This window comes from Cervus canadensis, chromosome 2 (genome assembly GCF_019320065.1).
Source record: "Cervus canadensis isolate Bull #8, Minnesota chromosome 2, ASM1932006v1, whole genome shotgun sequence".
Taxonomy (NCBI): Eukaryota; Metazoa; Chordata; class Mammalia; order Artiodactyla; family Cervidae; genus Cervus; species Cervus canadensis.
Genome location: NC_057387.1, coordinates 99,375,332 through 99,517,974, shown reverse-complemented (window position 1 = coordinate 99,517,974; position 142,643 = coordinate 99,375,332). Strand labels below are relative to the sequence as shown.

The following is a 142,643-nucleotide window of genomic DNA, read 5'->3' as shown; positions in this document are numbered from 1 at the left end:
AAGGCCCGAGAAAGCCTCCCTCTCATGTCTGGGGCCTTGGGGCTGTGTTGCCTGTCTGCTGAAGCACCTAGTTTCTCCACCAGGTGGCCTCTTTCTCTACATGGTTTTTAATTCTCCAGAGCCTCTTTCCAGGAGGATAGGATAGACTTCCTTACAGAATGGTGGCCAGGGTCCAAGAGGGAGCATTCTAAGCAGATGAGCCCCCAAAATTGCATCAGGCTTGCTGATATCCTACTGGTCAAAGCAAGTTATAGTGCCAAGTCCAAAATCGGTGTGTAGGCAACTCCACAAGGATATGACTACTGAGATGGATGCTTCACTGCCACCAAGGTAATAGTTTATCATGCCTCCTAAGGTAGATCTTTCACGTTGTTTAGAAAGCCGTCCACCAAACTTCCTATCAGGGGCAAAATCCACAGCCAATCATTCTATATATGTTGGGAGAGGAAGGGGCTGGCCAGCCATTTGTTAATTCAACAGTTCTTTATCTGATGTTTGCACCATGGCCTGCTCCCTGCCCCCTGTACTTGGAGTCTCTCCAAGGCTCTGCTGGAAAGAACAGTTTACATCTCTTTAGCCAATTTCTTCTCAGCTGATTTAACCACTCTGTTTTTCTCCATAAATCTGATTCTGTCTGCTTTTTATCTTCCAGAAAGTATTCCATTTTTTTTTTGATCTCCTGTGATGCCATAATTTCTAGTTTTCTTGCGTTGATATGGATGTATTCTTTTTGCATATCTTTCTACTATTTCAATGGAACTGGAAGAAGAAGGGGAGGATTTGTATGTGCTTCAAAAACCATCTTGGGTCACAAGAACAAGTAAAACCCTGCAAGGTGTATTCATTTTGTAAAAAGGGGAAGAAAGTAGTGAGATTCCTGTCACTATGGGTATGCATTCACATGATAGGAAGAGAAGTGGTGGTTGGAATAAATGACAATTTTGCCTTTTGACAGTTCTGAGATGCTGGAGATACTTCAGCTTTGTCTTCGTCAGGAATCGAGGTTGAAGAGTTAATGCTGATTGTTGTGATTCAAGGCCCTGTTGGGACTAGGACTGAGACCTTGCCACTGGCTTTTTAAATGATATAATTCAGACTGCTGTTTTCCTGTTACAGAAACAAGGCACAGAGATGGGAACAAAAGTCGCCCCACAGTTTAAAAGCAGAACTGGGATTCGAACTTGGGCCCCCAGGCACTTAACCTACAATCATTCCACCACACACTTCCCTGCATCTTGCCCCCATTTATACCTCTGAGCACCCCTAAGAGAAGCCCAGGAGGTCCCTCCACCCCAGAATACCCAGAGATGAAGGATTTGAGCCTAGAGGTGCCCCAAATGAGACAGATGTCTGTCTGACTCCTCCCCCGACCCCACCAAAAGGTGATTATTTGAGCTGGAGCTGACAGCATGTTCGGATCATACATTCTCCATCCCCCTCCAGCACCATCTCTCCCCAACTTGGTTATCTATTTACCTATCTATTTACGTGAGACTTTTTTTTTTTCCCAGTGAATTACGTCTGCAAGGCAGTAAAATGTTATGTATTTGCAAGGCCCATAATCTTTAAAAGCCCAGTGATGCCAGCTCCAGACAGCAGCGAGCTCCCTCCAGTATGTTAATAGATAGTATTAGGGCAATAATGAAAACACTTGAGACAAGTAAGCTCCTATCAAAAGCTGAGTAATAGGGCTTCGCCGAGTGAATCACAATGCAGAAGAGATTAAGACGTCTGCCGTTGTGCAGTGTCTATTCAGACTAACAGCTGCTCCGTTTCTGATTAAAATGGGGTTGGGGAGACCTTTTCGAGCAAGTCCCCTTTTTATCCTGCACTGTCCTCACCCTTCCCACCTTCACCTCATGCAGAGGCACCTTCATTTGCACTTAGCCACGGCCATTCAGACACACACAGGCTAGCAGAAGAGACTCACAGACACACACTGCAGTATCACACACACACACACAGAGCCACAGTCGCACACCAACACACAGCTCCACGGGGGCATCCAGGCACGTACGCACACAACCTCATCCTCACGCACAGGCGCACATGGGACAGTCTCACACACTCATGGCCCCAGTCAGTCTCTCACACACATTAAATTACAATCTGTCACAAACATAGTCTCACATATGCATTAAATTCCAATCTGTCACACACATGCTCTGCACACACACAGTCACAACTACACACTCAGAGACAATTTAACCAGAGCCACGGACCCACCCATACCCGGCTGGACACCTCCACACAGAGCCCTAGCAAGTTCTTCATGTGCAGAATCACACTTGTGATCAGAATCAGTCATACACACATGGGCAATGGCCATGAGCCTTCCTACCCGCATACAGCCGCAGTCAAAATACACACATTCAGGGGCTTGCACACGACCCTACTCTGGGAACCTAGGAAAGGAGGCTTTTCCTTACCTGCAGATGCAGAGCTGGTCTGCACCCCCGCAAACCCCCAACTGCAAGTGTACAAAGTACAAGTCAAGTATACATCCAGGTACATACTCAGGTGCAGACACTGCTCTGCACGCTCCAGATACTGACCCAAGATGGAAGACTTGAAACAAGCCATGGGCTGCCTCCTGAGCTGGTTCAATGGCCTCCTGAGAAAGAAAGTCCTTAGGGGGCAGGCCCCAGGTTCTGCCTTCTCCAGTCCCTGCAAGGCCGAAGCATGAAGGGAGACATGGAATCATTTCTGTGGCACCTAAGATATAGAGCCCTGACCTTGAGTGGAACTGTGGATTTAGACGTAGGAAAACTCAGAGCTGTCCAAGGATAAATTGACTACTTCAGGAGGTGGTGAGTGCTCTGTCAGTGGAGGTGCCATGTGCAGGCAGGCAAGGATGAGGAGGAGGGACTCCTGCATTGTACCAGGATGAAAAGGATGCTCTGAAGGTCCTGCCCAATCCTGATTCTGTGCCCCAAATTTCTGTGGGTCTTCTTTTCCCAACCCCCGTCCCATCAGTGACTCCCTTCCTCTGCCCCAGCTCTCCAGACAGGACCATCTGCTTCTCTCTCTTGACACGGTTTCTCTTCCAAGATCACCTGTAAGTTGATGATTTCAACCTCTTTCTTTAAACCTCTGAGACCCTGACTTTAGGCTCCAGGAGAGATGCAGGTGCAGTAACGTGGGGAATTACTCAGATACTCAGCCTTCATCTTATCCCAAGGGACCCGGCAGGGCCTTTGAGCCTGACTTGAGTGTCTTTTGGATGGAAGGTGCTGAGTTCACAGAGCAAGGAACACCAGGCCTGGGCAGCTAGGAGGATCTTGGGCAGCTGACCAGCCTCAGGGCAGGCTTTAGAAAAATCAGAGGACTCTCTGCATAATACCGCACTTGGCAGGCTCCAGACTGTAGCTAGTGGCTATAGCCCACTCCCCTTCCCACCTCCTCTTTGGGCACCCATCTCTACCCTGGGTGGCATCTCACTACACCTTTCCCCCTGAGAAGACCTTTCCCTCATGTTGTGTGATTTTGCTCATGCTTAACCCTCTGTCTGGGATGCCTTCTCCCAGACCCTGCAGTGATATCTGCACTTGCCCCAGACCCACCCTCCCAGCCTGAATGTACTGTACTCAAGAAGAGGTCTCAGAAGCCCTGGGCTAGAATCTATTCTGCCACCACTCCATGCTCCTATAGCCACAGTTTTATTCTTGTACCATTTGTCGTCCACCCAAGGGGTGGGGTTAAGTAGAGTACGAATGCTGCTCAAAGAGGTGGGGGCCAGGAAGGCCTCAGAGCTGAGTGGACAGGAAGGAGAATCAGCTCCTCGGTGAACAGACTCAAAGGCCTAGTTAGGAAAACAATGGTCAAATTCAATTATGGTGTGATTGGGGCGGGGGGGGGGGGGGGGGGCTGGGAACTGAGCCTGAAGGGGCTTGGCTAGAGTGGGGTCCAGTAGCTGAAGCTGGCTGAAGTGGAGGAGCTTGTATGTGACCCAGAAAGCCAAGGTTCTGAGCTGCCCCACACAAAGGCAGTATGACTGAGATGGGACTCATGAGTGAGCAGATTCAGAACAAAGCCATTGTGACTGGGAGGCTGGCCAGGAGCTCTGCTGAGGCCTGCAGCCCACCTTTAGGAGCCTGTAGGCATGATGGCCTCAAAAGGTCATGGCTTACACAGACCCTATGGGTCGTATTCAGAGGGTGAGGTCAAAAGCAAGAGAATAAAGAAGTAAAGTTCATCCAAAATCAGAGACTCAAAACCTCGAGGGCTCAGAAAAGCCCTTCAGAAGGAAGATCTTCTTTTCATGGGGCCTGGGTTCTAGGAGCTTGTCTGTGCCCTTAAAGGAGTCATGAAAGATTGGCACTATCTATCATGCACCTGGGTCATCTGTCCACTTGTCTCCCCCATTAGATGGGGGGCATCTCCAGGAAAGACTGTGATTTATGGCTTTGGGTTCTTCCCTCTGTGCTTTGCACAGTGCTTGGCACAGAACACATGCTCAGCAGGGTTTTGTGACATTTGAATTCTGCCTCTGCCTCTGAAACTGTGGTCTAGACTTGACTCTCAGTCCCTGCCTGGCCTCTGAGTCCTCCTCCCTCCATAGCTTCCATCACCTGATTTACCTGCAGTGGTCTCCTCCTGTTTCCCAGAACCAATCCTGCCTGACCTGAGGCTGGAAGGGTTTAGGGCCTCCAGCCTGGATTTTGAAGGCTTGACCCCCAAGCCTCTTTGGCTACTGCTGAATGGCATCATCAACTCCTTCACTCTCCTTGAGGTCAGTCTCTACCTCAGAACCCCATCTAGCACTCTAGTTTATTCCTGATTTATTCATCCAACAAGTATTTATTCTACATCATCATTGGCCAGTTCTCAACCCTCGTCTTACCCTTAATGTAGATGATCACTTTCTCTTCCTTGACACTCTCCTCACTCATCTTCTTGGGCATCATGCGGGCCTGGCTTTCCTCCTTCTAGACTGAGCTCCCCTGCTCAGTCTGCAGTGTTGGTCCCCTTATTCCATCTCCTCAATTTCTTAACATTGCTGTGCTCCAAGTTTAGTCCCCACACCTCTTCTCTTTTCCAGGGGATCTCCTCCAAGAGGATAAATAAAAAGCCTCATGGCTTTATCTATCTTCTGACAGCTCTCAAGTCTCAAGTGTATTTCTTCAGCCCAGATCTCTGCCTTGAACTCCAGGCTTGTGTATCCACCTGCATTGCTCAACCTGGACATCTATTAGGCATCTTCAACTTTAAACAATCTACTCTTTACCACTTTCAACCTTCTCCCCTGACAGCTACTTGAACTTGACAAGTGATAACTCCATCAATGGTCACTTCCAGTTGCTCAGACCAAGGACCTTGGAGTCACCCCTCGACTCCCACTCAAACTCAGTCCAAGTCACCCTCATCTCTTGCCTGGATCACTGCAATGGCTTCAGACTTGCTTCCCTGCTTCTGTCTTTGCTGCCAACTCCCAAGGCTTTGGTCACTTGCTTGGTTACCTACCCCCTCTCCTGACATGCCAATCATACTGCTATGGCCTTGACCCGCCAGTACCTCTCTCTCTCCCTTGTGTCATCCCAACCCCTCATTCCCATCAGCCTGGCTCGGATTCCTCCTGTATCCAACTGCTGGATGGTGACGTCATCTAAGCTGACATGGAACCCTTCTATTCCCACCTGCTCCATCTTTTCTGTCTGCACTCTAGCACTGTGGTCCCACCCTTTCTGTGCCACACTTAGCAGCCAGAGGAAAGAAAGACCAGGCCTAATCCAGTCCCTTGACCAATAGCTTGAATCCAAGAGCACAGGGGTGGGGGACCCTGAGAGGTTGAAACACTTCTTTTGTGTTAGGCCCTTACATTTCTCTCATTTAATCATCACAGCAATCCCATGAGGCATGAGTAATTTCCGCTTCCTAGAGGTGAGGAGAGGAGGAAAGAGAACTCACTTGACCACAGCTACACAGCTGGCCCGGATCTAAACTTAAGCTAAACCTGAGTTATCTGACACCGGTGCTCCTTCTTCCTCCCCTCCACGATCCTTAGAGATCAAGTCACCCTTTCCCCTGTCCTTTCAGCCCAGCCCATCCCATTTGCAGGAGAGGGCATGGAGATTCAGAGGTGGGGAATGTCTTTCCCAAAGTCACAAAGTGACTCAGTGACTGAGCCGGGAGGAGGTCCCAGGTCTCCAGGCTCTGCTGTCCCCAGCGGACCCACAGGAGGGACGGGCAAACACACCAGACTCTCTGCCCATGCGGCTCAGTCCCTGACTCCCAGCCTGAGGTCTAGAGCCCTAAATAGCACAAGCAATGCTATCTCCCTTCTTTGGGAGGGAAGACAGCTGTGGCAGTTGTGGCGGGTGGAAAAAAATTTCCCCTTTCTCTAGATTGGATCAGTCACTCTCAGAATTGATGGCAACGGCTTCATCACGAAGATCTAATGCTTTAATTATGTTGTGACATGACCTGACACGGGGGTGGCATTTGATGGATTCTCTGGTGTCATCAGCATGGCCCTGACATAGGGAAGTGGCAGAAGGCAGGGGATGGCGGGGGAGAGGAAGTGTTCCCAGTGGGAGATCTGTCCTCTCTGGCTGCCTTCACCTCTCCTTGCTCCTCATCGTCCAGGGCAGTTCTAGCCACAGTGGGTGGGGAATCGGGAGAGGAGGGGGAACAGTTTCTGTGCTGAAGACGGTTGATGCGCCCTTCTGGGCTGAGCTATATCTGGGGTGGGGGGCCCAGTGGGAATGCATATATGTGAGTGCACACGTGAGCACGTGCCTAGATACAGAGCGACATGTCTGAGCAGGTGAGGGGATTCAGATCCCTGTTATAGAAGCAACAGCTGAATTGCTGTCTGGCCTGCAAAGAAGGTCCAGGAGGTGGGGGTAGGGGTGCGAGGAGGGGCACTGGGTTGGTCTGCAGGTCCTAGGACTGTCATGAGGCAAGAAAAGCAGAGGCATTCATGCAGCTTGGAGGGCAGAGCTGGAACCGAAAGAGGGAATCTCCAGGGAGGTAGGCTTAGCTCAGCATGTGCCAGGGCACAGAACAGGCAGCCTTGTTCTGGGATTCCCTGGAAGTCCAGTGGTTAAGACTCTACACTTTCCCTGTGCCTGTTCAATATCTGGTGGGGGAACTAAGATCCCACAAGCCTCATGGCATAGTCAAAAAGAAAATAAAAGAAGGAAGAAGCGAGCAGCCTGTTCTGGAGGAGGCTGCCAGGGCTGCTAGGGAAAGCATCCCTTTTCTTGGTGGATGCTTCATGGCTCATGAGCTCTGGGGCTTGGCTTCCCTGTTATCTGTGGGTGAGTCAGTGCATGTGTGTATCTCCCTCTCGTTTCCCCCAGCCCGACTGCTTGCTCAGGACTTCACTGCACCCTCAGTGTGGCAAGAATGGGGAGCAAGCTGCTCTGGTCAGCCCCAGTTCTGTTGGGATGCCGGTGTGCACGTCGCCCCCCTGACCACTCTCCCATCTAGTTCTGTGGCCAACCTTGCTCCGTAAGCCAGGCAGGCTCCAGGGAGTCCCACTCATAGTAGAGGCCAGAAAGGCAAAGGGGTGGGGATGCCTGTTGCTGGGGCTCCTCTGGGGCGAGTGCTGTCCCTTCTTATGCATGACCTTGCAGGGTCTTCATGAGTACCTGCAACCAGGAGCAAGCGGTTATCCCGGTCTTACAATGGAAGACAGGACTCAGAGACCCCAAGTTGCCTGCCCAAGGCTACACAGCTAAGAAGGGGTGGAGTGGATTGGTTTTCACAAATGTATGTTAAGTGACTCCTGTATGCCAGATCCTGCATGCTTCAGATCCAAATGGAAATCCCTGCCCTCGAACTTGGTGTGTGCCCACAGCTTTCTCTTTCTCATTCAAACATCACTGCTCTTTCTGCTCTGCCTTTGCCGAGGGCCTGGGGTCACCAGCCTGGAGTGGAGTAAGAACACTTAGAGCAGGTGGTAGGAGATTAGGGTTCTCAGCCACGAGCCCTGGCCCTGGGGCAAAGTAGAGTCCAAGAAACGTGAGACTAGAGGGGGGCTTTGAGCTCTCTTCAACACTTTCCTCCTCATCCCACCCCACCCCATCCACCCTCAGGGTGCAGTAGGAGAAACTGAGGCCTAGAGAGAAAAGACGGGCCCAAGGTGTCTTAGCGTAAGCACCAGAACAAGAATTAGGGACCGGGGGCTCCTGACTCTTGGGTCAAGCCTTGACCATTCCAGGAATGGTCCTAAAAGGCTTTCAGGGGCAGTCTTGAGTTTCTTCTAGAAAGATGAGTTAATTTCCAGCCAGTGAGGAAATTGTCAAAGCCTGCGAGGATTTTCACAGCCCAAAGAAAGCTCTGAAAGTCCATGCCAGCCCTAAACCCACCCAACCGCAGCCTCCATGAAGGATGTAGGAGGCCTGATTGGTTCAGCCTGTGGTTGGTTGCTGCCTGGCCTGTGTGTCAGAGATGTCAAGGTGGGAAAGAGGCAGGAGCCATGGTTTGCTTTTCTCGAAAATTCTGGATGCTCTGAAATTATGCTCGAGGAAGACATGAGAAGAGAAGGACCTCACAGAGAAAGGGGCTGCAGCAACGCATGTCTGGGCATGCGCAGAGATGGGCACTCGCCGTGTGGTCCGGAACCTGCTGTCTGGGGGTGGCGGTAAGACTTTCCAGCAGGCTCGTGGGTATAGGATTGGGGGTCTGCACAGGTAAGGGTTTTTGAATAAGAGCTGGGTCAGAGAGGAGCCATATGTTCTCCCAGAGAAGTCTGTGTCTAGATGTCACTGGTATTCTAGTATGACTGCAGTACCACTATATGCTTGGGTGTGCCCTGCTGGCTGACCACTACCCAGGACTTGGTTGTGGCCAGGTATTTTTAGGTGCCTCTAATAGTGTGTGAAGGTGTTACCTTGCCATATCTTCCTGTCTGAGCACTCATGCATGTAGCATGTAGCAGACACATAGTCAGGCTGTAATTATGTGTTACAAGACCCACCAGGCAGTGTCTTGGCATGCAATATAGAATTGTACCCAGTTGCAGCCTCATTTGCATGGAATTGTGTGCCCCAGTTTGACACTGTCTCTGGGGTAGCCTTAGCCCTGAGGCCTGGGGCTCTGGGCTGCTAGGGTCTGCAGCAGGTGGTCCCCCATCACAAGGGTACCATTCATCTTCCCAAACCTCACCGCCAGCAGGTTTCCACTGTGTGGGCAGGGGAGGCTGGGAACTGGCCCCAAGACTCCCTTGGGCAGGCCCAGCCACTTCTGCCTCTAGGTCCCTGGGAAGTCCCAAGGCTTCTCTTGGAGAGAGGGAAGGGAAAAGATGTCATTAAAATCCTCCCTCTTGAGTTTCATGGGAGGAGCCTATAGCAATATCTCTGCAACAGCTTCATTTGACAGATGGAGAAACTGAGGTTCAGCAGGAAGTAATCTGCCCTGGATCGAATACCAGAATTGCATGCCAATCCTGCAATAAAGTGTGCAAACTACATTTTGCAGTTTTCAATGCAGGCCTTAAAATGCCCATTTGACAGATGGGTATTAACAGTATGTGTTAGAACTGCCCTGGCCTGGGATTCTGGTCATGACTTCATCACTTACCTGATGTGTGACCTTGGGTCATTCACACTTTTCTCTGGGCCTCTTTTTCTCAATTGTAAACTGAGGGAGTTGATGTGTTTGCACTTCAAATGCCCTATTTCAGCATGAAACTTCTCACTGCTGGAGGTTGGAGGTCAGTGCAATCTGGGGGGATCGTGTGCACAAGCTGGGTGAACATTACTCAGGGCTTAATTATATCTGGGTATTAAGTATAGACCAGAGGGGAGAAATGGTGAATTTGAAATCACACAGGGAATTTATGGCAGAGCCAGGATGAGAAGGAAGGTAGGCCTCCTGACCCCTCCCCAGTGGTGTCCCACCCTCTGTCTGCGACTGTAGATGTTAGTGTCTCATGGATACAGCTGGCCCTCCCTGAAGTGGTCTTACCATTTCCTGAGGTTGTGTGCCTCTCATGTCCATGCCAGGCAGATACTATGCTAGAGACTGTCTTCCCCATTCCTTTATTTTGTTCTGCTAGGAGCCCCATTTTACAGATGAGGAAACTGAGTCTCAATGGAGTTAAGAAATAATAATTGCTACTATATTTGAGCTTTCTTTGATTCAATGCAAGATTCCACACTGGACACTCATTGAGGTGAGCAGAAGGTGACTGGTCCAGCCTCCAAAATATCCCCTCAAAGAGTGCCGAGACCTACCAGGGTTCTGCCAGCCTGATTTAGACAGCAATTTGCATACAATTTACCCAGAAAGCTGCACTGTGAAAAATATAATTACTTTTTTAATATTCTCACTCTGATGTGAATGCTTGCCGCCCGGTAATGAATTACTTGCTTAATGAAGATAAACCTGAATTGGAGATGCACTTCGGAGAGCTGCTGGGGCAGCCTACTTGATGCCATCATTTGCAGCTGTTAATCTCTGAAATTGATGCCCTTGTTTGTAGGATCATAAATCGGTGGGGGGAGGAATCTATGAGCTTCAGCACCTGCAGGAACTTTCTCTGTGGTATGGTAGGACCACAGAGCCTCTCTGTGACTCAGTTTTCTCATCTGCAGCAAGGGCGTGGGCCAAGATAGAATCGTAGAAATGTAGGCATGGACTGGATAGTCGATATTCAGGAATGATTGAGCATCTCCAGTGTGTCAGGTGTAAGTTAGAGGGAGGAAGTGATATTTTCCAAAGACAAACTGAGGAGCTTCTTACCTAGAATGAGTAGACACTTCTTTGATACCAGGGCCTGGATCTGGATTACTTCTTCTAAGGTAGCTGACCCCTCAGCTACCTTCCAGCTGCTAGTGATAGAAGAGGGAGTTAGGCTGGAGTCAGACCTGGGTAGGAGAGAAAAAAAACCCATGGGCAAGAGTAGCCACTGGAAATTACCTGTTCTTATATTTGATGCTGGCCAATCCCAGGGACCAATCAGAGGAGAGGCCAAGATTCTCCAAACCCCCTTTCCAAAAATTTCTCAACACATACACTCAGGTCACGGCTAGGGATTCCAGGACAACAAATCAACAATTTAGTACATGTATTATCTATGACAAGGTGTTCTCTAAGGACACAGGTGTGAATAAGTCCAACAAGGTCACTGCCACAAAAGACCTGAAATTCTACATGGTAGCTATCAGGTAGAAATAATGAGTTAACTAATAATAAAGATAATGTCAGACTGTGATAAATGCTATACATTTTTAATGGATAATATAGAATGATTGAGATTATTTTGATTTGTTGTGCAAAAAGACCTCCCTAAGGAGGTGACCATAAGAGTAGTGTCATCTGCATATCTGAGGTTGTTGATATTTCTCCTGGCAATCTTGATTTTGGCTTGTGCTTCATCCAGACTGGCATTTTGCCTTATATGTACTCTGCATATAAGTTAAATAAGCACGGTGACAATATACATCCTTGACGTACTCCTTTCCCAATTTGGAACCGGTCTGTTGTTTCATGTCCAGTTCATGACCTGCATACAGATTTCTCAGGAGGCAGGTCAGGTGGTCTGGTATGCCCATTTCTTGAAGAATTTTCCACAGTTTGTTGTGATTCACACAATCAAAGGCTTTAGTGTAGTTGATAAAGCAGAAGTAGATGTTTTTCTGGAATTCTCTTGCTTTTTCTATGCCAGCAGATGTTGGTGATTTGATTTCTGGTTCCTCTACCTTTTCTAAATCCAGCTTGAACATCTGGAAGTTCTAGGTATACCACCCTTATGGTAGAAAGCGAAGAGGAACTAAAGAGCCTCTTGATGAAAGTGAAAGAGGAGAGTGAAAAAGCTGGCTTAAAGCTCAACATTCAGAAAATGAAGATCATGGCATCTGGGTCCTGTCACTACATGGCAGATAGATGGGGAACCAATAGAAATGGTGACAAACCTTATTTTCTTGGGCTCCAAAATCACTGCAGCGGTGACTGCTGCCATGAAATTAAAAGATGCTTACTCCTTGGAAGAAAAGCTATGACCAATCTAGACAGCATATTAAAAAGCAGAGACATTACTTTGCTGACATAGGTCTGTCTAGTCAAAGCTATGTTTTTTTCAGTAGTCATGTATGGATGTGAGAGTTGGACCATAAAGAAACCTGAGTGCCAAAGAATTGATACTTTTGAACTGTGATGTTGGAGAAGACTCTTGAGAGTCCCTTGGACTCCAAGGAGATCAAACCAGTTAATCCTAAAGGAAATCAGTCCTGAATATTCATTGGAAGGACTGATGCTAAAGCTGAAACTCCAATACTTTGGCCACCTGATGTGAAGAGTTAACTCATTTGAAAAGACCCTGATGCTGTGAAGATTGAAGGCAGGAGGAGAAGGGGATGACAGAGGGTGAGATGGTTGGATGGCATCACCAACTCGATGGACATGAGGTTGAGCAAACTCTGGAAATTGGTGATGGACAGGGAGGCCTGGCATGCTGCAGTCCATGGGGTTGCAAAAAGTCAGACACGACCGAGCGACTGAACTACTACTACAAGGAGGTGACACCTGGGCTGAAATCTAAATGATGTTAAGGAATCATCCTAGTAAATATCAGGAATGTGGATCCAGGTGAGATCTGTAAAGCAGGCAGGAACCAGATCCTAAAGAGCCTTATAGATTATGAAAGTGACTTTGGATTTTCTTCTTAGTGCAAGGAGAAGTCATTGGAGGTTTCCATAAGGGAAGTAATATTATTTATTGACATTTAAAATGATCATTCTTTTTAAAGAAAAATCAGAAAACCTGGATACCTCTAAATCTATTAAAGAAATTGAATTCATAACATAAAAAATTTCATAACATAAAAACCTAGATGGTTTCACTGGTAAATTCAATCAAATATTTAAGGACTAAGGGATACCAATTGCACACAAACTCAGAAAATAGTCGGGAACACACTTCTATTCATTTATAAGCCCAGCATAAATGATTCTGCTAGTTATTTATTTCCTTTTTAAAAATATTTATTTTTAGTTATTTATTTGGCTAGTTGCCGCACGTGGTATCTTCAATCTCCAGTATGGCATACAGGATCTTCTGTGAGATCCTGTAGTTGCAGCACATGGAACATTTGGTTGTGGCATGTGAACTCTTTGTTGTGGCATGCAGGATCTAGTTCCCTGACCAGGGACAGGACCAGGGCCCTCTGCATTGGGAGTACAGAGTCTTAACCACTGGACTGCTGGAGAAGTCCCCATTCCTGTTTATTTCCATAGACTGTCTATCTGTCCCAGGCCTAGGGATCACTTGGCCCAAGGATCACAGTTCTTGCACATGACACTTGGAGGTAGAGATGGGAGGAGGGCAAAATCCTTGATTCCCTCCCCTCTCATCCTCCCAGGCCATTGTCAGCCTTGAGAGGGCTCAGGCATAGGGTCTTGGTTCTGGCCTGAGGCGGGAGAGGCCTTGTGAATCAGGGATGGCCCTTCCAAACCTGTGCATCCAGCTTGGGTTGGTCCTGTGGAGGCTCAGTATGCCTCGTGCCATCTCCTACAGCCCCCAGCCCCTGGGTTGCTGTCAGAGGCTGGTCTGGGGCTCCAGACTTCTCACCTGAAAAGCCTGAGGTGAGCCTGGCCCATCTTCCCCATCACCTGCCTCCTCTCCCTCCCCTCCTGCCAGCTTCGGGGCCCCTTCTCCAGGCTTCTCCAGACTCAGGCCTCTGTGATGGGACTGGGCCGTGGGAACAGGCTTCTCCCCAATGCCCTGCAGTGGCCACTTGGCCTCTTGGCTCACACCCAGCAGCCTGCTAGGCTCAGGACAAAAAGAAATTCTGGGTGGGGTGAGGCAGGAGGGTGTGTTTAGATGTGAGTGTGTGCTTGTGTGTGTGTGTGTGTGTGTGTGCGTAGTTGGAAGATGCGGGATGTATCAGAGAGTAAATGGCACACCGGTGTCAGAGCCCCTGAAAGTGCTGAGGGACGAAGTGTGTGCAGGGCAGACTGCATGTGAAAGGGTGTGGGGAAGGGGTGTGACTACAGGCATTTATCAAGGGCGCAGTGTTAACCAGGCAGGATGCTAAGTGCTTTGCTCAGATTATCTCATTTAATAAGTGTGACAGCGTGTGAGAGAGGGTGAGGGAGGCAGGCACAGAAGGATGGGTGGTCGGGAGGCTGCTGCCTGGAAGCCCTGGTGGCATATCACCTCCCCCGACTCCAGCAGAGGGCCCCCCAGCTTCTCACCCTCCGGAGACTGTTGGAGGTAAGGGGTGTGAAGGTCGGGAGCTATTCCCCAGGTTCTCAGCCCACCTCCCTGCCCTACCCTCGGCACCCAAGAATGAGTAGTCTCCCCAGGTCTTCTCTTTTCTCTTGGCTGTGCTTAGTACAGGGCTGGGCATTCCACGGGTGCCTGATCAGTCCCTGTTCCCCAGAGGACAAGGCAGACCCTAGGAGCCTTTGCTGCATTGGCTCATCTGGTCCTTACTTTGTAAAGCTCCCATGGAGGAAATGAGAGCCCCTGACTTCTGGAGCAGAAGTCAGGCCCCAGAAATGAAGGATGCAGTGTCTGAAGGGGACCGAGCTAAGACTGAGTACATGTGCGGGAAGGGCTTCTGTGCCCCAACCAAGTTTTGGCGGCCCACCTCCGACACTCACTGCTCCCCATCACTGCAGCTTGTCATGGGGTTTCAGGAAAGCAGCTGTGCTTAGAAGTGAGGACTGGGGTTTCTTGTTACCCAGGTGATCACTTTGCAGGACCTGATGGCAAGGATGCCTTGGATTTCTAGAGGAAGAGTGACCAAGGAGGGACAGAAGAGCCAGAGGGAGAGAGGGAGACCGTGGACATGAATGGAGACTCTCTTGTCGCTTGTGTCAGTAACCAACCAGGGCAGAACAGTTACTTGGAGACAAGTTTTTGAAATGTCAGAGGGCCCTGAGCAGCAGCAGTGGGGAGGGCTTCCTAGAGGAGGGAGTGCTTCCTGGAGGAGGCAGGCCTGGGCCCTGAGGCACAGGATTGCCCCAGTGAGGGGGAGGGGAAGCAGCAAGTCTTCCTGGAGGTCAAATGCACATCCAAGAGAGCACATCACCTCCTACACCCTCTCTGTGGTTGTAATGGCAACAGTAGCTACAATTATTGTGAATTTTCAGAAAACACTAATGTTAGATATCATTTATAGAGTATTTTGAGATAAACATCACTGTGATTCCCACACTCCCCAGGTGGCACAGTGGTAAAGAATCCACTTGCCAATGCAGGAGATGCATGAGACTTGAGTTCGATCCCTGGGTCGGGAAGAACCCTGGAGAAGGAAATGGCAATCCACTCCAGTATATCTTGCCTGGAAAATTCCATGGATAGAGGAGCCTGGAGGGCTACAGTTCATGGGGTCACAAAGAGTCAGATATGACTGAGCATGCTTATGCTAGATGATTCCCACATGAGGAAATTGAGGTGCAGAAAGACTAAGGCACTTGCCCAAAGCCCCATGTAGAAGCAGCGCTGGGATTTGAACCCAGGGTTTTGGTTTTCCTCCTCTACCATCCACCACTTCAGGCAGGCACCAGATTCTAAATATCTTTGCTCCTTAGGGATGGAATCAGACCAACCTGGGTCCCAGTTACAGCTTCATCACTTGTTAGCTGTGTGATCTTGGGCAAGTCACTTAACCTCTCTGTGCCTTAGTTTTCTGTACTGTACCAAGGGGCTGATAATAGCTCTTAAAGGATTATAGGGAGAATTCAACTAGTGAATGCATGTAAAGAACTGAGCACAAAGTCTGGCAGAATAGACAGGAAACATGAGCCCTTTTTATTCCACTAAATATATGCTTCCCAGATCAAAGCTGTGTTTCTAACTTAACACTGGAAATTAATTTTCTCACAGTCCCAGAGGCTTGAGGTCCAAGATAAGCACTGGGTGTCAGCAGATTTGATTTCTCCTGAGGCCTCTCCCCTTGGCTTGCAGACGGTCGCCTTCTTTCTGTGTCCTCAAATGGTCTTTCCTCTATGTGTCCACCCATCCCTGCTGCTTCTTTGTGAGTCCAAATTTTCTCTTCTTATAAGAAACCAGTCAGGTCGGATTGGGGCCCATCCTGATGGCTTCATTTTAACTTAATTACTTCGTTAAAAGCCTTGTCTCCAAAATACAGCCACATTCTGAGGTTCTGAGTTTTAAGGCTTCAACATGTAAATTTGGGGGAAACACAATTCAGCTCATAATACTCTCCTCCTACGCTGGTCTTTGCTCATATTGCCTTTCCCTCTGCCTGGAACACTGTTCACATTCTTTCTTCCGCTCACTGAAGACATCCTACTCATCATCTAAAACTCGACCAGAGGATAACCACCTCCAAGAAGTCTTCCTGGTTAGACTGCCGCCTCCTCTGTGCTCCCATAACACACCCTGCCCGCCTACATCATGGCAAGGACCACACTCTAAGAATTGTCCTTTTATATTGCTTGTCTCCCCTGCTCAGGTGGATGCCTGTTGCTTTGATCTTTACTGTGTCCCTTGCCTCATTTGATAAAAGCATCTTTGAAAAAATGACATTTCCACTGTAACTCCACTCGTTTTTCTGATGGGACATCAAATTGCAGTTCTTGCTTCTTGCCACCAGGATAAGCATGTGACTGAAGCCGAATCAAATAGCGTTCTTTGAGGTTTTTGGCTTTTTATCTAAAAATGCTAGGTGAGAACATGCTTCTATTTTTTCTAGAATCCAGAATGATATAAGCCAGGAACTTTGTGTGGCCATGCCTCACCCTCCTCCCATTTATAAAAGACGTCCATTTGTAGGGAACAGAATGAGGCCTACATCACAAGAAAACACCTGCTAAGGGCCAGATTCTATACTGAAATTTTTAACTTTTTGTATTTCAATCTTTACTGTTTTGTGTAAGCAGCACGTTTAAATGCTTCAAAAGTCAAAATAATTTAGAAAATATACAATAAGTATCAGTTTTATTCCTGTTCCTTTCAACCACATTACCCATCTACCACCATATTAGTAATCACTTAAAAAATTCCTAGTTGATCTTTCCAGTGGTTCTTTATTGCAGTATAAGCTAAGAATATATATATTCTTATTTCTTCCTTTTTCTTTTAAAAAAGAATATATATATATATAGTTTATTTTAATTTAACAATATATCCTAGGGTACCATTCATGAATTACTCTGTGACCCTCTCTTTTTTATAGCTGCATAATATTCCATAATGTGGATGAACGACACTATTCCCCATGATGAATACTGAAGATTATTTCCAAACTGTTACAACAAACAGGTTTTGTATGCATCATTTCATATAAGAGTATCTGTAGGCTTAACAATAAAATGATAACCAAATTTTTAAAATGGGCAAAGTATTTGAATAGGCATTTTTCTAAAGAAGATATACAAATGGTGGATAAGCACATGAAAAGATGTTTACCACTACTAGCCATAAGAGAAATCAAATCAAAATACAATGAGCTATCACTTCACATTCACTAGGATAGTGTAATAAAAAAAAGACAGACAATAACAAGCATTGGTGTTTTAGTCCTTCTGGCTATTTTAACAAAATATCACAGACAAAATATCACAAAATATCATAGACATTATTTCTCAGGGTTCTCGAGGCTGTGAAGTCCAAGATCAAAGTGTTGGGCAATTTGATTTCTGGAGAGCCTCTCTTTCTGGCTTGTAGATAGCTGCTGTCTTTTATGTGTGCTCCCATGGACTCTGTACATATGCATAGACATACACACAGAGAAAACGCTGCTGTCTCTTCTAAGAATACTTAGCAGTCTTAAATAATTAGTCTTCTACCCTCTGGCTTCCCTTGTGGCTCAGCTGGTAAAGAATCCGCCTGCAATGTTGAAGACCTGGGTTCAATCCCTGGGTTGAGAAGATCCCCTGGAGAAAGGAACAGCTACCCACTCCAATATCCTGACTTAGAGAATTTCATGGACTGTATAGTCCATGGGGTTGCAAAGAGTTGGACATGACTGAACGACTTTCACTTTTTCACTATGACCACATTTAACCTTTCACCTCCTCATAGGACTGTCTCTAAATATAGCCATACTAGGGATGAGGGCCGGAGAAGGCAATGGAACCCCACTCCAGTACTCTTGCCTGGAGAATCCCATGGCCAGAGGAGCCTGGTAGGCTGCAGTCCATGGGATCTCTGAGAGTCGGGCACGACTGAATGACTTCACTTTCTGTTTTCACTTTCATGTGTTGGAGAGGGAAATGGCAACCCACTCCAGTGTTCTTGCCTGGAGAATGCCAGGGATGGCGGAGCCTGGTGGGCTGCTGTCTATGGGGTCGCACAGAGTTAGACACGACTGAAGCAACTTAGCAGCAGCAGCAGCAGCAGCAGGGATTAGGGCTTCAACATATGAACTTGGGAATTGGAGTTGGGCGGGGGTGGGAGACAAATATTCAATCCCTAACAGTTGGTGAAAACGTAGAGAAATTGGACCTCTCATACGTTGTTGGTGGGAAAGTAAAATGGTGCAACCACTTTGGAAAACAGTTTGGAAGGTCTTCAAAGTGCTAGACATGGAATTATCATTTGACGCAGAAATTCTGCTGCTATATGTACTCAGGAGAAATGAAAACATTATGTCCACACAAAAGCTTGTTACATAGACGTTTATAGCAGAATTGTTCTCTTTCTTTTGCTTTTACTTACTTTATCTTGAAATAGTTATTGGAGTAGAGTTGATTTATAGTGCTGAGTTAGTTTCAGGTATACAGCCAAGTGAATCAGTCATCCATATACATATAACCACTCCCTTTTAAGATGGCAAGAGTGAACATTGACATTTTAGGAATCAGTGAGTTAACATGGATGGGAATGGGTGAATTTAATTCAGATGACCATTATATCTACTACTGTGACTAAGACTCCCTTAGAAGAAATGGAGTAGCCTTCACAGTCAACAAAAGAGTCCAAAAGCAGTACTTGGGTGCAGTCTCAAAGATGACAGAATGGTATCAGTTCATTTCAAAGGCAATTCATTCAACATCACAGTAATCCAAGTCAATGCTCCAACCACTAATTTCAGCCGAAGAAGCTGAAATTGAACCATTCTATGAAGACCTACAGGACCTAGAACTAACACCAAAAAAGATGTCCTTTTCATCATAGGGGATTGGAATGCAAAAGTAGGAAGTCAAGAGCTACTTGGAGTAACAGGCAAGTTTGGCCTTGAAGTACAAAATTAAGCAGGGGCAAAGGCTAAGAGAGATTTGCCAAGAGAATGCACTAGTCATAGCAAACATCCTCTTCCAACAGCACAAGAGATGACTTTACACATAGACATCACCAGATGGTCTATACTGAAATCAGATGAATTATATTCTTTGGAGCTGAAGATGAAGAAGCTCTATACAGTCAGCAAAAACAAGACCTGGAGCTGACTGTGGCTCAGATCATCAGATCCTAAATGCAAAATTTAGGCTTAAATTGAAGAAAGTAAGGAAAACCACTAGGCCTTTCAGGTATGACATAAATCAAATCCCTAATGATTTTACAGTGGAGGTGATGAGTAGATTGAAGGGATTATATCTGATAGACAGAGTGCCGGAAGAACTATGGATGGAGGTTTGTGACATTGTACAGGAGGCGGTGACCAAAAACATCCCCAAGAAAAAGAAATGCAAGAAGGCAAAGTGGTTGTCTGAGGAGGCCTTGCAAGTAGTTTAGAAAAGGATAGAAGAGAAAGGGAAAAGATACCCAACTGAATGCAGAGTTCCAGAGAACAGCAAGAAGAGAAAAGAAAGCCTTCCTCAGTGATCAGTGCAAAGAAATAGAGGAAAACAATAGAATGGGAAAGACTAGAGATCTCTTCAAGAAAATTGGAGATATGAAGGGGGTACTTCATGCAAAGATGGGCACAATAAAGGATCAAAATTGTAAGGACCTAACAGAGGCAGAAGAAATTAAGAAGTGGCAAGAATACACAGAACTACACAAAAAAGGTTTTAATGACCTAGATAACCATGATGGTGTGACCACTCCACTGGAGCCATACATCCTGGAGTGTGAAGTCAAGTGGGCCTTAGGAAACATTACTGCAAACAAAGGTAGTGGAGGTGATGGAATTCCAGCTGAGCTGTTTCAAATCCTAAAAGATGCTGCTTGTTAAGGTGCTACACTCAGTATGTCAACAAATTTGGAAAACTCCGCAGTGGCCACAAGACTGGTAAAGGTCAGTTTCCATTCCAATCCCAAAGAAGTGCAATGGCAAAGGATGTTCAAACTACCATACAATTGTGTTCATTTCACATACTAGCAAGGTTTTGTTCAAAATCCTTCAAGTTAGGCTTCAGCAGTATGTTAACCAAGAACTTCTAGATGTATAAGCCACATTTCAAAGAGGCAGAGGAACCAGATGTCAAATTGCCAACATTCGTTGGATCATGAAGAAGCAAGGAAATACCAGAAAAACATATACTTCTGCTTCAGTGACTATGCTAAAACCTTTGGCTGTGTAGATCACAACAAACTGTTGAAAGCTCTTGAACAGACCATCTCACCTGTCTCCTGAGAAACCTGTTTGAGGATCAAGAAGCAACATTTAGAACTGGACATATAACAACTGACTGGTTCAAACTTGGAAAGAAGTATGACGAGGCTGCATATTGTCACCCTGCTTATTTAACTTATATGCAGAATACATCATGCAAAATGCTGGGCTGGATGAAGCATAAGCTGGAATCAAGATTGCAGGGAGAAACATCAACAACCTCAGATATTCAGATTATACCACACTAATGGCAGAAAGTGAAGAAGAACTAAAGAGCCTCTTGATGAAGGTGAAAGAGAAGAGTGAAAAACTGGCTTGAAATTCAACATTCAAAAACCTAAGATCATGGCATCCATTCCTATCCCTTCATGGCAAATAGAAGGGGAAGCAGTGGAAACAGTGACAGATTTTACTTTCTTGGTCTCTAAAAGCACCTCGGATGGTGATTGCAGCCATGAAATTAAAAGACGCTTGCTCCTTGGAAGAAAAGCTACAACAAACCTAGACATTACATTAAAAAGCAGAGACATCACTTTGTTAACAAAGGTTCATATTAGTCAAAGCTATGGTTTTTCCAGTAGTCATGTACAGAAGTGAGAGTTAGGCCATAAAGAAGGCTGAGCGCCAAAGAATTGATGCTTTTGAACTGTGGTGCTGGAGAAGACTCTTGAGAGTCCCTTGGACTGCAAGGAGATCAAACCAGTCAAACCCAAAGGAAATAAATCCTGAATATTCATTGGAAGGACTAATGCTAAAGCTGAAGCTCCAATACTTTGGCCACCTGATATGAAGAGCCAACTCATTGGAAAAGACCTTGATACTGAGAAAGATTGAAGGCAGGAGGAGAAGGGGATGACAGAGTATGAAATGGTTGAATGGTATCACCGACTCAATGGACATAAATTTGAGTAGGCTGTGGGAGTTGGTGATAGACAGGTAAGCCTGGCATGCTGCAGACCATGAGGTATCAAAGAGCCAGACACAACTTAGCAACTGAACAATAATTCTTTTTTTAAAAGATTTTTTTCCCCATATAGGCCATTACAGAGTAAACATTGTTCTTAATAGCCCCAAAAGAGAAAGAATCCAAATGTCCATCAAGTGATAATGGATAAACATATCATATAGCTACACAATGGAATATTATTCAGCAATAAATAGCAATAAAGTACTGATACATGCTACAACATAGATGAAACATGGAAGTATCATGGTAATTGAAAGAAGCCAGTCACAGAGGCTCACCTATTACATGATTCTACCTATGTGGAATGTCCAGAATAGGAAAATCTATGTATAGAGAAATTAGACTAGTGGTTATCTAGGGCTGAGGGAATTGGTAGGAAATGGGAGTGTCTACTAATAGGCATGGGCTTCCCAGGTGGCACTAGTGGTAAAAATCTGCCTGCCAGTGCAGGAGACCCAAGAGATGCAGGTTCAATCCCTGGCTCAGAAGGATCCCCTGGAGGAGGGCATGGAACCCAGTCCAGTATTCTTGCCTGGGAAATCCCATAGACAGAGGAACCTGGCAGGCCACAGTCCATGGGGTCACAAAGAGATGGACCTAACTGAGCACTGAACACCCTAAGAAGCATAGAGTTTTTTTGGGGGGAGGTAGAAATCTTTCAAAATAAATTGTGGTAATGGTTGCACAACTCTGTGAATAAACTAAGTCATTGAATTTTACATGTTAAATGGTGATTGTGGGATACAGGAATTACATCTCAAAAAACCCATTGAAAAACAGAGTTCCAGAACTGGAATTGTTGGGCAAAAGGATAAATGCATTTAAGTTTTTTATAAATACTGACTAATTTGGCTCTATGAGGTTACAGTTGTCCCTCGGTATCAGCAGGGAATTGATTCTAGGACCCACCTGGAAATCTGAGGATGCTCAAGTCCTATAGTTGGCCCTCCTATCTGCTGGTTCCACATCTGTGTATTCAACCAATCACAGACCATAAACATAAACAGGCTCTGCAGTTTGTTTCATCTGTGGATTGGAAGCTGTGAAGAGCCAACCATATTACATTTTTGACTACCACTAGCAATACAGGCGCACCTTGGAGATATTATGACTTTGGTTCCAGATCACCACAATAAAGTGAATATTGAAATAAAGTAAATCATATGAATTTTTTTTTTGGTTTCCCCAGTGCATATGAGTTATTTTTACATTTTACTGTAGTTTATTAAGTATGTAGTTTATTAGCATGTTACAACAATAATGTACATGCCTTAATTTAAAAATATTGCTAAGAAATGCTAACGATTATCTGTTGTTGTTGCTGTTTAGTCACTAAGTCTTATCTGACTCTTTGTGACCCCATGGACTGCAGCATACCAGGCTCCTTTGACCTCCACTCTCTCCTGGAGTTTGCTCGAATTCATGCCCATTGAGTAGGTGATGCTATCTAACCATCTCATTCTCTGCTGTCCCCTTCTCCTCTTGCCTTCAGTGTTTCCCAGCATTGGGTATTTTCCGATGAATTGACTCTTTGCACCATTATCTGAGCCCTCAGCTAATTATGACCTTTTTGTTGGTGGAGGCTTTGAAGTACTGTGAAAATTACCAAAATATGACAGAGACATGCAATGAACAAATGCTGTTGGAAAAATAGTGGCTATGGACTTGCTTGATACAGCACTGCCACAAACCTCGAATTGTAAAGAAAAGTGCAATAATGTAAAGCACAACAAATCAAGGTATACCTAGACATGAAAATGTAAGGCAAGTTCTATTATCTCTTTTATTTTACTCCTCAAGTATATAATACTGTGATATGGGCAATCCCAGATCACATAACTAATAATATCCTAACTGTAGGTGAAATCTGGATTATCAGACTCCAAAGCTTGTGCTCTGTTGTACCCTATTCATCTGGTATTTTTTCAACAATAATTTCAAAAAATGGTCTTCTAAAAACAACAGCTCTTGCTTGTATAGATTTTCTCTATTATTTTTCTGTCTTCTATTTCATTGATTTATGTCTATTCTTTGTTATCCTTTTCTTCTGTTGATTTGGGTTTAATTTACCCTTCTCTTTATCGTTCTTAAGGTAGAAGCTAATGACACTGATTTGAAATCTTTCTCTTTTTCTCATTATAGGTATTTAGTCCTGTAAATTTCCCCCTAACTACTGTTTAACTGTGATTTCACAAAATCTTATATATTGTATTTTCATTTTCATTCAACTCCTGATATGAATGTCCCTTCTAGTTTCTTCTTTGGCTAATGGGTTATTTAGGTATATCTTATGAAGTTTCTATATATTAGGGGGATTTTCTAGATATCACACTGTTGTGCGTGTGTGTGCTCAATTGTGTTTGGCTCTTTGACACCCCATGGCCTGTAGCCTACCAGACTCCTCTGTCCATGGAATTTTCCAGGCAAGAATACTGGAGCAGATTGCCATTTCCTACTCCAGCAGGTCTTCCTCACCCAGGGACTGAACCTGTGTCTCCTGCCTCTCCTATATTAGCAGGCAGATTCTTTACCGTTGCACCACCTGGGAAGCCCCTTTTAATTTCCTCTCTTTAAATGGTTGATGAGAGACATGAGATATTGTAGGAAGGCGCTTCAGAAGGAATCTGGTTAAGCGCTTTTTGCTGTTGTTTAGTCGCTAAGTTGGGTCCAATTCTTTTGCGACCTCATGGACCATAGCCCCCCAGGCTCCTCTGTCCATGGGATTTTCCTAGGCAAAAATACTGGAGTGTGTTGCCATTTCCTGCTCCAGGGAATCTTTCTGACTCAGGGATTGAACCTGTATCTCCTGCATTGGCAGGTGGACTCTTTACCACTGAGCCACCAGGGAAGCCTGATCTTTAAATTAATTCCACTGTGGTCAGAAAACATACTTTGACTAGTAGTAAATTTATTGAAACTTTTTTATGGTCAGAATATGACCTATCTTGATAAATATTTTATATGCACTTTAAAAATATGTATTCTACTATTGTTGGGTGAAGTTTCTATAAATGTCAATTAGGCTAAATTGGTTGTTCTAGTTTACTGTATCCTTACTGATTTTCTGTCTCCTTGTTCTATTGTTTATTGAGAAAGGGATATTGAAATATTCCCAAATATAATTGTGTATTTTCCCAATTTCCCTTGCAATTCTACCAGCTTTTACAGAATTTAAGTTTATATTTTACTTAAATTTATAAATGGGTTTCTGCAGGCAATATATGGTTGGATTTTGCTTTAGATAAAGTCTGATAATCTTGGCCTTTTAATTGTGGTTTTTAGACCACTTACATTTAGTGTGATTATTGATATGATGAATTTAAATCTGTCTTCTAGTATTTGTTTTCTATGTGTCTCAGTGTTCTTCAATCCCTTTTCCTTCTTTTTCTGATTGGGTATTTTTTTAAAAATTTCATTTCATTTCCCTTACTGGATTAATTAGCTGTATTTTTAAAGTGGTTACTTTGGGGTTTATAGTACACATCTTTAACTTATCCTACTCTACCTTCAGTTAATATTATATCACTTCATGTTTGGAATAGGAATCTTATGACAGTATGAGATTTCCCATCTCCCAGCCTTTATGCTATTTTTGTCACACACTTTATTTCTATGTATTTTGGGTTTACGATATAAAAATATCTTTGTTTTAACCATAAATTATATTTATGTATTGGTTTAAATTTAAACCAATAAATTATGTTTTCTTATTTTAAATAAGAAAAGTATTTGATATTTTCCCATATACTCACCATTTACAGAGGTCTTTATTCTTTTGTGTAGATTCATATTTCCATCTGGTATCATTTTCCCTTCTGTTTCAAGGGCTTCCTATAATATTTCTTACAGTGCAGATCTGCTAGTGATTAATTTTTTTCATTTTGTTAAGAGTAGTTTACCATTGTTTTTAGATAAATTTTCACTGGATATGGAATTCTAGATTAATGGATTTGGTTTGATTTTGTTTTTTTACATTCTGTATTATAAAGATATGTACCTCTGTCTTCTGACTCGAATTCTTTCCAATGGGAAGTCTGTTGTCATTCTTATCTTTATTCCCTGGTATATCATGTGTCTTTTTCTTTGACTGCTTTTCAGATTTTCTCTTTGTCATTCGTTTTAGGAAACTCTATTATTATAAAGTTATAATAATAAACTTTCATTAGCAAAGTTTTATTCATGTTTCTTGTGCTTGATTTTCACTGAGATTTTTGAATCCATGATTTATAGCTTTTATCAAATTTGGAAAAATTTAAATTATTTCCTTGGGTGTTCTCCTGCTCCCCTCCTCCTTTGAAAAATGAAAGTGAAAGTCACACAGTTGTGGTCGACTCTTTGTGACCCCGTGGACTATATAGTCCATGGAATTCTCCTGACCAGAATACTGGTGTGGGTAGCCTTTCCCTTTTCTAGGGGATCTTCCCAACCCAGGGATTGAACCCAGGTCTCCTGCATTGCAGGCAGATTCTTTACCAGCTGAGCCACAAGGGACGCCCAAGAATACTGGAGTGGTAGCCTATCTCTTCTTCAGGGGATCTTCCTGACCCAGGGATTGACCTAGGGTCTCCTGCATTGCAGGCAGATTCTTTACCAAGTGAGCTATCAGGGAACATGTAATGTAACACCTCTTGTGTTACAAATGTGGAGTTGTTCCACAGTTCATTGATAATCTGTCCATTAAAAAGTTTTTTTTTCCTCTCTATGTTTCATTTTAGATACTTTCTATTGCTATATCTACGAATTTACTAATCTTTTTTTTTTTTCCTGTGTGATCAAATTTGCTGTTAATCCCATCCTGCGTATATATTTTTTCAAACATTGCATTTTTTCATCTCTAGAAGTTTGATTTGGGCTGTTCTTCCTAGTGTCTATTTAACATGATCAATCTCTAGCTTCTTGAGCATGTGGGATATAGTTATATTGTTTTAATGTCCTTGTATACTAATTCTATCTCCTGTTATTTGTGGATCTGTTTCTATTGATTAACTTTTCTCCTCATTATAGGTTGCATTTTCCTGCTTTTTGGCATGCATGGTAGTTTTCGGCTGGATGCCAGATGTTGTGAATTTTACCTTGTTGTGTGCTGGCCATTTTAGCATTGTATATTCAGTATTCTTGAGCTTTGTTCTAGGATACAGTGAAGTTACTAAAAAAGAGTTCAATTCTGCTGAGACTTGCTTTTCAACTTTATCAGGCAAGACAATTACCTTTTTTTCCACTACTGAAGCAATACTCTTCTGCGGAATCAACTTGATGCCCCACAATTTATGAGGCTTTCCACTCTGGTTGGTAGGAATACAAACCATTCCAGGTCTTGTGTGTACTTTGGAAATTGTTTGCTTTGCTTCTTTGAGATGTTCTTTCCTCAAACTCGGGTAGTTTCTTCACATACAAGTGCTATTAAGTATTCAGTTGAAGGCTTGAGGGGCACTCTCTTCAGATGGTTGAAGCTCTCTTCTCTGCAGTTCTCTGCCCTGTGGACTCTGGTTGCGTTGGCTTCCCCAGACTCCTTGCTCTGCCTCCTCAAAGCAAGGAGACAGCTGGGACCCTGCTCCCTGTGCTGCAGCCTGGAAACACTCCCCAGGCAGAAGCTGGCAATCGTAGGGCTCACCTCATTAGTTTCTCCTCTCTCAGGGATTGCTATTTTGTGCTGCCTGATGTTCAGTGTCTGAAAACTGTGGTTTTATTTACTTTATCTATCTTTTCAGTTGCTCGAGACAGAGGGTAAATCCACTCCCTGTTGTTTCATCTTCCCAGAAGCCCTATAATTACATTTTCACATTTAATTATCACTATAATGTTATATATTAAGTATGATTATCCCCATTTTACAGATTGAGGAGAATTGGGACTTAAAGAATGAGTTATGGTACAGCTGAGAGATAGAATAATATAATAGATAAAAAGATGGATTATGTAACCAAATTTCTGGCTTTGACTCTCAGATTACCCAGTTATTGGTTGTGTGATATTGGACAAATGATTTAATCTCTCTGTGCCTCAGTTTCCTCACCTGTAACAATGAAAGGATAATAATAAAAACTACCTTATAGCATTGTTATGAGAATTAAATGAGATAAAACTGGCTTATACTTACTATGTAAGTATTATAGCCATTGTTATCAAGTAGAATAGTTAAAAATCTAGAGCTGAGTGACAGACAAACGTTTTGAATTCCAGCTCTATTGCTATGTACTATGGAACCTTTGCCATGTGTATCAGTCAGGATTCAACTAAAGAAGCAGAACCATTAAAAGATTCTAAGCAGGACTGTAGGGGAAAGGGGATTCTGGGAAATGTAGTCCAGCTGAGCCAGGTCGATGCATTGCAAAGCCACCACCTCAAGCTGTTTATTTAACTTCTCTGAGAATCAAGTTCCTCACCTGTGAGATGGGATAATACGCATCATTGCATGAAATGAGAAAATGCACATGCAGCACTGGGCACATTGTCTTTCACAGGGTGGGGTTCAAGGAATGGTTCTTACCATAGCTGCTCAGGACCCCACAGCTATTAATAACTGCCTGAGGCATAATCTATCCCTAAAGACTGTTGCTGTTCAACTTCACCTGTGCTGGACCTGGGGGTGTGGAAATGAGCAGAGTAGTTCCTCCCCACAGTTCAGGAGGGAGTAGGCCAGGGACAGAAAGACGTATAATATGGAGTAGGACAAGGAAAGCAGTCACTATTATTGGGAACTTTCTGTGAGGTTATGTAAGTGCTTGTGGCTCAGATGGTAAAGAGGCTGCCTGCAGTGTGGGAGACCCGGGTTTAATCCCTGGGTTGGGAAGATCCCCTGGAGAAGGAAATGGCAACCCACTCCAGTATCCTTGCCTGGAAAATTCCATGGGCTGAGGAGCCTGGCAGGCTACAGTCCATGGGGTCACAGAGTCAGACATGACCAAGCAACTTAACATCTTAACTTCTGTGAGGTTGGCTCTGAGGTGGATTCCCTATACAGAGAAGAGAGAGGAAGGATCCAGGATTTACTGCGTACCTACTGGGTGCCAGGCAGTCCATGTGATGATCACACTGAAGCACCACAATTGGAAAATGAGCTGGATGTTATTATTACTCCCAAAATACAGATAAAGGAACTGAGACCAAGAGAGATTAGGTCCTCTGCCTTAGGTCACAGAGTGGGCCAATGACAGAGCCCCTGGTGCTTCTGGAGACGGGTAGAATGGTACTGGAAGCTGGGCCTGGGGGTGTGCCCTGGGACCATTCGGAGACGGGACTCCTCTGAGCTCAGAAGCCAGGGCGGGCTGGGAGCCCCTCCCAGGCCCGTCTCTGCGCCTGAGTCTGCCCGTGGGCGGCGGGCTCGGCGGTGGCTGCAGGGCCGGTGGTGGTGGCAGCGGCGGGCGGCAGCAGGGAGACAGTCACACCTCGCTGTTTTGTAAACTGTTTCTCACAGCTTGTTTGTTCCGGGTTAGGGCTGGAGCGGCACCGTATGGAAGTGTGACTCATTGTTTAATGTGGCAGCTCATTAGCAGAGCTTGTTGCTGCCTCCCGGTTTCTCTGCTCTCACTAATTGGAGAGCCCAGTGGGGCCCTGGCTTCCCGTGAACGAGGAGCCAGTCCCCCGGCTCCGCTGGCCCTTGCCCCTCTGGCTCCCCAGGGAGGCCACCCCATGCCTGTGGGCACTGCCGTCAGTCACACCAGGTTCAAATCCCAGCTCGCCCTGGCCGTGTAACCTTGGACAAGGCTCCTGTCCATTCCTCTTCTCTGAGCCTCAGCTTCCCTACCCTCCTAATGGGGCAAGTAGTAGCCACCTCATCAGGGTGGGTGAGAGGGAAAGTAATAACGTGTGTACAGTCCCCTGGTGCATAGTAGATGCTCAATAAGCCGTTATTGTAGTGCTATGTTTATTAGGCTGGAAGCCCAGGAACCCCCCTGTCCTGACTTCCCTGGCACAGCCACCCAGCCCAGAGGTGCTCCAGAGCCTCCAGTTATAAGGACACATTTCTTTGTAGGTCATTGAACATTTCTTCCTTGCATGCTAAATTGCTTCTAGGAAAATCCACCAGGCTCCCTTCATCCTCTGCATCCCTGGCAGAAGCCATCCAGCCCAGTTGAGGATGGTCCTGACCTGTTTGGGAGGAGAAGTCTGTGTTCCTGGAGCTCTTCCTGAGACCTCAGCTCTCCTCTTTCATGCCACACAGAACACATCTGCTCCCTTGGCCCCGTGACTGTCCTTTGCTATTTGGAGACAGGGATCAGGTCCCCTCTCTAAGTCTTCTCTCCAGGTGGAACCAGTCCAGGCCCTTCAACTGTCCCTTCTGTGACATACTTTGTGGGGTCACTGAATATAGCCGCACCAGACTGTGACGTCAACGATGCCCCTGGGGTTGTGCAAAGCTGTGGCCTCCTCCTGTGGCCCCTGCTCTCTCTGGATATGCCCCTCCCTGCCTTCGTGCCTCTTGAAATGTGCAGTCTAGAATTCTGCACAGAGAGAAGCAACCCCATCTCCTCCTACACTAAAGACCTGTGTGGTCCAACATCAGTATAAGGTAGGCAAATTTTCTAGTAGCCACCTTAAAAAAGGAGAGCGTGGGAATTCTCTGGAGGTCCCCTGGTTGTTAGGACTCTGCATCTCCTCACTTCCACTGCTAAAGGGTTCAATCCCTGTTTGGGGAACTAAGATGCCACAAGCCACAAGACCAAATAAAAAAGTAATGTGTATAGGTAACATGAACTTAAAACTATATTTTTTAACCTAATATATTCAAAGTGTTATTTCAACATAAACCATTCAGCATAAAAATCATTAGTGAGATATCTTCGAATTTTTCTTAAAATAAAGAAATCTTCAAAATTTGGTGTTTTCACACTTAGAGCACATCCCATTTGGGAAAAGCCAAGTTTCAAGTACTCAGTAACTGCCTGTGACTAGTGGCTGTGGTGTTAGACAGGTGTGAGGCAGGTCTAGACTTCACCTCTATTAATGTGGTTTGAATGGGTTGGGTGTTGTATCTAACGCATCACCCCCACCCAGGAGGAAAGAATGTCAAGGGCTAGGGCCTCTGGCTGTCAGGAGATCTGGGTTCCAGTCTTGGCTATATCGCCAGCTCACTTGATATGTGACTGTGGACAAGTCACTGCCCCTTTCTGAGCCTCAGTTTCCTCATCTGACAAGTATGAGGTAAGAGGAAGGAGAATCACATGCTCTATGCCAGGAAGTCTCCAGGTGCCTTTTATGTGTTCTCTTACATGGTTCTTGGGAAAACCTTGTGATGTGTGAGTTTTCTTACTTTTATTATTATTATTTTTAAAAGATTTTTTGACGTGGACCATTTTTAAAACCTTTATTGAATTTTTTACAACATTGTTTGTGTTTTGTGTCCTAATTTTTTGGCTGCGATGTGGGATCTCAACTCTCTGACCAGGGATCAAACCTGCACCCTCTGCACTGGAAGGAGAAGTCTTAACCACTGGAGCTCCTGGGAAGTCTCAATGTAGGTTTTCTTATCTCTGTTTCCCTAGTGAGGAAACTGAAGCTCAGAGAGCTCTGACCTCTTCTCCACTCTGGAGAGCTTGTGTATTCACCTGACTGGTGGGCTGGTTGCTCCTGGCTTCCTAGCCACCATAGATACCAGTAGGGCTCAGTCTCAGGCAGGCAGCTCCCAACCCTGCCTCCTTCCTTGTCATGACTCCCTCCCTAAGGAGCAGACGAAGGACAGGTGATGGCAGTGTTTGGAGGTGTGTTTGCAGGTGGCGGTCTGCTAGATGGAAAGCCTCCATCTGCTCTAATGTCTGGTCCGTTTCTGCAAAGCTGTCCCACCAACAGTAGGTTGCTGTGTGGTTGGGTCCCGGCCCCTCCCAGTGCTTATTCCTGCTCCGCCAGGATTTATTAGGGTAAAACCCAGACATCACATCGCCCATGGCTCCCTTCCTTCATCCACTGCCTTCCTAGCTTCTCAAATCCAGCTGGCTCCTCCTTCCTGTCTACAGACTCACCTTCCAATCCTAGAACCATTATCTGTCATTTGCGGAACTTTGAACAAATCACTTTTTTTGGACAGAATTTCGGTTTCCATGTCCCTTCCTCGCGAGTTGGTGGGAGTAATGGCTGAGATAACATATGTAATGTGTCTCTCTCAGTAATAGGTGTAAATGTTAATTGTGACCGAATCTTTACAGGTCATTTTAGGAATGACTTAACTTACTTTCACAAACTTGTCCTCACCTGAGTGCCTCTGTTATACTCTGCATGGCTTTCTTCCCTCTCCCTCAAGCCACTGGGCCTTTTGGCCTGGCCAGGCAGGCTCCCAACTCTTCTCTGAATGGAGAGGTCATATACGGATGGCCACTTCTCTTGGAAGAGCATGGGATGAGGGGGCTGAAGGGGATCTTGGAGGTCATGCCTGGGGTAGCCCATCACCAAGTCTTCAAAACTAAGACAGGTGTGACAGTGTGAATCTTTCTCAAGTATTCCCTGTGTTCTCTAAAAGAGGAGACTTGACTTGAATTTAACTTTTTCTTGATTTGGGATCATTATCAGGGACAGACATTTTTATATTAAAATAAAGAGTGAGAGTACGAACTTATGTTGAGTGGCCACGCTCTACCAAGTCTCTCGTAAAATGATGTCATCCAATTCTTACAACCCTGAATATAAAGTTTGCATATTATTCCCTTTATGCATATGAGGAAATGGAGGCTCATGGCTCTTTAGAGATGTGGTGGGGCCTCATGCAGAGGGATTCAGCCCTCCTATGTCTACACTGTCTCTAGAGGGCCTTTGGGCTCCACTTTGAGGTCCTTGAATGCCTAGGATTTCTTATGTGAGTTTTAGAGGTTAGCCTTGCTCTGGCTGTGGACTGGTGGTGAATGCTGGGAGTAGTTGCTGCCTCGCTTTCTGGCCTGCCCTGGTCTGAAAAAGTATATACTGCAGACATGCTTTAAGTTGGCTTTCTTGACCTGTGTGCTATATCTGCACTGTTTACCAGTTCCTTCTTCTTTAACCTCTCTTTTCTCTTGGTTTTCCAGAGTCCACCATTTCTTAACTCCCTGGCTGCTCCTTCCCAGACTCCTTTGAAGTTCCCGGAATCCTTTGCAGTCTGCCCATGCTCTGCTCCCTGTAATGTGCTAGTGTCCACCATCACCCCCTTGGACTCTCTGCTCTCTTCGCATCTTGCTCCACATCACCCATCACCTCAGGGTCTTAGCCGCTCCCAAAGTTTCTCCATCTTGGTGCCAAGGATTCAAGACCACATTTCCTGTCTACACCTCTTCTCAGAGCCTTTGACTTCATATCAATGTCTGCCAAGCAGATGTCCTCCCTGGCTGTCCTACAGACACCTCCAACTCAATGCCTCCGAACCAAAATCCATCCCTTCCTCTCAAGTGCCCACACCCTCTTGTGATCCCTGGCTCAGTGACCCTCCTCCCTGCTGTGCTATGCTTTATGAAAACATGGGCTTCTGTTTATCAGGGGCTTACAGAGTGTAGGCTCCATGCTAAGTGATTCCATGGCTCTCCTTGATCCTTCATCAACCGAGAGAGGTTGCCATTATTTTATCGTCATCCCCATTTCACAGGTGAAGATGTAGTAACAGGAGTTTCTGGCACAAAGTAAACACTTGATAAGTGCTGGTTCCTTTTCACGGCTTTTGTTTCTTCAGTCACCTAACTTCATAAACTAAATCAGCTATGCTCAAGCCATGCTGGGGTACACAGCCATTGTTCCCACCTGGGACATCTTCACATGTCCAGCTTGCTCTGTGATTCCAGCTTGGCAAACTGCATGCCTGGGCTTCTTCCTTGTCCTGAAGTATCTCATCCACAGATCCTCCCAGCAAAGCCCCAGACCTTTCTTCAAGAGGAAGCTTTGGTCTGTGAAGAGACTGCATAAGGTTACCCAGGAACCCAATTTTAGCCAGGCAGACCCCAAGCCTGCTCCCTTTCTCACCTCAAGTTACAGCGAAGGCACAGGTGATGGCAATGTTTTCAGGTGTGTTTGCAGGTGATAGTCTGCTTGATGGAAGGGACTCCATTTGCCGGAGTATCTGGTCCACCCCTCCAGAGTGGGTCTATTTAGTGGGTGATTGTGGGGCCAGGTCCCTGTCCTCCCCTATGTCTGCTGTTACTATTGTTGTCATTATCATTCACATGATAACCCTGTGAAGTAGGTATTATTAATGCCTCTTTTGAAAAAACAGTATATAATTGACATATTAGTTTCAAGTGTACAATATAATGATTTGATATCTGTATGTATTGCAAAATGGTTACTGCAAGAAGTTTAGTTACCATCCATACCACTCTAGTTACAATTTTTCTCTTGTGATGAGAAATTTTAAGATCTACTCTCTGTTGTTGTTGTTCAGTTGCTCAGTCATTTTTAACTCTGCAACCTCCTGGACTGCAGCATGCCAGGCCTCGCTGTCCTTCACTATCTCCTGGATTTTGCTCAGACTCATGTCCACTGAGTCAGTGATACCATACAACCATCTCATCCTCTGTCACCCTCTTCTCCTCCTGCCCTCAATCTTCCCCAGCATCAAGGTCTTTTCCAATCCAAGGTCTCTTCGCATCAGGTGGCCAAAGTATTGGAGCTTCAGCTTCAGCATAAATCCCTCCAATGAATATTCACGGTTGATTTCCTTTAGAGTTGACTGGTTTGATTGCCCTGCTGTCCAAGGGACTCTCAAGGGTCTTCTCCAGCGCTACAGTTTGAAAGCATCAGTTCTTTGGCACTCAGCCTTCTTTATGGTCCAACTCTCACACTTGTACATGACTACTGGAAAAATCATAGCTTTGACTCTATGGACCTTTGTCAGTGAAGTGACATCTCTTTGCTGACAGATTGACTCTTAGCAACTTGCTAAGATCTACTCCTGGCAACTTTAAAATATACAGCAGTAGTATTAGCTATAGTCACCACACTGTACATCACATGTACGGGACTTATTTATCTTATAACTGGAAGTTTGTACCTTTTGAACACCTTTATCCATTTTGCCTACCCTCACCTCCTCTAGCGAACCACCAGTTTGTTCTCTGTATCTGTGATAGGTTTTTTAGATTCCGCACATAAATGAGATCACACAGTATTTGTCTTTATCAGATTTATTTCATTTAGCATAATGCCCTCAAGATCCATCCATGTAGTCACAAATGGTAGGATTTCCTTCTTTTTATGGATAATATTCCACTCTATATGTGTATGTCTCATTTTTTCTTCATCCATTCATCAATCTATGGACACTAAGGTTGTTTCTATGTCTAGGCTACTGTAAATAATACTGCAGTGAACATGGGGGAGCAGAAGTGAAGTGAAGTGAAAGTCGCTCAGTCATGTCTGACTCTTTGCGACCCCATAGACTATAGAGTCCATGGAATTCTCCAGGCCAGAATACTGGAGTGGGTAGCCTTTCCCTTCTCCAGGGGATCTTCCCAACCCAGGGATTGAACCCAAGTCTCCTGCGCTGTAGGTGGATTCTTTACCAGCTGAGCCACAAGGGAAGCCCCGGGAGAGCAGATGTCTTTTCAAAACAGTGCTTTGGTTTCCCTCAGATAAATTCAATGCCTCTTTATAGCTAAGAGATCTGGGACTCAGGGAGATGAAGTGACCTGCCCAAGGCTACAGGGTTAGAGCTAAAATCTAAACCAGGTCCTGGACTCAACATATGTGCTCTTTCTATGTTCAGTTTCAAGGTGATTAGTTGGTTAAGGAGAGTAAGATTGACTTGTTCTTAAAAGGACTTGTTAAATGTAGGTATTAAAAAAGAAAAAGACTGTTAAGATTCAGTCAGTGAAATTTACTCAAAGTAGTGGATAAAGCTCCTTCACATATGTTCACATTTATTGCCTTAGTTGTTACTAAGTTGTCACAAAATTGCCTCAATCTTGTGAGGATGCAGGAATCTCCCCAACCCAAACATGGGAAGAGATTCTGCCAAGCACAGTGATTTGCTCAAAGTCCCACATGTGGGATGACCCAGGCAGGTGATGCTTTGGGTCTGGAAGGAAAGTCTTTGAGACTCCAAGTCCAGCGCTCTGTTCTGGAGACTGTGAGATGGTGGTCAGGAGCGAGGAGCTGGGGAGGAAGCAGATGGAGAGAGGGAGCTTTAGGCAAAGTAGTCTGGAGGTTTACTTTAATATGTTCTGGTAGAGCAGGAACAGGTATACCAATCCATTTGGGGGGATAAGGAAACTGAGGCTTGGAGAAATGCAATAACTTGTTTGAAGTTACACAGCTAAGGTAGTGATGCTGGTATTCAACTCAGATCTGTCTGACTTTTATGGCTTGGCCCTCTGCTCCACTCCACATTGTGGTTGCCAAAGCCACATACCTCCTCTTTCTGATGGTCTCTTCTCCTGGTGATAACCGTGAGGTCCATTAGGAACTCTGGATCCTTTTCTCACAGGTAAAAAGGCCTTGAATGCCTCTATCTTATAACTCCAAAGAGTGCCAGGCACTGTACTAGGTAATTTACCTGTATTATTTCATTGAAACCTGATGATAATCCTGAAAGGTTAGAATTACTGTTATCCTCATTTTTGTGATGAAGAATGTTAGGCCTAGAGAAGCCATATGATTAGAAATGAGGAAAATTGGAATTTGTATCTGCGACTTACTCCAGACCTGAGTTCTTAACTGCTACCTTCCTCCACCTTTTTTTGCCTGGACTGGTGTCAAGTTCACTCTCTGAGATATATAAAGCCACAAGCCCTAAAGACCAGGGTCCAAATCTGCAACTACCCTTGTCCCTATACATAAATTCCCATCTCTTCTTAAAGATACCACTCAGCCTGAATGCCACAGATAAAGTTCTACTAAACTTGGGGGCTAGTTTGTACCAAGTCTTCAATTCTCACAATCACCCTCAGCTTGGTAGTATTGTCTTCATTTTCCTGAGGAGGTGGTTGAGGCTCTAGGGTCTCAAGGGTGGGCATCTAGGTCTAGAACCAGGTTTGCGTGTCTTTCAGACCCATGTTCTTTCTACTCACCATGACCCTCCCACCCAGGAGACTCTGAGGGAGCCTGGAAAATCTCCCACTTCGCATCATGATGTCTGCATTCTGGCCAGCTCTGCCCCTACCCAGATGTCTCACTATGTCTCAGGGACTTGGTTCCCATCCAGTCCCAGACCAATAGGACGAGGCGGCAATGGGCTTGATGATTTCTAAGGCTCTTCCTGGTCTGAGAGCACGGGGTCTTGTCCACATGAGTCCATCTCAAGGCCCACAGAGAGAATGGGGCTCAGCTCCAGCACAGGGTCAGTCCCAATACTCAGGGATCGGAGATGACCCCTATGTCTCCAGAGGGGTCACCAGTCATCCCTCCTCAGTGGAGGCTAAGTCACCTGGTTTTCCTGGTTTCTAGAACCTTTGCCAAGGGTCTCCCCATCAGACTCTGTCTACCTAGGCTGTGCACTCATCAGGCCTATCCTGGGGTGATGGAGACAAAGAGACCAGGTCGCTGGACTGCTTTACTGAGTCACTGAGCTTGTCAGCTGAACTCTTCCCAGGGCACTCATTACTCATGACAGCATTTACCTCTTTTTTCCTTTATTGTTCTTCATTTGTTGTAAAGCTATTCAACAATACAAAATTGTATAAAGTAAAAGAGGAGGCTCTCCCTAACCTTCATTATTAGCTCTTGATTGGAACTAACTAATCTTAACAGTTTGGGGAAATCCTTTATACACACACACACACACACACACACGCATATATGTATAGGACTTCTATATACGTGGATCCATACATGCGAATATAATGCACATGTGTAGCATTGACAGAAACAGAATCATATATTATACACAATGCCCAGCATGCTGTAGGCACTACTACTTTTCTGTCACTTCTCTTTTCACTTAATGTTATATCATGGACACCTTTCTGTGTTAGCACACGGAGGTCTATTTACTCTTTTTAAGAGCTGCGTAGTTTTCCTCTGCATGGTTGAGGCATAACATAATCTCCTCCAGGTGGCCTCCAGTGTTTCCCTATTAAAACCATGCCTGTCACTTCAGTGACTGTCACGTGCCTATCTCTGTAGGAGGCCCTTTAGGTACATGTTTTCTGAATATGTCATTCTTGGAAACCTCGCTTGGCATCTAACAAATGCTCAGGAAGTTATCAGGAGACCCAGATCAAGCATTTCACCTTCGTGAAGCCTCTCTTGCTCTCTTTCCCCACCCTCTCCAGTCCCCCATTCAGGTCCTGTGCAGGATCTGAGATATGAGTGGGATAAAACCCAGTGCTTGAGGACCTCACAGACCAGTAAACAGATGTGGGAACAAATGTTCATAATTACAGCCCAGGGTGAATAGAACAAGAAACAGGCACCAGGAACAGAGAGGAAGGACTGATATGGCTTCAGGGGTCTGGGAGACTTCTCAGAGAAGGGATGCTGGAAGTTTGTCAGGTGTGTGTGTGGATGATGCTCCAGTGCTGTCTTTACCCTTCATGTGACTTACTTCCTGCATCTGTTCTTCTTTCATTCACCATTCATATCACCTTGATTCCAAAAAAGGGACTTGGGGGATATCCCCATATTTATAAAATGGCTCATATGCCAACAACAGCATGATTAATTGAAGAAAAGGAGTAAGAGTTTTGTTATAAAATGGGTGAAGAGATGAACCATAAACCTAGACTGAGGATAGTTAGTTACTGCAATAGAATACAAGGGGTAACTATGCTTCCTGGCAGGCAAAGAGGGCCGTACCTGCTGCAGTGTGGCAACAGGGGACCTGCCCAGCCCCATCAGTAGAGCCCATGTTCCCTCCTCTCCACACCTGACCCTTGGCTGGTTCCCTGTGTTTATGATTCTCTTGTATATTGGGCTGGTCAGGATTTGGGATTGATCTTTAACTCTGACTCATCCACATGACTAAACTGGATGGAGAGGTTGTGGACCAACAGTTTCAGAGTATCTACTATCTGCCACTCCTTTCCAACTACCCCCCTCTGAGACACAAACAAAGCAACTGAGGTGCAGAAAAGTTCAAAGAAACATTGGCAGGGCTGGCCCTGGGACCATGTCTCCTGATCCCAGCACACCCTCTTCACAGGTTCAGCTAAGCTGGCCTGAGAATGGTATACTTCAGAGCAAGACAGCAGCCTGGACATGAAGTTTGCTAAGCAGGAATCACACAGCAAGCTGGACACATATAGATATCCCAACTGGGAACAACGGCTGTGAACCCTGGTATGACTTGAGTGTAGCTGCTTCAGTTTATGAATTTCACCTGTTTAAAAAAAAACACAACGCTGTGAGACAGAGCTAGTACTTGTCAAATGCCTCCTATGTGCCAGAAACTTCTGTTATTACGTCTTCACCTGTGAGATAAGGATGACAATACAAGCAACCTCTCCAGTTGATGAAGGATCAAAGAGAGCCATGGAATCATTTAGCACGGAGCTAGCCCTTGTCAGACCCTTGATAAATATTATTATCTTTGTCATTATTATCACCATTCTCACAGTAGTTCTGTGAAGTAGATGTTGCCAAATTTGCCTTATCCCTGAGGAACTGAGGCTTAGGGAAAAGGACCTGAGGTCACCACGGGGACACTAACCCAGGACTGTGGGGCTCAGCTCTTGTGCTCTTTTCATGCTGAGCTATAAAGGAGAGGCCAGGAGATAAAAACGAAGGCTCAGAAGAAGCACAGAGAAGGCAAGCCAGGCCTGGGGCAAGTGTGTATGGCATTAGGTCCCTCTACTGAGCGAGGAGGCCTCTGAAAGGCAGGTGCAGAGAACATGGATACAGTCAGCTGGCCTGGGCCTATAGCCACAGTTACAGCCACTTCATGCAGGCCATGCTCAGGCCGTGCAGAGTACCCAGAGGACCAGTTGAGACAAAGTTGCAAGGCAGACTGGGGCTGAACCCAGGTCCCAGGGTGCTGGACACGGAACAGCCACGTCACCTGAAGGGCCCATCTCTTGGTACCTGGGTGATGAGAGCTTAGGAAAGCTTTATCATTTGCATGGATCACATTTTTTACTTGTTCTCGCTTACTCTTATCTAAGTATCACATTACAATGATTAAAAAGTAAAAATTAAAGAATTTCCCTGATGATCCAGTGGTTAAGATTTCTGCTACATGGGGCACAGGGTTTGACCCTTCAACAGGGAACTAAGATCCCACATGCTGCATGGAGCATGGCCAAAAAATAAGTAGAAATTAAGGGTGTGGACTGAACACGTTTCACAAAACATGGATGCAGATGATGGCTTATCCCATCTGCTGCCGTGTTGGCCACACTTGGCTTGGGCAGTCTGTACCACCCATGTGACATCACTCACCTATGCAGGCAGCAACCAGGTGAGAGAAAACAGTTGCAGTGGGGAAAGCATCAGCTTTGGGGTTGGAAAACTCTGGCTTAGCTCTTTCCTCTGTGACCTGGGGGAAGTTATTTGACTTCTCTGAGCCTCTGCTGCCCCCTCTAAAATAATGCCCACCTCTTAGGATTAAGTAAGGATCAAGAGAGAACCATGGAATCAATTAGCATAGAGGCTACACTTGATAAATAAGTAAGATAAGGAAGCACTTGATAATAATGATGGTGATGATGAGGGTGATGTTTATTAAATATTATTGTTGTTATCATACTCACAACAACCCCGTAAGTTTTCTCCAGCAGATACTGCCTCAATTTCCTCAGCAGATGCCCTCAGTGTCCCAATCTGTAAAATGGGAATAACACCAATGGCTCCAGAGTGTGGCCATCAGGATGAAATGAGCAGGTGCACATGGCCCAGTGCCTGGCACACAGGAGGCCTTCTGTTACTTAGCTTCCCCCCTCCTCCCATTAGCTGGCACATCAGTGGGACTGGTTGCTCTCACTATTCTAATTTGCTGGGAGTCCATGGCCTTTCTTCCCAGCATGCTTCATTCCAGAGGGGCCTCAGTCTGAGAGTAAGGCTGGGGAGGCAGTGATGGGCCCAGGGGCCCATGGGCCTAGGAGACGAAGGTAAGGCCATGATGAAGGCCAGAGAGACAGACTTCATTACAGTGCCCCAGAGGTTACACAGTTCCTCCTCCAGGTCATCTTCTTTCATTCTCCTGCCCACTCGGGGTAGGTGCATCTCCATTTTGCAGATGGTGAAACTGAGGTAAGGGACCAGGCCCAGGTCACATAGGGAGTCCATGATGGAGCTGGCATTCACTGCTTGTGACCACAGCTCCCTGTCCTCCAAGGCTGGGGCTGGGGCTGCAGCTTAGGTCAGAAGCAGCCAACCCAGGGGGCTCTGGGTGAATGTCTGGGGGCTCCTCACAGGCAGAGGCTCACTGGCTTGGGAACTCTGCTGCCTCCATGGCCTGGTAGGCCTCGGGGGACCTGGTGAGAGGGGGCAGCTGGAAGTTCCTAGAAACCTCATTCCTTTCCCTAGGACTCCTCTGACCAGCCATGGCTCTATAGAATTCCAGACTACTTTAGTATTTTGTGAGGAGATATCAGGGCACTGTGAACATCGGCTTCCAATGGAACCTTCGAGATCATCTGATCCAGGCCTCTCATCTGTTTGATTTGAGGAACAGAGCAGTGATTTAGCAGGGCCAGGAGCAGAACGCTGTCGCCCAGGGATCTGATCGGATCACTGGACCAGGAGGATGACAGGCCAGGTCAGGACAATCCCGGGGAAGGTCACGTGGGCAGGAGGGGCAGGCCCGGGCAGTGAGGCCACGTTAGATGCTGGGGTCTTCTGCTGGGCACTGCTGTCAAGTCCTCACTTCATCTTTTCCTTTCAACATCCCTGGGAGGTCAGAGTTGCTGTCCTCACCCTACATGGTAAGAAACAAGACTCAGAGGAGTCTACAGTCCAGCCTCCTGGTGAAAGAGGCAGAATCTGAAGCCGTTTCTGCCGGTCTCCGAACCCCCCACCTTTTCTAGTACACCTCTTGTAGTGGGTTGAATAGTGCTCCCCACCGCGAAGTTTACGCTCTTCCTGAAATCTTAGCTTTGGATCTTTTTCTTTTTTTTTGGAAACAAAGTCTTTGCAGATGTAATTAGTTAAGATTAGGTCATAGTGGAGTAGGGTGGACCCTAAATCCAGTATGGCTGGTGTCATCGTAAGGAGGAGACAGCCCCAGAGAGGACAACGCCATGTGAAGACGGGGGAGAAGGGACGGAAAAGACTGCTGTGTGAAGACAGAGGCAGAGACTGGAGTGATGTGTCTGTATGACAAGGACTGCCAGGATCACCAGCAAGCCCCGGAAACAGGAAGAGGCGAAGAAGGACTCACCCCCAGAGCATTCAGAGAGAGTGTGGCCCTGCCAGCATCTTGATTTCAGACTGCTAGTCTCCAGAACTGTGAGACAATAAATTCCTGTTCTTTTAAGCTGCTCCAGCACTTTGTTGCAGCATCCCCAGCAAACAAATACACCTCCTTCCTGTTGTACAGGAAGAGGGGAGACTTGCAATCATCATGGGTCCCAGGTGTGGTTGTGTGGAAGTTTAGAATATCAAGGCTAACCCAAGGAGGAGAGGATGAAAGGAGCATATATTTGTCTGACATTTGACTTTACACAGATGGACTTAATCATCCCCAACATGTAAATATAGTCCCATTTCACAGATGAGGAAAATGAGGCTCAGAGAAGGGAAACAATTCGCCTCAAAGCTCATTTTTCCCCTATTTCTAGTGCATGACGAGGAGCAAATCCAGGCTCCAGTTTGAGTTCCAAGGAAGCAGGCTACTCACCTCCCTTCTCTGAGTCTCATTTTCTTCATCTAGAAAATGGGAATAACAGTGTCTGCCTCTCAGGTGCTTGTGAGAATAAAATGAGTTTATCCTGTCATTCAACAAATGTTTATTGAAAGCCTCTGTGCCAGCCCCTGCTTTGGGTCCTGGGGGTACAGCCGAGAACAAGATAGGCAGAGCTGTTGCCCTCAAGGATTATCATGCTTGGCAGGGTCTCTGCAGGGGCTGGCACAGAGGCTCATATATATATATACCTATGGATGATTCATGTTGAGGTTTGACAGAAAACAACAAAATTCTATAAAGCAATTATCCTTCAATAAAAAAATAAATTAAAAAAAATTGATGGGGATAAGGATACAGGATTGAAGGGGGACGGTGGGTGGGACAGGTTTGGCCTGTAAGAGTAATTCACTTCAGCACTACTTCTCTGCCACTGTTGGTGGTGGTCCAGCCCCCTGGTCCAGGAGGACACAAGGTCCTCTTGGTTGGAGGCTCATGTTTTGGGGCATTGAGCTGGTCTAAGTTGCCTCCCTAAAGTCAGCAGAACTCTCTGTCCCAGGCCGGCACCGTGGAGGCAACTGCAGGAGCCTCGGTCTTGTCACAAAGCCCCGCCCTGCTGCACTGTCCCCCTCAGCCACACAGCCTCGGCTCAGCCCCACCCACTCTCTGACGCCGTCCCTGGGCCAGGCCCGAGCCTGCCCTGGAGGCTCTCCCAGCTGTCCTGATGTCCCCTCTGGCTTCTGCAGACTCTCCCCCTTCCACCCCTGGAGGCTTCAGCTGGGCACCAGCCCCACCCCCTCTAGAGGCGTCCCCAGACATCACCCCTGTGCTATTCTCTTTTCCTGACAACTGTGGCATCAAATGTCAACCAGGCTCTGCTCAGCACCAGCAGGCGGGGACAGGGGGGCAGTTCTCGATAACTGTGTGGTTTAGGAGGGGGTCCCCCAGGAGGGGCTAGGAAGGGCTGGTTCTGGTCTGGCTCTGCTCCCAACTCCTTCCTCCCCAGACCTCAGCTTCTCTGAACCACGAAGGTGAGGCAGTCTTCTCTGGGCTTTTAAGGATAAAAGGGGACACAGGCAAAATCCTTCAGGGACTGGGAATGTGCTGGGTGAGTGGCAGTGGGTTCCAGAGAGCTGACTGTCTTCTGGGTGGGTTCTGGAAGAGGGTTTCCGGGGGCGCAGAGCAGCTATGCCTGTCAGACCTCAACGAAGCCTGTCCTTCTGTCCTCACTTGCCCCGAGTGAGCCAGGACAGCTGGCACTGCGCTAGGGAAGCAGGCTCCGGCGGGCCCTGACAGCTCAGCAGTGGCAGCGGTGGAGGTGGCGGTAGCCACAGACGCAGGGGCTATTCTGAGAGCTGGGAGGGCATGGGGAGCTGAGACTGGAGGAGGGGAAGCAGCTGGGAAGACACAGTCCTGTGGGGGTGACAGGAGTGTCACTGTGTGGCCTGAGAAGGGGTCTGCCAAGGGCAGTGTGCCTTGGGAGAGCTGGGTAGTACGTGTTCATCGCTGGGAGGGATGGACCCGCTAAGGTACGAGACATGCCCTGGGATTGTTTGGTGTATGTACACAAGTTTTGTGATCCAAGTACAAGCTGACCCGGTAAAGCAGGCGTCTGAGTGTGACTGTGTGTGCACTGGAATGCAAGTGAGTTAAGTCCAAGGGAAGCAGCAAACGTGCCTGTGTGTGGAAGGGGGAGGAGAGCGAGCGTGAGCAAGTGGGGGCTTGTCTGTGAGCAGAAATGAATGTGGGAGTGGTAGGGAAGGTAAATGGGAGCTTGAGAGCAGGTGTGAGGGAGGGGAGGGGAGTGGGAGAGACACCTGGGGTTGGGACCATAGGCACTTGAGGGTCTGTGTAATTTGGACACATGTGTGAGGGACAGAGACAGGTGTGCCTGTGAGCAAGCCCGAGTGTGTGAATGGACATGATCGTGTGTGTGATGACAGCAGGTGGGACAGTGTGACCTGGGACAACCAGGGAGGGAAGGTAACACCAAACAGTAATAAAAAAAATGCTAGGATTATTGAGCACTTACTATGAGCCTAATGCTAACATTCGTGATTTTACTGAATTCTCCAAATAGCCTTTGAAATTTGTGTTATGATGATACTCATTTATAGATTAGGAAATAATCTATTTGGATTTGGGCAGTTAAGGAACTTGTCCATACTTTAATCAGTAATGTTAGACGACCTCACGATGAACATGTGAGCAGGAACCAAGTCGTGAGTAGAGAAAAATGAGTGTCTGTGTGCATGGTGGGGATGTGTGTGTATCATGTGGAGTGGGGACTGAGTGTGCCAGTGTGGGACCCAGACTAGAGTCCAGGCAGAAGCTGTGGACACTGGGCAGGGCAGGGGCCAGAGCAGAGCCTGAGTCAGCCTCTAGGGCATCTCTGCCAACCTGGCTTCCCAGCCCCGCAGCAGCCTGTGCCAGGGCCCCCAGCTAAGGATCCTCCCTGCTCTGGTATGGCCCCCAGCAGGCCCCGTCTCACAGAGCAGGCTAAGCCAGAGCTGAAGACTAGCAGGAGGCCTGCCTGGCTTCCAGGGAACTTGAGGGGGCAGCCCCCAGCATGGGCTCGCCAGGCACGGAGGGCATATGAGAACTGTGGGAGGGAGTCCAGCAGTGATTTCAGGGCCCTTGTGTCTCTAAACTGAACCACCTGGAGGGTGTGTATACGTAAGCAGAAGGGGGGCAGCCAATGGTTCCCATGCCCACCCTTGCCTTCGGAATGTGACTCAGGCAAATGCCACGCCAGGCATTTGCAAGCTGGACCTGCTCCCACCCTGGGGGGGTTGGTGAGGAGGGGCCTCTCCAGTCCCACCCCCATCCTCACCCTTGGCCCTACTCCTTGGGACCTAGGCTGAAAGGAAGGAATTTTGGAGAGGGCTGTCTCCTGTGGCCTGGGCCCAGTCCTGCAGAGAGAACTTTCTGCAAGTTGCAGTGTCCAGCCTCTCCAGGAATGTGGTACTGGCTGGTGAGCCTGAGTCTAATCCTGGCCATTCCATCTGGGCAACTCACTTGCCCACTCTGGACCTCAGTTTCCTGATTGGCAAAAGAGAAATATTGTCCAAGAGGAACACAGAAATTACTGGCAGAGAAGAAAGTGATCTGCGCAAGCAAGGGACAAGGACAGTGCTGGGAGTTGGGTTAAAGAAGGAATCAGGGATGAGTTAAGCTGAGTTTTGAGGGATGCGAGGATCTCTGATGACAGCATCGGAGCAGGGGAAAGGGTGTTTTAGGCAGAGGGGATACACAAAGCAAAGGCTGGCAGGTGGAGTGTTGGCTGGAAACCTAGCCTAGGGCCCTGTGGGATGAGATCATAGGCTGCCCAACTGCTCAGCTGGCCTCTCTTCCTTCTGAGGCCATACAGTGATCTGACAACGTCTGACTTCTCCACAGCCTATGCTGTAGGGACCTCATCTGTCTCCTTTGCTGCTCTTGCCTTAGTATCCGAAACAGTGCACATGCATCAAAGGTGCTCAATAAATATGTTAAGTGAACGAGAAACTTCTCCCCAAACAGGATGAAATTTGAGGCAAGTGTTTGTTCCAACAACCCTGGCAACAGCCTCCAACAGACTCTAAAATAGTGGTTTGCAAAGTGTGGTCCAGGGTGCATCACCTGGGAACTTGTCAGAAATGCAAAGTCTCAAGCCGCAACCCAGACTAACCTGGCTGGGGCCCAGTAAAACGTTTTAACAACCTCTCCAGGTTGATTTTACTACACGTTAAACCAGGCATTCTGAATGCCTACGAAAAACAACTTGCAGATGGAGAAGCCAAAATTGTAGCCAAGCCTGACCCAGAATCCAGGTGTTCTTGACCCTCTCCTTTCCCCCAGCCCAGGGCAGAAAGAAGAGAACAACTCCATCATCCACCCCACCAGGTTTCTGGAACGAAGATTTGGAAATACCAAGGGTCTAGAAACAGAGGGCGGGGCATTCCTCCCGGGAGTAGAAGGCGGGGCCATGTGCTCTGAGCCCCGCCTCATTTCTGTTGCCCCGGGAAACCCCGGGTTGTAACAATAACCCGCTGACGCGCTTAGGGGAGGGATCCTGCCGAGTCCGTGGGCGGGACAGCCCTGCTACGGACCAATGAGGGTGCTCGGGCCCCGCCCCCGCGCCCCCTCCCCTAGAGCAAAGCAGGGGGCGGGGTCGCGCCCGCCGCGTCTTCCCTGCTCCGTAGGCGGCGCTGTTGCATGCAGGGGCTGCGGCGGGGTCGCCCCCGGCCGGGAGCCCCGCGCCTCCGCCTCCAGCCCGCGGGCGGGGCACCCGGCCCGCCAGAGGATTCCGCGGCCGCGGGCGGGCACGCCCCGCCCTCTCCCGCGCCGGGCCCGCCCCCCTCCTTGTCCCCCGCCCATCTGAGGTGCAGCCGGCGCTGAGCGCGGCAGGCGCGGGAGCTGGCGCTGGAGCCGGAGCGGCGGCGGCGGCGGCGGCGGCATTCACGGGGCGGCGGCGGCGGCGCGGGCTCCGGCACGGGCTCGGGCTCCGGCATGGTGCAGTCCGGCTTCGTCCCGGGAGAGCGGGGCCCGCGTGCGGGGTCGGCGCCGGGGGAGCGGCGGCAGCGACGGTGGCGGTGGTGGCTGCAGGCACAAGCAGGCGGCAGGTGCTAGAAGCGGGGCTGGGCGAGGTGTGTGCCCGTTGGGCTCCGGGGCCGCCGCTCTCTCACTGCCCGCCTCTTTTCCTCCCTTCGGGCTTCCCAGCGCGTCCAGCCCCCTGTCTCCGCGACCTGGCCCATGGCGCCCCGCGGTTGAGCCGGCGCCGCCAGGGACCCCTCCCGCGGGCCTCCCAGGGGCGCGCAGATCCCGGAGCCGCCCGCCCACCCTCCGCGGAGCCCCCCTCCCCTCCTCGCCCGAGCCGGGCGGGACCATGGCTGCGAAGCTGCGAGCGCATCAGGTGGACGTGGACCCGGACTTCGCGCCGCAGAGCCGGCCGCGCTCGTGTACCTGGCCCCTGCCGCAGCCCGACTTGGTCGGCGACGAGGACGGAGCGCTGGGTTCTGGGGTGGCCGAGGGCGCCGAGGACTGCGGGCCGGAGCGCCGGGCCACGGCCCCGCCGATGGCCCCAGCGCCGCCGCTGGGCGCGGAGGTCGGACCGCTGCGGAAAGCGAAGAGCTCCCGGCGGAACGCGTGGGGGAACCTGTCCTACGCCGACCTCATCACCAAAGCCATCGAGAGCGCTCCGGACAAGCGGCTCACGCTCTCGCAGATCTACGACTGGATGGTCCGTTACGTGCCCTACTTCAAGGATAAAGGCGACAGCAACAGCTCGGCCGGCTGGAAGGTGGGGGCGTCGGGCTAGGGAGGGGTGCTGGAGCCGTCGGCTGGGGCTTCCAAGGGCTGCTAGATGCCTCTGGGCACCCGGTGGGCGGTCTGGAGGGAGACCCTGGGACACCCCCAGGGGTCACAAAGTGTGTGCCCAGGGCGTGGGGCCGGCCGGCAGACAGGCGGGGGCGTGCTGGGAGCAGCTGTGTGCATGCTCTGGATGCAGGGTGGGAGGTCTGGTGGGGTGACAAGGGACTGCCACTTTGAGGCACCCCTGAGGGATACCCTCACCCCATCCCTGGGGGCATAGCAGAAGAACCTGTCCTCAGGCCTCAGACATTGGGGACCCCTCTCTTACCCGCCCCGGTCTGCTTTGTGTTACCCTCTCCACCAGGGCACCCTCCTGAAAGAGCTGAAATAATGACTTGGGGCCAGTGGCTGCTTTCCTCCCAAATCTTTCCCACTGCCCTCCCTGAAGCTGGCCTCAGGGTGAGGAATGCGACCCTAGGCCACAGTTCTTTCTGTAGTGCCAGGAGTTCACCCTAGGGCACCAGCCAGTTTGAGGTGGGGAACTGGTCAGGTGATTTGAGTTCTCCATGGGGCAGCTGCTGTCCCCCCTGGCCTGGATCAGCACGGTAGGCTGGTGATGACCCCTGCTGGTGTGAAGGCAGGGTGTTGAGACCCCGGGATCTGTCTGTGCCCACCCCAGGCTGTTAGTCTCCCACTTCCCTGGTTTTCTGAGCCCAGATGCATTTGGGGGTGGGGGGAGGGGGAGGGGCACCCCAGAGAGGTCTCAGTACCAACCACTGGAAAGGGGGGAGCCATCTTGGGAGAGGACGGGGTCTTGACTGGATTGTGGCCTCCAGACCCTCCCCTGGCTAACTTGTTGGGGAATGGGGATAGTTGATGCCTTTGGAGGAGAGGAGGGGGATGGGGTGGTCGGGCCATGCCTAGGGCCTGTAAGCTTTCAGCAAGAGGGGGTCTTTATGAGGGAGACATGCCTAAATGGAGGTAAGGGGCTGCGATTGGTGGTGGTAGGCAGGGTCAGGGGAAGGAGGTGTGCCGGTGGAGGAGGGGAGGCTTGTGGACATGAACCGCACGAGGTGCCTGGCGGCTGCGTTGTAGGAGCCACAGTGCGTTGACCTGGGAGCCCATGGCTCTCAGGCTTTATGCTGGCAGCTCCTCTGTCTCTCTGGCCACTACTGGGTGGGGACGCAGGCTGGAGTAGCAGACCTGAGTCCTCCTCTGCATCCTTTAGCTGGTCCCCCTGGGCTCAGCCCTCAGCAGAACACTTGTTCCTCCTAAGTGGGTGCTGTGTCTTGCTCCCACCTCCCCCTGCTGAACTGTCCCACCCTTCACTTCTCCTTGTAGATTGTCCCTGCCCTCAAGGGCATAGTGTTCAGACACCTCTTCCGGGAAGCCTTCCCTAACCCCTTTTAGCTAGCTCAGGACTCCCTCATCTCTGGTCCTCTCCCTACCTGTCATAAGTCTTAGTCTTTTGTGTCCTGTCTCATTTCCCTTCCCCACCCCCTTTGGAAAACAGTGGCGGTGTTAGTTCAATCTCTGTGCCCATACCACCAAGCATAGCGCCTGGCACCAGGAGCTACCAGTGCATGTCTGGTAAAAGTAAAGAAGTGAGTGGATGGTGCAGAGGGTGCTGAGACCAGGGAGGATACTGTGAGTAAGAGCAAGCCAGGAGGGCTTCCTGCAGGAGATGGAGCTCCAAATGGGGTTGAAGGGTTAGGGATGATGGGGAAGATGGCAAGTGGGAACATAAGGCTTGAACCCAAGAGAAAACTACAGTGCACTGAGGGTCTCAGGGCCAAGCCCTCTGCCAGGCAGCTTCAGGCATCTGTGCCAGGTGTCACCTTTAATGCCCTCTGCACTGCCTGAGGTGGGTTTTACTGTCACCACTTACAGAACTGGGCACTGAGGCACAGAGTGGAGAAGCAAACTGCCCAAGGTCACAGTCAGTAGATGGGAAAGCTGGATTCCAATCTAGGTGTGTCTCCCTCCAGGGACCCAGAGCCTCTGGAATAGTGTCCTGCTTGCCCTGGGCGTGGGAGGGGGACACTGACAGCTTTCAAACAGGGATGGATCTAAATCCGAGAGTGGGATTGGGAAGGTACTTGGAGATAATATAGTCCCATGAGTTCATTTTGCAGACTGTGAGACTGAGGCCCTGGCAGGGAATGGGACTCTTCCCAGGTCATCAGTGAGCGGCAGGCCCTGGATGATGGCCCAGGCCTCCCGCCTGCCCTTTGGATGCGGTGTCCTCTGCACCACACTGCTGGGGACACACTGCTTCTCCCTGTCCCTGGGCTCAGGAAGGCTTGCCCTGGGCTGGGGCATTGGTGAGGGGTCCTCAGGCATGGGCTCCTCACCTAGACCTGGCAGAGACCCCTGCAGCAGCAGAGGAGGGCTGTTCAGAGAGACCTCTGGCCTTTCCCGTCTCATCCCCTCAATGGCTGTCCTCCTCCTATCCCACCCGCATCCAGCTCCCCGGGGAGCCTCCTCCCCCTCTCATTCCCACCCCTCCCACCACCTGTTCCCCCATTCCCAATCAGTCCCTCCAGGGGCTGGGTGGAGGGGCCATTCCCAACTCTCAGCCACCCTCTGGTTACAGAGCCTGTGGGACACCTCAGGTGCCAGGGTTGGGGCCAGGGACCCATTGTTCCTTCCTCTCTCCCCTCCCCCACATAAGTGTTGCCCTTCAGCCCCTGGGGTGTACTGAACCCTGTGACTGATGGAATGGGGGGACCAGTGGGGGAGGCGTTGGACCTACCTTCAGGATGCATCAGGGTTACCCAAGCCCTGTGTTTTACAGGCAGGAAGGGCTGGGTGGTGGGCAGTGGGGGGGATAGGGGTGTGGTGAAGGTGGGGAGATCCCCTGGGGAGCCAGGCAAGCCCTCCCAGAGAAGATGGCACAGGATCTGGTCTGTCTTCACTGGGTGGGGAGGGCGGGTAGAATTTGGGGGAAAGTCTTCCAAGGGATACTGACTGCGTATGCAAAGGCAGGGAGGTGGAATTCATACGCTGGGTTTGGGAGACTGTTGGGCGTGCCAGGCTGGAACTAAGAGCTCCTGGAGGTGGCGGGGCTGTGTCATGGGAAAGGCCGAGTGGGCCAGATCAGGAAGGGCTTGACCTTTGCCTTGTGGCCCCACCTGGACTGTGGGATGACAGTTCAGAGGTGTTGCAGAGAGGAAGTGGAGGAGGCAAGATCAACAGCAGACGCAGGGCACCCAGCAGGCTGAAGCCCGAAGACAGACTGGGCTTGGTGCCAGAGAGGCTGGAAGAGTTGCTGTCAGGGTGTAGGGTCTCCAGGTCTGGGGTGAGGGCTTGGACAGGAAGTCTCCCTCCCTCTGCAGGGTCGGGAAGTGTGGCTGTCCCACATCCAGGTTGTTACTGCTGCTCAGCCGCTAAGTCATGTTGACTCTTTGCTACCCCCGTGGACTGTAGCGTGCCAGGCCTCCCTGTCCTTCACCATCCAAGTAGGGTCTCCCACTTCCTCTCAGATACTCTTGTCCCTCCTTCCCTAGTGCTGGACTCCTCCAGGAAGCCTTCCAGGCTGCTCTGGATCCTGGTGCTCCTTCCACTTAGCACCCCTGGAGTTGTTCTGCCTGCTTTTGTGTTTCCTGGCTGCCAACTCCCCTGGGAGCTTTCAGGCCAGGCCTGGGTGCCTCCCATTCCTGTCCCCAGGACAGGTGGGGTTGGAGCCCAGTGGAGGGGGACTCCCCTTCTCCCTCAGTGCCTGGAGCAGCTTGGCTGTTGTGGGGTGGGATCAGGAGGGGTGGTGCCCCACCCCATACCACCCAGGCTGGCCAGTAGGTCCTCGGTGGGGTGGGGTCTAGAAGGGAGGGGCTGCTCCTTGAGGCCAGGAGGAGGGTCCTGAGACAGCCCGGCTGAGCAGTGGTTTGCTTGCAGGGCTCCCCCTTCTCTCCTCCCTGCAGCCCGTTCCAGCAGGGCTCCCTCCTCCTTCTTTGTCCTCCGGGGATCCCCAGCCCCGAGGGCTGGTGGGGGTGTGGGAGGAGGCGGTGTGAGCCCGGGTTGGGGGGTGTCCTCACCCCCCGCGCTGCACGAGCGGGGGGCTGGCAGCTGCCCGCCTCCTGGGCACGAGCCCGTGCCAGCCGCTCCTGGCACAGTTGCTGGCACGCCCGGCAGACTCCCACGGCCACCTGCTCACACCCACCCACGAGCGCTGGCGCGCGGCGGGCCCTTCCGGCTTCCCGGGCCTCCCGGCGCCCCTCCCCCGCTACCGCGCCCCCCCCCCCCCAATCCCCTCCCGGTCCTCTGCTCCACGAAGGCCCCTCACTTCTGCCAGCCGCGTGCGTGGCCCCCCGGCCGCCCCTCCCCAGCAACTTGGGGAGCTTGAGAGGCAGGGCCGCCAGGAGGCCCCGGGGGTAGCTGCACCTCTGCGGCGAGAAGGAGGGGAGGACCCGGAGGCAGACAGACAGACCGACAGACAGGGTGAGGGCCCCCGCCTGCCACCTGGCGCCGCTCCAGCGGGACGATGGCGGGCAGCGCCGTGCCAGGCGGTAATTGCAGACAGACTAATTTAAAGAGATGAGACGGTTATTTTTAACTCCTGTTAAGGTAATGAACGGCGCGGGGAGGGGGGTGTGCAGGTTCGAAAGTTCAGCGCCCCCCCAGCCCCCACTTTCTGCGGGTTGGGGCTCCCCTGAGTGCAGGCCCTGAGGACCCAGCTTCAGGACTGAGGCGTGGAGGGGCTCTGCCAGAGAAGGGGAAGGGCTCAGAGGGCTGGGGAGCAAGCGCCCACCGGTCCAGGCTGGTGTTAGCATCCCACTTTCCCAGCTGGAGAAGTGACTTGTCTTAGGATCACCTCCCTAAGAACTGGCAGACCTGGGAACTGAACCCCCTTATACACCCCAAACTCACGTGTTTCTTCCTGTGCCATTAGGGCTGGGGTGGGGAGGGATTTGGAAAGGGGGCAGGCTTGTTTCTAGCAGCCCACCTTCTCTCATCTTTGAGTGGCAGCTGGCGGTGGCCACTAAACGGGGTCCAAAGAGCTATGGAAGCCCCTCTGTGTCTTGTGAGGAGTGCAGGTGTGGTTGCGGGCTTCGGGCGGGGGTGCGGGCTTCTGGGGTATGGCTGTGGCAGGGAGCACCCCCCTAACTGTCTCCCTTACCTTGCAGCTGACTCCTCAGCACCCCTCCCCTATCTGAGCCTGTGGCCTGCCTGCCATCTTGTGGATGGGTCCCCGAGAAACAGGTTCACGTTGGTGCCTACTCCTTTCACATCCGAGTCTGACTTCCGTCTCCAGGAGAGGCGGGGAGTCATGGAGCCCATCACCTGCTGTCAAGCCTCCTTCCTAGATTACTCCCTTTCTCACACACTCCTAGGTGCCGGAGGCTGCAAGCTCCAGCACTGCCCATTCTGTTGCTAGACAGACCTTTGGGTTGTTAGGCCTTTCTTCCTTCTCTCTGGCCATGACCCATCTCTCTGGAGCATTGCTCCAGGTGTCCTAGTTCAGCCCGTCAGGGTCTGTTGGAGCTACGGAGTTGGGAGTGGGTGAGGGGTGGGGAGAGCCCCTGTAGGGGACCCTGATCTCGAGTGTGTTGAGCAAAGCTCTCCCCCGATCTGGTCCTCTGTGTTCTCCTCCATAGCCAAAGGGCCTTAACTCACCCACTCTCTGGCCCTTTTGGGGGCTGTAACTGGACGAACCCTCTGGTTCTAGGAGCCGTGATGGGTTAGATGGGCCTGGGAGCGCAGAGTGCTGATGGGACTTCTCATGGGTGGAAGTAGGTGAGTAGCAGTGTGGACGCGCTCGAACTGGGGACTCCTGCTTGGGGCTGCCTACCCAGCCCCTGGCGGTACCCAGGTGGCAGACATACTCTGAGCACAGTGAAGGGAGTGCTCATGGCATTCCCAGCTGTCCCCCCAGAGCAGGCAGATGGGGGGTCCAGGGTGTTAGGTGGGCATCAGCAGAGGCTCTGGGGCCTGGGTAGGGCGCTCAGGGGGGACAGCTGGATCTGGAGCGCCCCCCTTCCTCCTGGCACCCTGGTTACCATGGAAACCAACTCCTGTTTGGGAGGGTTTGGCTGTTTGCTGCCTCTCCCCACCCCCCCAACCCATATGTGGAGGTGGGAGGGGGGCCAGGTGGCATGTGGGGGAGGGGCCTCCCACACCCTCCCCCCCCCAGGGCCTCGTCTTTGCAGAGAAACCTTTCTGGTCTCTAAGAGGGTTGCCTCTTGTGGGAAGGGGAACAAGAATTAAGGGAATTAACTCCTGGGTGCTAAGCAGTCAGTTGGGCACTTCACATAAATCTTCCCATTTCTTCCTCTCTGGGTCCTGCCAGGTATGTGATAATAGCCCCATTTTGCAGCTGAGGAAATTGAGGAAAAGACGAAGTCACTTGGCCAAGGCAGCATAGCTGAACGAGGCTGAGCCTGGGTTTAGATGCAGACCTGTCTGTTTCTGCCATGTGTCACCATCTCCCAATGCCAGTGCAGCGTCAGCCCACATCCCAACTAGTCCTCCTGCCCCAGGGCACTCTCATGCTCACTCCAGAACCCTCCAGGGCTACTCAGTTCCCTTGGGAGCCAACCAAGCCCAAACTGTTCTGTTCAAACCCCTGGGCCCTCTGCTGGCCTTGTCCAGGCCCTGCCCTCTCTCCCGTTTTCCCTGCTGCCTCTGATCCCACGCTGCCCTCACGCTGCCATCTTTATGCCTAACACTGGAGTTGTCACCTGCTCGCCAAGACTGCTGTCGACTCTCAGGGGCTGATCCCTGGGGACACCCCTCAGAAACTAGGCGGGTGCTTGGGTAGTTTGAACAAAAACCTACCTACTAGGTGATTCTGAAACCCAATATGTCTTTCTGAGAAATCCTGCCTTAAGTCCTTAGTTGTTGGCAGAGCTGGCTGATGATCTGAGTCACCTAGAAGCTTTTAGGTAGTACGGTCTGCAGCCCCTCTCTCAGACCCTCTGTGTCAGACTGCCAGTGGGTGGGCTTTGAAATCTATATTTTAACAGGTCTGTCTGTTAAAGTTGGGATGTGGGCTGACAGGTCAGATTCTGAATTGATGCCTTAGACGGTATCTTCCTTGACTCCTGCTTGTCCCTCCCGTCTTTTGTTCCCAGGGTGGACCACCTTCTCCTCCAAGCAGGCTGCCCAGATTGAGCCCACACCTCTCTTCCTCACTCTTTCTGGGTCCTCCAGAGAATTGAGCCCCATGCAGTCAGCTTCAAGGGACTGAAACCACTCCCACCCGCCCACCCCGGAATACATTCACCCACCCTCCGTGTCTCACGTGCTCTGCCAACAGAGCGTTTGGCTGCAGGAGAGAGGGGAACGGTCATCGGCATGAATCCTCGGCAGGCCTCTTTGGCGCTGGCCCATGAGGAACTGGAAAGTCGCAGTCCCTGCTCTCTGCTAGCTCTCTGTCTGGTGGGGGAGGTGAGACCACGTGTGCTCTGCTTACAGGGACCAGTCCTGGGGCCTTAACCACTCCAGGTCTTGGCCTCCTGGCCCCAGTCAACCTCTCCAGCCACATCACTCACCCCTCTCGTCTTCTGAACTTTGCTTCCGCCACACACAGAACTCTTCCAGCTGGAGATTCAACCTCCATGTGCCATGACAGGCATGCTCCCATTTAATTTTCACAGCAAACTGTGAAGCTGGTACCGCTACTGTCCTCAATTTGCAAATGAGGAAAGTGAGGCCGAGAGACACCAAGTAGGCTCTCATAATATCCCACTGGCAGTAACAGAAATGAAACTCCCCTGGGCTGTTCCTCCCTAACCCAGTGCTCTGGCCAGGCTAGTGCAGGCTGGCCTCCACCGGCAACATTGTCTCTCTGATTTCCCTTGGAGTTTGGCCCTGAGGCTTCCAGTCTGGGGTGTTGGCTCTGGGATCCTGACTCCCTTTCTCCAACCCAGAGCTCCCAGAGGGAGGGAGCTGACATCGGCCCCCTCTCCATCTGCAGGCCCCAGGGCTGATGGCTACTTCTTCCACTCACTTTAATTCAGGCCTACACCCACTGGGCACCCACTGGGCAGTGCTGCTCAGAGGAACTGGACTGGCTCCCTGCCCTCGAAATGCCTGCAGGTCCAGCTGGGGAAAGAAGATGAGGATAAAAATGACCCAGGGTCATGATGGAGGGACAGATAATGCTCTGTGTGTATTTGGAGGTGAGGAAAGAGAATGAGGCAAAAAAGTTAAACCCTCAGGATTCTTTGGGAGCCTCACAGGGTCTGGCTATGTTAGCCAGAGCCCAGCAGGACTTGAGGCTGGAGAAGCGAGCAGGGGCCGGCTGGTGAGTGGCCTTGAATACCACACCAAGAAGTTGGCACTCCAAACTGTGGGGAATGAGGGATGACATGGGCAGAAAGGATGGTATGGAGGGTTGGGGTCGGAGAAGAGACTGGCTCAGGGGTCCACTGTGGGCCTCATACTGGGATCCAGGAGAGAAGATGAATCTGAGAAAGTAGAGGTTCCAAGACTCCAAGATGCCAGGCCTGAAGTGCCAGGCGGCACCCTTTGGTGCCTTGAGGATCTCAGAGGTGCAGGTAAGAGTCTCGAGGCAAGCAGGGAGGAACAGTCCTAGTTTTGCCACTCACCCTCTGTGTAGCCTTGAGCATCCAAGCCTCAGTTTCCCTTTCTGCAAAATGGGATAATAATAAGACATGTCCAAGCTTTGCTGTGAGAATTACATCTAAGGAGAGTTACATGTAAAGTCCCCAGTGAAATCTGAGCAAATACCATTATTGTTGTTCATCACTTCTGGCAAAGGAAAGGAGATAACTCTCCATGCCCTGTGTAGGGTGGGAGTCCTGGGCCCTGATCCCTGAAAGACATTGACTTGTATGTGTGTTGGGGCTGGGGGCAAGATTTCTAGTCCCTCCCTTTCTGTCCCTGAGGTGTGAGGGAATCAGGAGGTTCCATATGCTGCTCTCTAGCCTACACAGCTTTCCCTGAGGCCTTGAGGGCAAGCAGGTAGGTTTCAGGCCCTGTGTTTTTACAGATGAGGGCAGTGATTTACCCAAGGTCACCTTTGAACTCAGGGCTACCTGCCCCTAGATGCTGGCTCCTCTTTGCCCACTGGCAGGCTGTGTGACCTTGGACATGATACTTCCCTCTCTGGCTCTAAGTCCCATCTAGGGATCCGAGCTCCCCTCCCCCAACACTCTGGGAAGCTGGGAAGCCTCCTCCACCCCTCCTGTCCCCTCCCCCTGTCCTCAGCTGGCCTTGCCTCCTTTTGTAACCTGAGCTGGGGCTGTGGGGGAAGGGGCTTGCCCTCTGCCAGTGGCACCTGCCAGCTGAGCAGATGTGAGGGGATGGAGGCCCCCATCCCCCAGGGGATTGCCTGCTCTTGGCTTGGCAAGGCTGGGGCTGGGTGGGCAGTGCTCAGCACACCCAGCCCTGGCCTCTGGCCTCTGCCCTGAGAACTTACCCCGAGCACTTGTTCATTTTTCGGCAGACATTTGTGCTCCAACATGCCCTGCAAAGACCTCTCAGGCTCCGGGAGAAGACAGATGGCAGATGAGGGCTGGTGCCCCAGTCTGGGTGGGCTGCTCGGGCCTCCTGGAGCCCCTTGGCATGGGGACAGAGGGCCAAGGGCAGCCCCTGGGGGTAAGGCCAGTGTCTGTGCGGGTGGCCATGCCCCTTTGGAGAGCAGATGGTTCTCTTGGCACCATGCCCACTCTTCCTTTCCACCTCCCACCCCCTAGCCAGCCTGCAGGGCTGGGGCACAGCTGCTGAGCCCTCCCCAGAGCCGGGCCCAGGGCAGGGCTGGGTGAGGTCACTGCAGCTGCTCCCAAGGCCTGGGGCAGGGGTGTGGGAGGTGCTGCCAGCAGAGTGAGGGAGGGAATCAGAATGAGGAGGGGCTCAGAGAGGCCTGAATGGCTTGGCAATTGGGGATCCCCTTTAATCCTGGAAGAGAGAGGAGGTCTGTGCAGGGGTTGCTGAGCCAGCGTGGCAGTTCCTGGCGCCCTTTCCCCAGGAGAGTTTCTGTCTGGCCTAGGCTCCTGCCGAGAGGTGTCTTAGGGTAGGTGGAAGAGCACAGACCCTGGTGTGAATTCCTGCCTCAGCACTCACCATCTGGAGCAGGTCAGTTGTCTCCTGAAGCCTCAGTTTCTCCTCTGTAAAATGAGAATAATAAACCAACTCAGAGGTTTGTTACAGATACTCAGTAAGACTTAAACTGTTGAGTGCCAGCATGTGCATGAATGCTTAGCAAATCGTAGTGTCTTTCCTTCTCCACTTGTTGAAGTCTCCGGAGGAGTCAGCAGAGAGAGTAGGGAGGTGGCAGAGGCACCAGGAATTGGAGGAAAAACCAGGAGGAGGAGGAGCCAGTACCCGGAACTTCAGCCTGAGGTTTGGCGGAACAGAAATGGCACACAGTTGCCAGGCCTGAGTGGTTCATGGCTGCTGAAAGTTCCAACCTATGTGTTGACTTACTGTGAGCCAAGGATTGCCCACAAAGTTCAAGTTGGGAGGCAGACTCATCCACAATTACATTCTAGTGCACAGGTGGATTTTTGCAGTAGAAATGGGGAAGGAACAGTTATCTTTGGGGCTTGCAGAGGGGTAAGACGCCACAAAGCTCGCCTTGATGGATCGGGACCCAGTTGCACAGAGAGAGAGAGAAGGGCACAGGGAACAGAGTGTGCGAAGGCAGGAAATGTGAGATATCCAGGGTGGCTGGAGTTCCAGATAGGTGTAAGCAATGGAGGTGACGAGGCTGGAGACATCAGAGGCCCTTGATTGTCAGTCTGGAGCTGGACCCAAGCCCTGGGGGATAAGGAGCCATGGGTCTTTGAGTAGGGGTGAGCTGGGACTTCTGCTGTTGGCTCGTTTGCTGTCCAGGCTGGGTGTGTGGGCTCTGTTGTGTCTGGGGTGGTAGGGGTGGGGGATGCCAGGGTCTGTCTCTTGACCTCCTGCCTTGCTTTGGCTATGTGGTTCCTCCTGGCCCCAGGCTGCCCACTTCTGTTCCACTAATGACTCCAAGCCATTCACCTGTCAACACCTGTGGCTCTGATGCCCCTGCCTGCCCTTCCACCCCTCTTTCCCTGCAGACCCTAGTACCAAGGGTTTGCATGTGGCCTCAGGGCCCTGAGGTCATCTAGGTCACTCCTCCCAGGAAGTCTGTCTGGACTGAGTACTCCAGGCAGCAGAGCAAGTGACCCCCCTCCTCGCCTAGGTTCCCCGCACCCGCCCCCCCATTTTGTGGCTCTGTCTGAGTCAGGTGTGTTCCTGGGCCAGAGGTGGGTGGGGGATTTAGGGTGGTACAAGGGTTGCTCCTGGGCCTGAGACAGGGACTCCACAAGCTGTGGGATGTCATGCAGTTCCTGGCCCCACCCCCTTTCCCATGGATGTTGGGATAGTTACTGTCTTTTACAGGAGATGCTCAAGGTCACATGGATGAGGTTGGGATTCCAAGTCTAGCCCTCAGTACTTCTTCATGCAGGAAGGGAGGGAAGGAAGGAAGGAGGGAGAGAGGAAACAGGAGTCACAGAGGGAATCAGAGCACTCCTGCAGCCCCACAGGTGATCTCTGCTCTGGGAGGCACTAAAGGGAGGAGCGGGGTCACCATCCCCATTGAGTAGGTGGGGTCAGCTTCCTGAGGGCGGGGCCAGGCTGAACCTTGGACAGCAATGAAACCTGGAGAGGCATCCATACCTGGTTTTAGGTTGGATGGATGGACACGAGATCCAGGACTGAACTGGGAGGGTCCTGGAATCCCCTCGGTGCTAGAGGCCAGGGGGTAGCACAGGGCTTGTTATGGGTGAGGAGCACAACACTTGGGTCTCCTGTCTTCAATGAAAGCCAGGAAACTTGGGCTTGAGAATCAAGGCAGGGATGGCCACTGAGGTGGGCAGCAGGGCAGCGTTCCCCACCTCATTAGGGATGTGGGTGAGAAGAACCTTGGCTTTGGAATACAGCAGCCCTGAGACCCAGACATAGCTCCATCACTTCCCAGCTTTGTGGTCTCAGGAGTTATTTAACCTACTTGAGCCTTAGTTTGCCCCCCACCCCCACTTTGTAAAATAGGATTACCTACCCACAGTCTGGATGGTTTTTAGAATTCACAGAAGAAATGTATCTAAAGAACCTAGCTTAGGTCTGGCTCGTGGTAGGTGCTGCCCTTCTCCCGCCTTGGTATGTGAGTGTGTGCCAGTGGTGTGCAAGAGTGGGCTTGCACTGGCTCGTGAGAGCTGATCAGGGAGAACTTTTTCCCAGTTCTGCTCTCAGTGACATCATGCTGCCAGCTTAAAATTGGCTACGATGGGAATATCCAGGCCACAGAAATCAGCAAATGCTACAAATCGAATCAGGTGGATTTTTTTCCTTGCTGGAGAGCTGGAAAAAAAAAATTCCATCCTGTGGGTTCTCTTTAGCCATCAAGGGGACCAAACAGGAGGTGGGGGCAATGGTGGAGCACTAGCTGGACCATGCAACCTAGAACTCAAAGTCCAGGGGCCTGGGAAGATTGGATACAGTCATAGTGACAGGCAGCCCTCCATAGGCTGGGAACAGCAAATGGTGGGACCCTTCTTCTTGCTCCAAAGCCCTCCTCTTTTCCCCCCACTCCCCATCCCTGAGATCTGTTGGGCTCTGGCTGGAGAAGTAAGATTGGATGAGGTTGAGCTATCAGGGAATGAAGCTGTGCTGGGAGGAGAAATGAGGCTGAGCTGGAAGATAAACGAGGTTGTACTGTCAGGGAATGAGGTGGTACTTGGAGGCAAGGTGAGGCTGCATTATTAGATAAATGAGGTTGTACTATCAGGGGATGAAGTGTACTTGTAGGAGCGATGACGTCCTGCTGGATCAGGCGGGTTGCACCATCAGAGAACACAGCCACACCACAGGAGGAAGGAGAGCCTCCGACTTGGAGGATAAATGAGGGTGTCCTGCTGGATAAATGAGGGGGCCCGTCAGGTGAATGGAGTGCTGTTAGCAAATGAGGTTGTACTTGCTGGATAAATGGGACTGGTGTGCTGGATAAATGGGGTTGTGTTGTCAGATGAATGCATTACTGCTCGTGGGCGAAGGGTATCCTCGGAATAGATGAGGGTGTCCTGTTGGATGGATGAGCTGCTGCCACCAAACAGCTCAGACCCTGTCCACGGGGGAGGCACCATCAGCAAGGACGAGGTTATTCAGTTCCCCTGGGGGCTCCTGGAGCATCTTCTGGCTCAGATGGTCCAGGCTGCGAGAGACCATGACCGCAGCAAGCCCTGGGTTACCCAAATCTGTCCGGGCAGCAGGAGCGAGCAGCATAGGGGGCCAGGGTGGACAGCTGCCTTGTTCACCCTGGGAGCCCTACTTTCCCTCTCACCGAAGCCCTTCCTCCTCTCTCTGCTTCCTTCTGTGGCCCAGGATGCTCCTGCCTTTCTCCACCCCCTGCTTGCCTCCCATTCTGTTCTGTGTTCTCTCAGTTTGGAGAAGCCCCTATTCTGTGCAAGCCACTCTGCCAATCTCATTCATTCTCCCTGCAAGACTGTGTTACCCTCCTTTGCTGTCTCTCGTTCATTCACTCAACAAACATTTATGAAATGCCCAGCATATACCAAACACATAGGGTCTGGTAAGAAAAAGAAAGGGACAGAAATGCTTCATGTAACTTAGTTTCTAATATAAGGGAACCCAGATAACAAATTAATGAACATAATATAAAGAAATTATACAGTACTTTAGAAAGCGCTAATTGTTTTAGAAAAACTCAGAGCAGGGTTAGGGAGCCAAGAAATGGCAAGGCAGAGGAACATCTGTTAAGAGCGGGCAGGATAGGTCTCATTACATAGGTGACATCTGAACAGAGACTTGAGGGAGCTGAGAGATGGATGTGGGTATCTGGGCAAGGTGGGATGGTACGCGCAGGTTCCTGGAAGGTTTGAAGAATGGGAGGGATCAAGCAGGACAGTGTCAGGAGAGGAGCCTAGGAGGTCACAGAGGGCCTTGCGGGCTATGGTAAGGCCTTTGTTCTTTACTCTGAGTGAGATGGGGGCACCCGAGTGTTCTGGGCAGGACTGGACCATGATCTGGGTTATTTATAGGATCCCTTGGCTGCTTCCTGGTGGAAGGCTAGAGGGAAACAAGAGTGGAGGCAGGTAACCTGTTTGAGGAGGTGGAAGTTCAAAGCATTCGATTGTGGGTGTCGGCGCCAAGACTGGAATCTGGATCCAACACCAGAGCCCTTGCTCTTTGTCCTGCATCAGCCTCTTCGCCCTGGTGACTGAGGCCCCAGGAGGCTGGCCTCTCACCCAGGTTCTGAGGGACAGTAGGAGGGGCTGGGATGTAACCCCTGTCCCTTCCCCCTCTGCCCCCACCCCCGATGATCTGTCTGAGGCACCAAGTCAGGGAGGTCCCATCTTCCCTGGGAAACTGCCCCAGGCCCTCATGGAGGTGTAGGAGGTGTGAGGCCCCAGAAGCCCAGCTTGGGCACCAGGGGAGCCTGGGCATGCCGGGGCCTTGGCTGTGGTGGCGGGTTGCTAGGCAACTCTGAGAGGGAACCCTGGTTACTGCTACCTGGCAGAGGCGTCTCCCTGCCCTCCCTCCCTCACCTCCTCCGTGGCCTCTGGCCTCCCAGGAGGCCTTGTGGGTGAGATGTGATCAGTGCTTGCCACAGGATCTTGGCCGGGAGCTCTGATGGGTACCAGGTGGCTGGGCCCTGAGGAGCTGAGCTGCAGGGCCTGGCCTGGCCTCCTGGGGCACAGCCCTGGTGCACACCTGGTGAAGAGCCCTGCTCAGCAGACTGAGGCTTAAGTCCTCACCTAGCTCTGGGCCACCTCCCTGGGTGACCTTGGGCAAAGCATGGCACCGTTCTAAGCTTCAACCCCATCCAGGTGGCCTGCAGAATTCCTCGCCAAGGGCCATTTTCTGTGAGCGCCAAGGGAGGGTGCTGAGCAGAAAGGGTTCCAGGTTACCACCCCCCCTAGCCCCAGTGGCTTGAGTGTGGAACACTCATGTTTTGTGTTAGATTCCATTTACTAAAAGAGTTCCACTACTTAAAAAAAAAAAGTTTGAAACCCCTGGACTGAACAATTCCAAGAACTTTTCGTTGTCAACTGCAAAGGTGCCTAGAGTGCAGTGGCCCATCTTGTCAATTTCTGGGGCGGGAAACAGGCCAGAGAGGAAGAGGGACTGGCCCCAGGTCAGGCTTGCTGGAGGACAGGGAGGAGCATTGAGCTGCAGGTCAGGAGGCCTGGGCTCGAATCCCAGCTCTGCCACCAGGTCCTGGGTGACACAGGGCAAGTCCTTTTTTCTCTCTGGGTCCAACCAGCTGTGGTTTCAGGTTGGGGCTCGGGGGTACCTAGCTGGGCAAAGAACAGAGTGGGGAAAGATAGATAGGCCTGGAACGTGTGTTCTTGACCATGATCCAGAGCATTTTTATTGATATTCAGAAAACTTGGAAGTCTCGTGGAGTACAAGCCAAGATTCCCTTGAATTCTAAAAAGAAAGTGCAAGACTCTTAGGGAATTTTGACCTTTTAACATGCCCCCAGCTTCCCATGCTACCAGCTTCTAGGGTTGATTACATCATGGAAAGTTTGAGAAGAAATGGAGGACTGGTTTCCTAAGATTTTTTGGAAATTCTCTGACTCGTTCTCTCTCCCATGGTGGAATGTGAAGTCCTTTTGACTCAGAGTGAGTCTAACCTGAAATCAGTGCCTGGCTCTGCCACTTAAACTGTGTGATCTTGACAACTTGCTTAACCTCTCTGAGCCTCAGTCACCTCACCTTGAGATGGCTGGTGCTTTAGTTGTCAAGTTGTGTCTGACTCTTTGCGACCCCATGGACTGTAGCCCACCAGGCTCCTCTGTCCGTGGGATTCTCCAGGCAGGAATACGGGAGTGGGTTGCCATTTCCCTAGAACATCTTGAGATAGGGCTCACAATCCCTGAGTTGTATGAACACTGACAGAATGATCATAAAGTACTGAGAATGAGATCAAATACTCCCAGTGCCAGGGCTGACCTGGCAGGTACTCAGGAGGTGCCCTACTTGGTGATATCCTTCCTTCTTCCCCCGCCCTCCAGCGCTCAGAGCTGGGCTGGCACGTAGTGACTTGGATAAAGAGGTGAGGCCTGACTGACCTCCAGCAGAGGGGCTGGGAGGTGGAGCCCCTGGCTAGGCAGTCAGTCCCACAGGGGTTGAGAACTGAGGCCTCAGAGGCTCCAGAACACAGGTGTGGGGGTGGGGCTGGGGAGCCAGGTGCAGGGGCGGGAGCAGGAAAGGGGGTTTCTACTCCAGGGAGCACCACTCCCTGGGGGTCCGGCTCCCCTCCTCTCAGGGCCCCAGGAGGAGCCAGGTAGGGCAATGCTGGGAGGGGCCTTGGGGCCCCAGCTGTTGTCTCCCAAGACCAGAAAGTGCCAGAGATAAGGAACCTGGGGCCCTGAAGGAGTCAGGTGTGTACCTGGCGCTGGGGGTAAGGGGTGGGTGGGTGCCCTGGGCAGCAGAGAGGACACCTCCTTCTGGTGGGAAGGAGGCAGGAGGGAGAGCCCTCACGGATCAGAGGTTCTGGGGCTGGGGGGATGAGAGCAGGTCCCTATGCTGGGCAGACGTGGAGTGGAACCTGGCATGACTGCCTGTGGGACCATGGGCAAGTTACATCATGCCTCTGGGTCTCCATTCCCTGGTACAGGAGATGGGGTAATGCCAGCTCCCCAGAGTTGTTTGTGCCCAGCGCAGGTACACTCAGGGCCTGATATTAAGGATTGTAGAGAAGGAGTAAGTCTGTGGAGTGATCTAAGAAGTGAGGTCTCCTAGCCAGAGTGAGGGATTTAACCAACATTTATGAACACCTGGTGTATTCACCAAACACTTAGCACAAACATTATCTCAGGTAATGATCTAATAGCCTTCCGAGGTGGTTACTGTATGTTGCCCATTTTTTTCAGAGCAGCTCACTGAGGCATGCGCTCCTAGAGATTGAGTCAACAGCCATGGTCACATAGCTAAGTGGCTGAAAAGAGCTAGGCATCCTGCCCAGCCCTTCAGATACCCAAACCCCTGCTATTTCCACAACAGTGCCAGAGCCAGGAAGTCCAGGCCACCAGCAGGGAGGCCCCAGAGGTGGGGCGTGGTAGGCTTTGCAGTAGTTCTGGTCCTCTACATTCTCTGTGAGGAGCCAGGTCAGTGGAGCTGTGGACTCCCCTGCCTCCCTCTGTCCCCAGGCCAGGCCTGGCAAAAGCAGGCAGTGATATGGAGCCCAACAGAAATTTACTAGAGGATATGTGTAGGCGTGGCTAAGGTGAAGCCTGTGGAAGGACCAGAGACAGCAGGAGAGCTTTGGGGCCTCAGGCAAGCCACTTCATCTCTCTGAGCCTCAGTCTTCTTGTCTGTAAATGGGCATGATGTCACCTGCTTTGTGAGGATTTTGTGCAGTTTCCACCAGGAAGGGGTTTGAGGGCAACGCTACTTTGCATCAGGTGGGTGGGGAGGGAAAGGAACTGGGCTGACCTGAAGGTGGGTACTGAGCAGCTGTGGGGTGTGAGGTCTCGACGGCCGATGGATGTGCTTTGAGGGGCTTACTGGGATCGGAGGCCTCTGTGGAGTTCGCAGAAGCTCCGAAAATTTGGGAGAAAATCTGGGCCTCTGCCCACCTTGGGGACCCCCAGCCGATTCTGCTTATCCTGGCCAGACCCTCCAAGCAAAGGGTTAACAGTCTTCTCTACCTGCAGTTGCATTTTAAAGACACGAAATTAAAGCAGGTAATTTATTCTCCCCACACACGAAAGAGCAATTAGTTCTAAACAGGGCTTAATCAGTCACCGCGAGATTGATTTCTGGAGCCCTGGGTTTTCGGGCTCCTGGCGCCACGCCAGGCTGGGGCGGGGGGGGGGGGCGGACAAATGAGCCGCAGCGGCATGAGCCCTTACATAATCTGTTGGGGGGCCCTAGCAGCCTGGCTAGCCCTGGGCGGAGCTTGGCTGAGTTGGAGAGGGGGGATCTTGCTCCCCTGCTGCAGGCGGCTCCTCAAGAGTAGCCTCCCTGGCAAGGATAGACAGACCCAAAGCTCCGGCCCCACCCTACAGACAGTGCCTGTGACGGCTGGGAGCAGGGAGGGTGGGGCGGTTCTGGGGTTGGGGATGGATATTCTGAGTTTGTCCTACCTGCTACTTACACCTGTTCCCCCTTCTTCCCCGCTCTACCCTTTCATCTTCCCTCTTTCCTCCCCTTCTGCTTTTTGGCGTTTCTTCTCGCCTTCTCCTCTCCTCGATTTTCTCCTACTCCTCCTCCCGTCACTTATCCCCTCACTGCCCACTCCCCCACCCCTGTCCTTGTCTCTGGCCACAGAACTCCATCCGGCACAACCTGTCTCTGCACACCCGGTTCATCCGCGTGCAGAACGAGGGCACAGGCAAGAGCTCCTGGTGGATGCTGAACCCCGAGGGCGGAAAGACGGGCAAGACCCCGCGGCGTAGGGCCGTGTCCATGGACAACGGGGCCAAATTCCTGCGCATTAAGGGCAAGGCCAGCAAGAAGAAGCAGCTGCAGGCACCCGAGCGAAGCCCCGACGACAGCCCCCCGGGCGCGCCAGCCCCAGGGCCCATGCCTGCCGCGGCCAAGTGGGCCACGAGCCCAGCCTCGCACGCCAGCGACGACTACGAGGCGTGGGCCGACTTCCGCGGCGGTGGGAGACCCCTGCTCGGGGAGGCAGCTGAACTGGAAGACGACGAGGCCCTGGAGGCCCTGGCGCCGTCGTCGCCGCTTATGTACCCAAGCCCGGCGAGCGCGCTATCGCCCGCGCTGGGTGCCCGCTGCCCGGGGGAGCTGCCCCGCCTGGCCGAGCTGGGGGGCCCGCTGGGCCTGCACGGTGGCGGCGGCGGCAGCGCAGGGCTGCCCGAGGCGCTGCTGGACGGCTCGCAGGACGCGTACGGGCCGCGGGCCCGCGCCGGGACGCCCGCCTACTTCGGCAGCTGCAAGGGCGGCGCCTACGGCGGGGGCGGGGGTTTCGGGCCGCCGGCGCTGGGCGCTCTGCGCCGCCTTCCCATGCAGACCATCCAAGAGAACAAGCAGGCCAGCTTCGCGCCGGCCGCTGCGCCCTACCGCCCGGGGGCGCTGCCCGCGCTGTTGCCGCCGCCGCCACCCGCGCCCAGGCCCGGCCCCTTGCTTGGTGCACCCGGGGAGCTGGCGCTGGCGGGCGCTGCCGCCACCTACCCTGGCAAAGGGGTGGCCCCGTACGCGCCGCCGGCGCCCTCGCGCAGTGCCTTAGCCCACCCCATCAGCCTTATGACGCTGCCCGGCGAGGCGGGCGCGACGGGCCTGGCGCCGCCGGGACACGCGGCCGTCTTCGGGGGCCCCCCCGGCGGCCTCCTGCTGGACGCGCTGCCCGGGCCGTACGCGGCCGCCGCCGCCGGGCCGCTGGGTGCCGCGCCCGACCGCTTCCCGGCCGACCTGGACCTAGATATGTTCAGCGGGAGCCTGGAGTGCGACGTCGAGTCCATCATCCTCAACGACTTCATGGACAGCGACGAAATGGACTTCAACTTCGACTCGGCCCTGCCGCCGCCGCCGCCCGGCCTGGCCGGGGCCCCGCCTCCCAACCAGAGCTGGGTGCCAGGCTGAGGGCCGCCTGCCGCGCGCCCCAGGTGCCCTGCCCCGCCCCCCAGGGGCCTCTGTCTTCCCATCCTGATCCCCGGGTCCCCACTCCCATTCCCGCTCCACGGGGGGATCCAGGAGGCAGCCCCAACCCAGCTAGAGACAGCCCTCAGAAGCTGACCGCTGAGGGAAGTGGTAGCGAGGCGCTGGAGCACCCCACTATTCCTGCCCACCCCCCAGAAGCCCGCTCTGCCTGCTCCCAAAGACGGGAAGCCTGGGGGGTGGAAGCTGGGTTCCCCGCTGGGTGGGAGTGGGGAGGAATGAGGTGGGACGCGCTGGTCTGGGAAGCCGACTGGGAGATGCGACAGGGGGGCGTCTCCGAATCCTCAGTTTCATTGGCAGGGCTCTCGCGTGGCTAATCGCCCACCCAAACTCGGAGCTGATTCCCTATTGACACTTTCCCACTGGTCTTTGCGTCACCCACCCCAAGCCAGGAACCCCTCTCCTGAAAACACACTCACACCTACCTATCGGCTGTTCACCTTGAGCTGTCCTTCAAGTCTTGAACCACCCTCCGACCTCCACCCCCACGGTTCAGCCCCTCCCACCCATCCTGCCTGCCCTAGTTTCTCCCCTCCCAGGTGGAAGTCCTTCTCCCCTTCCACGCCTGCCCATCCCACAGTACTGGTTTCAGCCTCTCCAGCTAGCCTCAGCTCTGGATCCACCCCCCAACCCACCACCCCCTTCTCCGTGCCAGTCCTGGCTCCTCTCTCCCATATTTATAAGTGTCCGGTCGGGGCGGGCTGTGGGCGCGGTGTCCCCGGCGCATATCGTAGGCAGTGTACCGTGGCCGTGCCGTCAGCGTGTGCGTGTGCGTGTGTGCCGTGTCGAGGCCGTGTAGAGTGCATTGTACAGCATATTTTCATGAATAAAATTGTTTTAAATATTTCCCGCGCCTTGGGCTAGTAGGAGAGTGGCGGCGGAGGCAGATAATTGGCAAGGATCGCGGAGGCGGGGGTCCCTGTGCCTGAGCCTATTGTGACTGTGTCTGCATCTGTGTCAGCTTTCACGGATGCCTGTCTGCTCAACACACATTGGTTAAGTGCCTACTGAGTTCTGGATGCTGGAGATGCGCCTGTGTGGACTCTGCACCTGTTTCTGTGAACATGTGCCTTGCAGGAAGTTTCTGGTCTAGGGATATTCTGTCCCAAAAAAGCTAGAGTTGGAAGAGAAGGCACAGATATTAACTGAGAGCATGTCTGTGTCAGATCCTGGGTTAGGTGTAATTTTTGTTCCCATTGTACAGATGAGAAAACAGGGTCAGAGCAGGAAAATGGCCTGGCAAGGCAGGCTGGGATGGTGGAAAGGAGGCCCTTGAAGGCACACAGACTTCTGTTTGAATTTATCCCCTACCGTTTTCCAGTCGTGTGACCTTGGGCAAGTTTTCAACCTCTGTAACCTTGCTTTCCTGGCTGGCACACCTCGTGAGCAGTAAATGAGAAGAGATATGTAAAGTGGCAGCACAGATCCTGTGCCCACTCATCCATTCATTCATCCATGGGAGATTTAGTGAGCACCTGCTATGTGCCAGGTCTTATACCAATCACTGGGGCTGCCATAGAGAGCAGCATAGGCACAATCTCTGCTCTGAAGGAACTTAGAGGTTTGAGGGGGACAGAGATGAGTTAATGGGCAATTTTAGATCAGCGATGTAATGAATGGAGGAGAATCGAACGACACAGCTGCACGCATCTTGGGCTTGAGGACTCAGGGAAAGTGCCTGAAGGGGGTGCTGTCTCAGTCAGGCCTTAAAGGGTGAGTTGTCACTGGGAAAGGAAAGAATTCAGACAGAGGGAATGGCTTGATCAGAGATCCAGAGTCAAGAGATCATTTGGGTTCCAGAACAAAAAGCAATTTAGCATGGCCAGAGCTCAGAAATAGAAAGATGACCAAAGATGGGGAGGCAAGTGGACCAGAAGGGGCAACAATAGGAGAGGGCCAGTGGCCAGGCCAGAGGTGCTGGTGGTGACTCACACCAGGAGGAACCGGGGAGGGCAGTGGGGCTGGAGGGGAAAGGATAATTTCACACATGTATTTCGGCTCTCGAGTCATTGAGACTTGGTTGTGGGTTGGACATAGGGAATGAGGATCAAATGATGCCCGATTCTGGTTGGGCACTTGGGCAGACAGGGCTCTTCCCCTGAGAACTCTGACGCAGGAAGAGTCCTGGGGAAGACGGTGCGCTCAGCCTCGTGGGCTGACTTTTCAGTGCGTCCTATGGGACCCCTTGAGATTTGGGGGGGATGTTTGGGAATGTATGTACTGTGTGAATGGCATTCCCTGACATTGGGCAACATGGTGACCCCGTGATGTCCAGCTGGGAAGGTGTGGGCTGGACAGGGAGGTCAGAGAAGCAAGACCATGGAGGCTGTCACAGAGATGTTGGGAGTGGCTTGGGGGATGGTGCAGAGTGGGAGGAGCTCACTGCTCAGATGAACACCTCAGAACACCTTGGCACAGGGAGAGAAATGCACTGGCTGGGTAGGAGCAGCACAGGGAGAGAAGGGAGACCAGGACACTGTGGGCTCCTAGAGTGTGTGAAAGGGCGTGGTCTTAGAAAGGAATGCCCAATGCGCTTACTCTTGGAGCCTCAGTTTCTAGGTCTGGAAGATGGGGCAGTAGCACCTATCTTAGATTTGCTTTCAGGGGCATATGAAATTGGAATTATTCCCTGAGGTCAAACTCCTGGCAAGGGCAGAGCTGCCCAGGCTGTCCTGTGCCCCACCCCCACCCCCCACTGACTGTGGCGGTGGCTGTGAGCAGAGAGTAAAGGAGATCGGAGCCAGCAGAACCTGTACTGGTTCTGGTCTCAGTTCAGGGAGGCAGGACCTCCCTGTGGGGTGTGGTAGGTGTCATCCTTGCTGGGTGGGGACCACAGAGCTCTCTCCAGGGACTGATGCCCCAGCCCCACCCCACACCCAGACTCAGGGACAGCCCAGCTGGGTCTGGGCTCCATATGGGTTGCAAAACTGCCCCCACCCTAGGCTGATGGAGGGTGGGCGGCTGCTGTGGTGTGCAGGTCTGTGTGTGTTCGTGAAGCCCCATATGCATCTGTCGGTGTGGGCCCATGTGTGTGTGTGTGTAAGTGTGCTGGAGAGGGGGTGGGCTGAGTGATGGTTGGGGTCTCCCTATCTGAGTGTGCACATGTCTGAGCATTTGTATGTGTGTGGTAGGAATGAGAGTATTTCCATCTCCGAGTGTGCCCACATGTGTGCCCCGGGTGGTAGAGACCATGCCTGTGTGAGTGGTGTGCGCTGCCCACCTCCCTCTCTGGGTGTGTCTGCCTGTCTCGGCGCACCCCTCTCTCCGGGTGGAGGAGAGCTGGTGTCCCCTGCCAGGAGCGTCTTCTGGGCGGCTCTGCGGTGGGAGGGGAGAGGAGCAGAGGGACACTCCCAGCCCTGGGATGGGTTGGACTCCTGCGCGGGGAGCAGCGGGACCACTTCAGAGGAAGGGCTGAGCTCCTCCTGGCTCAGGCCAGTGGTAATTCCAGAGACAGCTCTGTCCTGCTGGGCCCCATGAGGAGAAAGCGGGCAGTACCCCTGTAGCAACCGGCAAAGGGGGTCTGCAACCGGCCCTTCCCCACCAGCCTCGGAGCCCAGCAGATGCACCCCCCTCCATGCCCACTCCCTGGGAGGCGTCTGACACATGATTTATTCATAAAAAGCCATTATTTGTGCCAAAGAAGAACTGAGCTGCTCGCTTTTTAAGTGCTGATAATGCTCTCAGACTCCTTGCCTCTCCTCCTCGCCCCTCCCCTCCTCTCTTCTCTCTCCTCTCTTCTCTCTCACCTCCTTGGGACTTCCCATCCTTTCTGCCCCCTTCCCCTTCTGTTCTCCATCCCTTTCTTAGTCTCCCCACACCTCTTCTTCTTCTTCCTCTTCTCATTCCCCTCCTCTTTCCCCACACTCACCTCTTCCCCAACCACCACTCCCCAGTTTGCTGAGGGAGGCAGGGTCACCAGAACCTCAGAATCAGTGGCTCCCAGATTAAGGAGAGCCTGATCCAGCCTTTGGACCCCAGTGTGACCTGCCTTCCCCCTCAGCCCCCACCTCTTCAGGGCCACAGAACGGTTGGGAGGAAGAAGAGCAGGCTGAGAGAGGCTGGGGGCTTTTGGAGGCTGTCAGGATAGCTCCCCATACTAAAGGATATGGCTTTAGCTCCCCATCTTTATTAATACCAGCCCCCCAAATGAACATTCAGTCTAAATAAAAATGGTGTACTGGCTATGCAAATTCAGGTTCAAGTTAAGCTCCCGAGGCCTGCTTTTCCTACCAAATGCCCCATGTAGAAATTATGGAGTCACCAGTATTTAGGTGGTGCCAAGGGAGGCTGCCTTCAAGGAGGCACGTGGGGCCTCATCACAGAGCACCTGCAGAGCAGAGGAGGCAGCAGCATGAGTATCACAGATGTGAGTGTGCACCCAGACACACACAAGGTTCTTAGAAGCAGACAGCACAGATCCACACATGTGTGCCCTTATGCCCACACAGGCGTGCGTGCATGCACACAAACACACAGTCATGCGCACAGCCACACATCTATGCCTACAAATGGAGAGTCATTCCTTCCTTGATCACCTGCAGTGGGGGCTGAAGCTCTTTTCCCATTCAGATGCTTCATTCATTCATTCATTCATTTGCTCCATCAACTTTGCTCTCACAGCCCCTTTGTGCTAACTCTGGTGCTGGCATCGTGGTGGCAGAAATGAACAGGAGTGAGGCACAAGGGGAGGGGACTGCAGCCTTGGACTGGGGGTTAGGCACCCAGCAGGCAAGGGGTTAAGTCATTTGGCATCCAGAGCTGGAGCCATTAGGCCTCCTAATTATGAAATTATCGAGGTCCTCAGGTGACTGCTAATTTCACACACACTGTTCCTCTCACGGCTAATGAACGCCCGCAGAACCCACGCCTTGTCTTTCCTGCTGAACGGTGACCTGCAGTTAATGAGCTCAGGAAGGCAGACAGGCCGCCGGCTGGGTGGGTGGGGCGCCAGGCCTGGGGAGCGGGCCGCTTGGCCCTCCTGCCCCTCCTGGCTCCCTTGTTGGCTGCCAGCCCCCAGTGAGGCCTTCCGGGCCAAAGCCCAGCCCGCAGTTTCTGCAGGACAGGCGAGGCCAGGGGCTCAGGGGAGCAGGGAGGGTTACAGATCTGGGAAAGGCTTCAGGTCAGATGATCCTGGAATAAGCCCCGAGGGTGGGAGGAGAAATGAAATGCAAAGGGTGGCAGAAGACCATTTCTGCTTGGTTTTGGGGCCAAGTCCGAGACACTAATGAAGGGCTGGGGGTAACCACAGCGTAAGGGGTGGGAATTGGTGGTGGGGGCACAGTCATTGATGCTGGAGATGGTGATGGCTCTGGGGGAAGGCAGCGTTAATGACAGAGGCAATGTTGACTGGCAAGGGAGGAGGGCTGCTGCTGCTACTGGTTGTGATTTTTTTTTTTTTTAAGTTTTCATGTTTTTAACATTTAAAAAGTAGCATAAAAAATCACCCTGCAAAATATGAGGGGGGGGAAGTAATACATAGTGGTTGCAGGAGCCCAGATCTAGAGGGCATGTTCCGCAAAATGGGGACACCGTGGACCCAGGGGCTGACCTCCAGGTGGGTTTGAAGGCCTTATGACCTGCCCACGGGAAGGACTTTGCCCCGACCCCTGATTCCCCAGCCTGGTGGGTGCCAGTGAAGGCCGTGTGGTGAAGGAGGAGAGCAAGAGATGGGAACTCTGGCCTGCCTGCTGGGGGCTTCTGTTCTTTTCTGCCCTGTGTCCTTGAGCAAGCTTCTTCCCCTCTCTGTGCCTCAGTGTCTCGGTGAGAAGATGACACAGATCAAACACAACTAGAGCTGGGTTTACATAAGGGACATGGCTGGGCACCTTGGGGGTGGCAGTACTCAGCCTGAGTCCCCAGCAGGGATGCTCCCCCAAGGCAGGCACCCCAGGCTGGGACAGGTAAGGAAACCCCTTTGCTCTGAGTCGTGTGTTGGTGCATAGCATGCACGGATGTGTGTGTTACTCCATCCTTCTGAAGCCACCTCCTCTCCCTTGGAAATGAGGGACGTTCCAGCTTCCTGCAGCTCAGCTGTAGGCTGTCTTCTGACAGCAAGTTCCTGCTCTGCCACCAACTCCCACCTACTTCTGCACCTCAGTTTCCCACCTGTCAAAGGTAGGTAATAGAAGTGTGAAATCACTTTGGATGTGATTAAGATCTCAGAGGTTGTAACTGTTACTATGTGGTCTGGGCCTGGCCATTTCTTTCCCCAAGTGCCCGCAGGGTCTCTCCTGGGCAGTCAACTCCATGTTGAGGCCAGACGGGGTTGTGTGTATGTCTATACACTGTGGGTATCCCCAGTAGTGAGGGAAGATCGGACTAGCCCTCTACGTGTGTTATCTCATTTGATTCTCAGAACAGCAATATGAGATAGATGCTTTTATCATCTCCATTTTGCAGATGAGCAGACTGGTGATTAGAGAGGTTCAGTGGTCATTGCAAAGTCACACAGCTAGAAAATGGCAGAGCTAGGTATCAAACCCAAAGCCTGTGGGCCCTTGACTATTGTATTACACCTTTCCTTCACACAGCGTATGCCCAAACACATGCATGCCCTGTAGACCACCCAACCAGAGATTCCCTCATCCCTGCATCCTACCTCCATACACACAGATGCACGTGTCTACCCTCCCCTGCACTTAGGCATGCAAACCCGTGCACCCATGGATATGTGAACATGTACCTTGTTAGTTAGTCAACTTGCAAAAATTCACATGTACCGGCCTGCCTGCAAGCAGATATCCACACACGAACATGCAAAGCATACGAGTGCATGCATAAACACATACAAGCTCTATTACGTGGGTACACAAACATGCCCAAGGAAATGTACACGCACACAGTCCATACTCCTACATGCACAGATGGTAGTGTTCACCCATGCACGTGCACTGACATACAAGCAAGAAGATACACAAGAGATATTCCAAACGAGTTTTTATACCCATGTGCCCATATATGTGCAGACATGTCCTCCACATATAAAATAAGGCACGCGGGCTCTTTCCCATGTGCACACGGGAGCAGGAGCACCCAGGCTGGGCACCTTGCTGCAGTGAGGTGAACCATCCTCTGTACCAAGGGTGTGATGGATGGACCCATGTCCTAAGTGACTATCAAAGTGTCATGGTGTGTGAGGTGCAAACACCAATTAGTGGGGCCTTTGAAAGCATCAGCTCGTTAGAGAGGAAGCAGGAGAGGCAGGAATTGGCATAAAACACGGAGCTATTTAACTGCTGTGGGGCGGGGGTATGTGTGCTGTGGAAAGGTCTTTGGGCACAGCTCCCCCCTCCACTCAGCACTTGTTAGTGGAGAAGGACCCTCACGAGGGGCCTTGGCAGGCGGCTTTGATGCTCCTTGAAAGAGGGGGGTGGGGGGGCAGCCTCCTGCCAGCGCTGGGCTGGCACTGAGTGCGCGGGGGCCGCGCCAACTGGCGATCAATTTCATGCACATCGTAAACCTAAGTGCTTTCTGGAGAGTCAGGCAGATTGCACATAAAGTCCCCCTTCTGTCCCTAGCACACGGGTGGGCGGGTGAAAGCAGAGGCTCACCCTAGTAGATAGACCCCTGCCAGGCTGCAGGAGACCTGGATACCCTGGTTCCCAGCAGGAGGTATCCTTGGGGACATGGGGAATTCTCTCAAGAGGACTGGCACTTCTGGGGGCAGCTGGAGATGTGGACATTGTGTGAACCCTGGATCTGCCAGACTCTGCTACATAATGTCCGAATGACTCTGGGCATTCAAGTTCTCTGATGCTTGGTTTCTTCATCTGTGAAATGGGTTGATATAAGAATTAAATGAGTTCCTGTCTGTAGCATGATATGTCAAGCTGAAGGACCTTTGAGAATGTGAGAGGTCACATTTGCATTTATTATTATGCTCAAAGGATTCAGGCTCGGAACTGTCCTGTCCAAACTCCTATTTATGCCCATCTGCCACCCTTCAACATGTGTGGAGAATCTTCCTTTCTGCCCCTCCCATCAATGCCAGGCCAAAGGGGTGGCCTCTGAAAATTTCAGATGCCCTGCCCTTTGGATGCCACAGTGCTTCTGGGGTCTGTACCAAGGCCAAGGTAGCAGGAAGTGGGGGTTACAGGAATGGAAGTGGTGAAGGGGGCTGAGTTCCTTCTCTGCTCTGTGCCTTCTGCCCTGGGCCCCAGAGAACTGTGCAAATGTCTTCTCAAACACCCCCATAAAATCAGTTTCTTTACCGTTTGCCCTCATCCTAACCCTGGAAACTCAAATCCAGGCCAGGTCCTAGGTGGGAAAGGGATTGCACATTATCCTCATTTTAGGAGCCCAAACAGGAGAGGGCTTAAGAGCAATTCTGAAACCAAAATGCCCCAATTCAAATCCTGTGGATGTGTGTTAAGTCACTTAGCAGTCATGTCCAACTCTGTGACCCAATGGACTGCAGCCCACCAAGCTCCTCTGTCCATGGGATTCTCCAGGCAAGAATACTGGAGTGGGTTGCCATGCCCTCCTCCAGGGGATCTTCCCGACCCAGGGATTGAACCCACGTCTTTTATGTCTCCTGCATTGGCAGGCGGGTTCTTTACCACTAGCACCACTTTGGAAGCCCCAGTTCAAATCCTAGCTTTGCTATTTATAAGCCACATGCTGTTGGGTAATTTATCTCTGACTCAATTTCCTCATCTGTAAGATGGAGGATGATGATGTTTATCTCATAGGGCTGCTGTGAGAAATGAATGAATAAATGTAAATGAAAGGCTTGGAGTAGTACCTGGCACATAGCAGCATGATGTGAAATTTTCCTGACATTATTATTTTTTTTTAATACTATGAAATTATAAGCATTGTTGCTGTTTCTCCTGTGCCTTTTTCAAGCCCCCTCCCCACCCCCAATTCTTCCTCTTTATAACTACAAAATTAGTGTCAATGTTTATCGGTGATTTAAAACAACACTGTAACTAGGAGTACAACAGGGTTACTACAGTTCACAGCTCCAGGGAGTGACTTCCACATTATCATCTTTGCCAGTGCCCCTCCCCGCTGGGATTGTTCAGTACCCAACCTGAGCAGCTGAATGTAGCTATCTTCTTTCTCTCTGATAAATGGAGCCCTGCTGTCTTAGTCTGCTTGGGCTGCTGTAACAAAATACCATAGACTGGGTGTCTCAAACAACAAACATTTATTTCTCACACATCTGGAGGCTGGGAAGTCCAAGATCAAGGTGCTTACAAATTTGATTTTTGGTGAGAACACTTCCTGGCTTTCAATGGCTTCCTTAAGGTTTCCTTTTCTCATGAGGACACTATCATGGAGGGTTCCACCCTTATGACCGCATATCAACCTAATTATCTCCCAAAAGCCCACCACCTTCAAACACCATAGTAGTGGGTCTCAATATATGAATTTGGGGGGCGGGGGCGGGACACAAACATTCAGTTCATAATGCTTTTCCAGCTAGGAGATCTCATAGTCAGGTACTTAACACTGAGTCTGACATGCAGCAGGCACTCAGAAGCTGAATGCGGATGTTTTAATCCTTTAATTCTCACTACCACCTTGTAAGGAGCAGAAGGTTATCCTCAGACAAGAGATGGGAAAATAACACTCCAAAAGGGCTATATTAGTCAGGATAGGAAAGGCTATGCTGCGGTAACCAACAACATCTCAATCACAGTGGATGAACACAACAGAAGTTTATTTCTTGCTTATACAAACTCTGCTGCAGGACCAGGTGTCTGAGGGCTGTTGTCCTTCATTAGGGGACTCAGCTGTCCATGCTGCTTTGATCTTGAGGCTCTACCATTTCAAAAGAGGTTGGTTGCTGTAGCAGCTAGAAGATTGCACACTAGCTCTTGTATGCTTTGGCCGGGAAGTGACCATTTCACCTTTATCTATAGCTCATTGGCCAGGAGCAGTCACATGGCCCACTTACCAAGGAGCCTGGGAAATGCAGGAGACCATGTATGTGGGAGGAAGAGTGGAGATGATCCTGTGTGTCCAGGCACCAGACAAGAAGGGTTCAGGAGCTTAGGGTGGGAGAAGCTTCTGCTAGCTGGGGCAGAGGAAAGAGACTTCCTTGCAGGGGGCTAGAGCTAGTCTGTTAAGAAGAGGGGCAAGATGGATTTGGCATGGGTTAAGCAAAGAAGAGAAAGTGGGCATTCCATGTGGGGATAAAGAGTAGTAAACACCTGCAGGTGGAAAAGCGTTAAGATGCCTCCAAGGGAACAATGAGAACATCTTGGCTTGAGCAGGTCTGCCTAGGGAGGATGGGGAAAGTGAGTGTGGACTTTCAGGGCCTTATAGAAGAGAAATATTTTGGAGGCAGACTCTGTCATCTGTTATCACCTGCTGTGTAAAAGTGGTGGGGGAAAAGGGCTCTGGTTTGCCCTCCAGGTTTCTGATTTGGGAAACTGGGAGATGAAAGTGCCAGTCATCCAATTGGGGAACCCAAAAGGAGAAACACGGTTGAAAGGTCAGGGTTTGGGCTGCTCTGGGTTCGGGAGGGCCATGGATCATGCAGGGAGGGGCCAGGAGGCAGTGAATAGTTGCGTCCTAAGCACAGGAGAAAGAGCTGGGCTAGAGCAGAAGGCTAGAGGTGCAGACACACACATGACTGAAGCCTGGGTCGGGGGAGCAGGGCATGGATTAAATTACTTAAGGGCTTGTGTGAAGGATGAACGGAGAAGAGGACCTGGGACAGCTCTGGAGGGCAGATGTGAGGCCAGGGCAGAGGTGGGATCCAAGAAGGGACAGGCCAAAGGGGTGGAGGCAAAGCTCGGAGGCATCTTGGGAATAAGGGAGAGTCAAGAAGAGAGGAGAAGTCAATTGTTCTGACACTGTCCGGGCATCCGATGATGAGAAGGTTGCTGGTGATCTTCCTGAGAACTGTTTCTAGGGCTTGAGGGGAGGTACCAAAGCCAGCTTGGAGGGGGTCAAGAAGCAAGAGTAGATTGCTCTCCCAGAAGCTTCCCTAGAGGGCGAGGAGAGAGAGGAGCTGTGGTAGAAGCAGTGGGGTCATCGGGAGAGTATCTCTTTAAAATGCATTTTATTATTATTATCATTTTTTAAAAGGGAGAGATTTGAATGTGTTGACAGCTAACATGAAGAAGCTAGTAGGGAGGGAGATGTTAGAGATTCAGGGATCCCTGAGGGTGGGGGGCAGTGGGGAGGAAGTCAGGCTGGGGCAGGGAGTTAGAATTTACCTACCAGGTCAGCCTCAGGTGGCCTGGTGGGGCAGGATCAGCCAGGGACAGGGATGAGGAATTACAGATGAGTAGCTGAGGCTAGAGGGTCCCAGGAGACCAAGGACACGATGGGGGTGGGTGGGTGTGGTATAAGATACAGAAAAGGAGAGGCTGGGAATAAAGGAATGAGACTAAGGAAAGAGGTAGAGAGAGGGAAGAGACACAAAAACAGCCAGAGAAAGAAAGACAGAAAGAGAGGAAGCAACACAGAGCAGGGAGGATAAAAGGCCAGGCTGAGGCTCAGGAGAGGACCGCTGGCTTGGAGCCAGCATGGGCGCGCCAGGCGGGGCCAGCGGAAAGAATGTATTCCCTTCTCAGGGGACTCTGAGCTAGCTCAGAGCTCGGACCCTCTACCAGACCTGATGAGGGCCCAGCCCAGGAGTCCACCTGACTGTAGCCACACAGCTACCTCCCTTTGGTGATGGGGAGGGGGTTCTGTCAAGTCCAGGAGCACCAGCCATGCCCCTCAGTTCCTCGGGGCTGCAGGTCCTGGGCAGAGAGAAGCTTGGTCCTCACAGAGGCTGTCCAGGCAGCTGGCCAGCCCGCAGATGTTGGCCCAAGTATGGACAGGCCCCGAGGGAGATGAAGGTGGCAGCCAGGCCCCAGCCCCTCACCCTTCATGGCCCCAGCCCCAGGCCCTGGTCACCCCGTGGGGCCTAGGCCACCCTGACATTCACCTAATTGTCTTCCCGCTTTGATGAGTGGCTCCGCAGAGGCGCCGCCACGGATCAAATTAAATGTGAGCCAAGCAGGCAGTCCTGCTGATGAGACACGGGAAATACCACGTTTACATAGCCCAGCACCGGGGCGGGGAGACCCAGGCCCAGAGAGACAAAATCCAGGGACCCAGGGAGAGACAGAGGGAGTCAGAGAGACAGAGACAGAGAGACGGAAAGGGAGCGGGGAGAAGGCGCAGAAGGTGGGCGGGGTCCCAGGCATTGTTGCTGAATGAAGGGCAGGGGGAGGGGGAAAGATACAGGTAGAGGCTCTGGGCACCTCCAGGCAGGTGACCTCCACCCTGCCCAGCTGTGCCAGCTGGCCCCAGAGGAAGGAAGGGGGCCTGAGCCAAGAGACAGCTGAGAAGCCCTCCTGCCCCACTCCCAGCTGGGTCTCCAAGCAGCTCCCCTCACCCACTCCAGACCCCACAGCTGGCCTGCAGCTGCCTCCCCCAGCTCGGTTCACATGGGGACATTCTGGCCATACCAGGAAGGGTATATGTGTGTGTGTGAGCATGTGAGATGCCCGTACAAGCATGATGGCAAGAGTGTGATCAGGTGTGGCACCTGCATGGGCCCTTCTGTGCGCAGGTGTGTTGACTGTCACCTTGCCTGGGCCCTGAGGACATTAGTGAGCTGGGTGTTCCCTCTGCTCCATGGGGGGTAGGTCCTAAAGGCCCAGGGCAACCCAGAGGCTCCCGCCCTTGGTCCCTGATTCTGTGCAGGACAAGAGTGGGGGGTGGGGGATGGTGTTCTAGTCAGGGCGATTGTGCCTATAGCCCCTCCCGCTACTAAAGCACCTACCAGGAGCAAATTAATGTCACAGCCTCAGAACAACTCCTAGAGGAAGCCACTGCTGTCGTCCCACTTTACAGAAGAGAAAACTGAGGTTCAGAGAGGGGATGTAGACACTGCCTGACTAGCTAGAAAGGGCATAGCCCAGGCACAACCCAGAACTATCTGATCCGTAGGGTGTGTCCTTCTCCGCTTGGTTTTCTGTTCACTTCTCTGAGTGACTAGGCCCCAGAGGAAGGTTGGGTCTGGTGGGCCCGGAACACTCTGCACAGAGCACTGTGTCCAGCCCTGCAGGCCCGGGCTGGCCCCCTTGGATAGTACTTTCACTTTACTGAGCACCTGGCGTGGGGCCAGGTCTGAGGCTCACCCCCAACGTGGGTGTCACTGAACCTTCATTTCAGCCCAGGCACGAGGCACCATTTGTAACCTCATTTGAGAGATGTGGAGATGGAGGCTCACAGATCAGGGAGACACACGCTGTTGAGTGAGGCTCTACTTGGGTTCAGACCCCCTTTCCCTGAGTCCCCGCCCTGTATCACACTCAGACCCAGAGCAGCAGAGAGGGTGCAAGGAGAGACCTCTCCAGTGTGTGAGTGTGTGAGCTTGCAAGTCCACAGAGGCCTGTGTGAGTTGTGAGTTGTACTGGGGGCTGCTTCACCTCCTTGACTCCTCACAACAATTCTGCTACTTAGGAACGGTTATTCCCCCATTCTGGAATGAGAAAACTAAGGCTCAAAAAGCGAGAAGTGCCAGGAAGTCCCCTGGCGGCTGGTTCTGAGATCCAAGTGTCCGGAGTCTCTGCCCCTTCCAGCCCCTTCCTGCGTGCCCCGGGGAGCTCCCGTGAGGCTCCCCCACCCCAGGGAGTGGGGCCTACAAAAGAGCCTGTTGGCTCTACCGAGAAGCCCTTCCCCCTCACCCACGGGGTCCGGGGCGGCTTTTACTGGGAAAATAATTAGAAATCTAATTCTTATTTCTCCCACTCCGCTAATTGTCTGTGGACAATTTGATTGTAACAGTCGTCACTGAAGCAGAAAAAGCACCTTATTTCTGCCAGACATCCTCCCTGCAATTAACACCAGCAACTGCCCAGCTCCCCTCTCACCTGCAGAGATTCATGGCCTGAGGGGGCCTCACCTCTCTGCCGCCCTTCTCTGGCAGAGACACACCTGGGGGCCAGGCCCGCCACCAGGGGGTGGGGGACAGGGGCAGATGGGAGGAGCGGCAGGGGTGGGTGCTTAGAGACCTACAGGGCAAGGCAGAGAGAGAGACTGGGGGTGGGGAGAGAAGATGGATATTTGAGCATCTGGGGAAAAGGAGAGAGAGACAGAGACCTGGGCTCAGGGAGAGACAGAGGGGCAGGGAGCCAGACTCAGTGCCCAGAGCAATGTGGGGGAAGGGAAGGCAGAGGAAGGAGAAAATGCCCATTGGGAGCCAGGCTGAGGGGGCAGGAGCCAGGACCCCCAGCCCAGACCAGCTCTCTGCCAAGGCAGGGGACACACCTCTGAGACAAAACCAGACAGTGTTTCTAGGAGGCGGCTGCCAAGGGCTCCCCAGAGAGCTCAGCCTCCTGTGGGATGTGGCTGATTAAGAAAGGAAGGAGGGGATGGGGCAGGAGTGGTAGGGGGATGGGAGGGGTGAAGGACTGGGACCAGACAAGAATGTGGTAGGGGACAGACTGAGCAGGAGGCAGCCGTGCAACCAGGGCTGACCTGTTGATCAAAGCTGTGAGGGCTCCCATCTCCTACCCACCACCCCACCCAGCCTTCCTCCCCTGAGAGCACAGCCCTGGGGGGAGGAAGGCACCCTCCATGTGTACCCCGTCCCTCCACCCCCACATCTTATCTCCAGAGTCCTCATACCCATCCCTACCCGACACCCCTGCCCCGTCTTCCTCTCTCCCTTCCTGGGCAGGAGCTCTGATCTCACATGGACTGGCCCTTTTTCTGGGGGTGCCTTGGTCACACTGAAGCTTGCTGGGGGTGGGGACAGGATGGGCGCCTGTTGGCTGTATTGGCATGCACCCACTCTCAGATGTCCCATCCCAGGGTATCTGCTCCTGGGTGGGTGCCTATGGGTGATTTGCTGGGTGCTCCCTGAGAGGCAGGGGTAGGCAACCCAGCCTCGCCTCCCAGGGAACCTTGGCAGCCTCCTCTGCCATTGCCCCGGGGGCCTTGCCCCAGCCCCTCTCCCTAGGCTGGGCCAGGAGGGAGAGTGCAGGGGGGCTGAGGGGCAGGCAGACACGTGGTAAGGCCTGGGGCCAGCACAGGGGTGGGAGAGAGAGAAAGGGAGAGAGAAAGGGAAGCTTCAGTGAGAGCCTCCTCCCCCTCTTCTTCCCTCCGCCGGTTCTCAGCCCTCCCCACTCCCCTCCTCCCAGGCCCGTCAGGGAAGGATGTGGGGGGGCGCTGGGGGCTCCTGTCAGTCTCGAGCTGGAGAGCTCCCGAGCTTCATTAACATGCAAATTAGCAAGTTCTGACTGGCTGTGGCAGCCACGGGCAGCCACCCCTCCCAGCCCCGTGAGCGGGGGTGTGTGTGTGTGTGTGTGTGTGTGTGTGTGTGTGTGCCTGCGCGCGTGTCTTGTGCTGCCCGGCTGGAAGAAAGAGGAGCAGCTCTCATTGCCCTGGACTCCACAGACAGCAGTACACATATGTCTACACACACACACACACACACACACACACACACACACACACACATCTACACAAATGTAGATGCACACATGCAACTTACACGTAACTACCTATACATACCACACATGCAGATACTCCTGCTCACAGTCAGCCGCCTACTTATCTACAGCTTAGGGACACCCATGGACACACAAGTCACACACATACACCTTCAGCCACAGTGATCAACCCCTAAACCATCTCAGATAGGCATGCCGAGCTCCGCCCTCTTCAAAACACACTATTTCACACGGTCACACATGGTCCCTCACAGAAACAAATCCCCAAACACACCATCCACCACACAGCCACACACATACACACACAGCCCCAGTCAGTTACACGAAGTCACACCCAGACACACAGTCCTGCGGGAGGCAGGCCCTGCGGCTCTGCAGTCTGCAGACTCCTGGCCCGCCCTCATGGCTGAGTTTCTTATACAGTTGCCCCCTCTGCTTGGACCCCTACCCCGAACCCCCCTTCACCCAGCCCACTTGTACTAGCTTCCAGTTGTCACCTGCCCCAACAGCAGGCCTTGGTTTCCCTCCTTGGGTTGGGCCAATCCTGCGCACACTTCCCCTCCACCCCGGGCTTCCCTAGAGAGTGGCCCTGGTCTCCCTGAACTGAGATTGCCTGCTGATGTGTCTGCCTCCACCAGGTGGGGAACTCAAGGAGACCAGGGTGGCAGCAGTCAGTCTGGGGCACCCCTCTGTCCCCAGTGCTTGGCTCACTCTTACCATCCAAGCTACTTCCCAGTGGGGTGGTCCGGGAACCAGCAGAGATGAGAACCTGAATAGCAGATACTTATAGGGCTCTACGGGCTTCCCAGGTGATGCTAGCGGACATAAGAGACGCTGCTTTGATCCCTGGGTTGAGAAGATCCCTGGGTTGGGAAGATCCCTTGGAGGAGGGCATGGCAACCCACTCCAGTGATCTTGCCTGGAGAACTCCACGGATAGAGAAGCCTGGCAGGCTACGGTCCATAGGGTAGCAGAGTTGGACCTGACTGAAGTGACTTAGCACAAGTGCATAGGGCCGGACACAGAAGCAGCACCCCCACGGGGGAGCGCCTATTGTGATCAAGCCCTCTGTTACAGATGAGGAAGCGGAGGCACTGAGGGGTGAAGGAGCATGACCAGGATCGCCCAGGCTTGAAGACAGCAGCGGAACTGGGATCTGAACTCTAGTTCAAGCTCTGCACAGCGGCACATCCTCTTCTCCAGGCAGAGACTCAGAGGGTTTGGGGGGAGTGGGGGGACAGTCACAGGGGCTAGGGGAAGTGGGGAAGGTGAAGAGCAGGCAGAGGATTTTCCCAGTCCTGAGGAACAGAAGGGGATCTTGACCTCTGAGAGGACGGTCTGTGATCCCTCATGTCTGTCATGGAGGCTCGGGGCTGTGGGATCCTGGGACGTCAGGGCTGGGGAGATGAATCAGGACACTCACCCGTTTTAGAGAGGGGAGTGACCGAGGCCAGAGAATTGACTCGCATTCCTTCTCTACCTGTGTGCAAAGCACTCTTGCCTGAATGGGTTCCTTTAATCCTCAAGACAGCCCAGTGAGGCTGGCACTCTCAGTAGCTTCATTTTACAGGTCAGAAAAGTGAGGCTCAACCTATATGCACCTGCCCAACCAAGGTCAGCATTGTGGACTTCGGTGGTTTTGTCTTCAGGGAACCATTTCCCGCCCATGCTCACCCTGCTCTGGGAATGGGAGCTGCCATTGTTTATAGATCCCTACTTCTTCCTGGGCATCGCTGATTGGGTTAGTGATGGACTTCTGATTCACATGGGCCAATCGGAGTGCTGTCTGGAGTTTTGAACTTGGGCCCAAGGTAAGTTTTAGAAAGAAGGGAGGCTGACCAATGTGTTAGGGGCAGGGAGGTTGGCAGCCCTGTGGCTTCAGCATGACCTTGATTGCTGGCAGCCTCCTCTCAGGCCTCTCCTGCCTTCCTCCATCATCCCCTGCTTGTCTAGGGTCCACTCATCTTCACCCAGGGGGCTCACAAGTTGTCTAGGGTCCATCTCCACCCAGGTGGCTCACAAGTGTCCTGGGGATAGAAGGCAGGATGGTGCCTTGCCCATTGGTTGACCTAGGGGGCTGTTGAGGCAAAACTCAGGGCACCAACAGCCTCCCTTCTGCTGGACAGTTGCTGGATAAATGGCTGAGGGCCATCACTGAGTGACTCTCATGTCCTCAGCCTCACTCTGCCCAAGGCCAGGGTCCTTGTCACTCGTCCACTGTGCCCAGAACAGTGTCTGGCATACAGAAAGCAGTCACTGTCCATTTGTGAAAGGAATGAATGGATGGATGAATGTGTCTCAGGCCTTGCTGGGCCCAGAGCTCACTCTCCAGTGTCAGGGCTGGGTAGGCAGTCCTCCCTGCTGACTTGTCCTCTCTGGTCCCTTTCGCCACCCTCTTCCAGCCTTTAGAGTCTTTTGTCCAATCCAGGGGGTGGGTGTGGGTGGCTCTCTCCATGTGAGCCGCATCTGAGTTTTTTGGTCTGAACTTAGAACCTGAGTGTCTTTGAATATAAAAAAGGCCAGGAGCACACACCTGTTTCTCTGTGACCCCAGTGCCACCGCATGTGGTGGATCAGGCTATGCAGGGCAGTCCTGAATCGGGTAATGCAGCGGCTCAAACCAAAGCCTGACTGCTGAGGCGGGGCTGGCGGGTGAGGGTGGGGTGGGGAAGAGAGCAGTGGGAATGGTGAAAGACGAAAGACCCTCAGAGGATAAGTAAAGACATTTGGTGAGAGTGGGCGGGAGAAAAAGTGGCCTATTGATTAATCATTCAAAATATCATCAGACCCCATGTCAGCTGTTAAGCCGGAACTTGAACCCAGGAATCCTGACCACCAGGCTCCCAAGGTTGCCTATCCAAATTCCCTGGAGAGAATTCTTAGACTGACTTGCTTCTGATGTTCAAGATATCAGGGCTTCCTGAGTGTGGCCCAAGGCATCCTGCCCTGTCCCCTGGGCCCCTACCCTTTCCTAGATCCAGTGGGGGCCCCAGGGGAGGTTTGGCTGTGACTCACCCTCCCGGCCTGAACCTTCTTCTCAGTGGTGTTTGATTCAGGAGGGGGGCCCAGGTCTCTGGAGAGAAAAGGGCGGGCCAGGCCAGAAGCCCTGAGGATCCTTTGAGCCTGACCCCAGATTCCACCGAGGTTGAATGGAGGTGTCTGTGTTTCTGGCTCTGGTTGCTCAGCTTGGCAGCTGCTGCTAGCACTTGGCACAGACAAGGCAGGAGCCCGGCATCCAGCTGGGGGCCTCAGGGCTGAGTGCGGTCGGCCAGCCGGGGCAGCCCTTCCCGGCCCTGGCAGCGAAGGGTTAACAGGCTGGGGAAGGAGGGAGCAGCAGTCATTTGGCTAAGGAGCCTTGTTAATTGATTCCCTCATTCCCATTTGTTCCTGCTAAAGAGAGACAGATGAGAGGGAGCCCGCCAGGCCCGGCTTGGCACCCGGCGGCTTGGCTGGGCACAGCTGTGCTCCTGGCATGGGTTTCTCTGTGGGGGAGGGGCCGGTCACAGGGGAGGTGGTGGTGGGGGCGCCTCACGGCCAGCCCGGTGCCCCTCTGCTCGCCTCGGCACAGACACAGACCAGCTCCGAGTGCTCGGAGTGCTCCCAGGAGGACAGATCTCCGCTTTCACCTGTGACTCTTTTTTGATCTTCCGGCCGGCACTCTCACCACCCATGGTCTGGGACCTCGGTAGCAGGCAGCAAAGGCAGCTCCCTCACCGCAGGCTCACCGCAGGGCACTGTCAGCATGAGGTGCGGGCAGGGTTTCTGCCTGGAAGAAGGTCAGCCCTGGCCTGGCCTGTCCAGTTCTGTGGCTTCAGGAGGCAGGCTGAAGTCCATGTTGCCAAGCTGGCATCCTTGTCATGGCCACAGGCTCTGTCTGAATCCCCTGCTCCTGTCCTTCTTCCAATTCAACTCTTTATTTGCTCCCGCCCCGCCTTCATCTCAGTCAAGTCCTCTGGTGCCTGTTAGATTGGGCCCTTGTGGACTGTGCCAGACAAGGGCCCTTCCCTTGAGAGAATGGAGTTTGCATGTCACAGTGCAGTTGAGTGTGGAGATTCCCCCCGCCCCAAGTTCAAATCCTGCTTCTGCCATGCTTACTAGCAGCATCACTGGGGCAAGACATTTTTACCCTTTTGAGTCTCAATTTTCTCACGTGTGAAATGGCAGTAATACCAGTGCCTATCTGGTATTATACCAGTGGTATACTGCAAAGGAAGGAAAGTGAAAGTTGCTCAGTTGTGTCGGCTCTTTGCGCCCCCATGGACTAAACAGTCCTTGGAATTCTTCAGGCCAGAATACTGGAGTGGGTAGCTTTTCCCTTCTCCAGGACATCTTCCCAACCCAGGGATTGAACTCAGGTCTCCTGCACTGCAGGTGGATTCTTTACCAGCTGAGTCACAAGGGAAGCCTGATACTGCAAGATCAGCCACATTTCTCCACCCCTTTCTGAGCCCACCCAATGCAATCTAACCTTGAAGCTTCTCCCCACCGGCTTGAATCTGGTATGTCCCTGTGACCTGCTCTGGTCAACTGAATGTGGTAGAAGCGCCAGTGCCAGTTTGGAGCCCAAGCCTCAAGAGATCTTGCACACTTTCATATGTCCTCTTGGAACCCTGCCCAGCTGCTCTGTGAAAAAGCTTGGTCTACTTTGCTGGATGAAGAAAGACACATGGCTCAATCATCCCCATCACCCAGATGACAGCCAGGCAACTCCCAGAAGTGGAGCCACTTAACTAGCAGCTGACTGCAGATGTATGAGCAGGCCCAGGCAAGACCATAAGAGCCCAGCTGAATGTCCCAACCATAGAATCATGACCTTTGTAAGGGGTTGCTGTTACAAGTTATGAGTGTGGGGGCGGTTTATTATGCAGCAAAAGCTAACTGATAACACTGTCTCAAGTCATTGCTGATAATGCTCAAAAATGAGATAATAGAGGTAAAGTACCTAGCTGAGTGCCTGGCACTTAGCAGGTAAATCAGAGAGTAAAGTTGCTATTACAATTGCATGGAGTGGAGTCAATGCCAGAAATGAAAGCCTCCTGCTTTGAAACTGTCCCCTAGGAGGCACTCAAAAGTTAATGGAGGGACTTCCCTGGTAATCTGTCTGCCAGTGCAGGGGACAGGGGTTCAATTCCTGGTCGGGGAAGATTCTATATGCCTTGAGGCAACTAAGCCTATGGGCCACAACTACTGAAGCCAGTGTACCCTAGGGTCCTTGATCTGCAATGAGAGAAGCCATTGCAATGAGAAGCCTGCACACCACAACTAGAGAGTAGCCCAGGCTCGTTTCAACTAGAGAAAGCTCACCCACAGCAATAAATAAATATTTTTGAAAAAGTTAACGGAAAGCTCTCAGACCTACCCACTTCACACACCACCTCTTAGCAGTGATGAAAGTATTAGATGATATTATTGAGCACATACTATGTGCCAGGCTCTGTAGCAGGTATTTTCCTTGCATTATATCATCATCTCTTCACTTGACCGTATGAGAGAGGCACTTTCCTTTATACATTATTTAATTTTACACTTTCACCACTTTCTTTATTTTAATTTTTGCACATTCACCATTTAAAATCAGAGCAAATTGAGGCTCAGAGATGTGAAATCTAACTTATCCAAGACTGCATGGCTAGTGAGGGGCTCGAGAGCCTCCCACTCACTAGAAGGCAACTGACTACCTTCCACTTTTGTCTGCTTTGCCAATGCAGGTTCCATCTGCAGGCTCTTTGACTGGCAACGCCAGTCTCTGGGGGGTAGATAAGGGTTTACCACACATTACAGTTGTGCATCATTAGAACCCTACCCAACCAGTTTGAGTCTGGACACTGCTCCTCTGGCTTCTCACACACACAGACAAACTCCATCAGGACAATGATTTTTATCCTCTGCTCTCAGTAGATAGCTTTGAGGGCGTGGGTATTTCTTTGGCTGTCCTTCCTGGAACTCCAAGTAACAACTGCTCAGTTCTCCAAAATTTGCAAATTTTTCCTTGTTCTCATGGTTCCCTTTCATCTCTCTGGCTTGGAATTCTGCTGACCCATACGATGTAAAAGACATTGAAAGCATCATCTACTCATCTCTGTCTCTTGGGCATCATAGCCCTTCCTTAGTGTGAGCTGTGGACATAGTGTGAGCTGTCCTGTGGACATAGTGTGAGCTCTCATGTTCTTATAGAAACCTCCCCCCTGCCCCAGCATAGCTGATTGGCCCAATAGTGGCATGTAATTCAACACTAGCCAATTAAAATTCTCTAAGTTTTTCAACTGGGAATGAGAGTCATTGGAAGTTACAGGATATAAAAATTGGGAGGATGCTTTTACAAATTTTTTCACATTATATTTTTCCTGTTTTAGACTAATTTTACTACTTTTGTATGTGAATCATTTTTAGAAGAGTGAAAGTTTTTACTAAATGTGCTTTTGGAGTAGTATACAAACTACTCCATTTGTGTTGTAGTTTCATTCACAAACTTCATTGTCATATTTCTTAATATTTTTAGACCAAAGGTGATCTATTGAAGAGAAAAACAATTTTTTAAAAAGTTGATTCCTCTTTGTTAAAAATCCTGAGGATTCAGTGCTTCCTGCCTTGGGGAAGAAGTTGGTTTGTGGTTGGGATGGAAGAGCTGGGATGTGGGGAGAGGCAGAGAAGAGGGCAGGCCCAGCTGCTCTCTGGTTCATTCCCATGGGTTAATTCCTTCCATTCTGCAAGCCACTAAATCCTCCTTTGTGCCTATGAAATTCAGAGTTATGTTTCTGTCACTTTCAAAACAGAGTTCTCACCGAGGGCCATGGCCATGTAGCCTCTCCAAACACTTCTTCCAGAAAGGCTGAGGCACTGCCTGGGAACAGTGGAGAGGAAAGTGGCTCATCCTGAAGGTTTCCGCCCTGGAAAGGGGACTTCAGCTCCTTGGACTTGTCTCATGAACATAAGCCCCGTCTTTACAGATGATCTACAAACTAATCAGTTCTCCTGATTTTGGAAATTGATACCGCTAACCACCCACTTTGGACACCTGATGCGAAGAGGCGACTCATTGGAAAAGACCCTGATGCTGGGAAAGATTGAGGGCAGGAGGAGAAGGGGGTGACAGAGAATGAGATGGTTAGATGACATCATTGACTCAATGGGCATGACTTTTAGCAAACTCCAGAAGATAGTGAAGGAGAAGGGAGGCCTGGTGTGCTGCAGTCCATGGGGTTGCAAAGAGTCAGACATAACTTAGCCATTGAACAACAGCAAACAACCCATAAACTCAAACCAGAGGCTCACATGTTATTTTTCTTTCTCTCCTTTCCATTACCTCTCTTATATGGACCAGAAACAAGTCCTGGAGTTTCTATCTCCTAAAATTTTCTTGAAGATGCCTATTTCTCTCCTTCTCTGTAATTACCCGTGGAGTCACAGCATCCTCTTCTGTGCTCTGGACTTCTGCGGTGGGCTTCTTCCTGGGCTGGCTGCAGAAGGCCCATTCTCCACTGGGAAGCTAGAGCTTTTGTAGCATGTACATGGAAATCAAATCACGGTGCTTCTTTACTCAAAGTTCTTTGACTTCACTGTTCGTTGCATTTGGGATAAAATCATCGTTCATACTTAACCTGTCTGCCCCACTGTCTTCACAGTGGTCCTCCTCCTGTACTTCAACCACATCTCAGGATTCTTCTTTTGCTGTCCCTGGCCTGGAACTTTTTCATTTAAGAGTTCAGCCCTTGCTCATCACTTAGGTCTCAGCTGAGATGTCACCTTCTCAGAAAATCCGTACTGATCATCCTTCCTAAAATAAGCCCTTGGCCCAGTTGCTCTGCAGCCCAGTTCCTTGTCTGTGTTCATCAGAGCCCCATCACAACCTGAGGTATTTTGTTGGTCTGTGTACTTGTTTTGGGTCTGCTTCTCCCATTAGAACACAAGCTCAGTGAGGGCAGGAAATGGGTCTGCCTCATTTACTTTTGTGTCCCTAGGACCTAACTTGGTGCTTGGCACATAAATGGAGTTGATAAATATTAAATGGCTAAGTGAAGAGTTGAATTCAGTGGGGGAGGCACTATTATCCCCATTGTACAGAATAGAAAGTTGGTGCTGGAATGGAACCAGCAAATAGCAGAGGAGGGACTGGAGCTCAAGTCTGGGTGAGAACTGAGCCTTCAAGCTCTCCCAAACATCCATTTGTGTCAGGTTTGAATTTACAAAGCAAATCCCTGCTCATTATTTTATTTGATCTTTATCATCCAATCTATTCTCCCAGTTTTGTAAATGAGGCAATAGGGGCTTGGAGGCAACTCATGGCTGGTTCAAGGGCCAGCCTCACCTTCAGTGGGGACCTCTAGGGTCTCGTGAGCTTCTGGAGCCCCTAAACCTGTCACAGTTGGAGAGATTCTGCCTGAGCTGTCCCTGCCCACAGGGCACCACATCCCTCTGCCTCTGTGCAGGCCACCCGCCTGTGTCTGTCACATCAAGTTCAAGTGATTCATGTGGCAGCGGCTCCTGGTCTGCCTGTCGGCACGTCAGCTAGTCCTGGTTACCATGACAACGGGATACAAGGCACCAGGGCATCAGTGGGCTGTGGCTCTTGGAGGGCAGTGCCATAGCGAGGGAGGGGGCTTTTGCTTCCTCCTCCTGTGGGAAACTTGGCAAGGGCTGGAGCCTCCGGGGGCTGGGCAGCCCCTCCCTACCTCCATGCCTTGGCATTTCCTTCCTGCCATCTGTGCTGGAGCTGGGGGAGGGGCTAGAATGCCATCTCTGGTGGGAGGGGTCTGGGAGCAGATGGGTGGGAGGAACAGCCCTTCCCATCTGAGCTGTGCCCCTACCACCCCTAATGCTAAAGACTCTCTTCCAGGGTCACCTCCTTAACCCCTCAGACTCCCACCTCTGCCTCAGCACTCTGTGGCCTTTCTTTCCTGGACACAAATGGGAATTTCAAGACCCAGTTCTGCCAGAAAATTGGTCTCTGGGTTTGGAATAGAACCCTGGTGTCCTGACTGCAAGGGAGGAGTCCTAAGGGGACTAGCCTGCTTTGTGCTGGTGCTTGACTAGGACCTCATCTGCCTTACCCTTCCTGGCAACCCGCTGGGTTCAGTATTATCATAACCATTTTACAGGGTGGAAAACTGAGTTGCAGAAATATGAGGCAGCTTGCCTCTAATCAGCCAGCTGGAAAGTAGGAGCTCCAGGATTCAAACTCCCAACTTTGCTCTTGTAGGAACCACTGCTGCTGTCAAGGGGGAAAAGGACTCTTCCCTGCCCCAGCCGCTCCATCAGTCAGCTCATCCCTCCTGGAGGCCAAGGGTTGAGCTGGTGGAAGGAGCATTGGCCTGTGAGTCGGCACCCGGGTTTGAGGCCTGGCTCTGCAGCCAGCCTGCTTGGGGCCACAGTCTCCATCCAGGCACTGCAGGATGGCTGGAGCGAATGTGCTTCTCAACAGTGGACATGAGGCTGTAGGGTCCTGCCACAGGGAGAGGGTTGGGGCCAGACCTGGGGTAGGTGACAAGGACAGGGTTGTGGCCAAAGAAGGAGTCAGAACCAGTTGGACGAGCAGGGGCTTGCTTTCATAATAGGCTGTCCCAATGGGACATGACGTACTTGGAGTGCTTGGAGAGTAACTAGTGCCCAGAACTCCCACATTTTAAATGGGGATGTAGATCTCTTTGGGCCTTGCAATGTTGGTGCCCCCAAGTTGGTTCTGTGACCCTCAGTACCCACTTCCATGCTACATAAAGGGAAGTAAGAGTGAGGAGGGGGAGGCAGGGGGAGATGGGCAGTGAGGAGTGTGCCCCGCTACCCTCACCTTGATTGGGTGAGCAGTGGGAGCTTCAGGGGAAACATTTGGAAAAGGTGAGATGTATCCCTAAGCACTGGGTTGGCACAGTGGCCAAGGCCTGACTCTAGCTTGCAAAGAGTCTAGAAGGGGGTGGTGACTTGGAGCTGTCTAGGATGGCGGGGGAGAGTCTGGCAAGCCCAGGCTCTTCTGTGGGTCGGAGCGGCCACAGCAAGGCATGCTGCAGGAAGGGTCTGCCTGTCAAGGCCAGGTGACCTCTTGGAGACTGAGTGGGATGAGCTCCAGAAGCAGGAGCATTGTTGCACATGTTAGGGAATTACTAGCTGAAGGATCCCAGCAAGGGGGACTCCAAAGTCCCACCAAAAATGCTCCACAGAGAGGATCTGGAAGCCCCAATCTCCTGGAGGACCAGGCCTTCCATCCCTTTTGAATGCTTCTTAGCCTGGGTTGGGCCTGAGCTAGAGAGGGAAAGAGCAAATCTTTAGATTGAATGAGAAATTGAAGTTTTGATGCTAGATTAGATTGGAAATTTTAACTCATAAGAATGAGACTGATAGTGCATGAGAGTGTCCAGAAAAATTATGGGATATGCTCAGATATGGTCCAAGAGGAGGGAAACAACAAAGCAAGCTCTAAAAAGAACCTCAGCAATGCTGAGAATCAATTATCCTCTGCTTTAGGCCCTGCCAGGCCCAGCCATCCCAGGCAACCAGTCCCCTTGATTGGTGTCCTGAGGCAGGAATGGGGGGTAGTGGTCTAACTTCAATCCAGGCCCCTTTTCTCTCCTCCCACTCAGATCACTGTTCGCTCCTGCGATGGCTTCCCACTTACTGCCCCCTGCAGACCTCCTGGCTTCCTCCTGGTTCCTGTTAACCTAGCTCCAGAAGCTAGAACCCACAGTTACTCTTCTGCTGGCTCCTGAACTTCCCCTTGTCTGTTTCCTCCCCTTGCCCACTCTAGAGCCGATTCTGGCTTCTTGAAACTGAGCTGATGAAGGGCTGGATCTGGTACACTCAAATGGACCCATACATCCACTTATCTCGTATCCCCTATTATAGACATGAAAACTGGGGTCCAGGAAAGCAAGGGAACTTGCCCGAGGCCACATGGCAACCCCAGCAGGGCCAGATTGGAATCTAGGCCATCAGCGCCCTAGTGGAGCATCTGGGTCTCCCAGGAAGAGGCCAGATCCCACTTGCCACCCCTCCCTGGCTTCCAAAAGTATACCCAGGAGGGTCAGAGAGGATGAAGGGCTAGAACAGTCCCTTTCCAGGGGAGCTCAAGCCCAATTCTGATTGGCAGAGATGTCAACACGTGGCAGCCACTCTCCCTGCCACACCCATCCCTTCAGTGAGCCACCGAGACCCTCAGGGAGCGCGTGGTCACAGCCACTTCTGCCAAGGGCATCTGCAGTGGCTACTGCCGTAGACTCCAGCAGGTGGGGTCGAAAAAGCACCGGTTCTGGATTTAACCTAGGTTCACGGCCTGTCTCTACTAATTAGTAGTTCATCTTTGGACAAGTCACGTGCCCTTTCTGAGCCTCATTCTCTCCTATGTACAACGGGAATAAGGCACCGGGATTCAGAGTGAGGATAATTTGCTAATGCACCCAAGGCACGTATCCCAGTGTCTGGCCTGCCAGGCTGCTTGCCATCCCCCGCCGAGAGCTCTGTCACCTCAGACTTTCCCCTCGAACAATGTGGTCCAGGCCAGGGCAGTGACCCCTTCCATTGCCCCTGCTCACCCTGCAGGAGCCCCAGAGTCACCCCATCTATTTTTACACTTTTTTTCCTCCCTCCGGCCCACCATTTCAACCCTTTCTATCCCCCTCCCCCCTTTTTTAGAAATGACATAATTAGAGGGATTTAATGTTCTGCTGCTGAAATCTTCATTTTCTTGGGGTAATTTCCACTATTTCATCAAGGAATAATTAATTGCATTGTCTTTAATCAATTGTTTTACAAATCCAGCAGCGGGAGGAATTCTCCCACCATCTCCGCAGCTGTTCTCCCCTCCTGGGTGAGGTGCCAGCTCCTGCCCGAGAGAGAGCTTGGCTGCCAGAGCGAAGCTGGGGGCTGACTGTCAGGGAGGGGCCCAGAGTCTCCCCAGCCCCCCATCCTGGGATAGAGGGCAGAAGGTGCAGGCAATTAGGAATCTGTCCTGCAGTGTAGGAGCACCCACCCGCTGCGCGGGGCAGGTCGGGGGAGACTGTGCTCACCAGGGAGCTCCGGGCTCCATTGCCTAGACAGCTGGGGAGGGTTGGTCCTTCCTAGCAGATGTGGAGTCTGAGGAGAGGTGGGGAAAGACTCATGTCTGGCAGGCTCTGGGCCTCAAGAGAGGGAAGATGAAATCCCTGTTGGAGTTGGATCCTGGTGGGGGCCCTTTCCAAGTGGTGCTGTGCTAAAGAATCCACCTGCAAATGCAGAATTGGAGATGCGAGCTGGATCCCTGGGTTGGGAAGATCCCCTGGAGGATGAAGTGGCAACCCACTCCAGGATTTTTGCCTGGAAAATTTAATGGAAGCCTGCTGGACTACATACAGTCCCTGGGGTAACAAAGAGTAGGACATGATTAAGTGACTACGCACAGCACTACACATGCACATGTTCCCTCCCTCTTGAACCTCCCTCCCGTTTCCCACCCCTCTAGATTGTCACAGAGCACCAGGTAGAGCTTCTTGTGTTATACACCAACTTTCCATTTTACCTAAAGTTCAGTCGTTCAATCATGTCAGACTCTTTGTGACCCCATAAACTGCAGCACACCAGGGTTCCCTGTCCTTCACCATCTCCCAGTGTTTGCTCAAACTCATATCCATCAAGTCAGTGATGCCATCCAACCATCTCATCCTCTGTCATCCCCTTCTCCTCCTGCCTTCAATCTTTCCCAGCAACAGGGTCTGTTCCAATGTGTTGGTTCCTCACATCAGGTGCCCAAAGTATTGGAGCTTCAGCTTCAGCATCAGTCCTCCCAATGAATATTCAGGACTGATTTCCTTTAGGATTGACTGGTTGGATCTCCTTATAGTTCAAGGTACTCTCAAGAGTCTTCTTCAATACTACAGTTCAAAAGCATCAATTCTCTGGTGCTCAGTTTTCTTTTTGGTACACCTCTCACATCCGTACTTGACTACTGGAAAAACCATAGCTTTGACTAGATGGACTTATGTCGGCAAAGTAATGTCTCTGCTTCTTAATATGCTGTCTAGGTTGGTCATAGTTTTTCTTCTAAGGAGCAAGCATCTTTTAATTTCATGGCTGCAGTCATCATCTGCAGTGATTTTGGAGCCCAAGAAAATAAAGTCTGTCACTCTTTCCATTGTGTCCCCATCTATTTGCCATGAAGTGATGGGACCGTATGCCGTGATCTTAGTGTTCTGAATGTTGAGTTTTAAGCCAACTTTTCCCCTTTCCTCTTTCACTTTCATCAAGAAGCTCTTTAGTTCTTCCTTGATTTCTGCCATAAGGGTGGTGTCATCTGTGTATATGAGGTTATTGATATTTCTCCCAGCAATCTTGATTCCAGCTTGTGCCTCATCCAGCCTGGCATTTTGCATGATGTACTCTGCATGTAAGTTAAATAAGCAGGGTGAACGTACTTCTTTCCCAATTTGGAGCCAGTCTATTGTTCCATGTCCAGTTCTAACTATTGCTTCTTGACCTGCATACAGATTTCTCAGGAGGCAGGTCAGGTGGTCTTGTATTCCCATCTCTTGAAGAGTTTTCCACAATTTGTTGTGACCCACATAGACAAAGGCTTTGGAGTAGTTAATAAGGCAGAAGTAGATGTTTTTCTGGAATTCTCTTGCTTTTTCTATGATCCAACGGATGTTGGCAATTTGATCTCTGGTTCCTGTGCGTTTTCTAAATCCAGCTTGAACATTTGGAAGTTCACAGTTCACATACTGTTGAAGCCTGGCTTGGAGAATTTTGAGCATTACTTTGCTAGCATGTGAGATGAGTGCAATTGTGTGGTGGTTTGAACATTCTTTGGCATTGCCCTTCCTTGGGATTGGAATGAAAACTGACCTTTTCCAGTGCTATGACCACTGCTGAGTTTTTCAATTGGCATATTGAGTGCAGCACTTTCACAGCATCATCTTTTAGGATTTGAAATAACTCAGCTGGAATTCCATCACCTCCACTAGCTTTGTTTGTAGAGATGCTTCCTAAGGCCCACTTGACTTCGAATTCCAGCATGTCTGGCTCTAAGTGAATGATCACACGATGATTGTGGTTATCTGCATCATTAAAATCTTTATTTGTATAGTTCTTCTGTGTATTCTTGCCACCTCATCTTAATATCTTCTGCTTCTGTTAGGTCCGTACCATTTCTGTCCTTTATTGTGCCCATCTTTGCATGAAATATTCCCTTGGTATCTCTAATTTTCTTGAAGAGATCTCTAGCCTTTCCCATTCTATTGTTTTCCTCTATTTCTTTGCATTGATCACTGAGGAAGGCTTTCTTATCGCTCCTTGCTATTCTTTGGAACTCTGCACTGAAATGGGTATATCTGTCCTTTTCTCCTTTGCCTTTAGCTTCTCTTCTTTTCTCAGCTATTTGTAAGATCTCTTCAGACAACCATTTTTCCTTTTTGCAATTTCTTTTTCTTGGAGATGGTCTGGATCACCACTTCCTGTGCAATGTTACGAACCTCTGTCCATAGTTCTTCAGGCACTCTATCAGATCTAATCCCTTGAATCTATTTGTCACTTCTACTGTATAATCATAAGGAATTTGATTTAGATCATACACAAATGTTCTAGTGGTTTCCCCTACTTTCTTCAATTTAAGTGTGAATTTGGCAATAAGGAATTCATGATCTGAGCCACAGTCATTTTACCTATGGTAATGTATATATTTCAATGGTACTCTCTCAGTTCTGTGCCACCCCCCCAACCATGTCCATAAGTCTGCTCTCTGTGTCTGAGTCTCTGTTCCTGTCACTGGCCCTGTTTTAAGCATTTTACCATCACAATAACCCTGGGAGTAGGTCTTTGCATTAACCTCAGCTATTATGGAGAGGAAGCTGAACTTCAGAGAGATCAAGTAACTTGCCCAAGGTCTCGAGCTAGTAGGGGATGAAGCTGGGCTTTGGCCGCAGGCATTCTGGCACCAGGGACTGTTTGTCTTTTATCTACTAAAGGTACTGCTCATCTGCAGCCCCTGTAAGAACATCCCATCTCACTCAGGAAAGGCCAAGGCCTGGCTGACACAGTGGCCATATGGTCTGCTTCCTTCTCTGAATGCCTCTCTCTTTCCAACACTGCTCCTGGCTCATTGCCCCAGCCCCCTGGCCTCCTTGCTCTCCACCTGCCCCAGGACATTAGCTCCTCCCTTGTGTTCCTGGGCTCTTCCTCTGGGATTGGTCCGGATTTTGTTTACATATTTGTTTGAATGTGACCTCCTTGGGAGACCTTTCCCAGACTCCCTCATCCCCAACCACACATCTTTACACTATTTTTTTTTTCATGGTACTTAGCCAAGACTCTATCCGTAATGGGCATTAGTGCTTTCTACCAAATACACTTCACTTACATACATCTTCTGGGTATAGAGTAGGACTGCACTCCCCTACCCCTTGCAGAAGATGAACGTAACCATGTGACTAGCTGGTGGGAAGTGAAATGGACAGTTGTGTCCTGTGTACTTTCAGGGCTAGGGTCGGGGCTTTTGGACTTTGGTGCTATTTGCCATGTGCCCTTTTGTGGAAGTTCGGGATGGAGCCTCCTTCAGCCTGGGTTCCCAGATGGGGACAGCTTGGAATGGGCTTACAGGGATTTTCTCCAAGAACATGCAGTGTGAGTGAGAAATGACTCTTAGCGGCTTTAAGAATCATTGATGGCAGCATAATTGTGCCCATTCTGACTGAGATACCGCTTAGTACATTATTATTCATTTATGTGTCTCCCGCCCCAGAAAGTCAGCTCCATGGGACCTGGCTTTGTCATGTTCATGGCCACAGCCCCAGTTCCTGGAAAAGCTGGCATGTAGTAGGTGAGCAGTAAGTGTTTGTGCAATGAGTGAATGAAGGCCATGTTTCCCTGGGCAGCACTTTAGAACTAAGTTCTTTTTTTACATTATTCTTTTTTACATTATTTTTGTTAATCCCACTATAACCCCATGATGTAGAGACTATCCACATTTCAGGGCTTCCCTAGTGGCTCAGATGGTAAAGAATCTGCCTGCAATGTGGGAGATGTGGGTATGATCCATGGGTCGGGAAGATCCCTGGAGAAGGGGATGGCTACCCACTGTAGTATTCTTGCCTGGAGAATTCCATGGACAGAGGAGCCTGGTGGGGTATAGTCCATGGGGTGGCATAGAGTTGGACCTGACTAAGCAACTAAAACTTTCACACACATCCCCATTTCACAGATTCTGAAACTGACACCTAGATTGACTAGTTGAGTTGCCCCTTGACATGCATCCAGTTAGTAGTGGAAGCTGGACCAGAATCCTCATCTCTTAGTTCATTGCTCTCCATTCCACCCTCATCTGTTTGCTCGCTGGATAAGGTAAACAGAGCTATTCCCACCTATCCAGTCCCCCTCTCCCCACCCCACCCCAGAGGTCCTGCTTCCTGTTGCGTCTTACACCATGCACTTTGTCTCTGACAGAGGAGTGTGGGAAGGGAGCTTACAGAGCCCAGGGTCCAGGAGCTGCGTCTTTGTCCTCCGCTGTGGATTCATCTGCCTGGGCATGAATTGCCTGCAGGATCTCTTGGTTATGCTGACATTTCCCTCCACCAGAACCACCCCAACCCTTCAGTCTCTCTTCACAACAACTGTCATATCTGGGACACAGCAGAGGCAGGAGGGCCACAAAGTCCCATCATCCCGCCCCACTCCCCCGGGGAGCAGTGCTCCCAGGTCTCAGGCCAGGGCTGTAACTCTTCCTTTCCATGTGATTCCATCAAGTTTGGTTACCTGATCCTCCTGCCTCCTGTGGACCAGAAGTAACAAACTAGAAGGGTGAACTGGGGGACAGGTACACTGGCCTAGTGCTGAAATGGGATGATTTTAAAACATACAGAAACCTCAAAGGACACTCAGTAAAGGGGCCATTGAGTGCCGTGGCAAGGCAAGGGCTTGAAATCCTTCAGCAAAGCAAGGAGGTCACCGTCTTGCAGCCCAGATGTTCATTAACGTTCGTCATGCAAAGTGCTTGGGCAAGTCACTTGATCTTTCCAGACCTGAGGTCCTTCCTCTATTGGATGACCTCCAAGGCTCCTTCTGAAAAACCCTGGGTCTGTATTGACACAAACCACACACTCAAGCAAGGTCCAATCATGTCCCATAAACTAGTTTAAAAAGGTAGGGGAGTCTGTAATACCTTTTAGAGATATTCCCATCCAAAGTGGGTTTTAAATGAGTTGACCTTAAAGTTCAATCTAAAGGTCTTCCATTTTAAGAACTTTATGGATTCTGTATGCTGGGAACTGAGCAAGGTACTAGGAATATAGAGATGAAAAAGACACATCCTGCTTTTGAGGTTGTCACTTTGTGGATGAGTAGACACGTAAATAATTTGTTGTAGTCCAATAAGATACAGTGAGAGACCAGCTCCTCACGGAGAATCAGATGGCTAGGGCTTGACAGATTAGTAGGAATTTTCCAGGTAAAGAAGGGGAGGGGAATCCAGGTGGAGAGAACAGTGTGAGCAAAGGTGTGGAAGCATGAAATTCTTGTGTTCCAAGAATTGCAGGTGGCTCAGTATCAGTGGAACATTGAGACAAAGAAAAACCAGAGATGAGGCTGGAGAGGTAAGGGGTAGGAGCAGATGATAAAAGGCCTTCAAAGACAGGCCAAGGAGTTTGGGCCTTAGGCAACAGGGGAGCCATGGAAGATTAATGAGCAGGTGAGCATCATGATCAGATCTATGTTTTAGGAAGTCCCTCCCTCTAGCGGCCAGTGTGGAGGATGGATGGGTGGTAGGAGCGGCAAGGATGGAGGCAGGGAAAACAGAGAGTGGCTGCTGAGCTGGCAAGAGAGGGTGTGGCCTGAGCTGGGGCAGGGCACCTGAGCTTGGTAAAGAGAGGGAGGATTCTAGAGATGGGCAGGAGATAAAAGAGGCCAGGTTTGTCAGTGGCTGGATGCTGGGGATAAGGAAGGCAATAATGCACACCACAAAGGTCTGTCTAGTCAAAGCTATGGTTTTCCCAGTAGTCATGTATGATTGTGAGAATTGGACCACAGAGAGGGCTGAACAGCGAAGAATTGATGCTTTTGAACTGTGGTGCTGGAGAAGACTCTTGAGAGTCACTTGGACAGCAAGGAGATCAAACCAGTCAATCCTAAAGGAAATCAACCCTGAATATTTATTGGAAGGACTGATGCTGAAGCTGAAGCTCCAATCGTTTGGCCACCTGAAGCAAAGAGCTGATTCGTTAGAAAAGACCTTAAGGCTGGGAAAGACTGAGGGCAAGAGGGGAAGGGGGTGACAGAGGATGAGACAGTTGGGTGGCATCACTGACTCAATGGACATGGGTTTGAGCAAACTCTGGGAGATGGTGAAGGACAGGGAACCGTGGCATGCCGCAGTTTATGGGGTTGCAGAGTCGAACATGACTTAGCGACTGAACAGCAATACACACCACGTGTCTGTCTTTGATTCTAGAGGAAGTCAGTTGGCAATGGCTAATTGTGGAAATAGATAGGGGCGATATGATGAGCTCCTCCCCGAATTTATGAGTTTGACATTGGTGACACCAATCTGGGGCTTTTCTGAAAGACCAGTGATTTAGACCAGAACTTTGGGGTAGGCAGCAGAAGGTGGAGGTATATTCATTACTTTATTCTGTGTAGCCAGTAACCTTAAAACTTTGTGGCTTTGAACAACCAGCATTTATCTCACAGAGCTTCTAGGGATCAGGAGTCTGGGATTGGCTTAGCGGAGTGGTTCAGGCTCAGGGTCTCTTATGTAGCCAAGATCTTGGCTGGGGCTGGGGTCAGGGGCTGGGGTCGGGGTCAGGGGCTGGGGTCATCTGCAGATTTGTCTGGGGATGAAGGATCTGCTTCTAAGGTGCCTAACTCCCTCACCTGGCTGGTTGGTACTGTCTGTTGGTGGGAAGCCTCCATTTCTCTCCACTGGGCTGCCTGAGAGTCCTTCCCACATGGCGACTGGGTTCCCCAGATTCTGCCATCAGAGGAGAAGCAGTAGCCTCCCTGTCCTGTGCCTCAGGAGCCCTACTCTCATATTCATGCCGCTCCATCTTTTACACTGATTCTGTCTGTTCAGCAATTACAAAGGGGTGTGAATACCAGGAGGTGACAATTGGAGGCCTCCTTGGAAGCCAGCCAGCCAGAGATCATCCTTTTCAACTCCCCTGCAGTGCAGGTGAGGAAGCTGAGGTGGAGATGGACACGGACTTGCCTGGGGCCACACAGCAAGCAAGGACCCTGGCCTGGAATAGAATCAGAGTCTACATAGGCCCAGAGGAGAGGGGCCTTGTCCCCTGGGGGTGCCCAGAGGAAGGAGGAGAGCCCTCAGGAGGCAGATGCCAGGCATCCAGCCCAGAGCTGGGGGCAGAGGGTGGGGATGTGAGGCCAAGCGACCTCTCTGAGAGCTGGTTGGGGGTGTGTGTGTGAACCCCCATCCCCCACCTCCCCCTGGAGGATGAGCAATAAACCAGGGCTGCTTCTGCCAGACCCGGCAGCTCTCCCGACTGCTCCCGAGCTCTACCCCATAGCTCTTCGTTCATGCAGGCATGTAGGAGGAACATCCTGCTCGTTCATCTCTCCACCCTTCATTTATTCACCAACAAGTTACCCTATGTGCCTACTATGTGCCTAGCATCTCTCTGACCCGTGTTGGACATACACGGACATACAGGTTCCCGTGACCTCAGGCAAGAAGCTTCTGCTCTAGTGGGAAGACTTATATGAGGCAAATAAAGACGTAAAGGGCTGTGTTCAGGCAAACTGGGAAATGTGCCTTGGAGATGAATAACAAGGATGCTTAGTTTAGACTGGGAGTCAGAGGAGGTTCTCCGGGGCAGGGACACTGAGATCCAGAACTGAGGGGTCAGGCAGCCTAGAGTTTCTGGAGCAGACATTGCAGGCCCAGGGATCTGGGAGTGATGAGAAGTCAGAAAGAAACCAAGAGCGGTCTGGGTGCCACGAGTGAAGAGAAGGCAGAAGGTGCTGACATGGACAGGGAGGGCGGGGGAGTGTGGGGTGTCGGGGTGATGCCGGCTCTCTGTGCTCCCACTGCAAGAGCAGATGGATGTAGGTCTGACTGCTGTGTAACAAACGAGCTCTGGGGCTCTGGAAAGGCAACACAGGGGACTGGCATGCAGGCTGCACTGATACCCAGGTGGTTCTGAGCAGCACCCGTGGCTCCGAGGGGTGGACGGAGGCAAGGTAGGCCTCCCAAGAGTCAGATTCCAGGAAACCGGGGATGGTGGGTGGAGGCAGGAGGCAAGGAACGGGGACCCCCTTGGGACATTGGGGCTCCAGGAGGAGCTTTCCGTGAGGCCTTAGGTGTGGGAGCGGCCTGAGTTGAGTGAATTCTGCCACTGACCTGCCGTGTGATCTCCAGAAAGGCCCCCCCTCTCTCCAAGGCCTCAATGCCCTTCACCATCAAATGTGCAATTCAAATCCCCACCTCAAAAGAGATTGTTGGGATCAAAAGGGAGCACAGCCAGGAAAGGGCCTTATTGATGGGGAAGTGTCCCTCTCAAGCCCCAGTGAGGATTTGGGGTTCATAGTTACTAATTAACCTGCTGAGGGCCGGCCTGGGAGCCCATGAGCCTTTGCTGTGGTGCCCCCAGGCCAGCTGAGTGTGGGCAGGGGCTGCCTCCACCCAGGGGCCAGGGGGTTCAGTGGGAGCTAAGAGGATTAGAGGGTCCTCGTGAGTGCACAGTGTGATCAGCTCCCACTCACTGCCGCCCAGGACGCTGTCTGGAGAACAGGCAGCTGGGCCTTCTGAGGAAGGAAGGAAGCAGGATGCGGTGGGGGCTGAGGAAGATGGAGGGAGGGAGGAGGCAAGGAATCAAAGCGGAGAAGGACACAGAGGAGCCAGGAAGACCCACCTGCGGTGTCCCCCAACATGTTCCTGCACGCGTACATGTATGTGCTTGCACACACACACGTGTGTACAGAACACACCCAGAGTGTACTCATATGATGTGGATATAAGCATATGTACACATGCGGTATGTCCACACACGTATGTGTGCACACACATGCGTGCAACACATGTGTGCACGTGCACACATGTAAGAGCACACGTGAGCAATGCACACGACACAAGCACACCACACACAAGTGTGCACAGAGACACGTGTGAGAACGTGCACTCACACTTGCATACTCACATCCCTCTTCCCCCAGCTGGCCTGCCCACGGCCTCCCACACTCTCCCACGGTCTCTCACAGACGACCTGAGACCTAGGACCACGCTGGTCTCCAGATCATACCTGCATCTCAGATGCCCCTTTGTCTTACATCAGCCCCAGGCACAGCCCTGTGACTTGCACAATGTCGAATAGCTAGAAGGAGCTGGAGCCAGGCTTTGAGCTCACTTTGGAGGGGGTGCCGGTCTGGGGGCCAGGGAGGCAAAGCAGTGGAAGGTGAATCAGGAGCCCCCTGAGGCCCACATACCAGGGAGCAGGAGGGTGAGCGATGCTGGTTGAAAGTTCACCCAGAAAAAAAAGAAAAAGAAAAAAGAAAGTTCACCCAGGAAGCCATCCAGACACATGGCTGACAACATGTGTCCCCCTACTCCAGGTGGTCCCCCTGTCCCCATCCCACCCAAGGTCCCCTCTGGTTCTCTTTCAGCTCCCAGGACCCATCTCCCGAGGCCCAGGCAAGGCACTTCTGGCCAAGGGCCCAGGGTCCCTGGAAAAGTATCCAGAAGGCTCCTGACCAGCCTGACTCTGTGCACAGTGCCCATGGGGGAGAGGGGGAATGGAAGGGAGCTGGCATCTGTGGATGAGTTCCTGCTGGCAGCCTGGCATGGTGCTGGCCTCTTTCATCTCATTACATTTTTAAGTGAAAGGTCAAGGAGTTTGCAGGGTTCAGGGGGCCAGGGTGGGAGAGGGCTGGCCTCGAATTCAATTGTCTATTTCCACAAAACCATAGGCCTGACTTGGGAGGCCTGAAGCCAGAAATGCTCCCACCCCCTCCAACCCACACACCACCTCAGACCGACACTGCTGAGGCCCGAGGCAATGAAGCAACACAGGCAGAGAACAGGCCCCGGGTCAGGGACTCTGGGCTGGATGCCCCGTGTGTGGGTCCTGGAATCCCAGAATATCCTGGTGAAGCCCCGCCTTAGCTGGGGGCCCAGTTCTTAGACCCCCGCCCCCAAGTGGGAGCTCCAGCTGGCTGGGGAAGGGACTCCTCCTGCTGATGTGCTCCAATGCTCCCCGGAGCTGCCCCTGCCGCCTGCCAGGGGCCTGGCCAGCACTGCAGCCTCAGATTTACGACTGAGGTGAGCCACAGCCTGGAGGCAGGCAGTAAATCAAAGCTGGGAGGCCCAAGCTGCAGCCTGGCCTTGAGCTGGCTCTGCCCGCAGCCTTCAGGGCTTCCTCACTGGCCTGGCCCTGGAGCTGGGATGGGAGCATCAGGGGTGAGCCCAAGCCTTCAGCCTTCCCTCTCTCTCCCTGTGGGAAGCCTGACACCAGGGCTGGAAGTTAAGAAATGGGTTCTGGAAGCCACCTACTTGCATCAGCTCCGTCAGACCTGTTGGTGAGAGCTTGGGCAGAAGCAAAACTCTTGCCTCTGTTTCTTCATATGGAAAATGGAGACAATGGTTGGACCTGCCCATGGGCCCTTGGGAGGGTCAATGGGTTTTCTAAGATGCCTGGAACTGGGCCTGGAAGCTAATTTGCTTTTACATGCATGCCTGTTAAGGCGCTTCAGTCATGTCTGACTCTTTGCGACCCTATGGACCGTAGCCTGCCAGGCTTCTCTGTCCATGGTATTCTCCAGGCAAGAATACTAGAGTGGGTTGCCGTGCCCTCCTCCAGGGGATCTTCCCAACCCAGGGATCAAACTCATGTCTCTTATGTCTCTTGCATTGGCAGGTGGGTTCTTTACCACCAGCACCACCTGGGAAGCCCTGAAGTTGCTTTAACCTAAGGCCCCAAAGCAGCACACAGGCCCGAACAACCATGTGGGTGTGGTTTTGCCTGGGCCCCTAGTGTTCATGTCTCCTGGTGTCTGAGTTCCCTGGGAGGACTCTGGGCAGCCCCTTCCCCTGAGGCTGCTGTGAATCAGACTCTAGACTGCTCAAGGAGGTGCAAAGGGGAGCCAGGGACTGCAGGGAGATGTGCCCAGCTGCAGCCCGGGTGGCTCAGGTCTCCTATCCCGGCCGCCGTGCCCTCACTGTGGCGCTTCCTCCTCTAGGGGACCCTGTGCAATGGATACTGTTATTATCCTTGTTTAAAGATGAGACTCAGAGGGGGAGAGTGACTTGCCCAGGGGCACACAGCTGGTAAAAGGCAGGCTGAGATTTGAACAACCTCCCTGCCACCTGCACCCAAGCCTGGGAATCCAGTGCATCTCAGGAACACAGCAGGCCCCGGGGCCTTGGGGCAGGAGCCAGGGAGGCCTGGCAACTGGCTGGGTCACCAGGTGTGCCTTCCCTCTGCCAAGAGGATGCAGGGCAGAGGCTGTCCAGGGCCAGGCGGGGTGAAACCTGGGGGGAATCCAGGTCCCAGGTGAGCCCCCAGGTGAGTGTTGAGCCTTGCCCTAGGAGAGGCTTAGGAGACAGGCTGGGGCCCTGGGCTGGATCTCTTAGCAACACGGCCCCAGGGACCCCACCTGTCTGCCTTATGTGCCCTAGGGAACCCGGCTCAACCACCACCCCCAAGAGAGGGTGTCTGTCTGGCAAGCCCTGCTGGGGTAGGGGGTGTAACAGAAATGCAAGGGCGAGAGCTCTGGCTGAGTGCCCTGGAGGAGGGGACGGGGGCTCCAGACCAGAGTGAAGCCGCTTCCGGTGGCCTTGGAGGAGGACGGCTGTCTGCTCCCCTGCCCGCTGTTCTTCCTTCCTGGGTCTCTCTCTCATCTCTCTCTGTCACCCCGACCCCATCCCCATCTCTCTTTTCCTCTATCGCTCTCTCTGCCTCTGTCTCCATCCTTCTGCCTCTGCTTCTCTCTTTTCCTTCTCCCTCAGGATTCTGTCTCTGTGTCTCCTTCCCCTGTCTGCCTCTTTCCACCCCATTCACTTTCTCAAATGTCTCTCCTGCATCTCCTGTCTTCCGTGCCCGCCCCACCCTGTTTCACCTCATGTTTCTTTGTCTCTTTCTCTCACCTCCAGCACTTTCTCCAGGCCCCCCCATCCTTGAGGTCTCCCCACCATTAGATGTGCTTCTTCCCCTGGTGTCCCTCCTCTGCCCAAGGAGTGTCAGATGGGCAGGGGTGCTGGCTCCCAGCCTTGGTTGTGGGGGTGGGCGTCACACCCATGGGGTTTAGTGGGGTGTACTAGGAGGTCAGTCTGAGCAGGAAGGCCAGAGTTCATCTCATGACCTGGAGCTGGCCTCTCTCAGGCCTCAGTTTCCCCATCTTTTAAATGGGTCTGACGGCTCTGGAGGGAAGGATTAGGGACCATTTGGGTTGCTGTTGGTCACAGACTGTGCTAGGAATGGGCAGAATATCAAGCCAAGGTGGTGCGGGCATCTCCTGTAGAAAGAACTGCTTGGGTATCCGGGCCCCACCCTCGCCCTCCCAGCTGGCAGGTGTCTGGCTGGCACTGCGCTCAGGATGAATCAGGGAGCCCTCGGCTCGCTGGGCGGCTTTGGCTGCGTCATGGCGCCCTCTGGTGGCACTAGTCAGGCACTGCTGCTACGCTTGGCTCCACCCGCAGGTCGCCGATGTGGACTCTGGAGCCTTGCTGAGGGACAGTGGCGCTGGGGGTACCAACGGGAGCTAAGTTCTCCTGAGCGCTGGTTAAGTGCCAGGCACTCTTCTGGCTGCTTCTGTGCACTACCTCACTTCATCCTCACCCTGCCCTACTGTGATCTGCATCTTACAGATGAGGAAGTCGTGAACCAGGGATTCCAACTCAGGCAGTCTGAATCCAGCTTTCACCACCACTCTTGGAATTCTGCCTCTAAATGGCCTGTAGCTGATGTCTACCATTCCACCATCAATGATGACTCATTCTTTGGGGCTAGTTATTTGTCTAATAAATTTTTATTTACACTAACTGTGGGCAGTGATCTGCAGGAAACAGCAGAGCCAGAAGAGTCCACTGGATCCACATAGCCTGATGGGGCTGTCTTACAGCCGGAGGAGCTGAGGCTTGGAGAGGGGAGGGTGCCCATAGCAGGTCACATGCGGGAGCCTGTGGGCGTGAGGGAGAGCTGACCTCCTGCTAAGAGCTCAGCGCGGAGGCTCTGGGTTGCTGTGGGGGCTGAGGTGGTGCTGGGACAGGGACAGAAGACAGCCTTCTGGGACAAGTGAGGCCACAGTGGGTAGGGGCTGGAGGCACTGGGGAGAGAGTGCAGATCCGGGAATCCTGTGTGCCTGTGATTCCAGGATTCTGGGAGCTGAGGCTTAGGGGTGGGGCAGCAGCCCTGCGGGGAAGAGGTGTCTGAGCATTGACAGAGGCCTGGCCAGGGGAGGTGGGGGTGTTGCACCTGTGTGCCCACGTGTCAGGGGGCTGGAGGCTGAGGGTGTGGTAGACATTGGAGGAAGCTGGAATGGTGAGCCAAGGAGACTTATCACGGCAGCAGCTGGAGCAGGGCTGCAACCTCTAGCCACCTTGTCCTTCCTCCCACAGCCTTTCCCGAACATCTGCTCTGTGCCAACAGGACAGCCCAGCTGCTGTCCTCAAGGAGCTTTCAGTCCAACCGGATGAGCACAGAAGAGCCGCTTAGAAAGAGGCCTCTCCTTCTATTCTGTGGGGCTAGAGGTCTGCTGCGTGGGGCCGGGGAGATGCAGTGAGTGGGGGGGCTTGACTGGGGGCTCTTTGGGGTGAAGGAGATGTTGTGGAGCTTAACAGGGTGGTAGTTACACGGGGTCCACACAGGGCCTGTGCATAGAGCTGTTCACATAAATCCAGCGCTCTTTATGCAGACTTGAGAGGAAGAAAACAAAAAGCAGGCCCCTGCTTTGAGTTCGAGGGAAGCTGGAAGGGCCCGTAGTTGCGGCCTCTCCTGGGTGAAGAGGGCCAGGACGGGGAGAAGCTGGTGGAGAATTCCACGGAGGATTTGCTGATGGGAGCGAAGGCCGGATTCCAGCCCTGGGCAGGGGGAGGGAGTCTGAGGACACTCAAGGGATGAAGCAGTAAAGATTTGGGGAGGCTCAGGGATCCCTGGGCCCCTTGTCTCGAGAAGAACCTCCAGCCCCACCCTCCCATTCCTTCCCCCGCCACCCTTCAGAAGTCAGCAGTGGCAGGAAGACACAGACTCAGGGCACTTGCTAAATCTACAGAACACCCGGCTCCCCAACTGCTGATCTGCTGGGGGTGAAGGGGAGCCTGCGCTTGTACATGGTCACAGGACTCCCCGGGGACCCTGACTTTGTCAGGCTGCAGGCCAGTGTTAGGAAATCACAGCCCCAAGTTCTTTCCAACACTTGGCTTCTGGGATTCCAGATCCCGAGATCTTCTGGGTGGGAAGAGTTGTTTCAGCTCGCAGCTCACCCCTCCTCTGACCTGGAGAAACTGAGTCCCAGAGATGGGAATCACTTGCCCTGGCCTCACAGGCAGCTCGCGGCCTGAGTCATAACCGTGTCTGGATAGCTGGGCCAGGATCCCAGCCCTGAGAGGCTGGCTGGGTCACGCGGCAGGAATTACCAGCTGTCAGGGGCCTCGGGAGAGATGGGTGAGGTCTGTGAGTGGGCACACGGAGGCTGGCAGCTGTGGGTGGGGGCTCCCCCCACCCTCCAGGTGCCCTAGGTCTTGAGGTGGGTTGGAGGTCACCTCAGGTAGGTGGGCTGTTGGCTTCTCAGGGCTCCGGCTCACCTCCTGCACCTGCAGCCCAGAATGGAGCCCCTGGGTGGGCGGGGTGCTCCTGAACTCCAGGGGAGGGGGCAGGACCCTGGCTCTGGCCCAAGGTGTGGGAGGCTGTCATGTAGATGGGCCACCCCCAAATGTCTGCCTTCAGGGCCTCACCAGGATGTGAGTGATGCAGGTTGAGCTGTCAAGGTCACCAGCCACCAGAGAACACGATGAAGGTGAGAGTGCCCGCTGCCAGCCCAGGCACTGTGCCCCCTGACTCCTGCTGGCTTGGGCCCTCTGCCCCCGGCAGTAGCTTGCTCCTGGTCCCGTCTTTGTCCTGGTAGCCTCCCCCTTTCTCTCCTCCTTCCCTTCTCGCCCTGTCCCTGCCCTGGGGGCTTTGGCTCAGTGACTCCTCTTCCGACTGGACCCCATGGGGGCAAGGAGACCTGGTTTGAGCCTCAGCTTGTGCCCCCCTCACATCCTCCCCTAACATCACAGCTCCTAAGTTCTGTGACCTTGGACAAGCGGCCAAACCTCTCGGATTCTCTGTTTACCTACCTTCAGAGTGCAAGTCATAGATCCTATCTCCTGAATGGATTGAATGCTGATTGAGCACTTATCCTGTGCCAGGCACTGTGCGGGTGTTTTACACGAATTATCTTAACCATTTGGGGTAGCTACCGTCATCACCCTCATTTTGCTGAGGCTCAGAGGAGGAAACGGAGGCCCAGAGAGAGGGGACCTACTTGTTCCTGATCATGTACCTACACGTGCAGAGCCGAGCTCTGGGGTTTCAAGATCTGTGTTCTTTGCCGGGCACTAGGGAATTGGGGGAAGGTGCAGGGCCATGGGCAGAGGTGTGACCTCACCAAGCCAGAGGTCAGAGAGACTGGGACCTGGGTCACATGCATACACGCAAGTTAAGATACTGTGTTTTGGAGTCAGGCCTGAGTCTCCTAACCTGTGGAATGAGCAAGGGGGAACCCTCCCTTGGGGAGGCCGTGATTGGTTAAGCGAAGAGCTTGGGATCAGATCCAGCCTCCCACATGCTCACCTGCCCCAACCAAGAAGGACTTTGGGGTTGCTTCCTTTGAGATGGGGCACAATCCTGCTTTATGGAACCGGTTGCGTACACAAGCAAATACTGGCGAATTTAATCCCATTTTTCCTATAACACTATTACAAATCCTGAGATCTCTGCCCAAGGAATGAAACTGTCTGCACACATCATTGGAAGTCCCCACCCCAGGCCCTGAAGTTCCCTCTTCTGAGTCATGCTTCGGAACCCCATCGGAAGAAGCTGCAGCTCAGAGTGGGGCCCCGGCTTGGCCCAGATCACACGGCCCAGGGTGGCCGAGGTCCTGTCCTGTCTTACCCCACACGGCTTTCCCTCTCCCTGGGGCCTGAAGCGAGGGCAAGGCTGGCCCCCCCACCCTGAGCAGCTGCCTTCATTAGCATTCTGGGGTGTACCCACCCAGGTTGCCATGTGTGGCTGAGGAGTTCACCGCTGCAGGTTCTAAGTCACCCTAATTGACCCTGCAGAGAATCCTCCCAACTCCAGGGCTTTTCCAGCTTATTGGAGCTTTATTTTGGCTTAAGAAAAATAGTGCATTTATGCCAAACGTGAAGTGTTAAAAATCGATGCTGCTTTGACTAACTGCAAAAAGGCTCTCATGCTGAGTGGCCACAGCGGTATCGCTCTCCTGTGTGGCCAGGCCCTGGGGCCGGACATTCCTCCAATAGTCCCATCTTCTAGAAGCAGCTGAGGTTTGGGCCATGGTGACAACAGCAGCTGGCCTGTACTGGCCACTTACTGTGATTGAGCTCTGGGTTAAGTACTTCGCAGACAGAAAGTAAAATTTCCCACGGTCTAGATGCTTGTTACTGTCCAGTCCAAAGGCCAGCTTGGCCAGGAAGAAGACATTCAGGGCAGAGCCCATGAGCTTGTTCTGTTTATGGTGAATTTGAGGCTCTTTTGGGATCTTCAGAAAGGAGATCTTGGCTCAGAGGCTGATCAGCTGTTCGCCTTGGGCAACTCCCTTATCCTCACTGTGTCTTGGTGCCCCATCTGCAAAATGGGGATAATAATAGTACTTCCCTCATGGGGTTACTGTGTCATGATTAAGTGACTTGGATGGGGTTGACCCACACTGAAGAAGCAGTTGGATCCCTGGGCGTGGAGATTGGACTTGGTGAGTTGGGGAGCATTGTTACCTGGGGGTGGGGGTGGTGGGATGATCATTTGGGGCTAGGAGAGAGCTCTGAACTCTGTGGGACAGGATGGCAGAGGCACCTACTGGGGGCGGGGGTAAGGAGCAGCCAGGAGGACCTTCACCAGGGCGTGGGGCCATGGACCGGAGCAGGGGGCAGGGAGGAGGGGGAGAGCAGGGCGCAGCTCCCTGGCCCCAGCCTGGCTGGGAACCCAATGCTCTCAGGATGTAGCTTGAGTGACAGATGAGAAGTGTATTGGTGACTGTGGTGCAGAGGGCAGGGGGCGGAGGAGGCAGAGATGGGCACACACGTAATGACTGAAGAGCTCCATCAGGCTGGGGAGAAGGAATGGGGTCCACTTGGAGCCCTGTGCAGGCCTAAGAGAGTAGCTTGAAAGATCATTATCAAGAGGTGAGTTTGTTTGTTGATGGAAGGAAGAAGTGGGGAGAGACGAGGCAAGGGAGGGGGACCCTTGGGACTGGGGACAGCTGGGATCCTCTAGGAGGAGCGCTGTGGGTCTGCCCCAGGCTGGGCCTTTGCAGAGTGGGGTGGGAGATTTTTGAGGGCCGGTGTGCTCAAGACTCTGGGTGCAGAAAGGTCCCTCGGGGTGTAGGCTGGATAGGGAGGGAGTCCAGGAGGAGGAAAAGGGGGTGAGATGAGGTCAGAGAGCGGGGTCAGGAGAGTGAAGCTGGCCCTACCAGGAAGGGTGGAGGACAGTGGACAGAGAAGCCAGTCCTTGGTTGGAGGGGGGAAATATCAGGGGGCAGTTCTGGGGGCAGACAATGATCAGGGTGGGGATGGCTGGGAGAGTGTGGAGGAGGAGAGGGCTGTTGGTGCTGATGGACCCCAGAACTGAGGGGCAGGGGGTGGCTGGGTCACAGGGGTACGAAGAACGTCACCTGGGTGTCCTTGATCGGGGAGGTCTGATTCTCACCACTGCTGGCACGAATGGGGGGGAGAAGCCTCCTCCACGCCCCCAGGCCCCCTTTGCACCCCACTGTCAGTGGCTGCTGGTGGAGAGAGGCGGCTACCGTGGCCTGAGTCCTGCTTCTAGAACTGCACAAGGGGCCCTGAGAGGCCAGGAGGGTCAGGGGAGCACTGGAGCTGGCCTCTCACTGCCCCATTAGGGGAGGAGGTTCTCAGGGGGACCCAGTCAGGTCCTCGAGTTGCCCCGAGACACAGGTGCCAGCCCTGCACTGGGCTCCAGGCTGGCGACGCAGAGGGCAGCAGGCTGGGACCCTGGCTGGTGCCCCCAGCCCCTCCACCCAGGCCCTGCTAAGTCTCTGAGCTCTGGGCTCCGGGTGCTGGGTGGGTGGCCCAACGGTCTGCGCCTGGTGTGCCCAGAGGGTGGTGCCCTCGGGACATCTGTCTCTTGTCCCCACAGAATTGAGGAAGTCCTAGGGGGTACCCATCCTGAGAAAAAGGGCGGGAAGGCTGGTGGAGGGCTTGGCTCCACGAACCCCCATAACCCACCACAACCCAATGGCGATTCCTTGATGACCCCTCCATGACTTTGTGATGACCGGATGCTGCAGGGTGCTGGGAACCGGCCTGGACTCACCCACAGGGCGCCCACTCCTCCTACCCACACGGGGCCAGTTTCTCCCAACTCACGAGCTCCCCCTGGACCCAGAATGGGAAGCCAGCAAGGGCCACTGTGCTGCATTCTTCCTTGGGACTCAGCTCAGTGGTTACCTCCCCCCAGAAGACCCTGAGGCCCCTGACTGGTTAGGGGCCCTCCTGCCCTGAATGAATCATGTGCATCTTGTCTGTCTCCCCTTGGGGAGGTCAGTCCATGGGGCTGGGCCTGGTGCTAAGTCACCTCTGCCCCAACTGAACAGGTGGGAAAGCTGTTGGGTGAACAGGAGAGGGAAGGAAGTGGCCAGAAGCTCCTTTGGGAAAAACAGTTTCCCCAGGACATAGCGTGGTGAGGGAAGGGTGGATTCTGGGGCCAAAATACTGGAACAAAGCTGTGCGACCTCTGGCAAGTTCTTAACCTCTCTCATGCCTTCCTCCTTCATCTGTGAGTCAGAAAAGGAGGATGCCCCATGGGTGTGCAAAGGGCTCATGGCTGGGCCCTCTTATTATTCACTATTGTGATTGCCCAGAGAAGGGTGGCAGAGGGCGACCTGGAGGAGCCAGAACCAGGCTTGGTCCCTGCCCTGGGGGCTTGAGTGCCGCTAACGCCCTGTGAGTTGATGCCAGGACTCTCCAAAGCTCTGCCAGCACCCAGCACCAGAGGGAATAACTTGCTCCATGCCTACTGCTGTGTGACTTAGGCAAGTCACTGAACCTCTCTGAGTCATTCTCTTCATCAGTAAAATACATCATCATTATCATTCAATGAGTGTATTCGTGTGCTTACTCTGCAGACGTATACTGAAGTAGGTAGTGTTGTCGTCAGATGAAAAAAGAGCTAAAGTGTGGATGGAGCCTTGCCTGGGGATGGACGCAGGGAGCTGCATCCCGCGCCCCGGGATTCAGTTCCAGCTCCCAGGCCCCCTCCCAGGCACAGCCCCGCCGCGGGCCTCAGGCCTTGGCTCCCTGCAAGGTGAAGCTCGGGCGCCCTCTTGTGGCCGCAGACCTCGGAGCGCCGCCCCTCCAGAGGGTCCAGAATCCCTGTTGCTGGGTGTTTTGAGCGGAGGGAGGAGCCTTGGGCACCATCCCCACCTCCCGCCCCGCGTGGACTGCCCAGAAGAGGCATCTGAGGCCCTGGAAGTGCTGCAGCCTGTTCCAGGCCACACTGTGAGCGGAGGGTGGCCCTGGCCTCCTCCAGCCTGGCATCCTCACCCTCCCCTGCCCCTCCCCTGCCCTCCCCTCTGCCCAGACCACCCTCCTAGAGGCTGCCTCTTCCTGGCAGGACACCCCAGGGCAGCCCGGGCCCAGCATACCCGCTAGCTGGTGGGCAGGCCCTGGAAACCAACAGCTGGTGCGAGTGGGTGATCGGCGGCACTGCCAGGCTCAGGCGCTTGCCAGCCGGCAGCCACCACACTCCACACCGCCCCCCACTTCAGGCAGGCCTGCCCGGGGGGGTGCTGTGGCCCCCTGGGCTGCTCCCTGCAGTCCCAACTGTCTTAGGCTCAGATGCCTCGTGATGGAGGCAGGACACACACCCTCTTGGAAACTTAGAAAACAGGTCCTGAGCTTTCTTCTTAGGCTCAAGCTGAGCTGGGCTGCACCGAGGGGTGTGTAATGATGAACCAGCCTAGGGGCTCCCTTCTGACCCTCAGCCCATCTGAGCCACAGATGGCTAAGAGGGTGCCATGTGTGTGTCGCGTGCTTCTCCACGTGACCGTGTCCCTCTGTAGACCCTCGTACTGCACTCATTCATTCATCAAGTGTAAATCGAGTCGGTCCCAGGCTCTATTCCTGCTCACAGGTAGAGACAGGCCAGAGAGCAGACAGGTGGAGAGCAAGGTGTTACGGGGCTGTTGAAGCCAGAGGGAGGACCCACTGCCGGGTCAGGCAGCCTGCAGCATCTGAGGCGGGTGTTGAGAGGCGGTGGGAGCTGACCAGTGCCAGTTGGTGCCACATGTTGCGGCTGCTCTGAGCTGGGCGCTCAGCGTGGCCCCACCCTGGTGCCCCATGGGGTCTTCTTGATGAAGGTCATGGCAGCCTTGCTTCCTAGATGAAGAAAGAGCTCAGGGAGGCGGTGTGACTCATTCAAGATCACACAGTCACCAAATGGCCCACCCGGGATGCAGACCCAGACCTGGCTGATCTGGAGGCCAGGGTTTAAGTTGCTCTGTTCCAGCCTCAGTGAGGTGAGTGGGAAAATCCCCCCAGTCTCCAAGGCCAGGTTGGGGAGGGCAATGGGGCTGACCTGGTCAAACTTGAGTTTTGGAAAGATTCCCTTGACAATTCATGGGGCACATGCATATGTGTGTATGTGAGAGTGGTGTGCAGACCAGGGAAATGGGTGACAAGGACTTGGCAGCGATCTAGAGGGGCAGTGGTGGCCTGGATTGGGGGGATGGAGGACAGGGTTACAGGACAGATAGGTTACAAAGGTTTGGGAGGTGACTTGGGCAGGACTAGGGGATGAGCAGGAGGGAGGCAGCCAGTGTCTGGCTTGGGAACCTCGGTGGTTGATGGAGCGTATTCTCTGAGGTGGGAGCAGCAAGCCGATGGGACCAGTGGTGAGCTCAGCCTTGGAGCAGACACAGGGGGCAGAGCTCCAGCTCACTGGGAGTCCCATGTCCCTCTCTGGGCTGCTGCACACACAGCCATCCCTCGTCTGTGTTCCTGGGGCGGTGCCCAGCCTGGCACTGACAGGGCAGCGTCAGGGTCTGGAGAGCAGTGGCTGTGTGCTGTCTCACCCTGACCGCCCCTGATCACCTCCATGCCTGGGTTCCCAGTGTCCTGGGGGCTGCGGGGAGCAGGGGGTCCTAGGTGCCACCCTATCAGAGACTTGGCTCTGGCCAAGCCCCTCTGCCAGAGGGGCAAGGACCCCCAGTGCTGGGACTCTCAAGGTGGATACCTCTATGCCTCATGCCACCTGCTCTTTCCTTCCAGATTAGGCTCAGGTCTTTTCCTGCAGCCTCAAGTCCCTTCTGATGTCATCTTGGAATCCCTCTGGCTAGACGGCAAGTTGCTGGCACCTTAATTTCTCTCCCTAGGAGACCCCACCAGCTTTTCAAGGGCTGAACTCTCCCCAACCCCAACTAGCATCACCCCACTTTCCAAGTGCCCATCTGCCATGAATACAGCAGAGCGTATCCTGGCCCCCTCTGAGCCTCAGTTTCCTCATCTGTCCAGTGGGCTCAGTTGGCCGGACCTGGCAGAGCCATGGAGGGTGGAGTCCCTGTGATGAGGAAGGGGTACAGTCCACAGAATCGGGGTGCTCTTGTCTTCCTGTCAAGGTCCCTCCCTGCAGTGTGGGGGGCCCTCCTCCTGCTACCCTTCCCCCATCCCATCCCGGCAGGCTGCCAGCAGCTCTTTCAGGCTAATTAAGTTATTTTGGACTGGCTTTGGAGGGTGGATTGACATCTCAGCCTTTGGCTGAGAGCTGTGACGGGTACCAACCCTTGGCCCCCACCCTGGTGCCCAGCAATTCCAGAAATGCCAGCGAGCCCAGGCCTTCCTGTTGGCACTGGGCTGGGACTGCCAGGCTGAGGCCATCCTGGACAGACCTGCTTATCAGGCCAGGTGGGTGTCTGCTGACCCATCCCATGTCCTAGACGCCTCCCACACCAGCCCTCCTGGTTGAGAAGGGGCACATGGCTCTCCTTATGGGTGAGGTCAAAGCTGAGACATCCCAGTGGGGAAGACCCCAGGCCCCTCTGCAGCCATTCCCATCTCTCTGCTTCGACATTCCTGTGTGTCCGAAATGGCAATAAAAGCCCTGAGTCCTTACCTGCCACAGCCAGCTCCACTCCGAGAGGGATGTGCGCCTGGTGGGGGGGCGGTCTTGCTCCCGTTTGTTTAGTGGGAGCTGAGGCCGCCAGCCTGGCAGGGCCAGTGGGGAGGGTGGGCTCACTGACCCACAGGCTGGCCCACAGCAGCGTCGTGGTGAGGGGCTGTGTGTGCCACACTCTGTGACACAGATGGGGCTCAGGGCTCAGCGCTGGCTTGGAAGAATGGTTCTGTCACTTTTGCAGGCCTCAGTTTCCTCTTCTGTAAAATGGGGGTGATGACAACACAGACCTTGGAAGGTGCTGTGAGGTTTCAGTCATAGTAGTTGCCAGGTCGGGAGGAGGTGCCCGTGAAGGGCCTTGCCTAGCAGCTGGGTCCTGGGGTTCCTGACTTTCACCCACACCTGCCTGCTTGGGTCTTGCCTGGGGTCTCCCTGTGGTCCCTGGCCCTGGGGTGTGGGGAGAGCTCCCTGACCACACTTCCAGGGCCCCCCCGGCTCTGGTAAGGTGATAGAGGTAGGGTCAGGAGGCAGGAACAGGCCAAGTCGGGCTCCTTGGGAGGGAGTCTAGGCTGCCTTAAGTCCTTCCGGTCAGTTTCCGGCTTCTGGAAGGGAGCTGTGCAGCCACCACCAAGGGGAGTGTCGGGAGGGGCTTCTCAGGGCCCAGGAAGACACCCGCTCCCATAGATAGGTATGCCCTCCTCCAGAAGCCCACCTCTGCCTCCGCACCCTGACCACACCTGTGCCACAGCCCCCCAGCACCCCTGAAACATTCCTGACTGCATCTGGTTTTATAATTGCACGTGGGTGACTCATTTGAAAAGACCCTGATGCTGGGAAAGATTGAAGGCGGGAGGAGAAGGGGATGACAGAGAACGAGATGGTTGGATGGCATCACCGACTCAATGGACATGAATTTGAGTAAACTCCGGGAGCTGGTGATGGACAGGGAGGCCTGGTGTGCTGCAGTCCATGGGGTCGCAAAGAGTCAGAGCGCTCATGACTGAGCGACTGAACTGGGTGCATATACGCTCACACACACACACACACACACACACACACACACAGGCACACGCGCACACACCACAACTCTCCACTATGAGAGCTCTTGTACAGGGCAGGGCTGTGCGTCCCACCTCCTGCCCACCCCCCTGCGAGCTCTCACCCCAGGCTACACCTTCGTCTTGGGGAAGGGCCTGGACACACCGGCATACGTCTGGGTTCCCGTTTGCTCTCCCCGCTCTGTGGATCCCTAGCCCATCCACACCTCTGACCTTCACAGACCAGCCTGGCCCCCTACTCTGGTCACATCGGGCATGGTGGGCAGAGCACCAGGAAGGTGCCTGGTGAGTTTGGATGCACCCAGGCAGCTGGGAGAAGGGGCCCTCTGGGGAAAGGAAATTTACGTAGAATGAGCACCCACGGGTGTACCGTAGTTCATCTGCTCTGTCCAACAAGTCCACGAGGCAGAATGGGAGCCCCACTTTACAGAGAGGAGGCTGAGGGACAGAATGGCCAGTGGCCTTTGGCCAGTGGGAGTGATGAATCCAGGGCTGGACCTCAGTGCTGTGTGAACCCAGATCCTGGGGGTTGGGATGGGAGGTTTCTGTGGAAGTCGGAGCCAGCTGGTTGTGTAGAGCTAGAGACAGGCTTTGTCTTCCTGGAGGAGGAGGCAGTATCACTCAGAGCTGCTCCTGGGGCCCCATCCATAGATAGTGAGTTCCCACCAGAAGATTCCAACAACATGCAAAGTAAATGACTGCCTTGCCCTCTGCAGTTGACAAGGAGTTCCTTCTCATCCCAGCGGGCTCATTTGCTCCCTGGCAACTCTGGGAGGCGGAAATCATCCTCAGTCCCATTTAGCCCTGGAGAAATGAAGACTCGGAGTAGTCAGAGGACCCCTTTCGGACTGAAAGGGCTATGCAGCTAAAGTAGCCATCTGTGGTTCCAACCAACACTTCGTGGGGTCACAAAGAGTCAGACATGACTTAGCGACTGAACAACAATGGTTCCAATGCGTTAACCACTTACAGTGCTGTAGCCAACTCTGGGCTGAAGGCCTTACATACCTCATTTCACTTCATGTGTATAGCCACTCTAGGAAAGTAGGTGCCATTATCATCTCCGCTCTCCAGATGAGAATACAGGCTCAGAGAGGGGAAGTAACTTGCCCAAAGTCACACAGCTAATCCGTGACAGAGACGACAAGACCCCATGTGTCTGACTGTGAACCCTAAGGAGTAATCTCCAGCCGATGGGCTGCTTTTTCATACATGAAGCAAATGTGAACCTGTCTCCTCAGGAGCCTCAGTCTTCTTTCCAGGTCCACTGGTGTGACACCCGCGTCCTTGTGGGCCTTGAGCAGAAGGGAAAGTCTCCTGGGTATGTCCTCTGGCCATTTTGGGGACAAAGAACGTGGAGGGCTCCCAGGTTGGGAGGCGTGGTCTCCTCTCACAGGCTCCAAGAATCATCCTGTAAAGAGGATCTTTGGATGGAGAGCCTTCATCCAAAGGGGATAGTTCAGAACGTGGGAAGAGCTTCCGGCACACACACAGGCATTCATGGCAGGTGAATTTAGATAGCAGGAGATGGAAGCAACCTTAAGACTATGAACCAGGGCGCGGCCTTTGGGCAGAGGAAGGACTCAGAGCAAGAGGAAAATGCTCACGAAATCTTAACTGTGCTGAGGGAGACAGCAGAGAGTGTTCTAAAGCCCGAGGGCAAAAGAAAGTCACTAGAAGGCAGAAAGTGTTGGGGCAGACAGGGCTGTATGGTTTCGCTTTGTAGTTGCATTTTCCAAATGTATTCTGTTAACCAGCAATAATTTTATACTGAGGGGGAAATACACCCTCACATACACACACACGCCTTCCTGTTTATGCAACTAAAACTGCTCTGGATGCAAACAAGAACCCAGGGCACCACTCTGGCGATAGCACAGGTTTTCCAGCTGCCAAACCCCACTAGGCAGAGAGATATTTAGTCACTGATATTGTCCTTCTCTGAGGCACACTGGACGTCTTGGTGAAACATGAGGACACAGGCTTGCCAGAAATTCCTTCCCCGGCACTTGCGGTCTTACCTCAGGCTTGGCCGTGGGGCATCCTGGCAGTTCTCTTCTGCATCTGACTCTTCCTTGTTCTCTCCCCAAAGTCCTTTTTAATGACGGTACCTTCCCCCTGCTGGATCATCCTGCAGGCTGGAGAAGGAGAGCCGTGGGTCTGGCATTATAGCTGGCTGATTCTGTGCTTTTGTGAAGGCAATCCAGTTTATCTGATGGCTGGATCGGGGAATTTAATTACAATCTGGGCATCTCAGGTCTGGGAGTCCCTTCCAATTTCAGCTGAGCCTCTGACCTCCCCTGTGGCCAGCGGAATCCAGCAGTGCCAGAGACCAAGACATAAGCCCAGAACAGGCCAGGGAAGACTTCAGCCCACTATGTCTGCCTGCCCAGACAGACGCAGGGTCTCTTGTGTTCCCAGATGCAGAGCTTCCTCAGCTGGAAGGTCTGCTTCAAGGACCTGCAGGAAATCCTGAGGGGAAACTCAAGATACATCAGGAGGGCATCTCAGCTGAGCTCCCGCAGCCTCAGCTCCGGGCAGGGACTATGTTTCTGAGAAGTTACAGCACCCTTCAGCATAGCAGCTTCTTGCCATGTTTGTGTGGGCTAGTCTCATGGATTCTGTGGAGAGGGAAGCGTGGGGGTCAGTCTTTGCGATGGAGCAGGTGGAGGTGAGAAGCAGAGAAAGGCCCAGAATGCTCTGTGTCCGATGCTTAACTCCCCCACCCCCATTTAAGAAGAGGGAACCTGGGGCTTGGTATGAGCCTTGGACCTTGACCTTGCCTGAGGTCATCCAGTCTGCAGCAGTGCCAGGGTTATTAACCAAGACATTAGGCTTCTGATGGAGGGGATCAGGACCCCAGAAGGGTCCTTCACCACTGACAGCTTTCTGTGAACTGAGGACTCTTTTGGTCTCAGATGAGCCCATTATCAAGGAGCAGTCAATCTGCCCTGAGGGAGTATGTGCTCTAGAAAGAATATAGGCTTTAAAGTTTGATGGACCTGATTCATACTGTGTGATCTTGTGCAAGTCACTTAACCTCTCTGAGCCTTTCCTTTGCTGTAGCTGGGTACCAATACCAACCTCACAGGGTTAGTTTGTAGCAGAGGAGCTTTCTTTATGAAAGAGAGACAGAAATCATGTAGCAAATCATTTAAAGTGTTTCCTGTATTCTACTAGCTGACCCAAGGGTCTATGAGTGAGGCATCTGGGGCTAAGAGGGTAGAAAGGACTCCCTCAGGGGCCCCAGGAATTAAGTAGAAAGCCTGGATGTAAACCAAGCCTTGTCAGCTCCAGAGTCTCTGTGAGCAGCGGCCTTTGCAGGGAAGAGAGCGTGAGAGCAGGAGATGCCCACCTCTGCCTTCAGGCCACTCCCTGACCTCCAGCCTTCAGGAGCCTTTAACCGCTGAGTCACAGGCCATCTTACCTGTGGTGATAGCGGGGCCTTGTAGGTCAAGTGGCACCCGGATGTGTCCACCTAGTGCTAACCCAGGACAGGCAGAACCCGGCCCCACCTGCCTGGGGTGAGCAGGAGGTGTCACTGCCTGAGTCTGTGTGTCTTCTCTCCTGAAACTTCTGTGCCTGATACAGAGCCTATCAGTGGGCTTATAAATTTGTTGAGCAAATGAAGCAAACCTGGCGAGTGGCCAAGGTCCCAGCTCCATCCCTGGTGCTTTGCCTGGCATTCTGTCCCTGAGGCCCCTTCTTCCTGCACTGAACACCCTATGGCTCTGAAGGAAGTGAGTACCCACCCCAACCTGTATGGGAAGGTACAGGACTCCAGCGGCAACCAGGATTCCAACTCTTCTGTCCTTGCGGACTCCAAAGCCTGAGCTCTTATTCATGACACCATACTGGGCCCCCTGTGCTGTGGTCGTGCCTCCACAGCCAGGCCTGACGAGTGGGTGCCTCTTCATTCCCTGCTCTAGGGTCATGTTCTAGCCTTGGTAACCTCCAGACTGTGTCAAGGCCTGCAGGCTCCTTGCAAACCATCTGCTTGGATTTCTGTTGCACCGGCGCCCCCTGCTGGCCAGAACCCCTTCTGCTCTGTCCTTGTCCCCAGCATCCCCCACACAAATATTTGACCCTCTAAGCTCTGCCCCCTCCTTGCTATCCCTTGGGATCGGCAGGAAAGCAACCGCTTCTGTGCAGTTGGGCCTTCCCACCACATCCCCAAATCACAAGGTTCACAGGACAGGGTTGGCCTTCTCCAGGGCGTGGTTTCTCCAGGCTGGGCCAGCAATCACCCTCCCATGGGCCACAGGATTCCTGTTCCCTCCCCACCTGAACTGGATGCTGCTTCTTGGTCTCCATCCCCTTTGTTCAGGTCTCTTCTGAACAAAGGGACCAGAGGGTTCAGCACTGGCTGGACTGCCCCCAAAGACAGGAGGATAACTGAATAGACAGGCATGATGGAGGGTAGGAAAAGACTTCTGTTAGCTTTCTCCCTTCCACTGCTTGGGCTCAAGAGGCTGCCTGGCCTTGGGGGTAAGGGCAGGTGGAAGAGTGAAGAGATGCTAGTGGGGATGCTCAGATGGCCACAAAGGCTCTCAGAAGCTTCCTGGCAGACTCAATCCCATCCCTTCTCCCCATCCCCTCAGGTCTGCACCACAGCGTCCCCAGGGCCCACTGAGGGGTTGATAGGGGATAGGAGGGACTGGGTAGCCCTTGAGCCGAGGGCCTCTCACTCTCTGCTTCCCCAAGCTGCTCACTAAACCCCTCCAGTCCTTGGAGAGAGTGAGCTGGGAACCTGGAGCCAGACATCTGTGGCTTATTTCTGCATTCTGCCACGAACTCACCTTGACTATCCTCTCTCTGGGCCTCTCTTTCCCCAGCTGTAAAATGGGGGCAGTAGCAATACTTTGGCCATGTGATGCAAAGTGCTGACTCACTAGAAAAGACCTTGATGCTGGGAAAGACAGGAGGCAAAAGAAGAAGAGGGTGGCGGAGGATGAGATGGTTGGATAGCATCACTGATGCAATGGACCTGAACTTCAGCAAACTCTGGGAGATAGTGAAGGACAGGGAAGCCTGGCATACTGCAGTCCGTGGGGTCTCAGTTCAGACTGAGTGACTGGAAAGCAACAGCACTCCCTCTGGGGTATGAAGGGCCCAGCAGAGTAAGCTTGTGTAACGCACAGGAGGGCCGTGAGATCAGTGGCCTTGACCGTGGGGGGTGGGGCCCTTGCTCATCTCCAGGCTGCCTTCCTAGCCCTTGTCTCGTCTGCAGGGGAAGCTTCCCACCAAGTGCCTGTCAGATGCTTACAAGCTTCCTGTGGCCCCAGCTGCGTATGTGGGAGGCTCAGCTTTCTCCCCTGCGCCAGGTTCGAACCAGAGAGGCATGCTGGGGCAGCTTGAAGTGAGAAAAACTCAGGGAGGGCAGATCTTGGTTCTGCCAGGTCCTCACTGTGGAACTCTGTGTAAACGGTTTTCCAGTCTGAGCCTTAATTTCCTCTCCTGGAAAGTGGGAGCAGTGGCACCTGTCATGTTAAAGGAGCTACAGAGAAGGTGTGGCTCAGAGTAGCTGCTTCATGCTTACATTCACCGCACAATCCAGGGGGCGTCTCTAGTTCCGATGGACACCAGTCTCTCAAAAGCATCTGCAGCTCAGCCTTTTCCCCTCCTCCGACACTGCCCCCAGCTTGGTGGTTAACCCCCATCTCATTGCACAAACCAGAAGCCTCGAGGGGGTTACCTTGACCCCTTCCTCTCCCTCAACTCCTTCCCCAGCTTATCCCCCATCCCTGTCCTAGCCCTGCCCTGGGAGAGTCCATCCTCAACACATTCCTTTCTCAACACTCCTTTCTTGACTGCCTGCTGGCACAGTGCTGGTCCCTGCCACCATCACCTGGACTATGGAGGAGCCTCTTGGCAGGCCCCACTTTCACTGGCTCCCTTCTAACCCTTTCCTCATACTGCAGCTGGTGACATTCCCTATGTACACAGTTCCCTTGCTGAAAACTCTACAGTGGCTTTGCAGTGCTTTTAGGATAAAGATCAAATGCCCAAGCCAGAAGTCTTGCATCACTGGGGCCCTATGGCCTCCCTGCTGGATCTCAGGCTACCTCCTCACTCAGAGCTCCAGCCATTCTGGACTTCCTCCGCTGGACTGTGCCCATGCCAGACACCCTGTCTGGAATGTTCTACCCTGCCCCACTTCATCTAGTTGCTGTCTTCCACTCTCCAGATTGCAGCCCAGGCCCAGCATCTCCAGAGATGCCTGTCCTGGGCCCCAGGTTGGGTTAAAGGTCTTTGTCACAAGGTTTCACCAGCCTGGGGCCTCTTTTTTGAACCTTCTTCTTGGCTTATCTTGGAACATACCTCTTGGTGATCCTGTGGAGGGTCCTTGGCTCACAGAGACTGTAAATTCCCTAAAGGCAGGGCCATGTCTGTGTCTGCTGGTCTCAGCATTCCTAGTCCTCAACCCTGAATCCAGAACAATGTAGATGCTGGATAAATGCGATGGGGGCTCCTTGACCCTTCTGTGGCCCTCAGTCTGTGTCCTTGGTTTGGTATGTGATGATGCCTGGGTTGGTTATTGGTTAATGAGCTCACAGGGTGGTGTTAAAAAACCTAGTCCTCGATGCAGGGGTCTCAAGTTCTAGTCCTGATTCTGCTGTGTGACCCTGGACCAATCATTGCCCTTTCTGAGTCTGTTTCCTTACTGTAACACAAAGGTGCTGCGTTGTGCGAGCTCAGAGCAATCCCTTTCCATGTGACTGGTCCAGGAAGACTTTTTGGAGAGCAGTCCTTTGCAGGGGCCAATGGAAGGGCAGGATCAAGTGAACGGGAAAGACCTTCACGGTGGGAGGAACAGTTGTGCAAAGATGAGAATGAGTGAATCACATGTGGTTGGACAGAGGTAGGGATGGGACCCAGGGGAGACAGGAGTGGAAACGGAAGGAAGAGTGGGAGACCGAGTTGATACCCCCTGTCAGAGTCAGCTGGGGCCTCCGACTGAGCAGCATCTCCATCCCTTTCCTGAGAACTCTGGCCCAGATTGAAGGCACAGTAATTGCAGGGCCCCTTAATTACCTGCCCCGCCCAGCCCCCCTCCCCCTGTCTCTGGCTGGTGGGTTAATTTCCTGCTCCCTGGAGCTGTCCTGTGAACAGTCTTGCCTTCCTGTAACCGACAGCTCCCTCATCAGATAGCAGGGAGGACGAGTCCTCTGGGGGAACGGGAGGCTCCTGCCTGCCGCCCTCCACTCCCGGGGAGATGGCATCACCGCCCAGGAACGCCGAGCCCAGCCCCCCTCCTCGTTCCCAGCAGCTCTATCTAGTCTGGGATCTCGTGTCTGGCTCTGCCATCTCTGTGCCCTGTGCTGCTCCTGACACCCCCCGCCCCACACACTGTCCCCCCCAGAGCTGGCTTTTCGTTTGGTTTGGGTCTAAAGGGCTGTCCAGCTTGGTGACTGGAGCCCCTTTGGACCAGGCTAGAACCCTGGCTTCTGGGTTGAGGTTGGAGTGGGTGCTGGGGTCTTGACTGGGGGAGGAGGGGCTGAGAGGCTGGGCTGCTTATGCTGGATGCAGCAGGCTGAATTTGCAGAGCTGACTGAGATGGGCAGAGACTCACTGCCAGAATGAAGCAGGATCCTGAAGCAGTGGGGGCTGGGGGCAGGGAGTGAGGGTCTTGCTCTGAACACTCAGCTGGCCCTGGAGGCCCAGTGTCCAAGCAGAAGGGAGAGATTGGGGCAGGAGAGACCAGCAGAGTACCAGGTGCTCTCCCCCTACTCTTCAACCACACTGGCCTCCTGTGTTTCTTTGTAATTCCAAGTTTGTCCCTGCCTCAGGGCCTTTGCACTTGCTGTTCACTCTATCTAGGACCTTCTTCAGCCTGCTCTTTGCATGACTATCTCTTTGCCGCTTTCAGATCTCAGCTCACATGTCACTTGCTCAGAGAGGTGCTCCCCAACCACCAGTTATTCTCCACTGTGTCACCTGGTTTTTTTAAAGCATGTGGAACCACCTGTAAAGACTGCCCACACTTGTTTGTCTGTTTCTTCTCTGCTCCCCCACTAGATTATAAATTCCATGAAAGTGGGGATTGTGTTTGTCTTATTTGCAGTATCTCTCCAGGTCCTACCCCCGCGTCTGTGCAGAGTCTGTGCTCAGTAAATATTGGGGCCCCACATTCTGGCCTTGAAAGTCAAGATGATTTGTTGTTTTGCAAACATGGAGGCTGTTTTCCATCTCTATGCTTCCATATGTGCCATTCCTTCTGTCTTGAATGCCCTTCCTTCAGCTTTTACCTGGAAAAATGGCTTCAAAACCCAGGGCAAATGGACAAGAGAGAAGGTTCGCCTCAAAGTTCTCGCATAAGTGCAGCTGAGTTACAAAGACAGATCTCTTGTCAGGTCTGTGCCTGTTTCCACCATCGAGGAGTTGATTCCCTACTGAGTTAGCCTGCTCCACCGCCATTAGGAAGGTCTATCTTCTTTTGGGAGTGGTGGCAGGCTTCCTGACTGCCAGCTCTGTAAAATCACACCCTCCCGAGAGAGGGGATGGTGGGAGAGGTGAGGGGTGGGAGTCAGAAACATGAGGACTGAGTGGACTCTGGTTGCTGAAGGAAGTTGGTAACGGAGGAGGCCGTTTCAACAAGTAATGAGCTCCCTGTCAATGGAGGTATACTTTCCCAAGGGTCTCACTTCCCCTCCCTAGCCCCTCGCTTCTCCCCAGGAGGAAGGAAAGCCTCCCGCCTCCCTCTGTCTCCCCCCTGTAGGACTTAATAAATAACACGCCTGGGGAAGTTTCTGTTAGGGTCTAATTTTAGTGCATCTTTCTGTGGGTTTAGGTCATTTCTTCAGGCTCTGTCCTCAAGCAAAGACAGAGATTGGTTTTATGACTTTGAAAACAGATAGTCATTCATTCATCCGTTCGTTTCCTAAACCCCCACTGTAGGCTGGGTCTTGGGTCAGGTCCTGAGGTTCCAGACGAGGAGGTGTAACTGCTGCCCTGGAGTAAGTCCCGGAGTGGCTGGAGGGAGGGGTGGGCAGATGACTCCCAGACAGTCTGAGTGCAGTGGGCCCCTGCCGAGGCTGGTGTGCAGGTGATGGCGGGGACTCATGGGGACGCTGGGCGACTTCCCCCGAGTGTAGAGGAAAGGAAGACACAGAGCAGGGGGAGAGAAAGGGGGAGAGCGTCTCAGGCAGGCACAGAGAGAGAAGGGTGCATTTACTGCACCGTTTGTCCGAATATATATAATTCAAGGGTTATAACAACAGCAATAATAGTGATAATTAAGGTCTCCCTAGGACTTTCCTGATAGCTCAGTTGGTAAAGAATCCGCCTGCAATGCAATGGATATTGTTTCCAGTTCAATTCCTGGGTTGGGAAGATCCATTGGAGAAGGGATAGGCTACCCACTCCTGTATTCTTAGGCTTCCCTTGTGGCTCAGCCGGTTAAGAATCCCACTGCAATGCAGGAGACCTGGGTTCTATCTCTGAGTTGGGAAGATCCCCTGGAGAAGGGAAAGGCTACCCACTCCAGCATTCTGGCCTGGAGAATTCCATGAACTGTAGTCTATGGGGTCACAAAGAGTTGGACATGGCTGAGCGACTTTCACTTTCACTTTCAAGGTCTGTCTGGCTCCAAAGCACCAGCACTTACACATGTCGGCCCTTGACGACTTACAAAGCCCCTTCCTGATCCCTTACCTTCTTTAGTCTTTCATTCAAATATTTCTTGGGCCCATGGTACATTTCATGCAATTTTCTAGGTGTTGGGGAAACAGCACTAAGCAGGTAGATGAAGTCCTTGACCTCACAGAGCCTACCGTCTCCTGGAGGAACATTAGCAGTACCTTCACAAATAAATGTCTCATTATACATTGAACTAAGTCCTATCCACGAGAAAAGGAGGGTGTGGGAGCACGGCACTTCAGTGAGGCTGGAAGAATGGATATTGTTCCCATTTTCCAGATGATGAAACTGAGGCCCATCCAGAGATGGTCAGAGATTTGCTCAAGATCACACAACTGGGTCAAGTTGATGGTAGAGAAGGGATAGGCATAGGTCACATCTAATTTAGTGCTAATTACCCCACAAATCCCATAGGAGAGCTACTCACTGGTCCTCCTCTGCTTCCTGCCTGCATGCATGAGCCTGCACACACACACACACACACACACAAACACTCGACTGTCCAACAGAAAGAGTGGCCTAAGGTGCAGCGTCCCTGGGGATCATTGTGGTGGGACAGGAGGTTGGTGGCGACAGCCCTGGAGCAGCTCCTGTGGCATCATTCCTGTGGCAAGACCTCGTCTGTGTCTCTCTGGATCCTGCTGGTCTTCCGGCTTCTGCAGTCCTGATGCCTGTGTGATAAGTGTATTTTCAGTGTATGTCAAATAGAATTTCTCTCTGTTGTTTGCAAACAAGTACCCTGATTAGTACAAATCTTGGTGCCATAATTGGGGTGCAGGCAGAGACCCGAGGGAATCCTGCGAATCTGGGATTGGCTCCTGCCCTACTTAGGGCTGAAGGCTGGGAGATAACAGCTAGCACAAAGGGAGGAGACCCAGAAGCCCATGGTCCCCAGTGCTGAAATAGCTAATTAAAGTGTCCCTTGTGGTCATCTAAAATGAAGTGCCCATGGAAGGCAAGGCATCAGGGGTTTGGACGACCTGTGCCACAGAGAAGAATAAAGGGCAGGAGGAATTTGAGGACTGTGGGGTGGAATGTTTGTTTTTAATGGCATCGGATAGCTTAAGGAAAGAAAATAATGAACTCAAGTCCCTAGAGCCGTGGTTGAAGGCATGGGCTGAAATTCAGGAACTTTCTATGACTGAGAAAGAGTCTCATCTTTTATTGAGGCAGGGCTGGTCTCTTCTGGTGAAAGTGAAAAGTGTTGGTTGCTCAGTCGTGTCTGACTCTTTGTGACCCCGAGGATTGGAGCCTGCCAGGCTCCGCTGTCCATGGAATTCTCCAGGCAATAATACTGGAGTGAGTGGCCATTCCCTTCTCCAAGGGATCTTCCCGACCTGCAACCTGGGTCTCCTGCATTACAGGCAGATTCTTTATCTTCTGAGCCACCAGGAGCTTCCCCAGTGGCTCAACAGGTAAAGAATCCACCTGCAATGCAGGAGACATAGGAGATGTGGGTTCGATCTCTGGGTAGGGAAGATAACCCTGGAGGAGGGCATGGGAACCCACTCTAGTATTCTTGCTTAGAGAATCCCATGGACGAAGGAGTCTGGTGGGCTATAGTCCATAGGGTTGCAAAGAGTCGGACATGTGTAAAGTGACTGAGAATACACACACCTGGAAAGGTTTGTTCTGGTAGATTCCTGAAGTCTAATGGTTGAATCCTCAACCTTTGCAGGATTCTTCCATAAAACTGAAAAAATTAATCCGAAAAAGGTGAGAATTGAGAATCAAAATGGAGCTAAGCCTGAGAATGACAGACTCAACATCCAGACTCCCAAACCCCGTGAAGTCCACCATGTTGGCCTAAATGGCCCTGCTCCCCAGTAGACAAAACTGTCTGGCCATAGTTAAAGACTCCTTGCCTAAGGGTGTTACTTTACAAAGGGAAACCAACATTCCTCACAGTCCCCCAGGCTTATGACTAGATCAGATTCCAGCATGTTCCTGGGGACAAATTATAAAGGTAAACCTTAGCGGAGAGAGTTTACTCGCTGACAGAATTATAAGACTTTGCTAATTTATCTTGGTAAATTTCTAGGGAATATATGTGGGGATGAATTCTCAATCTGGATGACTTTCCTAATGTTGCTGAGCTCTGGATCCAATGTTCTGGTTTGAGGAGCAGAAAGAATTTTTGATGTAAGAAATTCAGAAGAAAGAAGAGTCCTCCCACTCCAAACTTTGACTCCTAAGAAAGCCTAGGACTCCCTTTAGCAAGACCTTGGGGAAAAAACACTGATGAAGGAAGTGCCAACCCCTTTGAAAAACTCCTCCAATGACTGTGCTCTGTGAGCTAGGCATCCTGGCAGAGCCTGCCATAGCTGAATGGGTCCCGGTGTCAATGGAAATGGGAGGATCGTAGTGTGGCAGAGGCCATGTGGTAGCACCTAGAGGTTAGAGGCTGGGTGTGTGGTGACCATCATAATGAGCAGAGCCTCGTGGTAATTAGAATGGTTCAAACAACCAGGCTTTTTTTGTTTTTTGGACATAGTTAATGATCATGGGTTTAAGGCCAGAAGAGGTGGAGAGCCCTAAAAGTCCTATACTGATTCATATAATAAAATAGATGTGCATCTTATGAGTAGAAAATAAGTTGAACTATCACAATGAAAAATTTTCAGAACCTCCCCTAGTCAATAAGCAGAAACAGTCTGTTGTATAAAAGAGGAGGGGACCCCCTTGAAGAAACACTCTGTAATAACATGTTGGATATTAATTTAATTCCTTAAAACTTCTCTTGTCCTTCCCCAAAGGGATATGTGGTCATGTTTCAAGGTAACAGAGTATGGGCAAAGACCCTAGATATTCTGAGAATTAGTAGATACTAGCCAGCAAATTTGGAAAACTCAGCAGTGGCCACAGGACTGGAAAAGGTCTGTTTTCATTCCAATCCCAAAGAATGCTCAAACTACCGCACAATTGCACTCATCTCATACACTAGTAAAGTAATGCTCAAAATTCTCCAAGCCAGGCTTTAGCAGTACGTGAACTGAGAACTTCCAGATGTTCAAGCTGGTTTTAGAAAAGGCCGAGGAACCAGAGATCAAATTGCCAATATCTGCTGGATCATCGAAAAAGCAAGAGAGTCCCAGAAAAATATCTATTTCTGCTGTATTGACTACGCCAAAGCCTTCGACTGTGTGGATCACAATAAACTGTGGAAAATTCTGAAGGAGATGGGAATCCCAGACCACCGGACCTGCCTCTTGAGAAACCTATATGCAGGTCAGGAAGCAACAGTTAGAACTGGACATGGCACAACAGACTGGTTCCAAATAGGAAAAGGAGTACGTCAAGGCTGTATATTGTCACTCTACTTATTTAACTTATATGCAAAGTACATCATGAGAAACGCTGGGCTGGAAGAAGCATAAGCTGGATTCAAGATTGCTGGGAGAAATATCAATAACCTCAGATATGCAGATGACAGCACCATTATGGCAGAGAGTGAAGAGGAACTAAAAAGCCTTTTGATGAAAGTGAAAGAGGAGAGTGAAAAAGTTGGCTTAAAGCTCAACATTCAGAAAACTAAGATCATGGCATCTGGTCCCATCACCTCATGGGAAATAGATGGGGAGACAGTGGAAACTGTCAGACTTCATTTTTTTGGGCTCCAAAATCACTGCAGATGGTGACTGCAGCCATGAAATTAAAAGACTCTTACTCCTTGGAAGGAAAGTTATGACCAACCTAGATAGCATATTAAAAAGCAGAGACATTACTTTGCCAACAAAGGTCCGTTTGGTCAAGGCTATGGTTTTTCCAGTGGTCATGTATGGATGTGAGAGTTGGACTGTGAAGAAAGCTGAGCACCGAAAAATTGATGCCTTTGAACTGTGGTGTTGGAGAAGACTCTTGAGAGTCCCTTGAACTGCAAGGAGATCCAACCAGTCCATCCTGAAGGAGATAAGTCCTGGGTGTTCATTGGAAGGACTGATGCTGAAGCTAAAACTCCAATACTTTGGCCACCTCATGTGAAGAGTTGACTCATTGGAAAAGACCCTGATGCTGGGAGGGAATCAGGGGCAGGAGGAGAAGGGGCCGACAGAGGATGAGATGGCTGGATGGCATCACCAACTCGATGGGCATGGGTTTGAGTAAACTCCGGGAGTCTGTGATGGACAGGGAGGCCTGTTGTGCTGCGATTCATGGGGTCTCAAAGAGTCGGACACGACTGAGCGACTGAACTGAACTGAACTGAGCCCTGAATGAGTGCTGATTTCTAAAGAAATCAGTTACGCCTGAGACTGACCTGATTAGATTAGGGATTTATTTGGATTAGATGATAAATGGAATGTTGATCTGAGTCTCTTCCATAGCACACAGCAGTACTATCTGTGGTTATTTACCCAGATTCTAAGTGTATTGTTAGAATAGATAACATCAGAATTGTCAGATTTACTACACTGGCTCCCTGACCCATGGAGCCTAAGAGAAAGTCACTGTAGGTTTTCAAACAACATCAAAATAGTAAGTCAGCACAATAACACTTCTTTGGTAGAACCACAAAGCTTAAAGCTAAGATCAAAGAAAGATGCGTGGATGGTGATTCCAATTAATTTTCTTGTTTGACCAGTGCAAAAGATAGATACGTCTTAAAAATGAATGTGGAATTATTATCATTAATATATATTGGTAACTCCAATTATAGTTCCATGATGCTTCAAATATGGTTTTGTGGCTATAACAAATTAATGCATACCTAACACTCAGAGAATACTTTCACTCCTCTGTCCTAGTAACCAGAGGACATCAGAAGTCTGTAGACTTCTCACTGCAGGGACAGCAGTACACCTTCCACTTTGCCATGGTACTATGTCAACTCTCTAATTTCATGTCTGGTCCTCTAACAAGTTAGTTCATAGGGACATCGATCATTCGTCATTCCACAGGACATAACACTCATCTAGAACACTGGTGACTTTTTTGGCTGCACAGTGCATCATGTGGGATTTTAGTTCCCTAACCTGGGATGGAACCCATACCCTCTGCAGTGGAAGCATAGAGTCTTAACCACGGGACTGCCAGAGAAGTCCTGGTGATATCTTGTTCATAGGACATGGAGATTATAAGATTGCAAGTATCTTGAAATACAATTGTATTTGGAGGGGCATGGTGAAGGAAAAATAGTCTGAGAAAATACAGGGAACTCAATTAAGCTTCTGGGAAAATATCAACCTGGGAAATTCAGAATATCCCCTTCAAAGTGAAGAATAGGCTGTGACACTCTACATCTTGGATCACTAAGAAAGGGACTTGTCACTTGGTGGGCTACTTTGATTTTAGAGGCAACATCTACCACACTTGTGTCTACTACTTCAAGCCAGCTCCTGAGTGAGCAAAAAAGCTGTTGGCTTTACATGGGATGTGAGCTGATTAAGACTTCAAGCCAAGTTTTTATAATACACTAGATTCAAAGGTACTGAAAGTTTGTGGCAGATTGAGATGCTGCATGGAGTCTTTTGGCAAGACCAGAGAGCAACATCATGGTTGGAGATGCTTCATTTTTGGAGCAAGACTATGCCTTCTCTGGCAAACATTCACCTTTTGAGAAACAACTCTTGGCTTGCCCCTTGGCACTGACAGAGGCTAACCACCTGACCATGGACTATGATGCAATTGTTCAGTCCAAGAGAACTACCGTGTTATCAGGTCCACCTACCCGTTAAACTGAGCACACCCAACAGTACTCCCTCCTTCAGTGGAGATGGTAAAGTGGTCTGGGCCCAAGCAGGTCCTGAAAACACACACATGTTGCCTAAGGGGTGGCTCACACTTACTGGATGCTCTATCTTAGCCGACACTTATGCTCTCACAGGAATTCCCTACAGCCAATGTATGGAGGAGAAGAGCATTCTGAGCCTGGCTAACAAATGGCTCTGCGTATTATGCTGGTGGAGTGTGATGCCGTGTGATTACAGCCCTGTTTAGAGGTATCCCTGGAGGACAGAAGAGAGAAATCCCTCCAGTGAGCAGCACTTTGGTGCATCTCACTGTCTTGGCCTGGAAGAACAGAGGTTTACATTCTACAGTGATTTATGGGAAGTGGCTAATGATTTGGTCAGAGGGACAGGGACTGGGAAGAGACAAGATTGAAGGGTCGGTGAAAGAGAAACTTGGGGAAAAGGCATGTGATTGGACCCTCAGAATGGATTCAACATCAAGAGTTTACTTGTGTCCTATAGGAACACTCACTGTAACGAAGCCTGAAGACCCTGGAAGAAAGGGCTTTAAGAAACAGGTGGTCAAGATGACCTCCTTGTGGATGCCTGTTAGTGTCTTTTCCTGGTCACCCCAGTGCTTGCTCAATGGACTCAGTGACAACGCAGCTGTGGATGTCATGTGGTGGTGGGGAGACATCAGATTCTTTCCTTCATGGGAGGAACAGCAATTTTTCTTCATTGGAACAGCTACTTACTCTGGATTTGGATTTGCTTCCCCTGCCTGCCATAATTCTTCCAGCAGAACTATCTGCAGACTCTGTGAATACCTCATCCACTGTCTTGATATCCCGTACAGCATTGCTGTAGATCAAGAAATCCATTTTACAGCGAGAGGAGTAAGCCAATGGACTGAAGATAATTGGATCCATTGGTCATCCCGGGTACCCCATTACCAAGAAATCAATGGACCTATAAAATTATGAAATGACCTAATGAAAATCTTGGTTCCAGAGCCAAAGGGAATTAAAAGACACTGTGATGTTGGTGGTGGGGAGGGGGCAGCCTATAAGATGCTATATTCACTCTTAATCAGCTGGCTATCCGTGGTACCATTTCTTCCAGAGCTAGAGCACGTGGCCAGGGGCTGAGGAGCAGAAGCGTCAGTGTCAGTGCTTACAACTCCACTTAATGACCCCCCTGAAACGTGGACTTTAGAAGCTCTGGTACCCAAGGAAGGACTGTTTCCACTAGAGGATGCAAGAATATTTGCATTCAGGTGAAAGTTAAGAATGCCAGCTGGCCATTGAAAACTCCTTATGTTTTTGGGCAAGCAAGTAGAAAAGGGGGTTTCGGTGTGACTGCGGTTACTGATTCTGTCATGGGGAAATCAGCTTTCTGATTCTCAGTGGGGGCAGTGAGTAACAGAGGTGGAAAATGTCTTAGGCTAAAAGTTAACTGAAGACTGCATCACTGATTCAATGGACATGCGTTTGAGTGAACTCCAAGAGATAGTGAAAGACAGGGAAGCCTGACTTACTGAAGGCCATGGGATCCCAAAGAGTTGGACATGACTGAACAGCAACAACTGAAGACTGCAGTAGCCTTAGTTGGGTGGGACCTCCAAGGTTTCAGATCCTTGGATGATTTTCGTGGGTAAAGAATTCTGCCCAGGGAAGAAGGAAACTGATCCCAACTGATCCCAACTATTATCTCGTGACAAGTAGCAGAAGGAGATCTGTGGCATTTGCCTCTATTCCCTTTGTCCCTCCTTGTCATGTGTATGTTAATGAGAGTTTCTTAACATCTGACGTCCATGCAAATCCTCTAAGGACCTTGTTAAAATGCAGATGCTGACTTAGGAGGTCTTGTTTGAGGCCTGAGTTTCTATATTTCCAAGCAGTCTTTCCTAACCTCTTTATGTAAAGTCAAGTCACTCTCTAATTATCTTGCTTTATTTCCCCTTCATGTAAGTGATCACAATCTGCGATTATTTATTCATTTGTCTATTCCCTCATTTATTGCTTATCTTTTATGCTGCAGGTAAACTACATGAGGAAAGAGACCTTGAATTTCTTACTCTGTATTCTCAGCCCAGAACAACACGTAGCATATAATAGGCACTCTATAAATATCTGGAATGAATAAATGTGTATGTATAACTTACGTAATCACTTGGACTCCTGTGTATACCTAAAAACACACACACACAAGGGCACATACATATGCATGGGCACATAGAGTTGGAATTAAACCTAGTTAAAAGCAAACACACACAGAGGAGTATAGAGATTCACATACACAAACACACAAACATGTGATTTGCATATATATATATGTGTGTGTGTGTGTGTGTACATTGCAGCATAATACAAATGAACATAAATGTGCACTTCTCCTAGGAAACCCAGGCACCTGAGTCCCAGGTGCTGCTGGCCAGCTGTGGTTAGATCCTTCTTGGCCACATTCCAGTCTCTTCTGGGTGGTCAGAGCTTCCTTAACAGGGGCAGAGAAAGAGCTTAAAGCATGGATCCTCCGCCTTCTTTCTGGAGTAGTCTGCTGACCCCCAACCCCACTGTCTTTCCCTGACCCCGGGTCTGAACCAGTGTGTGTCAGTTGGCACCCTCCTTCCTGGGTGTCTGGGAGGTGGTGTCAGTGCCTCCTTCTCCCCAGTGCTGGCCAGGTACAGAGTGGATGTCCAGTGGGTTCTCAGCTTGCAAATGGGAAGCCTGCAGCCAGAGAAAGGCAAAGCCATCAGCATCATCACAGAGAAAGCTTCTGAGGCCAAAATCTTAGCTGCTCTGAGTGGGACTGGTTCCTTGTATGACTCAGGGCCCTGCTGCCTGCTCCTGCACGCCCCATCCCAGGCCTTTCTCTTATATAAGAGGGGTTTGTAGCTGCTGCCCAGTCCCCAGTCTATTTTGTTTGCAATTATCTGACCAGGAAGCCCAGAAGCTGCTCTGAGCAAGTTTCAGCAGACAGACCCATGTCTCTGCCCAGAGATCCTTGCTCCCGATAATCCCCCAGGAAGCCCTGCAGCTCACCTCCTCTTGGAGCCCGCCCTCCTCCAACCCGCTTTGCTTTGAGTCCCTCAGCAGCCACCACTCAGGCCTGACAAGCCTGCTTTAGCTGTGGCTGGAGTCCTGCCCAGGTGGGGCAGGAAGGGATAGATGGTCAAGGTGTGCTTGTACAGGGCAGGGAGCGCGCCACCTTGCAAGGGGCTCCATCTCCCCAACCATGGAGAGTCCTGCTTTCCAGCAGCCCCAGTTTTGTGCCTCCCACCCCACCTGCTCCTATAGTTACAGGCCAGCCCTTTAGAATTTGGAGATGGGGTCTTGTGTCTCTCCTGGATTTTCTCCCCTTTCTTATGATCATCTCGACTTTTCATGCCATCCAAAGAGGACATGCTTTCAAGTACCCGTTAACCATCTACTCAATCACTCTTTCAAACAATATGTATTGGGGTCCGCTATGTGCTCGGCACTGTGCTGGGCCCTGGGTCTCAGTGGTGTACATTGTACATTATATGCTGTCTCGTGGGGCAAATGTTCTCCAGAGAGAAGCAGATCAAGGGAATTTTAAAACTACAAGTAAAAATGAGGTTATGATCATTATGATAACATTCTAAGAAAGGAAGAAATATTGTCCAGATGTATAGATGTCATGGGGGGAAACACACTGTACGTTCTGCAGCTCAGAGGCCTCCTTGAGGCGGAGATGGTTAAGCTGTAATCGGAAGGATAGGAAAGGTCCGCATGAGAAGGACTGACTCTGGTGTGTCAATCTCATAGGGCACTGAGTAGAGATCATTCCAGTCCCAGGTCCAACACTTCCCAGCTGCGTGAACTTGCATGTATTTTTGACTCCTTGGAACCTCAATTTCCTCATATATTTAATGTGTATAATTATGCCTACTTGTTGAGTTGTTAAAAGGAACCAACGAGATAGTCAAGGTCTATGCTGTAACCAGAACCATGCACTTCACTAGTTTGGGAGGACTGGTCACAAGTCTTTTAATTTTCCAGTTAATTGCTCAAATATCTACCTGTGCAACTTAGTGGACATTCAGTGTCTTCTGACTGAAGCAATTGCTGGCCCTTGTCTGAAAGGACCCAGAAGGTTTCTCTGTCCCAAGAGAAGACTCCTACTTCCAGTGTCAGGAAGAGAGAAACTAGTTCTCACCAGGCCACCAGTGCTAACTTCTGCTGCTAACACATGGCGGCGCTGCAGAAGACATGCTCTGCTCAGCTTCATGGACCCTTGTCCTCCTTTTCAGTGGAGCCTGTGCTCCTGAGATCTCCACACTTTGGGCCCAAGGTTAGAACCTTCTTAGCCATTGGCCTGAGAGCAAACCACCACGCCAGGCCAAGAGAGGCTTCTACTTCACCCACTCGGGAAGCCAGAACCAGCTCTCCTACCAATATCCCAGACCTTGTGCCGAGTCAGGTCATCCTTTCAGACCCTCCCCTCCCTCATGGAGAAGGGGCCAGGTATTTGGAGTCTTTTCTAGACAGTGGGTTATCTCAGCTTTTAAGACACAGTACTGATCGTAGAAGGGCTTCCCTGATGGCTCATTGGTAAAGAATCTGCCTGCAAACAGGAGACCTGGGTTTGACCCCTGGGTCAGGAAGATCCCCTGGAGGAGGGCAGGGCAGCACACTCCAGTATTCTTGCCTGGAGAATCCCAAGGACACAGGGGCCTGGCGGGCTGCAGTCCATAGGGTCGCAAAGAGACATGACTGGGCTGCATGCAGGCCCTGATCATGGAAGCTTTTTGGGCCCTGTGCAGATTTGCCCACCGATGCTTCTGAGGCCAGCTCTGTGAGCCAATGGGAGTGGGAGAAGCCTTTGTCAGGCCACGGGGGCCTCCTGGCTTTGTGTTTGGGGAGTTAAGAGGAGCATGCTTCCTCCACCCTGGCCAAGGGACATGTACCTGAACAAGGAAGGTCTGTTCCAATGGGCACCTCTGTTTGTACTTCAACGGAGAACTAGCTGGCAGTCTCTCTCACCATGCACCCCTAACACAAGCGCCTTCTTTCCAGGTACTCTGGTGTGGATGTAGCTTCCCACTCCGTCCTCACAAACCACCCAGTGGAGAAGGAGATTTGCCAAGACTGACTGGAATGACGTGTGATTTGAGCCAAGGAGAGAGGGGCTGCCTACTGGATGGCAAGCCTTCCTGTTTTTGTTTTTCTCCCAGTGCTGTTGGGCCCCCCGTCAGCCCTGAGAGCACACCTCCCTTGAAGATTGCTGGAGACCTGCCTTCTCGCCCCGGTGCAGTGGCCCCTTCCACACCTCCCTGAGCCTCGCCCCCTGCCCAGTGTTCATCCTCCAGATGGACCAGCCAGGTCTTCCCCAGCCTCGGGGAGAGGGAGGGCAGCAGGGAAGAGGCATCTGGGACGGGTGGAAGCGGGCATTCCATCTGGCAGGCAGGTGGGCAGGCGGAGCCCCTGGGCGAGGCTAAGGAGAGGCCAGAGTGCTGAACTCAGCTGGAGAAGGGGGAGCAGACAGTGCCTTGCCTCCCAGCTCCAGGCTGTGCCCATAGTGAACCCAGGCCACAGTCCCTTCCTCGAGGATGGATAGCAAGTAGAGGCCATGCTCCACCCTGTAGCACGGTGTCAGCAGTGGCTGGGCCACCCCCAACTGGAGAGGGCCCACTCGTGAAAAAAATGTCCATTTTTTGGGTCATTCTTGGCTTCAAGGCCCCCAGATCTGTGTTCTTCAAGTCAAGGTAGGGGACCATCTCCAAGGCCAGGGGTAAGTAAGCAAACTCCACTTGGTTCTTTGAAAGATGTCAGGGAAAGTGATAAAGAAAAAAGCACTGATCTGCTGTATGTTTTAGCAAAGTCAGGCCACTTCTGCTGGCTGCAGTGTTCTCTCCTCCCAAATGACCTTTGAGGTTCCTTCTGGATCTTATTTTCAATGGTATTATAATAATAACAACAAAAATCATCGTAATCATAATGATAGCCAACCCTTTGATACCTTGTCTAATTAAATCCTCCTAGTACTAATACTTCCCCCCTCTGAAGGGTAAGTCAATTGTGCAGCGTCACCCAGTGGGTTAGGGCCAAAGCCAGGAATAAACCTGAGATCCCTGAGTGCAGAGCCCGGCACACCTAACCCTTCTACTATGCCATCAGGTTTGCCTCTGGGACAGTGCTGAGAGGATCTGACCAAAGCTGGCCCATTGCTGGCCTTTTGCCGGGGAGAACTGACCCATCCCTTGCCCTGGTTTTCTGTCCTACGGCTTTAAGAAAACTTTTCCTCTCTTTCTGCTGCAGTTTCTGAAGAAACTGGCTGAGCTGGCTCAGAACCACCAGCCAAAAGAACTCCATGTGTGTAAGTCAAGCAGGCTCTTGCCTAAGAAAGCCGATGTGTGTGTGGAGGGGAGGGACCAGGGAGTAATTAGGGTGATATCTCGGAGGGGGAGACTTCCTTCTTCTTGGGGAATGTGACAGGCCCATCTGTCAACAAGGCCTTCATGACTCCCTGCTCCGGGTTGGGCACCATGGGGGGTACAGGGGTGTCAAGAGCTCAGAGATCCCTCCCAGTGCTGGATGCTCTCACATGAAGACACCTCACCACCTTCCCCCAGCACCACCTCCCCCATACCCTGAAGCTCAAACTCTGTTAGGAGAGATAAGATTTATACACATGAGAGTGAAGAACAATGAGATGATTTGTGCCAAGTGTGTGGTCTATCTATGCATTAATAAGCATTTATTGAGTTTTCTTGGGACCAGGCACTGAGCTAGGCAAAGGAGAAACAGAGATGAAAGGCACCCAGGCTCCCCTCTGAACACAGGACCCATGGGAAGGACAGGTTCTTAACCAATTAGGGCCATGATAGAGGAAAGGAGCTTGGAGCTTCTTGGTGCCAAGTGCTGGGCTAAATACTTCTTGTGGATTTCCTTCTTTAATCCCCACAAAATTCAATGAGGTGGAGACTCTTAATTGTTCCCATCTTACATGTGAGGGAATTGGGGTTTAGCAAAGTACTCGCTCAAGATCCTGAAGTTTGTAAGAAGTGCAAGCAGGGCTTGAATCCAGGAAGGCCAAGAATCCTTTAAAGGCTAAGTCCTCTTGTGCCAGATTCCTCTTGTGTGGCTGGTGGAGATCTGAGAGTGTAGGCTGAAGCCAGATTATGGAGAACCTCAAGCGCCTTGCAATTTCATCCTGAAGCTAGGGAGGATGCCTGTCAATCCAGAAGAAGATGGGCTGTGTGGTCAGGGAACAGAAGCATCATTGGAGAATGGTGAACTTGAGGTTATCACTGGATGAGTATCATTAGAGAAAGAAGGATGAGGGAAAAATGGGGGGAGCAAAGGGAGGAGAGGGTAGGCTCCCCAGTGTGGATGGGGAAGGTACATGTGAGGGGTTCAGGATGGGGAGTTTTGGAAGGGTGAAGCCTTGTATTCCAGCCTGGAGTTGGTCTCTGGGCCAGTCAGTGCTGGCTTTGTGGACTGGGGGTAGCTTGGGCAGGTGGGGCTCTGGGATGCTGTGGGCCCGGCGCAGTGTGGCTTTAGGATAAGCAAGACAGACATGGCCCCTGGCCTTCATGATTTGCAGTCCAGGAGCCGAGACAGACATGAATCAAGCAACCACAAGCACCCATGGGTTAGCGCAAACAACCTGGCAGCTGCTGAAATCCTAGAGGCCCTGGGGGAAATGTGGGAAGCAACCCCTTGGCCTCATCTCTTAAGGATGGGCTGGTGGGGTGCTGAAGGAAAAACATTCTGGACAGAGAAAACAGAAGAGCAAAGCCTCAGAGGTAGGAAGAAATACAGCAGTTTGAAAGAAAAGCTAAAAAGCCAGAGTGGTTTTTGCTCAGAGAGCTGGCGGAGGGTGGGGGTGGATGGGGATGGTGCGACCAGATGCCAAACATCTGGAGGTTTCACTGGAGAACACTTGGCAGACGGTGATGAGTTTTAAGCAGGGAAATGACATAAAAAGATCTGTGTTCAAGAAAGACCCTTCTGGCAGCTGTGAGAATGCAGTGCAGGGTACTCGTGGCTTTGAGAGACCCGCTAGGACTCTCCACTAGGGGAGAAGTGGGGTGTCTGGGTGGAGGTCGAGGTGGTGGACTCAGGAGGCCTGGAAAGGTTGCACAGACTTCTGGAAGATGGACTAAGCAGGACGTGGTGACAGACTGGGTGTGGGGGTGAGGAAGAGGACACAACAGGGACTCCCAGGTGTTCAACTTCAAAGACAGGGTGGGTGGTGGGGCTAGATGTAGAGATGGGGGCTCGGGAGGGGAGGTGGGTTTCACAAAAGAGGATCATGAGATGATTTGAGACGTGCTCTGTTGGCACTGCCTTAGAGACACCCCGTAGGGACTAAGACTCTGCACTCCCAATGGAGAGTTTGATCCCTGCATTGATCCCTGAATCAATCAATCAATCTAGGTTCGATCCCTGGTCAGGGAACTAGATCCCACATGCTGCAACTATGCGCTCACATGCCTCAACTAGGACCCAATGCAGTCAAATATACAAATAAGTAAACATTAAAAAGACAAGAGACATCCAGTAGAGGCAATAGGGTGCCCAGGCCTGGGGCTCAGGAGACAAGTTTGGGCTGGAGACGGACTCTAGCAATCATTGGCTAGAGATGGAAATTCAACCTATAGGAAGGCCAAGGGAAGGAGCATGGGAAGACAAGAGGACCCAAGACAGAACCTCAAGGTTTGGATGGAGGAGGAGCCAACAAAGGGCATTGAGAAGTTACTGGCAGGGCTGTGGGGAGACAGTGTCAGAAAACCCCCAGCAGAGAGCGCTCAGAGGGGAAACTGAGGCAGACAGATCAGGCAGATTGAAGGCTACCCTGAGCCCAGCAGACCTGGGGGAAATGGAGTCACTGCGGACCCGAACAGGAGACACAGCAGAGGCAGCCCCATGGGTTGGCGAGTGGGAGACGGAGTCAAGGAGATGGGGCCTGGAGATAACAGGTCACCACCAAGAAACGGGGCTAGAAGGAACGGGGCCAGATTGAAGAAGAGGGTGGAAGAAGGTTTGCTTTGTCTGCTCCTTGGTTGTTTTTTAAGATGGGAAGAACTGGGAATAGATAAAGGCTGCTGAGAGGGAGGTTCTGGTTTTCTCTTACAGAGTAGACCCTTGAGGCTAAGAACAACAACACAATCCAGAAAGCGAGAAAAGGCAGTCAGCTTTTTAGCTGAGCAGCAAAAAGGCAAGCCAGCATTTGCCCTTTGGCTCCGCCAGGGAAGGTCAGATAAAGGCCTCTCCAGGGCTGGAGAGGGAAAAGAGGTGGGGAGAAAGAGCAGCTGGAGGAGTGAGCTTTGCCCAGGAGGAGGCGGGGGTGCTCTCTGAAGGTACGTAGGAGTATTCAAGGGGGGACATTAAAAGTGAGAATAAATAATAAAGATTTTATATGGAGCGAAGATTTTTCTTCGTGTATACACTGAGACTATCACAATTAAAGTTTGGCATCTGAACTTGGCTTTTAGTAGTGGCAGCTTGTAGGGAAAGAGTTCTGACTTGGAAATCAGGAGATGTGGCTTCTGGTCTGTTCTGCTGTTAGCTGGGCTTTCGGCCCCTGGGCCTCAGTTTCCTATATGTGAGTTGAGATGGAGGCGAGTGTTTCTAATATTATCTTGTGAAGTTGGTTTGACAGACTTGTGGCCTGCCAGTGGCCTGGTGCTTAGGATGTTTGCTGTGTGGGACTGCATGAAGTAATAACAGCACTAATCCTGATAAGTA

General features: G+C 51.7%; 1 protein-coding gene across 1 annotated transcript; it reads left to right on the top strand.

Moving 5' to 3' along the window:
* Window positions 1-46,918: 46,918 nt before the first annotated feature.
* FOXO6 (forkhead box O6) lies at window positions 46,919-67,766 on the top strand. The gene is made up of 2 exons (XM_043461708.1): window positions 46,919-47,332; window positions 65,574-67,766. The coding sequence occupies exons 1-2, from the start codon at window positions 46,919-46,921 to the stop codon at window positions 66,843-66,845; spliced, it is 1,686 nt and encodes a 561-aa protein (XP_043317643.1). The 3' UTR covers window positions 66,846-67,766.
* Window positions 67,767-142,643: the final 74,877 nt, after the last annotated feature.

Excerpts from the sequence above, each read along its gene's own strand:
- FOXO6 (XM_043461708.1), top strand. The coding sequence starts at position 46,919 with ATGGCTGCGAAGCTGCGAGCGCATCAGGTGGACGTGGACCCGGACTTC. Across the intron at positions 47,333-65,573 it reads ACAGCTCGGCCGGCTGGAAG|AACTCCATCCGGCACAACCT; the intron begins GTGGGGGCGTCG and ends CTCTGGCCACAG.